The 144,179-nt window shown below is 35.4% G+C and overlaps 1 protein-coding gene across 1 annotated transcript; it reads left to right on the top strand.

Annotated features, from left to right (window-relative positions):
- Positions 1-63,656: 63,656 nt before the first annotated feature.
- LOC308640501 (uncharacterized protein) lies at positions 63,657-111,902 on the top strand (the record flags this gene model as incomplete). Its single annotated transcript, XM_081312387.1, has 6 exons — positions 63,657-63,732; positions 80,752-80,923; positions 104,906-105,032; positions 107,931-108,009; positions 111,022-111,142; positions 111,882-111,902. Exons 2-6 carry the CDS (start codon positions 80,864-80,866, stop codon positions 111,900-111,902), a joined length of 408 nt encoding a protein of 135 aa, XP_081168513.1. The 5' UTR covers positions 63,657-63,732; positions 80,752-80,863.
- Positions 111,903-144,179: the final 32,277 nt, after the last annotated feature.

The raw sequence follows: 144,179 nt of genomic DNA, 5'->3' as shown, positions 1-144,179 counted from the left end.
CAATACACCAACAAGACAGAACAATTATAAATATACACACCCCCCAAACAATGGAGCATCTATGTTCAAACAGACTTTTCTCAAGTTTAAGGGCCAAGTAGACCACAAGACAATAATTCTGGGTGACTTTAACACACCTCTTTTACCACTGGATTGATCTTCTTTTACCACTGGATTAATCTTCCAGACAGAAACTATAGAACTCAATAATGCAATCAACAACTTAGATTTAACTGACATACATAGAGTATTTCATTCTTCAACAGGCGAAGACACTTTCTTCTCAGCAGCAAATGGATCCTTCTCTAAAATAAACCATATGTCATGCCAAAAAGGAACTCTAAGTAATACAGAAAAGTAAATATTCTACCCTGCATTTTATCAGATCATAATGGAATGACATTAGAAATCAATGATAAAAATAGAAGCTACTCCTACACCTGGAGACTAAATAATATGCTAGTGAATGAACAATGGGTTGCAGAAAAAATCAAAGAGGAGACTTAAAAATTCTTAGAGGTGAATGAGGACAGAGATACAACATATCAAAATATCAGGGGCACTATGAAGGCATTACTAAGAGGAAAGTTCATTGCATGGAGTTCATCCCTTAAAAAAAAGAGAAAGTCAATAAATGACCTAAAATTACATCTCAAAGCCCTAGGAAAAACAATTGATCAACACCAAAAGCAGTAGAGGACAGAAAAGAATTAAAATCAGAGCTGAAATCAATGAAAGTGGAACAAAAGAAGCAAATAAAAATTGACAAAGTGACTGGGAATGGAACCACCATTTGACCCAGCTATCCCACTCCCTGGTCTATAACCAAAGGACTTAAAAACAGCATACTACAGGGACACAGTCACAATGTTTTTAGAAGCACAATTCACAAGAGTTAAACTGTGGAGCCAACATAGATGCCCTTCAGTGGATGAATGGATAAAGAAAACGTTGCATTTGTACACAATAGAATATTACTCAGCAATAAAAGAAAATAAAATCATGGTATTTGCAGGTAAATGGATGGCATTGGAGAAGATAATGCTAAGTGAAATTAGCCAAACCCAAAATAACAAGTGCTGAATGTTTTCTCTGATATAAGGAGGCTAACTCATACTGGGATAGGGAGGGGGAGCATGGGAGTAATAGATGAATTCTATTTAGGGCAGTGTGGTGGGAGGAATAGGGAGGGGAAAGGTATTAGCAAGGATGGTGGAATACAATAGACATCATTATTCAAAGTACACGTATGAACACAGAAATTGATGTCAACCTACTTTATATACAGAGATATGAAAAATTGTGCTGTATGTGTAATAAGAATTGTAATATATTCTGCTGCCATGTATTTTTAATTTTTTAAAAAATTTTCAAAATGAAATGTTGGCTCTTTGAAAATCAAATACTTTTGATAAAACCTTATCCATGCTACTGTAGAGAAGGGGAGAAATACTCCAATTACTAAAATCCATGATGAAAAAGGAAATATCACCATGAACACTAGAGAAATACAGAAGATAATTAGAAATTATTTTGAAAATTTGTACTGCAATAAAACAGAAAATATTGAAGTCATCAACAAATGTCTAGAATCACGTGACTTACAAAAACTGAGTAAGTTAAACAGATCATTTTCAAGCAATGAAATAGAAGACACCATCAAAGCCCACCAACCAAAAACAAAAAATAAATAAATCCCAGGACTCAATGGATACAAGACCTTCAAAGAAGAACTAACGCCAATACTCCTCAAATTATTCCATGAAATATAAAAAGAGGGAGCACTTCCAAGCTCACTCTATAAGGCCAATATCTCCTTCATTCTAAAATCAGACAAACAGAGAAAAAAAGTGTACTTCAGACCAATACCTCTAAAAAGCAGAAGCAAAAATTCTGAGTAAAATTCTGGCAAATCAAATACAAAAACATATCAAAAAGATGGTTCATCATGATCAAGTGGGATTCATCCCAGGGATGCAAGGTTGGTTCAACATACAGAAATCAATAAATGTAATTCATCACATCAGTAGATTTAAAGATGAGAACCTTATGATCATCTCAACAAATGCAGAAAAAGCATTTGACAAAATACAGCACCCCTTCATGTTCAAAACACTAGAAAAACTAGGGATAACAAGAACTTACCTCAACATTTTGTAGGCTATCTATGCTAAGTCTCAGGCCAACATCATTCTAAATGGAGAAAAACTGAAGGCATTCCCTCTAACATGGGAAACAAGACAGGGATGCCCTCTCTCACCCCTTCTATTCAATATAGTTCTTGAAACACTGGCCAGAGCAATTAGACAGATGAAAGAAATTAAAAGAATATGTATAGGAAAAGAAGAATTTAAACTAGCACTATTTTCTGATAATATGATTCTGTACCTAGAAGACTCAAAAAACTCCACTAGAAAACTTCTATAACTAGAATTCAGCAAAGTAGCAGGATATAAAATCAACACCCACAAATCAAAGGCATTTGTGTATATCAGTGACAAATCCTCTGAGAGAGAAATGAGAAATACTACCCCATTCACAATGTCCTCAAATAATAAAAAAAAAAAAAACTTGGGAATCAACAAGAGGTGAAGGTTCTATACAATGAAAACTAGGAGACACTAAAGAGAAATTAAAGACCTTAGAAGATGGAAAGATTTAACTTGATCTTGAATAGGTAGAACTAATATTATCAAAATGGCCCTACTACCAAAAGCACTCTACAGATTTAATGCAATTCTGATGAAAATCCCAATGGCATTCCTCATAGGAATAGAAAAAGCAATCATAAACTTTATATGGAAAAATAAGAGAACCAGAATAGCTAAAGCCATCCTTAGCAGGAAAAGGGAGGCAGGCAGCATTGCTATACCAGACCTTAAAATATACTATAGAGCCACAGCAACAAAAACAGCATGGTACTGGCATCAAAACAGGCTGGTAGAAATTCAATTTAAAACCACTCTAAGATATCATCTCACTCCAGTCAGAAGGGCAGCTATTATGAAGACAAACAACAGGAAGTGTTGGCAAGGATGTGGGGGAAAGGCACACTCATACACTGCTGGTGGGACTGCAAATTGGTGCAGCCAATTTGGAAATCAGTATGGAGATTCCTTGGAAATCTGGGAATGGAACCACCATTTGGCCCAACTATTTCTCTTCTCAGACTATACCAAAAAACTTAAAAACAGCACACTACAGGGACACAGCCAGGTCATTGTTTATAGCAGCACAATTCAGAATAGCTAAACTATGGAGTCAACCTAGATGCCCTTCAGTGGATGCCCAGAATAGAGGACACAGAGATGAACCCACAAAACCACAATTATCTTATATTAGACAAAGGTGCTAAAAATATGCACTGGAAAAAAGATAGCATCTTCAACAAATGGTGCTGGGAAAAGTGTAAATCCATATGCAGCAAAATAAAATTGAATCCCTCTCTCTCACCATGCATAAAGATTAACTCAAAATGGATCACGGATCTAGGAATTAAACCAGAGACTCTCCAAATAGAAGAAAGAGTAGGCCCTAATCTCCATCATGTGGGATTAGGATACAACTTCCTTAATAACACTCCTATAGCACAGGAATTAAAACCAAGTATCAACACATGGGATGGATTAAAACTAAAGACTTTTATAAAAAAACTCAATAGACTAGAGAGCCTACTTTATGGGAGCAATTTTTTACCCCTCATACATCAGATAGAGCACTAACCTCTAGAGTACATAAAGAACTCAAACGTCTTAACACCAAATAATAATAATAACAATAATAATAATAATAATAATCCAATCAATAAATTGGCCAAGGACCCGAACAGACACTTCCCAGAAGAGATTATACAATCAATCAACTGTTTTTGACACTGGTTGGCACAAGTGTCACTACTTCGGGTCTCAAAATTGCAGTCTTTCACCTAATTCTGATGTCACTTATAAGTCCCAGAATGTCATCTACACTGCTGATCTACTTCCTGTAAATTGGGCGACCCTACAACTACCAAACATACAAAGAAGCATTCAATATTAAGATATCAGCTATATACAACTCTAGTAAATGAATTAAACACAACCATGATAAAATCGTAACAACCTATTGCACAAATATAAAAAAAAATGGCTTCTAAAGGCTATATGGAGAATGCAGGCATATAGAATGGTCAACAATTCTGTAGAATAAGTTTATGGGACTGAAATATCTGACACTGAGATTTACTATGAACTTACAGTACCCCAAAAGGTGAGATATGTGGCAAAGAGTATACAAACAGATTAGTGAAATAGAACTGAAAACCTAGAAATAAACTCAAAAAATACACAAGAGATGGCAGGATTTCCCGGGAGATGATATAATCTTTTTAATGAATTATGAACACCCTGGCATCTGTATGCAGAGAAATGAATTAGACACAGAACTTACAACTTTTGAAAAATTAAATCATTCATCTGAAAGAAAATGTTAAATTTGTAGCTTGTGTCAGACAACATAGCAGAAATTCTATATGGCTTTGTCCTTGACATAAACAAAGCCAGAAGCAAGATCTATAAATGAGAAAGTTAATAAACTTTTCCTCTGTTGAAAACCATTCTGTATTTTGAAGTATGCTATTAACTGAATGAGAAGAAGCTGGATGAAATATTTGCCAAATATATGTATGATGAAGGTCTAGAATAAAAAGAAAATGCATTGAGCTCTTAAAACTCTGCAAAAGAGATGCAGTTTTGGCTCATTGTTAGAGCAATTTTCTACCTTGTATGAGGCACTGGGTTTGATCTTCAGCACCACATATAAATTAACAACAAATGAAGGTCCATTGATAACTAAATATATTTTTAAAATACTGAGCGAGATAACAAGCAATTTAAAAATGGGCACTATCACATATAATGGTATTAGAAACTTATAAGAAGCAATAATAAGAATGATATAATCTGAAACTATAATAAACATATACAGATCCATGGAGATAAGATTTGTGTATGTACATCTGTTTTTCTATAGATGTCTGTATATGTACATAGATTTATAATTATAGATATATAAAATACTGCAGAGTTACATAGTTTAAGCATATATCTTTAAAATCATTTATTATAATGAGTTATATTAATGAATAATTATGTGACATTATGAATTATATTTCATTAATTATATGTAATTTATGCATAAATACAAAATAACCTGTAAGGTTTTCACCTACAGAGACATTTACATAATAATATTTTATGGAGCTATGGTTGTAGTTAAGTGGTGCAGAAATTGTTCAGCATGTGTAAGACATTGGGTTTTATTACCAGCAGCACAAAAACAAATGCAATAGTTTCCACTAAGGCCTTGATAACATAGTGAGATTTGACAGATATTTTATAAATCTACTCTGTCATTTTCTTGGAAAACCACAGAATTCAGTGGGTTTCTGTGTCTCCTATCTGTAGTAGAAACTTCAATGTCTGAATAGTTCTACTTGAAATATTTTTTTTACCAATCCCCATTAATTTCTAATGTCATTAAGTTAAAACAATCATTCATGACCCTAGTGTATCTTAAGAATAATATTTGTTTAAACTTTTATTTTTACTTTTCTTATGTTTCTGCTTAGTTCCCAGCCTTATTTACTTTGGAGTTCATAAAGTCTCCAAAATATTCCTCCAGTTCAATCACCATGGTTCCAAGAACTGTAGCTGAAATTTACAAACTGCCCACTTAGGGAATCTACACTGACAGCCCTGCCCTGGATGAGCCCATGTATCAGTCCGCTCTTAAAAGTAAAAGCCATAAGGAACAAATTGTTATGCCTTTTATCTTTCTAAAATATGTTGTCTAGTGAACAAAACAGTATTAAAATTTACACAAAATCTAAACAGTAGAACAGAATAGTATTAAAATTTACACAAAATCTAAAAATGAGAAAACATTAAAATCACAAGGGATGCAAAAATTAATTCTTTGGGAGAATGTAAATGGGTGTTAGAAGGACCTGATTTTTTTATGTATAAAAATATCAGAAATTAAACACTGGTGATCGTTTTGCAACATTATGGCTACTGTATAAGCTATGAGATTATAAACTTAAAAATGGTAAATTAGATTTTACTTATATTTTGCAAGAAGAAAAAAACGTATTTGTAACAGGCACAAGAAAAAAGTCAAAACCACAGCAAAAATAATAATAAGTATATTTAAAAAGATTAAAAAAAACAAAAATGCAAGTGATATTTGCCCAATAAGTAACACTACTTCCATAATGAGAAACATTTATTTGAATATGCTACTGCCTATATATAATGATCAACAGTGGATTGTTTTCTTATGCCTGACTTATATTTGTATCAGAAAAGCATGTCTGAGTAACCATGAATATTGGCTATCTGTAATTGTAATTAATTTTATATTTTGATAGAGCCACATTTTTGTTCCTAGCATCCTAATTCACCATAGCCAAATTATGAAAGCATTTCCCGTGCCGGTTAATAGATGAATTGATTAATAAAATGTGATACACACAATGTTTTTTGTCAGCGATAAAGAAGATGTAAATTGTGACATTTGTCAGAAAATGAACAGAAATTAACAACATCATGCTAAGCAAAATTAATCAGACTGATCAAGGGTCAAATGTTTTCTTTCACATGCGACAGCTACAGCAAAACAAAAAGGCAAAGGAGAATTAGATATCGTAAAGATATAGAGAAGATTAGCGGAGTATAAGGAGACTGGGTGGGAGTGACAGGAAAGGAGAATATGAAATAAATTTTAAAAAAACATGGGTATATAAAAATATACCACTGTGAATTCCACCTTCCTGTATATGTAGAAAGCATCAAACATATATGAATAAAAAGATTAATAAAATAGATGAAGGAGAATAATAGGGGAAAATAATGAAGGGAAAAATAAGGTAACGAGAATTGAAAGGGATTAAATTAATTTAACAAAAGAGGTAAAAGCCTTGTACAATGGAAACTACAACATGCTAAATAAAAAGAATTAAAGAAGACCTAGAAGATGGAAATTTCTACCTTCTTCTTGAATAGGTAGAATTAATATTGTCAAAATTACCATGCTACCAAAAGCACTATACAGATTTAATACAACTCCAATCAATATCCCAATGGCATTCCTCATGGAAATAGAAAAAGAAATAAAAATTAATCCTGGAAAAACAAAGAGAATCAGAAGAGGCAAAGCAATCCTTAGAAGAGGAAGGCAGGTGGCATCACTATACCAGACCTTAAACTATTCTTCAGAGGAATAGTAACAAAAACAGCGTGGTACTGGCACCAAAATAGACAAGTAGACCAACTGTATAGAAAAGAGAACACAGAGAATAACACACATAAATACAGTTATCTCATACTAGACAAAGGTACCAAAAACATATTGGAGAAAAAATAGCCTTTTCAACAAATGGTGCTAGGAAAACTGCAAATCCATATGCAGCAAAATAAAATTAAGACCCTCTCTTTCATCAAGCACACAACTCAACTCAAAGTGGATCAAGGACCTAGGAATTAAATCAGAGACCCTGCACCTAAGAGAGGAAAATGTAGTTCCAAATCTTCATCATGTTGGATTAGGCCCCGACATCCTTAATAAGACTATTATAGCATAAGAATTAAAACCAAGAATCAATAAGTAGACAGATCAAAACTGAACAGCTTCTCAGCAAAAGAAACAATCAGTGAGGTGAAGAGACAGCCAACATCCTGGGAACAAACTCTTACCACTCACACATCACATACAGCCCTCATCTCTAGGGTATATGAAGAACTCAATCTTGACACACATACACACACAAAACAAACAAACAAACAAAAAAACAAATAACTCAATTGATACATGGACCAAGGAACTGAACAAGCACTTCTCAGAATATGATATACAACGGAGCAACAAATATATATGAAAAGTTCAACATAGTAATTAGAGAAATGCAAATCAAAACTAAGATGTTATCTTACTCCAGCCAGAATGGAAGCTATTATGCATATAAACAATGAGCGCTGGCAAGGATGTGGGAGAAAAGGCACAATCATACATTGCTGGTGGGGATACCAATTGGTGCAGCCAATATGGAAAGTAGTATGGAGATTCCTTGGAAATCTGGGAATGGAACCACCATTTGACCCAGCTATCCCACTCCTCAGTCTATCCCCAAAGGGATTAAAAACAGCATACTACAGGGACACAGCCACATCAATGTTTACAGCAGCACAATGCACAATAGCTAAACTGTGGAGCCAACATAGATGCCCTTCAGTGGATGAATGGATAAAGAAAATAGGATATATATACCCAATGGAATATTACTCAGCACTAAAAGAGAATAAAAACATTGTGCTTGCTAGTAAATGAATGGAGTTGGAGAATATTATGTTAAATGAAGTTAGCCAATACCCAATAAAACAAATGCCAAGTATTTTCTCTGATATATGTGGAGTGACTCACAGTGGGGTAGGGAGGGAGAGTATGGGAAGAGGGGAGAAAGGAAAATGGAGGGGGAAGGGGATTAGCAAGGATGGTGGAATATGATCAACATCATTATTCAAAAACACATGTATGAAGATTTGAATTTGGTGCCAACATACCTTATATACCAACAGATATGAAAATTGTGTTCGATAAGAGTTGTAATGCAGAAAGGAATGAGTACATGTAGAATGGCATAAATTAGCATGAATATACTTTATATACAGAGGAATGAAAAATTGTATTCTGTGTGTAATAAGGACTGTAATGCATTCCACTGTTGTCATGTATTTAAAAGATAAATAAAGTTTTTAAATAGAAAGTTATTGGAACCCGTTGCGGACACTATAAGCCTACAGGATAAAAATTGTAACACCTTGAAAACAGAGAGATGGAAGGGAAGATTCATGAAAAACCAACAAGAATGTCCCCTAAACAAAGATGCTGCATTATTATAATCCATGTTCAGAACAGCAGGAGAAATAACAGAGAAGGAGTGGAGGAGGTACATAATTTTCTGTGAATTAAAGAAAGATATAAGAGCAAATACTGGCAACATGGGATCATTTTGATAAAGAGCTACATAAGCAAATACAGAAAGCAAAAGTTTCCTTCAATAAGGAGGTAGAGATTCTGAAAAAAAAACAGAGATCCTTGAAATGAAGGAAACAGTAAACCAAATTAAGAACTCAATAGGAAGCATCTCCAACAGAATAGATCACTTGGAAGACTGAACCTCTGACATTCAAGGCAAAATATATAATCTTGAAAAAATAAAGGTGACCCCAGTGAAGATGGTAACAAACCATGAGCAGAAGATTCAAGAATTATGAGATAACATGAAAAGAGCAAATTTAACAACTATTGGGATAGAGGAAAGCATAGAGGTTCAAACTACACAAATGGAAAATTTATTCAATGAAATAATATCGTAAAAATTTCCAAACATGTAGAGTGAATTGGAAAATCAAATACAAGGAGAGTACAGGACAACAAATGAACAAAATCACAACAGATCCACACCAATGCACATCATAATGAAAAACACGTAGCATACAGGAGAAACAGAGTATTTTAAAAGCCACAAGAGAAAGGAATCAGATTATATATGGGGGAAACAAATCAGGATCTCTGATTTTTCAAAGGAGAACCTGAAAGCTACAAGATCCTACAACAACATATACCAAGCTCTGAAAGAAACAGATGCCAACCAAGAATCATACCCAGCAAAATTAAATTTTGATTAGTTATTGAATTTCGATTTAGATGCTATTTTTATGATAAAATAAAAACCTTCCATGATACACAAAAGTTAAAAGAATTTACAACTAGAAGGCCTGAACTACAGCACATCCTTACTAAAATATTCCATGATGAGGAAATGAAAAACAATGAAAATTAGAAAAGGGAAATATCACTCTAAAGGAAAAACCCATCAAAGAGAAACCAAATCAAGTTAAATACCAAAAATAACTAGGAATACAAATCATGTCTCAATAATAACCCTGAATGTTAATTTCCAAAACTCAGCCATCAAAAGACTGGCAGATTGGATTTAAAAACAAGATCCAACAAAATGCTGCCTCCAAGAGACTCATCTCATAGGAAAAGACACCCACAGACTGAAGGTGACAGGTTGGAAAAAAAATATATCTCTTGGGCTTGGGCTGGGGCTCAGTGGTGGAGTGCTCACCTAGCACCTGTGAGGACCTGTGTTTGATCCTCAGCACCACATAAAAATCAATAAATAAAATAAATGTATTGTTTCATTCTACAAAAAATATTTTAAAAAACATAGCACTCACATGGACTGTGGAAGCAAGCAGGGGTTTCCATCCTTATATCAAATAATGTGGACTTCAAGTGAAAGTCAATCAGAAGGGATAAAGGAGGACCTTTCATACTGCTTAAGGAAAATATACACCAACAAGACAGAACAATTATAAATATTTATGCCACAAACAATGGATCATCTATGTTCAAACAGACTCTTCTCAAGTTCAAGGGCCAAGTAGACCACAAGACCATAATTCTGGGTGACTTTCACACACCTCTTTTACCACTGGATAGATCTTCCTAACAAAAGCCAAACAGAAAATACAGAACTCAATAATACAATCAATAACTTAGATTTAACTGACATACATAGACTATTTCATCCTTTAACAGGTGAAGACACTTTCTTCTCAGCAGCAAATGGATCCTTCTGTAAAATATACCATATGTCATGCCAAAAAGCAACTCCAAGCAAATACAGAAAAGTAAATACCCTACCCTGCATTCCATCAGATCATAATGGAATGAAATTAGAAATCAATGATAAAAATAGAAGCTACTCCAACACCTGGAGACTAAATAATATGCTAGGGAATGAACAATGGGTTGCAGAAAACATCCAAAAGGAGATTTAAAAATTCTTAGAGGTGAAAGAGGACACAGATACAACATGTCAAAATCTCTAGGACACTATGAAGACATTACTAAGAGGAAAGTTCATTGCATGGAGTTCATTCCTTAAAAAAAGAAAAAGTCAAATAAATGACCTAAAATTACATCTCAAAGCCCTAGGAAAAAAATGAATCAAGACCAAAAGCAATAAAGGACAGATTAATTAAAATCAGAGCTAAAATCAAAGAAATTGAAACAAAAGAAGCAATTAAAAATTGACAAAGTGACTGGGAATTGAACTGCCATTTGACCGAACTATCCCACTCCCTGGTCTATACCCAAAGGACTTAAAAACAGCACACTACAGGGACACAGCCACAATAATTTTAGCAGCACAATTCACAATGGCCAAACTGTGGAAAAACCTAGATGCCCTTCAGTGGATGAATGGATGAAGAAAATGTGGCATCTGTACACAATGGAATATTACTCAGCAAAAAAAAAAAAACAAAACAGAATAAAATCCTGGCATCTGCAGGTAAATGGATGGCGTTGGAGAATATAATGCTAAATGAAGTTAGTCAAACCCCAAAAAACAAATGCTGACTGTTTTCTCTGATATAAGAAGGCTGACTATACTGGGGTAAGGAGGGGGAGCATGGGAGGAATAGATGAATTATATTTCGGTCCGAGGGATGGGAAGGGAGGGGGCGGGGATTAGCAAGGATGATGGAATATGATGGACATCATTATCCATCGTACATGTATGAAGACATGAATTGGTGTCAACCTACTTTACAGAGATATGAAAAATTGTGCTGTACATGTGTAGTAAGAATTATAATACATTTTGCTGCCATATATTTTTATACATTATTTTTTTTTAATTTTCAAAATGAAAAGTTAGATCTTTGACAAAAATAAATACACTTGATAAACCCTTATCCATACTAATGTAGAGAAAGAGAAAAACTCAAATTACATGATGAGAAAGGAAATATCACCATGAACACTAGAGAAATACAGAAGATAATTAGAAATTATTTTGAAAATTTGTACTGCAATAAAACAGAAAATACTGAAGACATCAACAAATGTCTACAATCATATAATTTAACCAAACTGAGTGAGGATGACATACACAAGTTAAACTGGTCATTTTAAAGCAATGAAATAGAAGACACCACCAAAAGCCTACCAACCAAAACCAAAACCAAAACAAACAAACAAAAAAAAAAAGCCCATGACTCAATGGATACAAGACCGTTAAAGAAGAACTAACACCAATACTCATGAAATTATTTTGTAAAATAGAAAAGGAGGGAGCACTTCCAAACTCATTCTATGAGGCTAAAATCACCTTGATTTTAAAATCAGACAAAGACACATCAAAGAAAGAAAACTTCAGACCAATATCTCTAAAAAACAGATGCAAAAATTCTGAATAAAATTCTGGCAAATCAATTACAAAAACATATCAAAAAGGTCGTGCACCATGATCAAGTGGGATTCATCCCCATGATGCAAGGTTGGTTCAACATAGAGAAATCAATAAATGTAATTCGTCACATCAGTAGATTTAAAGATAAAAATCATATGGTCATCTCCATAGATGCAGAAAAGCATTTGACAAAATACAGCACCCCTTCATGTTAAAAACACTGGAAAAACTGGGGATAACAGGAACTTACCTCAACATTGTAAAGGCTCTCTAATCTAAGCTCCAGGCCAACATCATTCTAATTGGAGAAAAATTGAAGGCATTCCCTCTAAAATCTGAACAAGAGAGGGATGCCCTCTCTCACCACTTCTAATTAACACAGTTCTTAAAAAACTGGCCAGAGCAATTAAATGAAAGAAATTGAACGAATAAGTACAGGAAAAGAAGAACTTATACTAGCACTATTTGCTGATGATATGATTCTGTACTTACAAGACCCAAAAAAAACTCCATGAGAAAACTTCTAGAACTAGAATTCAGCAAAGTAGCAGAATATAAAATCAACACCCATAAATCAAAGGCATTTCTTTATATCAGTGACAAATCCTCTGAGAGGGACATGAGGAAAACTACCCCATTCATAATATCCTCAAGAAAAAGATACCTGGGAATCAAAAAAAGAGGTGAAGCATCCATACAATGAAAACTACAGAACCCTAAAGAGAAATCAAAGACCTTAAAAAATGGAAAGATCTACCTTACTCTTGCATAGGCAGAACTAATATTATCAAAATGACCTTACTACCAAAAGCACTATACAGATTTAATGCAATTCTGATCAAAATCCCAATGGCATTCCTCATGAAAATAGAAAAAGCAATTATGAAATTCATCTGGAAAAATAAGAGATTCAGAAGAGCCAAAGCAATCCTTAGCAGGAATAGTGAAGCAGGTAGTATTGCTATACCAGACCTTAAACTATACGAAAGAGCAAGAGTAACAAAAACAGCATGGTATTGGCACCCAAGCAGGCTGGTAGACCAATTGTACAGAACAGAGGACACAGAGACCAACCCACAAAATTACAACTACCTTATATTAGACAAAGGTGCCTAAAACATGCACTGGAGAAAGGATAGCATCTTCAACAAATGGTTCTGGGAGAACAGGAAATCCATATGCAACAAAATGAAATTGAACCCCTACCTCTCACCATGCATAAACGTTAACTCAAAATCAATCAAGGACCTAGGAATTAAGCCAGAGACTCTGCATCTAACAGAATCAAAGATAGGCCCTAATCTTCATCATGTGTGATTAGGCCCCAACTTCCTTAATAAGACTCCTTTAGCACAAGAGTTAAAACCAAGAATCAACACATGAAAGGAATTCAAACTAAAAAGTTTTTTATCAAAAAAAAAAAAAACACATTAGAGAGCCTACATCCTGGGAGCAAATCTTGACTCCTCACACATCAAATAGAGCACTAATCTCTGGGGTATATAAAAAACTCAAAAATCTTAACACCAAAAAAAACAAATACTCAATCAACAAATGAGCCAAGGACATAAACAGACACTTTTCAGAAGAGGATATACAATCAATCAACAAATATATGAAAAAAATGTTCATCATGTCTAGCAATCAGAGAAATGCAAATAAAAACTAAGATTTCATCTCACTCCAGTCAGAATGGCAGCTATTATGAAGACAAACAACAGCAATGGTGGTGAGGATGGGGGGAAAAGGCACACTCATGAATTGCTGGTGGGACTGCAAATTGGTGCAACCATATGGAAAGCAGTATGAGATTCCTTGGAAATCTTGGAATGGAACCACCATTTGACCCAGCTATACCTGTTCTTTGACTTTACCCAAAGGACCTAAAAACAGCACACTACAGGGACACATCCACATCAATGTTTATAGCAGCACAATACCCAATAGCTAAACTGTGGAGCCAACCTAGATGCCCTTCAGTAGATGAAGGGATAAAAAAAAATGTGGCACATATACACAATGGAATATTACTCAGCACTAAAAGAGAATAAAAACATGGCATTTGCCATTAAATGGATGGAGTTAGAAAATATTATGTTAAGTGAAGTTAGCCAATCCAAAAAAAAAATCCAAATATTTTCTCTGATATATGGGGGTGACTCACAGTTGTGTTGGGAGGAAGATCATGGAAAGATTCAATTAATTCTAGATAGGGAAGAGGGGTGGGAGGAAAATGGAGGGGGAAGGAGATTAGCAAGGATGGTGGAATGTGACGTAATCATTATACAATGATATGGTCAACATCATTATTCCAAATACATGTATGAAGACTTGAATTGGGTGTCAACATACCTTATATACAAAGAGATAAAAAATTGTGGTATATATGTGCATTGAGAATTGTAATGCAGAAAGAAATGAGTACATGTATAAGGGCATAAATTGATGTGAACATACTTTATACACAGAGATATGAAACATTGTGCTCTATGTGTTTAATAAGGAGTGTAATGCATTCCATTGTTATTGTGTATTTAAAAATAATAAATTTTATATATATATATATATATATATATATATATATATATATATATACATAAATTAAATCATCACATAAAAACATCTAAAAGAAAGAAAAAGAAAGAAATTGTGAGAGAGGATGCATGTGGTGCTACACAACTCATATATCCAGTGGTCTAGAGACTGAGGCAGGGGGATCACAATTGTGAAGCTGACCCGAGCAACTGAGTGAAACCCTGCCTAATTTTTTTTTAAAAAAGTAGGCAATAGTAATTTTAAAAAATTAAATTAAGAAAAAATTTTAAATTTTTAAATTTTTTTAAAGTAAAATTTTAAAAAGGGCTGAGGATATAGTTCAGTAATAGGACACCCTGGAAATTCCATTTATGGCAATCAGCCACTTTTTGTTTGCCATATTGCATACAGTTTGACAAATAATAAGAAACACCTTGTCAGCTTTATATCGATGTCACATAAATGTCACATTTCACATATAAGCATATTTTTAAAAGGACACCTGCAGAATTTGAAAAAATGCAAATACAGATCAGCACATAAGAGACTGAATGATAAAATTCCTCCTTATAAAGATGACCTCTTTTCTCAGGTTCATCTATGATAACACCCCATCAAAATTTCACCATGATTTCCTTTTCATTGAAGAAGGGACCAAAGAAAACAGTTTGAAAATTTACCATGGTAGAAGGGGAGTCAGATCAAGGGTCCCAGTTTATCCCTAGAATGGATTTTCCAGCATGATCTGCAAACTGTGGTTGCTAGCAGTTGAGCTCCTCTCTAGCCAGTCCCTGAGGGTAGACAGGACAAATGTAGTCCATCCAGAAGCCCTGCCTGAGCCCTCTCCCCCCTACCTCAGTAATAACTCCAGGCCTGAACAGTTCTTTCTGGAAGAAGTATGTCCAGGCACTCAGAGTCCAACATTTTTTCCCATCTCATGGACTCCATCCTAACCCACCAAGCTTTGGGAGCAATGGCAACTGTTCATGTGCAAATCTCCCTGGATCAGAAAGGAGGGTCTTCACATTGGTGTGTAAGTATTTCCCTGGACTATAATCCCCACAAGGAGTGAAGTAAAAGGGGTCAAAACCACAGCTCCCTATTTCTTTCTAGAATAGGCTCACATCACCTTCTTGCAGTGAGCACGGGCAGCCTGGGTTCTAACCAATTGTGTCAGGAATTCAGTCACCAGCTAAGTAGGAGACCTTCTTCATCCTGAGCCCAGCTGTGGGAAAGGCTCCTACCAAACAGGTGAAGGAACCAGTCCTCCAATTACATGGATATGGAGAAAGACCCGCTCACACGGGGCTAGAATATAACCTTAGTGCAGCCATTTTTAAAAATAACATGGAGTTCTTTAAAAGCTAACAGAGTAACGACCACTCTGGACGCATTTCCAAAGGAACTTGAACCAGTGTGTTCATAAATGGCTGCATGCCCATCGCTGTTCCAGGATCCACAGCAGCCAGGACGAGGGAACATCTGAAGTGGCTTCTGGATAAGGAGACTCTTCCCAGCTGCAGGGAAGTCACCTACTCCCCTGAGAATCTACTTCCCCAAAATACACCTGCTCATAGGTCAACAGTTGGCTGATATTTACCAGACGCTCAAGAGACCTCAGATGAGCCAGGTGTGGGATGCTCATGTCAGGCAGAGCCAAAACAGAACCAGGAAAATCTCAGAGGGCATGAGAACCCCTAGGACATGCAGTCCACAGTGGGGACACTCAGCCCAAAGATATTCTGACAAAGTGTCTGGCCTGGGAAATAAAGGGAGAATACACATGCAAACACACGTCTGCACACATATTTTTACTGGAAATGGGGCAGGGGATTTGAATTTGAGGAATTCATTGATACATGTGTACAGGTTTCATCTGGGAGACGGGTTCTGGATCTGACACTTTGCTTCCCTTACATTTAGAACCAGGCAAAAGGGCACACACCTGTAATCCCAGCCCGTCAGGAGGCTGAGGCCCAAGTTCAAGGCCAGTGTCAGCCTCTGTCTCAAGATAAATGATAAAAAGTAGGAGGGATGTAGCTCAGTGGGAAAGGACCTCTGTGTTCAATACACTATGCCCCCCTGCCCCCCAAAAAAAGAAAGAAAAGCTCAGGGTGGGAAGAAAACCCTGAGACCCATGCAGATCCCAGCCCCCTTGGGTAGGAAAAGGGCCCCAGAGTGGTGATTCTCATGGTCACGACACTCTGAAATCCAGCACAGAAGAAATTCAGGGAGGAGACTTGAGCTGCCAATTTGCACAGGAGATACCCATGTGTTCCATAATAAGAATAAAAATAATCCAACATCTTTAGAAACCCGAGAAATGTAAAATAAAACCCTACCAGAGAGAAAATGTAATAGTATCAATGAAGATAGAAAACAAAAGAATTCTAATAAACTCAAGGAGTTTAAATGCTTCTTAACTATGTGTGGAAACTGTTTTGCCATTAAAGACACATGATATTTCCCCACTGCAGGGCCAACTCGGGTTCCTGTCACAGTGGGTCCCACCTGATGGCCTCCCTGCCCTGGCTCCCTCAGGAGCTTCCCTGTCCAGGCACCAGGTGCCACTGCATACTCACCAAATCCTGTTGCCCAGCAGCCAACCCTGCCCTGGGGAGCTTCAGTCCCTGCATGGCAGGCCCACGCGGGATCCCTGGCACGGAGTGAACCCTGGAGTCCAATTGCAGGAATCCTAGAAGCACTGACCGCTGAGAAATAAATCCCACCCCCAGCGCAGAGGCCCGCCCCCTGCTCACTGGCTGCGCTCGGGATTGGACAGCGCTCAGCACGCGTGCTCATGATTGGACAGGGCGTCAGTCAGTCTCCGCTCTCTCGAGCCTGAGCCCAGCAAGCCTTCTTTTTGAGTGACAGCGGGTGATACCCACTTCAGGCAAGAAGGAGGCCAGAATGGCAGGGTTGGGTACAGCTTTTTTTTCTTTTTTCTTTTCCTTTTGGGGTCTGGGCATTGGGTTAGGGTTAGGGTGACCAGAATTCTAAGTTTTGTTGGGTTTTGATGTTAGGAAATTGAAGTCATTTCTGGAAAGTTTCACCACCTGGGCCTCCTCCTATAATTAAACCACCCAGAGCGTCTTTGGGAGGCTGACTTGTCCTCTGTTCATCTGTGCAAAATTCTCCAAGCAGAACTGGCCTTTCACCCCGTGGGAACTATCCAGTGCATCACGGCCATCACTTGTGGAGGCTCATGGGGGGGGGGGGCTGGCAGGCCCCCTGGAGGAGGTTCGCACTGGGTTGGCAGTATGGGAGCTGATGTACCTCCAGCTGAGTTGAATCTGTATCTGGAGCCCACATTGAGCTGGAGGCAGAGTAAGGAGATCAGCACAGAAGAGACCCCCAGAGCTCAGACCTGGGTAAACCCCAGCTGCACCTGTTCTCCCTCTCCCTATGGCCACTGGGGGTTGAATTCAGAGGCCTCGACCTCTGAGCCCCTTCCCCAGCCCTAGCTTGAAGTTTATTTTGAGACAGGGTCTCATTGAGTTGCTTAGCACCTTGCTTTTGCTGAAGCTGGCTTTCAATTCGCCATCCTCCTGCCTCAGCCTCCCTAGACGCTGCAATGACAGGCGTGTGACACTTTTTTTTTCTTTCTTTCTTTCTGAGAGAAATACCTGTGGTGGCCACAGAATAACAGCCTTGCACACATCAAGGCCACCCTGGGTGCTCTCCCTGGTTCCCACCAGTCCCCTGGATCCCAGACAATGGAATCCTGCCTGCTCGAAAAACCAGAGACCCCCTGCCCAGGTGTGCATCCTTATATCAGCTGAATACTCTGCACTTGACAAAAAAAAAAGAAGAATAAGAAGAAGAAGAAAACGAAAAAAGACAGACCCTACCTGCTTGTCTTGATGCAAACAAAGCCAATGTGTTTCCAAAGTGAGCTCTGGTCTTGTCCCCCCAATTCAGTGGTGCAAAAAGTCACATAATACAGAGAAGACTTCTCATTAAGGGGGTCTCCAGGGTCTGTCTCTTAATGAAAACCAATTTGGGTTTGATTGGGAGTCCAGGAAAGCCAATTCCAGGGTTTCCTAATTTGGTAAATAACTCCATAGATTCGAATGCACCCTGCTCCTCTCTGCCTTCATTAATCATGGAGGCCTTGAGGTTACCTGGCGCCTGGGACTCCAGCTCCTGCAGAGAAAAGCGGGGGTGGGTCCTTTGTTCTCCATGCACCACCCTGAACCTCCACCTTCCCTTCAGACTCCAACACCTTTGGCAGCATCCAATGGGGGAGCGATTTAGAAAATTCTGTAATGTACCTAAAGACATTTCCTCATCCTAGTGTGATGCTATCAATTTGGTCCTATGGTCCTGTTTAGTATGTTTTATGTTTTTCTATTTTGTTGGTTCTTCTTAGTTATCCATGACCATAAAGTCCATTTTGGTAAAATTATCCAAGCATAAAATATACCTTATTCTCCTTAGGACCCAATTCATGTGGGTGAGCATTATTGTTACTGTATTCTGGATAAATGCCATTTTGACTTGAGTGAAAGGGAATCTCAGTGTAGTTTTAATTTGCATTTCCCTAATTGCTAGATACATTGCCTTTTCAATATTTATTTTTTAAAATATATTTTATAGTTGGAGTTGGACCTTTAATCTATCCATTTATTTTTCTGTGGTGCTGAGGATGAAACCCAGTACCTTGCACATGCTAGGTGAGCACTCTGTGGCTGAGCCCCAGTCCCAGCCCCCATTTTCAGTATTTTTTACTTTTGATTGTCAGTAACAGCAGACCAGGTCTTTGGGGAACCAGTTTTGCTGCATTTGTGAATTGGGAATATTTCTCTTGAAGAAAGACTGAGAAGGTCAAGGCACATGCCCAGGATTCCAGGGATGAAGAGTACACACTTGTCTTTCCCAAGATAAGGAGACGATTATGTGGGTGAGAAGAGGGAAAGAGCTGGGGACACCTTTGGGGCAGAAACTCTCCTTACCCCATGAGGGAAATTATTCTTGCTGTTAGTTTTCTTATCCCAAATGAGAGATTTTCCTAAGCTACCAGTGCCACTAAACATAATTCCCTGGATGGAGCTCATATTTGTCTTGAGAGGCAAGAAAAAGTGAATAACCATCCCAGTGGTTCCAATACCAACAAGCTAGACCTTGGGCTCCTTGGGGACAAAACCCTGGGGTTTACCCAATAATTAACAATCCAACAACACCCGACACCCAATTAATGGGGGACGGAGAATTGGATCAGTGGGTGTGGGGGTCTGTAGGTGGCCAGCTGCAGGAGATTGCCTCTGGGTGCATTCCTTGCATCTGGGAGGTTTTTCAACACCAATGAGATAAACAAAGTGGTGAGAACACTGGCAAAGCCCTCTGCAATATTCTAGCCAGGAAAATTCATAAGCACTTTAAAAGCATCTTAATGTTTACCCTCAGTCAAATGTGCCTCAATCCGAATGAAACCATTTGAAAAGAGTAGTTAACATGAAAAGTTTCTGAAATATGCTGGTTTGTGTATCACTGTAAATCCATATGAGTCCATGGCTAAATACATAAGTAAAAATAGAAATCTAATAATGAGAATTCTCTTAAGACTTTCATCCTGAAAACACTGCCCTATTTGCTTTGATAACTAAATGATCATTTAATTGTTCCTCTAGCAACACTTGAGGTCCATAAAGAACTGTGGAACATTTCTGGTTGGGACAGAAATGTTGGGATACCAACAAGAAAGTTTCACTGAACCTCAAAGGAGAAGTTTCATAAATAACCAGAATGCAGGAATGCCCACAAAACTTGAAATAAAAACAAGGGACTGAGGTTGTGGCTCAGTGACAGAGCACCTGCTTAGTACCTGTGAGGCACTGAGTTCGATCCTTGGCACCACATAAAAAAGAAATTTATAAAATGAAGGTATCCTGTCCAAATAGAAACTATTTTAAAAAATAAAGATCTGATTTAAAATAAAAAAGAAATGCAACTCCCTGCAATGGAGCATTTCTCCTAGACCAGCTTCCTGGACCCCCATATACTAGCATGATATGAGCAAGCTTAGAAAAATGGGTGAGAAATTACAGAACTCTGCTCTGGCCCCATCTCTAGTCCAGCCCCACTTAAATGTCCCTCTCCAAATAGCAACACCTCAGACCACGTATTTGCTGTCTCTCCCTTTAGAGCTTTCTCACATTTTTCCTTTCTTTCTTCTTGTGGTGCTGGTGATTGAACCTAGGACCTTGTGCATGCAGGGCAAGCACACTACTGACCTCACTGAATCCCTGGCCCCTCACGTTCTTTCCTGAATGTACATCTGTTTTCTAAATAGGTCTGTTCACGCACCTCACAATGATGAAGTTGTTTTCTGCTTTGAAAACCAAGGAACCTACTTTTTCTGAGCTGATGTCCCTCTCTCTCCCTGAAATCCCTTCCCATTACACAACCTCACACAGCAAAAGTCAGACTTGAGCTTTGTAACTGTGTGGGTTTTTTATTGTTTGGGGTCTGATATCACATATATCACTGGAGGGAGGTAACTAGCAGCCATGCAGTTTTTTTAATAAGTGAAGGACAAGGTTTGGTAGCACATGTCGTTAAGGCCAGGAATTTGGAAGGCTGCTTCAGGGGGATCTCAAGTCAGAGGCCATAGTTAGCCTCTTAGCAAGACCCTGCCTCAAAATAAAATATTCAAAGTTCTGACACTGGGTGAGTCTTCATGAACAATGAAGGGTCAGAATTCCTGTTTCAACAGTCTCCCCTTAGGATGCTCTGTGTAGGTATGTGACTGTTACCTTCCAACAGGACCTAGAGCTGTTGCTGGTGTCCACCTGTATTAATAAATAGATCAAATGAAGTGAGTAAATAAGTAAATCAATAAAAATCTGACATTGTTGCTGGTTGTGATCCCAGAGATACAAAGGTTTTGTTGTGATTCTTGGATCTTGTGTTCTTGCAAGAATGAATTTTAGATAATACATAAAATGTAATCAAAGTAGAGCAAAGTTTATTGGCCCAGAAATCACTATCAAGAAAGGGGGAGAAAAAGAGTGAGTCTTCTCTGACATCTCTAGGCCTCACACCCCTTCGATCCTCAGGTTTATGGGAGATGCTGTGGGTGATTCCAGAGGCCAGCCCATGGACCAATTCCTACTCTTAACTGGCAGTAGGATGACATCGTGTTTGTAGGTTCCTAGTCCACATGGTCTTGTCCAGAGACACCAAAGCAAAACCTGTGTGTGTGTGTGTGTGTGTGTGTGTGTTTGTCTTTGTGAATTTTACTATAATAAAAATTTTATTATGGCAGCTATTTTGAAGACAAACAACAACAAGTGTTGGCGAGGATGTGGGGAAAATGGTACACTCATACACTGCTGGTGGGACTACAAATTGGTGCAGCCAATATGGAAAGCAGTATGAAGATTCCTTGGAAATCTGAGAATAGAACCACCATTTTACATAGCTATCCTGTGGAGCCAACCTAGATGCCCTTCAGTGGATAAATGGATAAAAAATATGCATTATATATACACAATGGAATTTTATTCAGCAATAAAAGAATAAAATCATGTGTGTGGGGGAGATTATGGTCTTGTTCTCTTGGTTTCTGACTTGTAGGGAATAGAGTTTTTCTGAGATTCTCACCAGTATCTTAGTCTTTGTCAAAGGGGTATTGCAACTTACTTCAGTTTCTTGCTGTCTAACGTTTGTGGTTTTCCAAAATGAGGTATGAGTTAGAAGTAGATTTTAAGTTGATATTTTAAATGTAGGAGTTCACTAATTACTATTAGAAGAAACAGATGAGCTCAGTACAGTAATAAAATTTAATATCATCAGTTATTTATGTGCATAAGAAAATAAGTAGCAAACATAAAATTAAAGACAGTTCTACTGACCATAATATCAAAAGCAAAATACTTGGGAATTTTTCAAGAAATGTGAACACTTGAACATTTAACATGGCTTGTTTTTAGAAAATGTACCATTATCCCTAAGCCACTGTCTTTTTTTGTGGAGACCTTAACTCATAGAAAAAAGATAGGAATTAAAAGTTTCCCCTGTGATCCTGAGGACAGGACTTAGGTATGGTCTACCAGTGAGCTCTATCATCATCCCATTCTTATTTTTCTTTGAGATATGGTCTTGCGAAGTTAGTGAGGTTAGACTCAAAGTTGTGACCCTCAAGGCTCAGCTTCCAGAGCAGCTGGGGTTACATGCATATGCCATCATAACCCTGGTAAGGATCAGCCTTTTTTGTTTTCTTTAGTTGTCGTGGACAGAGTACCTTTATTTTATATATTTATTTGCATGTGGTACTGAGGATTGAACCCAGTGCCTCACATGTGCTAGGCAGGTGCTCTAACCATGAGCCCCATCCCCAGGGATTAAATCATTGACTTAGTATTATAGGTTGGCTCAGGATAATATCTAGGTTTGCAAACCTGTATAATGTCCTCATTTTGTGAGTAGAATGTAGAGGCCACAATGAGAGAAAGTGTCTATCCTTATCCTTGGAAGAGGAACATCAAATGTGGATTCACCTGCAACTTAGTATTTGAGGATTTCCCAGATATTAAAAATATAAGCAAAAGAGACATGAGGTCAAGGCTCTGAGGGAGGGGGACTAGGTATTTCAAATTGTGAGGCATCAGACTGAGAAATACAATGCTAAGCTACCTGGGTATGGAGAATAGTGTCCCTCACATTTAACTGTAGGATCACAGAAGATATATAAGAAAATAAACCATTTACTGGGTACATTTTAAAAAGATGATCATGGGTAGGACTTGGTCAGAAGTCATCATTATCACACTCCACCCACATGCCCACACACATTATTTTCCTTTTACCTCTTCCCCACTTTAGCAGTCAAGTCAACATCCACTCCTCAAGGTGCATCCTTCCATGAAGAGAAAGGACTGAGCCACAGTACCTTGAGGATCACAATGGGCAGATCTTTGCCTACCTTATGGCAGAAACTAGCAAAGGAATGGCAGAGCTCAGGAACATCTCTGTCTCTTTTCTCTCACAAACAAATATCTAGAGATTTCAATTATAAATTGATGGATGAAGTGAACTTGGGTGTATTTGGAACACTGAAAATAAAAATGTTCAGCAGCCTAATGTCTTATTTCTTTTTTTATCTTTGTTTTTGTTTTTTAATGCTGTGGATTGAGCCCAGGGGCACTCAACCTCTCAGCAACATTCCTGATCTTTTTTCGTAATTTAGTTAGAGACAGGGTTTCACTGAATTGCTTAGGCCTTTCCTAAGTTGTTGAGGCTGGCTTTATATCAGCCTCCAGATACACTGGGATTACAGTCATGCACCACCACACCTTGCTAAGGTTTCATTTCATTATTTGCACAAGAACAGTTTTTCATGTAATATAACCTACTGAATGCTCTCAAAATATGGCAATTTGTGAAAGATTCAAAGAGAGAGCTTATTAACTTTATATTAACAAACTTAAAGAATATGATTTTTCTTATGCCTTTGCTTCTTTTCACTTGATAAAATCAGGCTAGGACATAGTTTTCTAGTTTCTTTATTCTTTTTTTTTGGGGGGTATACTAGGGATAGGTCCCAGTATCACTCACCCACAAAGCCACTTCCCCAGTCATGTTTAATTTTTTTTTAGAAACAGGGTCTCACTGAGTTGTATTGGTCCCTATTAATTTGCTGAGTCTGTCTTTGAACTCGTGAGTTTCCTACCTCAGCCTCCAAAGCCATTGGGATTGCAGGTATGTGCCCCCATTCCCAGGTTCTTCATTCTTTTGTAGTTGTTGCTTTCTTTTGTTACATAAATTCAAGTTGAATAACAGTATGTTTAACAATACAGATATAGAGAAAAGCCAGTGATGTAGGTAAGCAATTGAACATATCCACCAGAAAGTAGATTATATATTCACCATGGTGTATTACTCAGCCATTAATACAAACTCCTCTAATGGTCAGCAAAATAGATGAAATTGGTTGATGTCATGCCAAGGGAAGAAATACACAATAGTGTCACATCTCATACGTTAACGAATATAATATCATGTACAAGTACAATAGTGATTAGTATGGCTGAGGAGTGTGTGAAGGGCATCAAAGGCAGAAGAGGGTGTTTGGATATTATGAATACATGTATATGCATATATATAAACATCACACTGAATCCCAAAAGTATGTGCAATTGCTATGTGATGATAAAACACATCATCTCGCATAATTATCAAATTCTGCACTAAGAACAGAATCCTGCTGTCTTTTGGAATTTCCAGTATATGATGCAATATTATTGATGATGCTTCCTGATAACCCGGCTCTCCCTACACATCCATTCTATTTTCTTCCATCTCTGAACATAGAGTATACAATGTATTTCTGCATATGGATCATCTCACTTAGCCTAAAGTCCTCCAGCTTGTCTGTGTTATTGGAGAATATTCTTTTGTTTCTGGGGTTTCAACCCAGGGTTGCCTTACCAGTGACTGAGATCCACCATCATTTTCTTTTTCAGTTTTAAGACAGAATGTTACCAAACTACTAAGGCTGGCCTTCATATTTTGGCAACACTGCCATATACATCATCCTTATTTTAAAGTTGAGTAATAAGTGAGGTGTAGAGGCACATTTCTTTTGTCATGCTAGGGACTCAATAGGCTGAGGGAGGAGAATCACTATCTTGGAGCCAGCCTCGCATCTTGGTGACACCCTCTGCACCTTAAAAGACCTTGTCTCAAAATAATTGTAAAAAAAACTGAAAAGGTTATATATGTATGTTGATGCATTTATGTGTAAACACAATGAAAAATCTCTCTTTCTCTATTATCTGTAATATACCATAGGTTCTTCTTCCTGAGTTACTCTTTGGAAATTTAGGTTGTGGATAGTATGCTGGTTAACTTGGGAAGGTAGATATTCCTAAAGATGGATTTTATTTCCTTCAATTGTTGAAGATGTTAATGTCAGCTGTCCATTTGAGTGGATTGAGGTACCCAGAGAATTGGTGTGGAAGATCTCTGCAGGTGTCTGAGTGTGCTTCCAGAAGGCTGAGTCAGAAAGCATGGGGGATACCTGTAATGAACATATATAGTGGTGTTCAATAGGTTTGATTTGGAAAAAAGCAAGAGAAGCAGTCACATGCTTATGCTCCAAGCTTCTTGAAGTCCCCTTTGTGGACTTGCACCATTGGCTCTACCAGTTTCTTTTTAAACATTTTTATTTGTTTTCGTTAGTTATCCATGACAGTAGAATGCATTTATATACTTTGATATATCATACATAGATGGGATATAATTTCTCATTTATTCTGAGTATACATATTGTAAAATCACATGGGTCATACAGTCACATACATACATAAAGTTATAATGTCTGTTTCATTCTCTTATTACCATTTCCCCTGCCTTCCTCTCCTTTCACTTTCCTCTACCTAATGTAAGTTAATGTGATTATTTTTTCTTTTGCATTACACTTCTTAATACACATATATACTACAATTTTTGTATCTTTTTTAATGTAATGTATGTTGACACCCAATTCAAGTCTTCATACATGTATTTTGGATGTATGATGCATTCTACCAGCCTTGCTAATCCCCATCCCCTCCCTTTTCCTCCCACCCCTCTGCCCTATCTAGAATTCATCAATTCCTCCTATGTTCCCCCTTCTTAGTCCATTATGAGTCAGCCCCCTTATGTCAAGGAAATATTTGGCATTTGTTGTTTTTTTTTTTCATGTTAGAGGGGGGGGAGCATTGGCTAACTTCACTTATCATTACCTTCTCAAACTCCATCCATTTACATGCAAATGCCACGATTTTATTCTTGTATTGCTGAGTAAAATTCCATTGTGTATATATGCCACATTTTTTTATCCATTCATCCACTGAAGGGCATCTATGTTGGCTCCATAGTTTAGCTATTGTGAATTGTGGTGCCATAAACTTTTATGTGGCTGTGTCCTTGTAGTATGATGTTTTTAAACCTTTGTGCTTAGACTGAGGAGAGGGATAGGTGGGTCAAATTGAGGTTCCATTCCCATATTTCCAAGGAATCTCCATACTACTTTCCAAATTGGCTGCACCAATTTGCAGTCCCACCAGAAGTGTATGAGTGTGCCTTTTCCCCACATCCTCACCAACACTTATTGTTGTTTGTCTTCATAATAGCTGCATTCTGACTAGAGTGAGATGATATCTTAGAGTAGTTTTGATTTGCCTTTCTCTGATTCCTAGAGATGATGAGCGTTTTTTCATATATTTATTGATTGTATATCCTCTCCTGAGAAGTATCTGTTCAGGTCCTTAGCCCACTTGTTGATCAGGTTATTAGTTTTTTCATCTACCAGGATCATTTAAGTCCTCTGTCCTGGACCACAGCTGTTTCATTTGCTTCCTCATATTGTGAAGTTTCCAGCTTCTTGGCCTGAGCTGTTGCCAGTTTCCCAGTGTTGCCATCCTGCAGGCAAAAATTTGGTGACTATTACTCCCATGATTATGTGAGTAAATATAATAAGCTCCCTTCTGTATACATATGTACATTTTTTATGTATTCTATTTTTCTGAAGAATCCTAAAAATACAGGCATATTCTCAATGTCTGGGTCATATTGCATCTCTAGTTATAATTTTTTGAAAAAACCCTTATAGTTTTTTAAATGTCTATTCAAATTTATATTCCTGGCAAGGATGTCCAAATGTTTCCTTTTCTGCATATCCTCTGCAGTATGTGCTACCTACCAACATTTTGAGGATTGAGCCCACAAGTGTGTGGTTATATCTCATTGTGATATAACCTGAAAGCATAAAAATTCCAGAAGAAAATGAGAATTTTTTTGCCATTGTTGTTGGCAATGGTTTTAGATACAATATGCAGAGACTGGGCAAGGAAAAACAGCTGAGACTATATAAAGCTAAAAATGCTTCTATACAGCAAAGAAATCAATCAATGAAATGTAAAGTACACTGGGTTAAAGAAAACTTATTATAGCCCCATGTCTGAAAAAGCTCAACATCCAAAATATAAGAAACTTACACAACTCACCAAAATTTAATATAAACCCCTCATAACCTAATTTAAATATGTTAAAATACTTAGATTCTGCCCTAAAAATTAAAAAAGTGTGTAAAGATATGAAAGTTACTCAAGATCACATATTAGGCTACATAAAATGATAATTTAGTTTTTCTGCTTTATTTGTCTCTCAGGAGTATGGGTGCACACTCTCCATCCTTCATGGGGCATCTTGAGATCAATTAGCAAAATGCCAGGTTCTCATTTTCCCACATTATGCTTCCTCATTATTCCATGTTAATTGCCAAGAAAATCTCGAGCCTGGAAAACAACAAAATATAGATAAAATGCTAGATAATCATCAACTTTGAAAATTACTTCAGAAATCAATAGAATACATTAGTAGACCCAGTTGTGAAGAAATGTAAAATAGACCTACAAATCAACATTTAACTTTACAGCTGCTCAAAAAATACATGCAGTTATGCTGATATGGGAGCACATGCCACTAGTCTTGACTACCTTGAGGCCACAGAAGGAGGAGGATTTAGGCTAAGGAATTTGAGGCCAAAATGGCAAAAACCTAGCTCTAAAAATTGACCGACCAAAAAACCAAACCGTAATCACATTTTCAAAAAGGAGCCTTCACGGGTGATTTCTAGGAAACATGTAATTAGGATCAGTAACTATAATTCATGATCACGTCTAAATGTAGAAGAAGAAAATTCACTAATTCTTTCTGTAAGGCCATAAATACCAGCTAACACAGCATAAGAATGGAAATTGCAGACCATCTTTTTATAGATGTTGACCCAGATATTCAAAACCCCTAACAAACTCAGAACAACAACAAAAAGAATGATTGGACTTCATGACCAAGAGGTACATTGTCATATGGGAAGTTTCCAAAAATCATTTGGATAGAGCAAAGCTTTTGGCAAATCACTTATCAAATTACTGTAAAACTTATGGACAATTATGATCAGAGAAAAATTCTTTTTCAATCCACTTAAGGGCAGCTATGAACTGTTTTCATATTTAAAGGTGTGAACTGAAGTGTTTCACAATTTAGTTTTAGAAAAAGATAAAAATGTTTGCTTTTCTGACTTCTAAATATTGTTTGAGAATATTAAACAGTATTTTCATCAAAAATCAAATAGCATATGCAGATGATACTATTATTTTTATAATGTTTCTAAGCAATTTCCATAAACTAATGAAACCTAAGAATTAGTTCAATAATTTCATGGTCAACATTAAATCATTTAAATTATATACAGTAGCAACAAGCAGTGTTAAAATCACAAATATAGGGAAATAATTTAAATGAAAGTATTAACAAAAGAATTGTTCCCTGCAAAGCAAAAAGTAAAGGTGAAAATAAAATGCAAAAAGATCATGGAAACAAAATGGGAAATCTGTTAATATTAAATGATTAAAAGTTTGATTTTAGGTTTTAAGGGTTGATGGGCTTCCTCCAGACTAGCCCTCAGGGTGGGGCCAGCCTTCCTCCTCCCTCTGGCCTGGCATGGTGCTGAGCTTCCTCCTCCGGTCTGATATATATTCTATATATGTCAATTAAGTTATTAATTGTGTTATTGAGCTCTATAGTTTCTTTATTCAACTTTTGTTTGGAAGATCTCTCCAGTGGTGAGAAAGGTGTGTTAAAGTCACCCCAGATCATGTTGTGGTCAATTTGACTCTTGAAATTGAGAAGAGTTTGTTTGAACAGAGGTGCTCCATTGTTTGGGGCATATATATTTATGATTGTTATGTCTTGTTGGTGTATGGTTCCCTTGAGCAGTATGAAATGTTCTTCTTTATCTATTTTGATTAACTTTGGCTTGAAGTCTACTTTATTTAATATAAGTATGGAGACCCCTGCTTGCTTTCAAGGTTCATGTGAGTGGTATGTGTTTTCCCAATGTTTCACCTTCAGTCTGTCTTTTCCTGAGTCTCCTGGGGGCAGAATATGGTTGGATTTTTTTTAATCCAGGCTACTAGCCTATGTATTTTGATTGGTGTGTTTAAGCCACTAACAGTTAAGGCTATTATTGAGTCATTATTTGTATTTCCAGGCATCTTTTGTTTATTTTTGCTACTTGAAGTGTTAATTATTAATTTTTAATTTGTATCTTCATATAGGATCCAGCATTTTAATTTAACATGTGTAGTGATCAAATCTGTGCAACTTCTACCTTCTAAAATATCATTTTGATGTTTGAAACATGTGAACTCTTTTTAGAATGTCCACAGTCTAATAATTACTTATAGAGTTCAAATTATGGGCTATAAAACCTAAGAGTTACTTTTCCTTCTTAACTGCTTTTTGGCACTCCTTGCCAACTGTCTCTTATAACAGATATAAAAAGATTTTCTCTTTTGTGGTTCTTTGTGATCAACTTTCTCAGCTTCAACATATGAGTGCAAACATACAGGATTTGTGAAATATGAAAAATCACTAGAAAAAGATAGTCTCCCATGGTAAATCCAGAAAAAAGAATATAAATTTAAAAAGTGAAAACTATAATCCCAGTGGTTTGTAAGGCTAAGACAGGAGGATGCTGAGTTCAAATCCAGCAACAGCAGGGCCCTGAGCAACTTGGTGAGATGCTGTCTCTAAATAAAATACAAAATAGGAGTGAGGATGTAGCTCAATGTTTGAGTGCCCATGAGTTTAATCCCTGGTACCCCCCAAATATATTAGAGTTCACATTTAATCACTAGGCCTTAGTTATTTTTGGTGAGAATCTGTAAATAAATATCATATGCCAATTCTTATGAATTTATTTTTTGTAAGTCAAATATTATATAAATATTTTACAGTATAGGCTTAAATTGATCTATATTATCATGTAAAAAAATAACTTAAAAATTGTTTTAGATGTAGCTGAATGCCTGCAATCCCATTGGCTCAGGAGTCAGAGGATTGCAAGGCCAAAGTTCAGTAACTTAGCAATATTTTTCCCCAATATAAAAAATGGCTGGTGAGATAGTTTAATGACTAAGTGCCCTGCGTTCAATCTGTGGTACAAAGGAAAGGAGGAGGGTTTTTAAATTGCCTTGTTTCAACAACAAAAACAAATGTGAAATTTAAAACCCAAAACTGCATTCTATCACTTTTCTGTGACACACAGAATCTGCTTTATTTCATTTTAAACATTTGAATCTTACACAATCCAAGTTTTCTAACACTCAATAAATGACATGTTTTAATCACGTGGGTCTCCAGGCCATTGGATGAATTTAAGGTCAGTGTAGCTGAGGAATCTGCAGTCATACAAACTGGAGTGTGCAGGTGCCATGAATTTGCAGTAATAGTCAAGAACTCATGGATGGGTTGTTCATTGCCTTGAAACTGTTGGAAAATTGTTTTCTAATGGTAAATTTCAGTATCAGTATTGGGAAGAACTTAGACCCTTTCCTGATAGTATGCTTCAAAGAAAGGGACACAATTTCATGCAATAATGAGGAGAACTAATCTTCATACAGGTAATGGCTAGGAGAAAGCACAGTCTGGTCATTCTGCTAGCTCCAGTTTTGAACCACAATCATCACTAAATGATGTGCATCAAGTATGATTAAAATTGTGTAAATGTACCATGGTAGTGTTGTGAAGAAATATCTGTAGTAATGTCCATGCTAAGGTACCATTGTTGTTAGGAAGCATCCTAGAGAATGGGAATGATTCATAGATGACTGAAATCCTGAGCTATGTACCTTACCAGATGTGCACATTATGCCTGGCACAACATAGTCCAGGAGATCATGAGACATAACACAAGCTCTCTGACATCAAGGAGGTAATCTGAGAAACACCCCTCAAACAAGGATCTACAGAGTGATACTTCCAGCTTGGTTCATGGATGCTCTATTGTACTGGGCACTCATGTCCTTTATGCACTGAAGAAATCAAGCTGCCCCCTAGAGTGGGCATTCTGTGTGGAAGAATATGTAAATCACAGGGAATCTAACACAGATTTCTGAAATAGGTTACATTTGAAGAATTCACATATGGTAAGAAGAAGGAAAGGCCAAGTGAGGAGATGAGAAAAAACAGATCACACATGAAAAAGAAATTTTCAAAAAAAAAAACAAAATCAGAAGTTTTGTTTGTTAGAGCTGATAGTAAAGACTCCCTCTAGTATCTGGATCCAGGAAGGAGTCATGTTAGATATGGTGCTGTCACTAAAGTCAGGGGTGGCTGTATGACACATGCACCATCATCTGTGTTGCAACCATCTAGTGAGGACTGCTCAGGCAGTGGACACGAGCTGGTGGTCAGGACAGAAGTAGAGAGAATTATAGGAGAAGGACACCCCACTGTAAGTTAGGGTTATTTGGATCCTCTGGGTGGGCACATTCCATGGTGAAAGTGAGAGGAAGAAACATCTCTTCTCCCATATGCAGTGTGAGCCCCATGCTGTTCATAAGGGGTGAGAAAATAGGATCTGTCACCCCCAACAACACATGTGCCGACTTACAGCTTGGGGATGTCCTCATCACCCAGCTCAGCTTCACCACTACTTCCAACCCTCCCCATGTCCTCTTGGTGTTCACTAACAGATAAAAGCGAGATGGAGAATTAAGACTGGTCTTGCTTCAAGCAAGTGGGCTTGGGACTGATGTCAGCCTAGGCAGAAACCTCTTACATGTGGCTCTTTGTGTGCTGCAAATCTATGAAGAGCACTAGGGAGAAATGACTGACACCGCAGAGAGGGAAACACCATCACCCAGCACCTCTGCTGCAAAACACACCCTCCAGTAACATGATGAGAAAATCCTGGGTAATACTTGACTGAATAAATGGTAGCTCTTTGTGAGAAGTAGATATGAGAACCATGGCTTGCTTTTATAAATGGTCAGGGTTTTAAAATACAGCTCAGGATTCACACTTACATCTATAATATTTATATTACTATCATTTTAAATTTCTCCTGAGAAAAGCAACTAGAAGAGAAATTGTTCTTTAAAGTCAAGAAAGAAGAAACCCCAAAGGTGCTGCTCTGTGGGCACAAGTGCTTGGAGTACTGCATACAGGGCATAGGTTAATGGCAGCTGCGTAGCAGGCCACTCCCCATGCTAGGCATGTGAGTGGCAAACTGCTTACCCCATCAGCACAGCTCTGGGCACGAGGCCATGTGTTGAACACCCACTCTTTGATTGTTCACCACAAGGACAGTTAGCAGACATTGCATTGGTGGCTGTCTATATTTTGCTTAGGCACTGCCTGAGTACATATACATAGTAACTTTACAATAAAATCAGGCCAGCTTCCTGATTGGTCTCTGGAGGTCTTGATTAGAGACTCCACAGCCACACTCTCCTCTACTCTGTTCTGTGGAGCTCCTCAGGGATGAGAGAGCCCATGCACTTCTCTGCAGACCCCAATCTCTCATTACTGGGAAACCCACAGGCTCCTGCAGGAGGGTCTGTTTGCCCTGACTGATGTTGTGATGGAAGAGTCAAGTTCTCCTTTCACCTTTTCTGCTTTATCTTGTTCTGTGTGTCTTAGGGTCACATTTATCTGCCACAGTCTTGGCTGGGCACAAGATCACGAGCCACCCACAGCTTTGTAGATTCAAACAGCAATTCTTTATTCCCGAACTCACACCGGCCTCTACACACACGTTCTAGGGAAATCCCCGTTCTGCCGCCGCCCAATTCACCTACTCCATGAGGCTTTCTTTTCCAATACTTTTTCAATCTCACGAAAACTCAACGGGAACTCAAGGATCGGGCATGCCTGAGGCAGCAGGATATGCCCTATTCCCCCGCAGGGTACACCTTAAACTTGGAACTTCCCTAAACCCAGATTGTCTTAAACTGGGAATGCCTTAAACCCAAATTATCCTAAACCGGGATACTTCCTAAAACCTGCAGGATACACCCTAAACCTGGATCCACCCTCGTCCTTGAGCAGGGTCACCTTTCTCAAACACACATGCCATGTCACAGCGAATTTCCAAGGCAAGTCCATTTAACATGGGGTACGCTGGCAAGGAAATTTCGATGCATCATTCCTACTTGGCAATGGCCCTCAGAATCTCCCCCCTTCTGATTAATTAAACAACAAGCAATGTGGCTTAAGGACCGTGCCTGGTAGGTTGTCCATTTCAATAAAGAGACACTAGCAGTAAGAGAGAGGTGTTGCAGATGGACTATGCCCAAGAGACTTTATCATCAGAAAGACTGAAAGCAAACAGATAGGATGCTGATTTTCCTCACTGCAGTTCACTGTGTCCAATTCACCCAGAGGCCTCTTCTGGCTCAGCAGCTGGCTGTTTCTCTTCAGTCTCATCAAAGTGCTGTTGTGAGACTCAGTTTCCCCACCTACAAAATGGAGATATTACAGAGTAAGCTGACTTGGAGTAGGGTCATCCTGCCCTCTGAAGTCTTTAGCTATTCCTGACTTGAAACTCTACCTCCACCAGCATTCCAAGTGCCTGGGGGGAAATTCCAATGCCTGTGCAAAACTGTCATTGAATTCCTAGGACCTTACATTCTTATGATATCTAGGCCTCAATTTCCTCCTCTCTTGGCTGATGTCTTGTTGGTCCTCTGAGTCCTGTGATTTTGTATGTAAATTCATTGTCACAAGAAATTAATCCTTTGCTGGGATTTCCAATACACACACATACACACACAAAGAAGACATACAGGCTCAAAAATATACACACACAGATGCACTCTTATGGATGGACTCAAACACATAGAAATAAAGACACACAAATGTACACACACAGATATGGACTGCCTCACAGAACTAAAAAAAACATAAAATATAGACATAAATACTTATAGACACTGACATAGCTAGACATACGCACACACATACAAATTGATAGACACACAGAGACCCATGGACACAGACACCAAGCTTGTTTGTGCAGCAGACTTTACAAAGGTCTGGGGATATGGAAGGAGTCTTTAATGCAAACAACTTATACATGAATGTTAGGAATCTTCCTTCAAAGCTCCCTGAACTTCTGTCCATTTCCACCTTTTATATTCCCTGCCCTTCCCCAATATTCTCCTCCACTTTTTCCTTTATCAGAACAATTTGTGTCTTTTCAACTCCCTCATTTCAAAGTCTGCTCTGGACTTCTCTTTGCACCTCTCTCTTCTGATGATCTAGCTATGCTGAGAAACACCCTCTGATTTGGTCTTCTGCACTCACACCAGGTTTTGCCAGGGAAAAAGAGCAGGAGAGATTTATTTGCCCACTGATGTGAAGTATGTCACACGCCCTCACACAGACCTAACCTAAAATGCCGGCATGGAGCTCACCTCTCGATTCTATCATTATTAACCAAGGGTTTTGTATTGGTGTTGTTTAAAGTTTTTTTCCCCTCTACAAAAATCACAGAATATTCCCGCAGTCCCTTCACCCAGTTTCCTCTAATATAGACTCTTAAAAAGATTAACTAGGTTGGGCACAAGGGTGCATGCCTGTAATCCCAGAAACTCAGGGGGCTGAGGCAGGTGGATTGCAAGCTTGAGGCTAGCCTCAGCATGTAAGCAAGGCCCTAAGCAACTTAGCAAGACCTTGTCTCAAAATAAAAAATAAATAAATAAATAAATAAAAAGGGATAGGGATGTCTCAGTGGCCAAGCACCCCTGGCTTCAATCCCCAATATAAATACATAAATAAATAACTATAGTATAATGATCAGAACAAAGACAAAAACCTGGGTACAAAACTATCAGCTAATCTATAGACTTCATTTGAATTTCACCAATTTTCCTTTAAGGTCTTGTTTCTGTCTGTGTTCTGGTGTTGCATTTAGTCATAATGACTCCTTAGTCTCTTCAAGTCTGTGACAATGCCTCAGTCTCTCCTAGTCTTTTATGACCATTATCCTTTTAAAAGATGCTGGTCAGATGTTTTGCACAAGGTCTCTCCTCTTGGGTTTGGTGTTTACTTATGACTTGGCCAGGTTATGAGTTTTGTAGGGAGATGCCTTATGGGATTATTTGGTGGGAAGGGGGATACATCAACATGACTGGTTAGGAGTTATATTAATTTCAATCATGTGATGCTTCTTGGATTTCTTATTATAAACTTACTATTTCTCCATTTCTGATTAATAAATATCTTGGGAAAGATACCTTGAAAATATCTTATTTCTCCTTCAATTTTTACTTACTTAGGGGATGTGGCTCAGTGGTAGAACACTGGCCTGTCATGCATGAGGCCCTAGATTAAATTTCCCTCCTTATCCACTCCTTCAGCTGGTGGATTGGGTTGGGTTGATATGAAGAAGGGGACTCATATTCTCTGGCTCATATAGCAGAATTATTTCCTGGAGAGTGGACAATCTTGGAGGGTGAGTGGACCTGCATTTTCTAACAGACATAACTATCATGTAACCTACAGTAGCCCAGGAAAACTCCAACAACGGGGTAAACTGAACCTTAAAGGCTCATGATTTTTCAGAACCTGACCCAGAAGTAGACAATGCTGTCTTGTGGAAAAGGATCAAACTCAGACTCAGGTTCAAATTCTGACTAACTATGAACACTTATGCTAGTTTCTTCATCTCCAGGACTGAAAGAATATATGCCTTCAACAAATGTTAGCTCCTCTTCTTTAGAAACAATTATTATGATATCCCCTGGGAAAAAGTGTCATATGTCTTTTCCCTAACATCATGTATATTCTATGTCCTGTATGTCATTCCATTGCACATTGTTTCAGCAAAATGTCAACCAAGGAGACTACAGAATTCAATACATTCTGGGTCCTGCCCAAGAAACGTCACAGGGAGGCCTTAGGAAATTCATGCAATGAAGCTGAAACATTTTATTGATAACAATTTTGTGGAGACCAGGGGTATTGTAGCAGATGACCTCTTAGGTGTGTCTCTTTTTACCTTGGTGAACATTGGGGCCAGGGATGGGGTGGGGAGTGAAGAATGGGGCTAAAAGTCAGTGCCCTTGGTGCAAGCAGGGACAGGGCTTGGAGGTTGTCATGGAGGGCAATGGTTTGGGAACCAGAGGAGCCTGGATTCCAATGTGGGCTCTTGTCACTTCCTAGGTGTGTGACTTGGAGCCCATTGCTTAATGTTGCCACACCAATTTTTCCTCTGTGAAATAGGGAGGATGGTAACACCCTCTTAGGGCAGTTGTGAGGATCCAAGGGGTGTCATTAAAGTTCTCAGCTGCAATGATTACTATTTTTACCATCAGGGCTGAGGCTGTGAGGTCCAGGGCCTGGGCAGGTGCATGCGCAAAAACACCAAGCAGGCCAAATGAGACCCAGGTGCTAGGTTGCCTAGCTCCTGGGTTTTAATCCTTTGGGGTCAGGTGGTGGGCGGAGTGGATTCAGGGGCGGGGATATGGAGAGAAGTTCGCAAGAATGGCTAGTACTGACCCTCAAGCGGTGGGCGGTGTAAAGAGGAGGGGCCAAGCTAGTTCCAGGCTGGGTTTGCACAGTGGTGAGGGCGGAGTTGTGAGGGGAGGACCAAAGTCTCGCGAGATCTCACTGCGTGGCCATAGCGGTCTTGGAGGTGGCAGCTTGGAAGGTGAGCGGTGGGCTGTGGGCGGCGGTGGCGGCCATTGGGGACTGAACGGAGTGAAAGCAGCAGACAGCAGAGACCCAGCCCCTGGCCAGGGGAGCGGGGCGGGTGGATGGCCAGTTTTTCAGAGGCAGTCCAGCAGGGCTTGTGGCAGAAGCGGCGCCACCTGGTCCACGCCATCCCGACCGGGGTGGGGCGGCTGGGCCTTGGGCCAGTTCCCCCTGGCCAGTCAGACCTCGCGCTCGCTGGGACCCAAGACCCGCCTCAGTCTCCCAGGGTGGCTGGGTTGGCACTGCTGGTCATGGCTGGTTCACTTTGCTGTATGCCAGGCACTTAATGTGTGCACTTCCAAGCTAGGGCTGCACAGAGAGGTGGAGCGCCCTGCGGAAAGTTGCACTGCTGGGATGTGGTGGGATGGGGCTTCCAATACCTGCACAAGCCTGTGCCCCTTCCTTGCCTCCAGTCCTTCTCCCAGCAGTGCTTACAGCTGGTTTCCTGGGGTCCTGGTGGAACTGCAGAGAGTGTGTCAGACCCACTCTGAAATTGGATGCAGCATGGTATGTGAGTTCATTGGGAAAGGCTTTTTTTTTCAAGCCTTTTGTCCAATTCCTGGAAGGTCTTCCACTCATAAATTGTCATTTGGTCCTGTGTGAGAGAGAAGAGGTGGGCATAGAGTGACCTTTATACACTAGGGGTGCAGTCACTAGCCCAAGGCTTGCCTCAGGCAAAAGAAAGTTTGATTCCCATTGAAGCCCTTGATTCTAGCCTGGAACAATTGGTTGTCAACCACAGAAACAAGGCCCCTATGTTTGGTGTTGAGCCTTTGTAGAGCCCACTTCACAACTGAGCAGTGAGGTTCCTAAATAAGAGAACCTACCTACACACATAAGTGAAAGTGGGTATGATACTTTCACTTACATGTAAAAGAGAAATAAAGGGAGAACAATGTATGATGTGCAGTGCTGTCTCACTTATAACCAGAACTCTCAGCTGTGGTGGAAGACAGCATGCTTTCGAGTGCTTGCACCTGCTGCTAATGAAGAAGTTTGAGTTAGTTAAAAAAAAAAAAGTATTAGGATCTAGTTCAAACAAGAAAATCAAAGAGGGAGATGAAGATGGAAACTAGGGAGAAAACACTTAGTGTTGGGATAACCTTATTTAAGCTAATAAAAAGGAAAGGGTAGATTGAAGTAGGGATGACATGTCAAGGTCAATTACAGGCTGCCTCAGTCTACCCAAAGGTCATACTATGGCCCTTCCTTGGATCCCTTTTCCCACTATATCGTAGCACATCCTTTGTGTCTTCTGCTTTGAGGTACTGCTACTTGAAGGAACATTAATAAGTTCCTTCAGTTGCTAGTAATAACAGTAAAATATTAACAAGACTGAAACTTTTGGATTCATTAAGGTGGGATTTATCTGCTATCTCATACTGTTAGCATGTATACTAGTCTATGTATACTCATTACAATTTTAAATTTATGTTGAGTTAATGTGTAGTGTGAAGAAATGAGCACTAATTTTCAGACAGTTTCCTTATTCTGCTGAAGCATCCCTTACTACTTTGCCTTACATAATTAGAAGCAAGCTGTGGGGTTTCCTATAACAGGTTTAAATATTATGTCTTAAAGAAATGCTCATTTAAAGTGGGCTTGATTAAACCATTTTAAGATCAAAATTCTTGTGACCAGGATGAATCTTGATGATACAGATCCATCCCACCCAAGCATTGTGTGAAGCCTAGATCCTGGAACCCAAACACTAAATGCCCCAGGGTGTCCCCGAACTCTTTGATAACTAAATTATTTTAAAGGATATTTCTGCCTCTTTGAGAATACTATTAAGAGCATATCCATTATCTACTTAATTTTAACAAGAAAGGGGTGACGAACAACTTTTTTCTGGAAAATTGTTTTTTTCTGAAGTGTTTGACATATAACAAAGACATGGTCTTGGTTAGTGACACTTTTGTCAATTATTCTAGAAACTTGGGAGAGAAGGTTATTTCCTGTCATAAAATTTTGTCTTCTGTTGATGGGAATTCACATTAGAAATGTTGACAACTAAACACTAGAATCATTTTAGCAGTTTGATGTGAGAAAAGAGTTTGAAAGTGGCAACAGTGTGTACTATAGCAGGTCTGAGTTGAGTAGAATATACATTCATGTCATCACTTAGGGTCTGGGTTACTTACAGGGATTGGATTGAACCCATAGGTGCTCTACCACTGAATTATAACCATTTTTCCCTTCTTGAAATGGTGTTTTCTGAAGCTGTTGAAGCAGTCTCAAACTTGGGATCCTCCTGTTTCAGCCTCCCAAATTGTTGGGAATACAAGCAAGATGCTTCATGCCCAGCTGTAATCACTTTTAAAATAACCCTTTCTACTCACTGGTGTTCATATTAGCAAATTTGAAAATGTAGATAGATGTACATATACCAGTCTTCGTGGTATGACTCATTACAAATTATCTTTTCATTTGAAACACTAGCTATGACATAGAAAAATTAAAATACAGTTCAGCTTACACTAGCTACAGTGTAACAAAAATTTCATCAACTTGTTTAACTCTAAAAAGGATATTTATTTTGATCTTTTAAAATTCTTGTAAGGTGTATGTTGCTTATTACTATTGAAAGGTGTTGTGAAAACAAACATGTAAGTAAAGACTTCTTGGAAGAGGATATATTCTCAATTGTCTAGAGATATATTGAATCTCTTTGACCTGAGAAGTCAGCCAAGTTGAAAATAATTATTTTTTAATTTTTTGAGCAACTAAAATGTTCCATAGTAAAAGAGGTCTGTACTGTTAAAATATACTGTTAAAAATCATTACTTTTTTTTCATATTCACATGTTCCTAAGTAAACTAAATAAATAATGAATTACAAAGATATTGAAAATATTCCAGTTTCTAAGCATAGAGGATATGTTTTCAATGGACAAAACATGCATGCCTTTATGTTGTTTTCCATTTGAGAGACATAAGAGTTAGCTAGAAGGAAAACAAATACTTTACCATACAATTCTGTGGTTTATAATTAAGACATTTCATTAATTTTTAAGATGCACATCTGAGATAGATGGAATTTTAAAATTGGCATGTTGTAACCACATGGCATTTTTTCTAGTGAGTGGTACATATAATAAGAAAGTTCTAAGTGTCTTAAAGGTGATGGCATCTCAGAGGCAATGAAATAGAAAATATATAAAAATGTTAGGACATTGGTTAATATTTAGCACCAAAAACTATTCAAGGGTGACTTGCAAAAAGAAGATACACAATTCTTTATCCTTCTTTGTTTTGGGGGGTAGGGCGTGAGTACCAGGGATTGAACTCAGGGGAACAGAGCCACATCCTCAGCCGCATTTTATATTTTATTTAGAGACAGGGTCTCACTGAGTTGCTTAGTGCCTCACTATTGCTGAGGCTGGCTTTGAATTTGAGATCCTCTTGTCTCAGCCTCCAGAGCTGCTGGGATTATAGTCGTGTGCCACTACATTTAACTTCTAAATCCTTCTGTCTAAACTAGAATTCTTTATTCAGAAGATTCCTATAGAGATCTTTCTCCTCATGTAAAACAAATGGAAGGCCAGTGTTCATATACATGAGTACATTTTTTTTTTTTTTGAAAAGGATTTGAGGGAAACAAACTTCTTGGTTCTTTTTCATGGAGAGCACATGGCGGGCAGTTAATGCATTTGAGGTTAATTTGTTCAGAAAACATGAACAGAATTTATGAAATATGGATTATTTTTGTTTCTTTCTCCTATTTTTGAAAGCTTGTAGGTCCACTCATACTTTTTTTCAAGACATCCTTAAGTTGAATTTTGATGATTCATAGTTGTTATTGTTTTATAAGAATGTATTTGATAGCATTTATTCTCTGTGTACACAGCTTATGTGGGAAAGTAGCTCCATGATATATCTTGGCTAGGAAGCCTGTGAAAGGACTTTTTCCATTTGATACTGAGGACAGGTTTCATAGGAAACTCAACCATATAAAGGTTACATACCGTTTTCCTCCAGGAGGACTTCAGCTTTGCTTATCCAAGTGTGGTTGTAGGTCCTGGAGCTTGTTTGAAATGCAGACTGGTGCTGTTGTGAATCTGTGGGAAGCAGGAGACAACATAGGTGACTCTCAGACTTGAGGGTATTACCAGGATTGCTGGACTAGTACAAAGTTTCTGATGCAGTAGTCTGGGTCGGAGCCTGAGAATTTTAATTTTAACAAGTTATCACATGATACTCATGCTGCTGGTACAGGGGCCATATATGGAGAACCATTATACTAGAGTGTCCTCATTGTACATTTCTCTCTTCTTTCCTAATTTCTTACTCCTTCAAATAGCTTTTTAAAAACAGATTATCATATTCTTTAAATTCATTGAAGGGGGAAAAAGCATATGTTTTTGCAATGACCACACGAAGATTGATTTTCAGCATCTAATTTCAGAGCAAAAATCTATTTAAAGCTTGTTTTAAAATCTTATCTCTAGGTGTCTCTTTCTCTTCTTTTTATAAGTATTATTTTTAATGTTTAAAAAACTTTTTAATGTAGATAACATGTTCTTATGGTTCAAAAGTTAAAATGACACAGGCATGCTTGGGAAAATCTGATTTCCAATGGCTTTGGCACCCCCTTCACCCCTCTTTCTTAGATAACCTCTTTCCTCCTTTAATTTTTTCCCATAGATGTCAATTGTTTCCTTTTATTGTTGGAGAAATGCCAGTGTACTATATTCTTTTTATATAAACTGTAGCATAATATGTAACTAATTTTGTCCCATGGCTTTTTCTTTATATGCTCTTGAGATCTTTTTCTGTTAGTATTTATTTAGAAAGAATATAATCTTTGTTTATAGAAAACACTTTAAAAAAAAAAACAGCTGTGTTTAAACAGCATCTGTTAAGTGCTTTGTTTACTTAACCAGCGCCCCTTGTGGGTATTTGGGTCTTCTCTAGGTTTATTACAGACCATACTGGGGTGAAACAGCTTGTATACATATCATTTTACATGTGCAGGTACATCAGTGGGATACATTCCTAGAAGTGGGATCGCTGTGCCAGTGGGCAGGGCATTTATGATTTTGTTAAATACTTCCTTTCTTAAGAGTTGCACCATTTTAAACTTCCAAAAGTACAGTTGCTCCTCCTTATCCATGGAGGATTGGTTTGAGCACCCCTTTGTGGATACTGAAATTCAAGGATGCTTGAATCTGTTATATAAAAAGCATAATATTTTTGTATAACCTATGCACATCTGCCGCATACTTTTAAATCATTTTAAGATTGCTTACAAGACCTAATACAATATTAATGCCATGTAAATACTTGTTACACTGTATTGTTTAAGGATTAATGACAAGGAAAAAAGTTGGTATGTGTTCTGTATGACAATTTTTTAAAAAATATTTTCACCTGTGATTGTTGAATCCAGTCTGAATACCGCAGATACAAGAGGGCAGATTGCAGTGTATGAGAGAGTTCCTGTTTTTCTGAGGCCTTTCCAATGTACTGTGTCTTTACAACCCTTGAATTTGTTAACAGTTTGAAGTATGAGAATTATCAATACAGAGTCGTTTTAATGTACATTACTATTATTATTAATGAGGCTGAACTTCTATGCTTAAAAACTAGTTGTATTTCTTTTCCTGTAAACTCTGTTCATGTGTTTTTTTCACATTTTTGTTTTGAATTGCGTTTTCCCCCTTATCAATTTCTAGAAATTTATAAATTGTAGACATTAGCCCTGTGTGATATAAATTGTAGTTTTTCCCCAAATTTTCACTTATTTTTTATTTACCTTCACATATTTTGATATACAGAAGTCTTACATTTTTTCTTTGAATTTTATTGTTTATATTACTCATTATGGTATCTTGATTTTTAAAAAATTGTTCTTTATTTCTATGTGGTGCTGAGAATTGAACCCAGTGCCTCACAAGTGCTAGGCAAGCGCTTTACCACTGGGCTACAGCCCCAGCATAGGTATATGGATTTTAAGTCACTCTAAGGACTCCAAGAGTTTTAGAATTTGCCCATGGTTTCTTTTAGTACTTTTATGGTATCACTTCTACATTTAAATGTTCAAACTAGGATTTATTCTGGTGTTCAGAATGATGCATAGGTTCAACTTTATCTTTTTCTGTGTGCCTGTTATTTTCACCTGTTGATTTCAGAACCCTTCTTTGAATATTCTTTGGTATTGTTAACTTTTGGATGTATTAGGGTGTCTCTGGGGTTTGTATTCTATCAGTCTTTTTCTTCATATACCAGCATTACATTATTGGTTTTGTAAAAGTTTTAACATCTTTTAAAACTAGTTTCCCCTTGTTGCTTTTTATATTCCTAGGAATTCTTGCTTGCTAACTTTTCCATGAGTACTTTTGATGTATTTTGTCTAGTGCCAGAAAAACAAAAATCTAAACGAAATAAACATCAGATTAAATGTATACATTTAAAATCTATTTAATTTCTCCAAACTTTTTTTTCCTTTTTTTCAGGTTCTTAATAAAGGTGCTAAGAAAGAATGTAAGACAGGAAAATAATTAAATATTTTCACTGTAATGTTTTATGATTTTACATTTTAAAAAATTCTTTAATTGTTATTATTTTTTATTCTGCTTCCTTAAGTTGTAAAAGGGATATTGTTTTAGGAGTGTTTGAGTTCATAGAACCTGTGGGTGGTAAGGTGGATGCCAATAATATGGGCTGTCTGAATGATGATGTTTGTCTTTCACTATCTCTTTGAGTCTAATATTTTAATTTCTATTATCTTGTCATTTTAAAGTGTGGGTCTGAGAAGGAGATCCTGTATGACATCTACTTGCAACATTCAATGAATTCTTTCCTCTTAAATAGGAAGCTGAAAAGGATTGAAGTAATTTTGGTGATATAGAGGCACTTGTTTATCTTAAAAGTTTGTTGTGATTTTTTATTATAATAATTAGAAAAATTTCTACCCATAAAAACAACATAATGACAAAAGTAAGCCCTCAATTTTTGCACAAAGAAATGGCCACCATTAGCTCACTTTTGGAAACTTATTGATGGATATGAAAGTATATAGAAGACTTCAAATAAACAGCAGTTTCTCTCTATATGAAGCTATGTGGTCATTTTTAATGAGTTTTATATATCTCTATTTGTGAGTTGAAACTGATGTGCATAATCATGGGTGATCATTTTACTGGCTGCCTAGTTTTATTTTTTTAATTTTTTTTTATTCATCAGTAGATCTTTATTTATATATTCGGTGCTGAGAATCAAACCCTATTCTTCACAGGTGCCAGGCAAGTGCTTTACCACTGAGCTACAACCCCAGCCCTTTCTTCCTAGTTTTCCATCATTTAGAGGCATCATACTTTATCTGTCTACTCCTTTGATAACCATTTAGATTGTTACTTGTTTTTCTTTCTTGTGAATAATTGTATGTTGATGATAGTATACTTATTCATTTATCTTCTTAGAGGCATAACTGTCAGGTCAAACATTATATATAAAATATGATAAATATGACTAAGCTGTTATCTGTAAAATGTCCAAGAGAATCTTCAATGTCCATGAGAATCTTATTTTCAAAACCCTTCCTCACACCAAGTTTTGTTAATCTTTTTAATCTTTGCTAATCCAATAGGTAAGAAAAAGTACATTTTTGAGATAACATGTTTTTAATTGGTACTGGGGATCTAACCCAGGGGCACTTCACCAGTAAATTAGATCCCCAGGACCTTTTATTTTATTTTATTTTATTTATTTATTTATTTTTATTTTGAGACAGGGCCTTGCTAAGTTTCTGAGGCTGTTCTTCAACTTGTGATCCTCCTGCCTCAGTCTCTTGAGGTTCTTGGATAACAGGTGTGTTCCACTATACTCAACTATTGAAGGAAACCTTGTGTTACTTAAAGATTTCTTTCATTCTGTATTTTTATTAACAGAGAATTCTCTCCTTAAGACCATACTTGTGATTCTTATGCGTCAGATATTCTTAGGCTTAAATGTGATTAAAATATTTAAATATATTGAGTTGTTTGTATGTCATTTGCCTGGATTTGAACTCATTATTAATATTTGAAAACTTCAGGTTTGGGGATGTGGTTCAAGTGGAAGTGTGCTAGCCTGGCATGTATGAGGCACTGGATTCAATTCTCAGCACCACATAAAAATAAAATAAAGATATTGTGTCCACCTAAAAAGTAAATATTAAAAAAAAAATTGAAAACTTGATCAACCAGTTATAATTGTTTTGAATACAAAATGTTTTCCTCTGCAAAGAACAGTACATTTGTGTTTCATTCACCTGAAGGGAAGTCTAAAGTAACTTTCAAAATAAATTTCTTAACAATTTTCAAACATGGATACCAATGGTTGAATAGCATACAGAATATTCTTTCCATAATTGGTTGATAATATAGTGTTTTAGAGTCATGTAAACTATGTGATTGTGTGTTCATGTGTAAACCTATGTGTATTTCTTTTGTCCAAAAGATTTTATCACTTCCTGATGTAAATATGATTTTTAATTTTATGTTTGCTTTAGATTTCATTTCAATCAAATAAGAGTTACATATAAGGATGGCCTCACATGAAGCAGATTCACAGCTTTGTCATTGACCTACTATTTATTCTTTGGCTTAATAAGACAACATTAAACTGTCTTCTATATATAAAGTACCTCTAGATTGCCTTTCCTGAGGGGGCTTTTTTTTCACTTCAATTAACATTGTCTACAGAATACCCCAAGGTTGGGACCATATGGTCCAACTGGTGATTTATTCACCAGTTTTTATTCAGCACTGAATACCTACCTACCTGGTGGGCATCCACAGACATCCAAATCATTATTTACTTATTTGTTTACTTTTTTGATACTGGGGATTGAATCTAGGGGCAGTTTACCACTGAAAAACATCTCCAGCCCTTTTGTTTATTTATTTATTTTTTATTTTGATAGGGTCTTGCTAAGTTGCTTAGGGTCTCACTAAGTTCCTAAGGCTGGCCATGAACTTAGGATCCTCCTGCCCCAGCCTCAATCTCCCAATGGTTGATGCATATTCATTATTAGGTTAAAGATGTGAAAATGAATACCCATACATTTTAATTTAGAGAGGACTAACATAGTTTCATTTAATTTAGATGTGCATAACTGTATGGCACTTGCTACTATTTCATTTGATGGTACTTTGTTTCAACATTTGATTTGGACTATATTCTAGTTAATTTTTAGAATCACATAAGCCATGTAGTTTGAATCTTTTTTTTTTTTTCTTTATGGGCAGAGTAAGTATTTAAACTAGGTATGCTGCTGGATATTGTTTAAGATCTGTTTATGTTTACCAGTATAGACATCACAATATTTTTACAATATCTTTTTTTGAAAATAAGGATAAAGTAAATGCCCCCAAAATAAAATAAATATAATTGTATGGTTCACATTTTTAAAAATAAAAGCAGATATTTAGATTGCCAGACTATGTAGAATGAATAAGTTGTTGTCTGGCACCTGTCTATGAACGTTTCCTGACTCCTAAACCAGTTTTTCACAGCCAAAGTAAGCAGAGAGATGGAAAAATGAATGATATAATAGATTTAAGCAGTGTTTTAGTCTGTATTTTATATAGTTTATTTCTATTGGAATACAGGGTTCTAAAGAATAAATGTAACTAGTTTTAATTAGTATTTTTGCAGAAGTAATTTGCATGTGAAAATTTTAAAATCAAATAATCCTATAGAAATTTTTATTTGCACTTTAATTTGCCTAGGAATTGTTTCTTTTTTAATATTCATTTTTAGTTGTAGTTGGACACAATACCTTTATTTTATTGATTTATATGTGATGCTGAGTATTGAACCCATGGCCCTGCATGTGCCAGGCAAGTACTCTCCAGGTAGAGCCACAGCCCTAGCCCCTAGCAATTGTTTCTTAATACATAGTCCAAAATTAAGTCAAGGCAGACTTGGAATTTTTGAGTCTTCATTATTGGGCCAAATTAATGAGGTTTTCCTGAACTTTTCCTTCTGGGATCTTATTGTGGCTAAGGATGTAATCTTATTTGTTTTCTAAAACTTTGAAGTTCAATGTTTTTTAATCTCTTTTCTGTGGCAGTACAGGAATTTGTTTATATCAGTGCCTTTTATTTTACTGATGAGTTCATTTCTTTAATTGTGTGCCCTAAAGCCTACTAAAAATATTCCTGGAAAATGAGGGATTAAATAGAAATTGTAACTAAAATGAAGGCTTTATCCTTTATTTCTCCTGTTAGCTGCATTTGTTACAATTTTTATACTATATTTAAATAGATATTAAGACTTTGTTACAGGAATGGGATTATGGCTCAGTGGTAGAGTGCCTGCATGGCATGTTGAGGCACTGGTTTGATCCTCAGCATAACAATCAATCAAACAACCAATCAATCAATCTATTATGTCCATCTACAACTACCAAAAAATGACTTTATTACATATTACATGGGTTGGATTTTGTGCATTTGAAACAGTTTCCTCCTATATTAGGCATAAAGCTTAGTTTAGACTGGCATAGTAAGTGATCATTTGATTGGAAAGTTGGGTAGACAGAGAAGTTCAGTCTTCCTGTGCAGAATTTGAAACTTTGTACTCTTTGCGATGAAACAGCTTTGCAATCAGGGTGGTAGTACTGAGCTGCAGTGGAAGGAGAGATGCCAAGTTCTGGTGTACAGTGTAGATGAGAGCTGCTCAGCTTTTCCTTCTGTAGACTCTGCAACTGACCAGATCTCCCCAAGGGGCACTGTTAACTCACAGTCTTCTGAGTGGAATTTTGGAAAGGGGAGGGAATAACAGTAGCTTTGGGGCACAAGGTCCATAATGAGCTCAGAGCTTAGTGAAACTCCCAAAGTTCTTAACATCCCATCCTCTTGAGAAATTTCCTCTCCTAACCCTGAAAGTTTTTTCCAGTGTGTGACATAATGCAAATTTGTGTGGAGCCAGGCAGAGCAAGTCTATTACTACAGAGTCTGGATGCTGTCTTTTAATGGACATCCAGCATGGGAATATGGCTGAAAACCACTATCCCCCTCCCCACACCTTATCTATAGCAGTGCAATTGGAATTTCACACAAGCTTTTCCTTCTTTGGTTTGTTTAGAGAGGACACTTAGGTGCAGGTGGTGTTTGTGTATGTTAAACCCCCTGTGTTTTGTTTTAGATATATTTCAGTCTGTTCTAATATAACAAATGTTTTTAGTCTGAACATTCTAGCAGCCATCACTCAAACATTAATTGCTGTCAATGAGAAAGGATATCTTCCCACATTTTTTCATGGTGATTAAACCATCCCACTTCTTTTTTCTTTTACCTTAATAACAGATTACTGACACTTGGAAATTATAATCATATTGGCTCAATCTTTATGGAAAGATTACCAATTATTGCACAGCAAAATAGGCATTTCTGTCTAATAGAGTGTTTCTTTCCATGTCTTTCTCTCAGTTCAGTGCTTTTAAATACATTTTAGGTGAATGAATACATTGTGTCATGCTGTGATTTAATATTTTTAAAGACTTTATTGATAACTTTTTAAAAAACTTATGTGGGAGCGGAATGAAGGAGGAAGATTATTCATTCAATGTGAAATCTTCATAGATCTTTAGATGTTTACAAGGTAGAAGGATGGCCAATGTTAATTACCCCTACTCTGGTACAAGTTCTGAAATGAGTATTTGCTGTGAAGAGTTGTGAACAGCAAGGATTCTTGTGCTGGGCTGTGGATTGAGCATTGCACTGTGCTCTTTGTGTGCATTACTTCATTTTGTTCTCAAAACAACAAGGACTCAGTAAAATTGTAAAATTTTTCCTTAGGCATGTAGCTAGCAGGTTTAAGAAAAAAGAAAAACAAACACTTGAATTCAGATCTCTCTATCCCTATGTTCTAGTGCTTTCTTATGCATACAGAGAAGAGTATTGGTTAGAATCTTAGAAAGTTGTATGCAACTTCAGAGGCTGCAACAGGATGATGGATAGTATAAGGCCAGCTTCAGGAACTTGGTGAGACCCTGTATTAAAATAAAACTGTGTGGGGATGTTACCCAGTGGTAGTACATCCATGTGTGCTTCAATCCTAGGTTCCACACACACAAACACACACACACAAAAAAAGGAAGAAAAATGTTGTTAGACTCTTTCCATTGTTGTATTCTAGATAATGGAAATGTTGAAAAGACTGACAATAACTCTATTCTCTCACCACCCCTGCCCTCATTCATACTATCCTTTTTATTTTTAATGTTCATCAGCATCAACTAATAAAATCTAGGAGCATGCCACGGTGTCTGGCTCAATGTGTTCAATACAACATAGGCTAGTTTAATTTAGCAGCACTCTGAAATGAAAGGTTCATGCTGCCAAGTACAAACAGACCTTCTGTGGGATGTTAATTTGATTATAGGAGAGAGAATGCTTGTCTTTCATTGCTATGTGCTAATAAAGAAGCTGGCAGATTTTCTTATGAGTATAAAGGATTTTGACTTGTTTATATCCGTGTAATTGATAAGAAGTGGGTAGTCCTAATAAACATTTTTTTTTGTAGTCTTTGGTTAGTTTCATTCTGTAACCTGCCAGCTAATTGTGACTTGCATGCTCTTTTGTTCTTTGCTCTTTTTACTTTGGATCTGGTTTTATGGTTGGTTTTAATAGGGATTTATTGGTAGGAACATAGATTATTTCCCCGTTTGAACAGATTGTATGTTTTTATGACAGATTATTCTGTGACTGGCAGAGTGATTCAACCAGAGCCTCTTGCAGAGGTGTTACTATATGTCTTTGTGCAGCCATTTAAAAAAAAAATAACTGCTTTATTTATAAATAATTCACATTACCATCAAGGTCACTCCTTAAAAATGCAATTCACTGAGTTTTAGTATACTCACATAGTTGTGTGCCTATCCTGCTGTCAAATTCTGAAACGCTTTGTCACCTCCAAAAAAGATCCATACCCTTTAGTCATCACTCTGCACTCACTCTTGCTCCATGTAGCAATGAATCTCCTTTCTCTCTTTGTGGATTTACTTGTTCTGGACATGTTATATAAATGTAATCATTCAGCCCTTTGTGTCTGGCTTCTTAGCAGGTTTTTGAGGTAGCACATAACAGAACTTTATTCCTTTTTTATTGCTAAATAATGTTCTATTATATGGATACACTGCAGTTTGTTTATCCATTTATCAGTTGATTTATATTTGGGTGACTTGTACTTTGTGGTTCTTATGATCATGTGAATATTTGTGTTTTTTAGTTGACTTATGTTTTCTTTTGGGTAGATACTTAGAAGTGAAATTTATTGGCCATAAGTAAATCTGCCAGACTGTTTTATAAAGTGACTCTATCATTTTGCATTCCCATCATCAATTTTTGAAGATTCCATTTCTCCATATCCTTGCCAACACTTTGCCATGGTATTTTTCCATAGTAATCATCCTAATGGGTATGAAGTGGCATCTCATTGTGGTTTTAATTTGGATTTCCCTCATAACTAATGATATTGAACTTTTTCATGTGCATGTTAGCCATTGTTTTTCTTTGTTAGACAAATGCCTATTCAGATCCTTTGCCAATTTTAAAATTGAGCTGTTCTTTTCTTGATCATTTGTAATAGTTCTTACGTATTCTGGATATACACAAATGTACTCTTATCAGATATAGTGTTTTTACTTCTTATGAAGCATGTATATTTTTTATTGGAGTCTAATTTACCGATTTTTTGTCTCCTTATGCAGTTTCTCTGAAATTTTCTATAAGTTAAAAAAAAAAAACACAACAGACCATATTTCTAAATCTTCCATTAATATTTTTTAAGAGAGAGAGAGAGAGACAGAGAGAGAGGGAGAGAGAGAGAGAGAGAGAGAGAGAGAGAGGGAGAGGGAGAGGGAGGGAGGAGAGGAGAGGAGAGAGAATTTTAATATATATTTTTTAGTTTTCGGTGAATACAACATCTTTGTTGAATATGGTGCTGAGGATCGAACCTGGGCTGCACGCATGCCAGACAAGTGCGCTACTGCTTGAGCCACATCCCCAGCCCCCATCAATTTTTTTTTCTACAGAAATAATTGTCATTTAGTTAACTACACATGGGTTAGAGATATTAAGAAATATTTTGTGTTTTCAAATATTTTTATCAAATTTAATTGGAGAAGCCTAAGTTTTCAAACCTGATATCTAGTGCCCTTTTTTTAAAATCAGAAAATATATTTGAGTGTTCTGCTTAGCTCAGAATGCACATGTTATTCTGTAGACATTTATAGGTGTCTAATGTATTTTTAGGACTTGACTGGGTTTGGAGATCCAGGGATGCTGGGAACATGGTCCTGTCCTTAAGGAACAAGCGGTCATGTACCAGGCTACTGATTTCTATAGAGGGTAGTGGCACCAGTGGAGGAGGAGGGGCACTGTCTGGGTGAGAAAGCCTCACAGGGAGTCAGTGCTGGTGCTCTGTCTGCAGAGGTGCGTGGGTGATCAGAACCTTTTGTTATAATCTGTGATTCTTCCTTTCAGACACTTGCTGCTGTGTGTGTTGTGTACATTGGCACCAGTTATCTGTAACAGCAATATTTATGGATATTAATGTAATGATATGTAGACATCATTGTGATGACTTTGATACCTAGAAGTAAGCCTGAAGAAAGCCACTTTTCTTGGATTTCTTCAGGATTTCAAGAATGGGGACTTCCTATTTACTAATTAATTCAGTGCGGTGTGTTCATGTATCTGAGTTCCAGCCCAAACCCAAGCAGTTCTGGGTAGTCAGAGCTACAATGTGAATCAAGGAGGAAAAGCTGTTTGTCTGGAGGGAAGATTGTGAATAGAGGGTGGGGTGAGTCCTGTTAAGGAATTTAGATCTATCTTTAATAATGGAGAGCTATTGATGAGTTTTGGTGTGTGTGGGGAACATGGTTTTTCCTGTTATTGTAGCACAGACGCTGGTTGTGAGGACTAGAAATAAGAGAATTGTGGGGCCATTGGACTAGTCCAGATAAGAGCCAATGAGGACCTGAGCTAGGGTACTGATGGTAGAGATGGATACACAGACTGGAAAATTTTAGAAGGTGCAAGTCTGGATGCTTGGCTGCAGTCAACCATCATAAATTAAAAGGAGGCTTACTAAAGAAGGAAGACTTTTGAAGAAGGTTTCAAAGGAATGAAATGCCACAGAAGTCAGCATGATTTTAGGACCTTGGGGTTAAAAGTGACAGAGCAAGGGCCATCCTCAGGCTCTTCCACAAGAGGGAGGAAAGAGGGTCTCTTACCAGCTGTGCTTTTTAAAATCCCAAGAGCATTCTTTTTTTTTTTTAACTTATATTATTTTTTTTAGTTGTTGATGAACTTTATTTATTCTTATGTGGTTCTGAGAATCAAACCTGGTACTTCACACATGCTACACAAGTGTTCTACCACTGAGCCACAACCCCAGCCCCCAAGATCACTCTTAGGCTTGGGACTTTTGCCCCCTGCTCAGGCAGAAGTTTTGCTGGGAGCTCCCTGCCATCTTCAGAAGCATTCCCAGAATTGGGGAAGCATTGTGGAGCAGAGCCATCTGTTCCTCTTTGGTAATTCAAGCTGACTTGGGCAGTTGTTAAGATCTGTAGCAAAAGGTTAAGAATGCCTCAGAAGTTTGTTGCCTGGGTAGCCTGTGACGACAGCTTTTCTGTCCAAGAACAAGGTTCACAAGTGAGTAGACTAGAATGCAGGAAGTAAACAGAGTTCACTTTTAGACCAGCTTAGTTTGGGATGTGACTGTCCAGATGTTACATTCCTGTGACTATTCACTTGACTTCCTTCACTAATAAAAGCCACTCTAGGGACAGGTTATTTTCTTTGCTATGAGTTTCCAGAGCCTAGCATTACTGTACTTGGCACATCTGTGAATGAATGCATACAGGTGGCCATGCATAGCAGGCCGGGATGGATTATTTGATCAGGAAAGGTAGATTCAGGAGCCCCATGTAGAGCTAGGTGGTTGATAAGTCTTGAGATTTATTCTTATTGGCTAAAAGACTTTTATGAAAGTTCAGCTATTGTGTGGATCTGTAATTTTCATGTCTAAGTAACAAAATTGTGCCTGTTTTCTTTTTTTCTTTTTGCCCTGCCTAGAATTTAATGCCAGTAATTGTCTGTTGACAATCCTGCCAGTGATTTTGTGTGTGTGTGTGTGTGTGTGTGTGTTTGTGTGTGTGTGTGTGTCAGATTAGAATCAGTCTTGTGATAAATAGGGCAAATGTAAGTGATAAAGGCAGAGAAACTCTATTTCCTTTTAAGAATAACTGACACATAGGGTAAAATCTTGGAAATGATTTCAGATCACTCATGTAAACTCTCACAGAAGATGTTTATAAAACACTTGGAACAATACATATTGTACTAAGAAAATGTGCTTTTATCAACTCTAGAAATACAAAGCAGGGAACTTAATAAATCAGGCCTTATTTGTGAATGGAAAGGACTGAAAGTTCACCTTAAAAGTAAGAATTCAGTTGATATCAAGAATGTGTATTCTGAGTAGCAGAAGTTAATGTAGTTACTTTTCTTCTTTAAAAAAAAATGATTACAGATTTCAGATTTTGGCATCTTAAAATCTGACTCCTGATTCCTATCTCTTAATAGTTATTGGAATACCAGTCTAGAATGGAATTCAACTTTGATATTTTTACTCTAATTTTGAGATGACTGTGGTTCTAATTTTATCTCCACTCTATATTCAGTAAAGCCAAAGTATTGTTAGCTTGGGTATGCCATAATTTTTATTATTTCAATTTCAGAAAAAACATAATTGTGTCTATATAAATTAGTAATATTACTCTTCTACTTGGGATAGGTTTGTGTTGCTTTTAAAAATGTAAGGCAAAAATACAGTTGTATTAACTTAGAGGCTAAATATTTTTTTCCTACCACCCTACCATATAACACAATATAATAGTGAGTTGCATATTTGTTTGTGCCTTGGTGTATGTGGGAAATTGGCTTGAGAACCCCCTGTGAACACCCAAATCTGTAGATGTTATACTCTCTTATATAAAATGATGCAATATTTGCATGTAACTTATACTCATTGTTCCAAGTATTCTCCATCATGTCTAGATTATATACAGTATCTAATATAGTATAAATATGGTGCAAATAATTGTGATGTTGTATTCCTTAGAGAATAATGACCCTCCAAAAAGTCTGTACATGTTCAGAACAAAAGCATGTTTTTTCCAAATATTTTCTACCTGCAGTTGGTCAAATCCATGTATGTAGAACCCTGAAATATTGAAGACCAGTTTTAAAATATTTATTTATTTTTTAGTTGTAGTTGGACACAATACTTTATTTATTTTCATGCAGTGCTGAGGATTGAACCAAGGGCCTCATATGTGTTAGGGGAGTGCTCTATTGCTGAGCCACAACCCCAGCCCACCAATGTGTTTTTAACATTTGTGTTTATTGTCTCAAATCTTCCTATTCCCTGCAGTAGATGTGAGCCTTTTAAAAAATTTTACTTTTTTTTTTACCAAAAACTTTCAGATTCAGCAGTATCTTTTAGCAAGTTGTAATAGACATTTCTAAGAATTAAAATTAAGTTATAGCATCTCAGCTTTTGAAATTACTGTAAGATATATTGCTATAATTGATTATTTAAAATAACTCAGATTAACTTTTGCTTGAATTGTAGATTAATGCTTGTTCTTTCAGTTAGAGTTTGAAGAAATATAAAATAGAGACTTTGTGTGATCTAAATTTTAACAAAGCTACTCAGTATGGAAAACAGTACATTTCAGATTTTAATGATGAGATCAAAATCATGAATCTGAATTGTGTATGCAGTTAAATAACTACGTGAAAATTTTTTGAACCAAGGTCCTAGAACCTCACATTTTATCACTTTTAAAATCTGTTACAGAGCTGAAATTAAAGAACATGGATTTTTAGAGGTACCCTTATCAGTCTCTAGAAAAAAGTAATTAAAATTAATTTTATACAGTGCAGTTTACTCTGTTTTTCTATTTTCTGACTTTTTTTTTTTTACACCAGGAATTGAGCCCAGGGTGCTCAAGCACTGAGCCACATCCCCAACCCTTTTTTCTTCTTTTCTTGAGACAGGGTTTTATTAAGTTGCTTAGAGCTTCACTAAATTGCTAAGGCTGGGTTTGAACTTGCAATCCTCCTGCTTCAGGTTTGCAAGCCACTGGGATTACAGGCATGTGCCTCCCACCTGGCTGAACAATCTTCTTAATTGACAAAGAACAGTAGATGCTGTTTAACTGGTTCTTGCTCTTATGTTAGTGAAGTCTTAATTTAAATTTCTTTCTGCATTTCAAAGAGAACAAAATAGTTACAGCAATTCTAAAAGGGTAGAAGTTATGTAGTTTCTGTAAACTTCTTTTTTGGATGTTATCTGTGTGTAGCAGTTAAATAGGAATTTTGGTCAAAGGACAGTGGAAGGTAGGGCTGTCACTACACTGTTACTCACACAGAATCATTCCAAAACCAGCATTGTGGGCAGGGGATGTGGCTTGCCTCACATATGTGAGGCCTTGGGTTTGATCCTCAGATCCACAAACAAATCATTATTCTATGTTTTCATTAAAAAAATACAAAGTCATGTTTGGAGGAATGAAGGATAATTACTCATTTATATATCTTATTTGTTATAACTTGACACAAATCATTTGCTTATGTGATAAACAATGCTTCACTTAAGAACAGAATTGTTTTGAATATTTAAATTCACTTTAAACATGGTCAGAATTAATAATAGCACTGCCGGTAAGGCCATTCCATAGATGTCATTTTAAAAAAGAGATCTTGATCTTACCTGAAATTGCAAGATATGGCAATAAAGGCTAGCTGAGAGCCAAAACTTGGAAGATAAATTGTAGCACACACCCAGCTCTGCCACTATGTTGTTTCTTCTCCATGCAAAGGCAGATGGTCAGATTAAGATGAATTAGAGAAAAATAACTCTACTGAGATTAAATGGGAGGTACTTGTGATGGGATGAATCCATATTCTCTGGCAGGTGTGGTCCCATTTGAGGCCTTCTTAATAAAAGGTTCAAGATATACTCTGTGCTATTAGTAATGGAAATTAGCTCAGTGACCTTGGACAAGTTATTTAAAATCAATGACACTTTACCTATCTATAATATTCTCCAGCATAGCATTGTTGTGAAGATGAGTGGGGATGCTTCATATAAACTGGTAAGCACAGTGCCTAGCACATTGCAAGTTACAAGTAGATCTTACTCCACAAAACAGTGGTTTTCTTCAAAGCAAAATGCAACAGGAGGGCAGTAATTGACAGTGGAGGTGTCAAGAGGAACCACAAATTGGCTCTTAGCTTCAATGGAACTCAAGCTGTAGCAGATGTTATTTCACAATTTTAATTACAATCAGTATCAGAGGTGAGATGTAACATTTCATAACGTTAATTATAAGTGGTTAAATGTCTTTGCTTTTTTTCACCAATTTACCTAAAGCAGACCATTTTCATTTGTAAAACTCCAAAAATCAATAAATAGAAGATGCAATGAATACTATGAATACTGAATACTATGGTTATCTTCATCTTTTATTTAGTGGATATTGCTTCTCAGTGAAGAGGAGAATACTTGGATATTGTGCTTGCAGAACTCATAGACTGGATTCCATGGTTACTGAACACTCAGGATTAGTGGTGTTTAATGTAGATATGAATTTGGGTATGATGTGTTTGAAACATGTGTAGAGAAATCATGTCAGTCAAAATTCATTAAAAGCTTATTGTTTAGCAAACAATTGTACCTTTGAGAAGACAAAACATGATGGTTTTGAAGAACCTGAACAAATTTAGAAGAAGAGTAAGTTTTTAAGAGAATCTGAAGCACACACCATCCACAGTTACTATTGACAAGTGATTTTTATAGATTTTTGGGTACCTTGAATGAGTTCCTGGGTTCTTTTTTTAAATTATTCATTAGTTGTAATCAGTTATACATGACAGAAGAAAATGTTTCAATTCATTGTACACAAATGGAGCAGATGTTGTGTTCTTTTAGAGAAACAACCTTAAAGGGTAGTATCATTGTAAGGGAAAGACATAGTGGAAGGTTTTCAAATGGATGCCCTTTCTATGATGTAAAAGGTCTTGTATATTATGGCAGAGCTATGGATGGTTTTATTTGTGATGAGTAATTAAGCTTGTATCTTCTATAAGATATAGTAATTTCCATTCTTTTTTTAAATTTTATTTTATTTTACTTATTTTTTTTTAAAGAGAGAGGGAGAGAGAGAATTTTAATACTTATTTTTTTTTTTAGTTATCGGTGGATACAACATCTTTGTTGGTATGTGGTGCTGAGGATCGAACCCGGGCCCCACGCATGCCAGGTGATCGCTCTACTGCTTGAGCCACATCTCCAGCCCATAATTTCCATTCTTGGTCCAGTTAGCTGAGTTCAGTAATGAAGAATATGCTGTTACAGAACATTATCTTTGATACCAGCTGTTAGAGAATTTACTTAAAAACTTCCTATTTTGTTATTGGTATTTAAAAAAAAATATTTGTGGTCTGTCTTTTCACATCCTTTTATATTTCTAAGCCAGAACCACCACTTAGAACTGGCAGACTCCATATTTGCTGTGTGTGGAAGTAATTTTTAATCTTTGTTCTGAGTTCACTTAAGATATGAGAGATACTTGTCATTTTGGAATTCTAAGCGGTTAGTATACAGTTCTTTACTCATGTTATCATTGAAATTTATTATTTTAACCTTTAATTAGAAGAGTCACTGTTCTTGGCTGTCTGTGGCCTGTTTCCATTGCTATTCGTTCATCATGTGATTTAAGTGTTGCTAAACCTTACAAATTATTCCAAAAGAGAGATGGAATAACTTTGTAATTTGTTACTGTCCATTCTGCATAAAATCCAGGCCTTTCAACCATTACATACTGAGAGCACATGTACAGTAAACATTTATTTGAATTAATGAATTGCTTTAGGGCAGCTTGCAAACATAGTGTTTTAAGTATTCAGTGGTAGTGTAGCTAAACATTCAGATTTCGTTTGAAGCCAGTAAACAGACAACTGTGCAATCCAGGGAGATCAATTTGCAATTTGTTACCTTTTATATACAATAATAATTTAGTTTTTTTTTAAGAGAAAGAGTGAGTTTTTTAATATTTATTTTTTAGTTTTTGGTGGATACAACATCTTTATTTTATTTTTATGTTGTGCTGAGGATCAAAGCCACCACCCTGCACATACCAACCTACTGATCTGCTGTCACCATAGGTTAGTTGTTTATTCTAGGGTTTTATGTAAATGGAATTATATCACATGTACTCTTTTTTTTTTTTTGGCTTTTTCACTCAGTGTAATTATTTTGAGATTTGTCTCTGTTTCTGATTATATCAGTAGTTTATTCTTTTAAGTGCTCAAAGTATTCCATTATATGGATGTACCTGTTCACCATTGATGGCCATTTGAGTGTTTCCAGCCTTTGGCTCTTAGAACTAAATCCATCAGAACAACTTTATTCCAGATCTTTGTGTGAAATTAGGCTCTCTTTTCTATTTGGTAAATACCCAGAAGTGATTTGAATAGATCATGTGGTACGGTATTTTTAATTTTTAAAACTGCCAAACTGTTTTCCAAGTTGTTGTTTCCTTTTATATTCCTACCAGCACTGAATGAGGAATCAGTTGCCCCAAGTCTCTATCTTAAATACTTAACTGTGGTAGTCTTTTTAAATTTTATTTCTCTAATAGACACATAGTATTACCTCATTGTAAATGTTTTTTTTTTTTTTTTAATTTAGTTGTAGATGTACACATATCTTTATTTAATTTATTTATTTTTATGCAGTCCTGAGGATTGAACTCAGTGCCTCATATGTGTAAGGCAAGTGCTGTGCCATTGTGTCACAACCCCAGCACCTCATTGTGATATTAATTTGCACTTTCCTATTGCCTGATGATGATATTGAGCATATTTTCACGTGCTTATTTGCCATTCCTTGGTAAAGTATCAAATCTTGTATGCTATTATTTTTGGAATATTTTATTGTTTTATTTATTAAGTTTTAAGTGTTCTTTATATATTCTGGATACAAATTCTTTATCAGATTTATGATATTTTGTCCCAGTCTGACATGTTTTACATTCCCCTAGCAGTGTCTTTCAAAGAACACATGTTCTTAATTTTGATGAAATTCAATTTACGAATTGTTCTTTAATGCACTTTTGGTATCATACCTAATAACTCTTTGCCTAACCCCAAGTCACAGAAGTTAGCTCCTGTTTCCTTGAGGAGGTTTATTGTTTTAGGTTTTATACTTAGGTATATGACCCATTTTGAGTTAATTTCTGTATGTGGTGCAAGGCAGGGGTCAAAATTCATAAGTTTTTGTATTTGGGTATTTAGTTCTAGCACCATTTCTTAAAAATGAACATTGTTTCTTTGCTGAATTGTTTTTGTCCCATTGCCAAAATCAGTTTTCTCTGTACATGTGTCTATTTTGGCCTCTATTTTGTAGCATGATCTGCTTGTTTATTTTTATATCAGTACCACATTGTCTGAATTAGTTTACCTTTGTAATAGTGTTTTTCTTTCAGATTTTTTTCTTTTGCAAAGTTCTTTGGACTCTTCTGGGTCCTTTGCATATGCATTGGAAATTTATAATCAGCTTACCTGTTTATACAAAACAGCCTGCTGGGATTCTGAGATATTGGACCTATGAATCAACTTGGAGAGAATTGACTTCTTAACATCATTGAGTCTTGCAACAAATGAACATGTTATTTCTTCCCATTTGTTTAGATTTTCTTTAATTTCTCTCAGCAATCTTTTAAAGTAGAAGTCTTGCATATCCCTTTAAAATTTGTCTTAAATATTTGACATTTTTGGTGTTATTATAGTATGTTTAAAAACTTCAATATAAAATTTTTCATTACTAGCATAGAACAACAATTCAGTTTTGTATCTAGCTCTTGTATCATGCAGTTTTGCCAAACTCACCTTCTAGGAGTAGCTTTTTTGGGGGTATATGTCATTGGATTTTCTATATAGATAATCTAATCATTTAACAATATGGTTTGAATTCTTCCTTTCTCACTTGAATGTCATTTTTTTTTTTCTTGCCTTATTAAACTAAGCAGGATCTCTGGTATATTGTTGGATAGAAATGATGGGATTGGTAATCCTTGTCTTGTTCCTTATATTAAAAGAAAAACGTTCAATCTTTTTTTTTTTATTATTATGTGTGCTGTTAACTGTAGGGTTTTTTTTTATTCCTTTTATCAGAATGAGACTATTCTATTCCTAAGGTTTTTATTGTTGTTGTTTTTGAACTAAGAATGGGTATTGGATTGTTATTATTTGTTTGATAATATAATGATGTGCATTGTATTTTGAATGGCAAACCAGCTTTGCAATATTAGCTTAAATATTATTTAGTCATGAGGTATTATGTTTTTGTTTTTTTGCTTGGAATCAAGCCAGGGTCTTACACATGGTAAGCACACACTGTACTACTGAGTTATAACACAGCCCAAGAACCAGCATTTAATTAGTTTATTTTTCTCTATTTTTTTCTGTCGTTTATTTAGAGATCTTTCTCCTCTTTCTTTATTACTTCTTTTTCTCATTTACTCTCTGCATGTGATTTAATTATTTCTTTTGCCATATTTAAAAATTTTTATACATAAAATGTGGTTCTTTCAAGATTGTGATTTAAATTGTTTCATCTCTGAGACATAACGATATTGAGGCACAGAGAAGTGTGTTGTAGCTCAGTGGTAGAGTGCTTCCCTCACACATATGAGGCACTAGGTTCAATCCTTAGCACCACATAAAAATAAATAAATAAAGATTATAAAAAAGATGGATTAGGAGAAACTAATGTCTGAGGCACCTTACTTTGTTGAAATCTTTGGAAAAATTCCTGAGAGAAAATCCTAAGTGTTACTTTTTTTGTCACTTTCTTTTGCTTTTTTTTTTTTTTTTTTTTTTTTTTTTTCTGTGGCAGGGATTGAATTCAGGGATGTACTGCCACTGAAATACATCCCCAGCCCTTTTTATTTTGGGGCAGGGTCTCAGTTGCTGATGTTGGCCTTGAACTTATTATTCTACTGCCTCTGTCTCCCGAGCAGCTGGGATTATAGGCTTGCACCTGTGTGCCCAGTTTTCCGGTGTTAGTTTTTTTTTTAGATGGACATAATACTTTTTATTTATTTATTTATTTATATGTGGTTCTCAGGATCTACAGGAGAAGAACATGATGCTGTAAGGATTGGAAGGTAAATAAAATTTGTGATTTCAAAGGGATTTCCTGGAATTAGTGAAAGTAGTAAATAAACCACATCTAATAAAAAGGTGGCATAGCACATTTGAAAGGAACCCTGTTCTATGATTTTTAGCTCCAGAATGTGATGTCAATTAGATACTGCCTGTTCCTGGTTGAGAGATTTGCATCTTCATGCTACCTTATTTCTGACAAGGGTGACACTGATGTAGCTCAGTGGTAGACTAGCTAATCTATGCTTTATTTTACAAGAAAGTTCTGGCTTAACTGCACAGGATATGTTACATTTCTTAACAAACTGTTATCTACAGACAAAATGCAGTTTCAAAACAATGTTTACAAGACCAACTTAAGTTACCCTGAAGTGAAGACTTTTGTGACCCTGCTATAGACCAGATTCTGGAACTCAGAGAAATAAAAATAATTCTTACTAACCATGAAATCTGTGACAGTTTATGTTTAAGAATTCAATTAGAAATGGTGAACATGAGCCTAATTAACCTAAAGTTGTCATGGCAGAGGATACTTGAGAGTTTGAAGTTATCCTGCTGTCAGTCCAAAGTCAAGAAGTGTACCTAGGCAGGACACTTGGGATCTTTTTTTTAGGTCTTCAAAAAAAAAATGGATTTCAAGAGAGTCATGCTATTTTCTTTTCAGAGAGAACACACTTTCTTCTGTCAGAGTGTCACCCTGTTCCTCCTTCACATCACTTCTAATAAACTCATTGCCTCCCTGAGATGTATTTTAGTATCTTTCACAATACAAACAATAGTGTTATTTCTTAAGAAATTCACAGGGAAAAGATTGCAAATCAAGGTTCCTGAGAAAAGCTTAACAATTTACACTTACCCCTCATTCTAAAGCCACAACTTGTTCAACATACATTCCCTTCAGAGCCTTCTTTGCCCTACACAGGAATTATGATGAAAATAGGAAACACATAGTTAATACTAATAGCAAATGAGTTGAAGTCCCCAACTAGTCTGAGTCAGTGACACCTGGCGCAGCAGATCTCTCCTGTCATTTGTAGACAAACAACTTAGCAGGGTGGGAATGTGCCTAGAAGTGCTCTGTGGGTCTTTCCAAGGACAAAGGTGATACATAATCTCAGTGAGGTCCTTAGTGCCTTGCCATTGCTGAGGCTGGCTTTGAACTCACTGTCCTCCTGCCTCAGCCTCTCCAGTTGCTAGGATTACAGGCATGCACCCCTGCATGTGGTAGATCCCAAGGGTTTGATCAACGAAAACACAGCAGCCATGAACCTGTCTTTGTGTCCTTATTTGATTCTGATCTGTATGCAACTTACTGTCACTCAAACAGTAGGCGTACTGAATTAGACAGGCACTCAATGTAGATAGGTGAATTGAGTCAGGTTGAATCTAGGAAGCCAATTTTGAGTGAATCTGGGAAGTTAGAGACTGTCCCCTGAGGGATTTTATCAGGAACCTGCCCCTGCTCCAACCTGTTGCCAAGGTAACCTGTCCCAGCTTTTCCCCTCCCTACAGGGAGCTATAAGATTGTAAATGTGTCCTTGTCTACTCCATCTTGCCCTTCCCCTTCAGCCCACCTATTTCCCAACTTTAGGCCATCCCACCAAGCCTTTCTGAGCCTAGGCAGTCCTCAGGAAGAAGAAAGATAAGGGAGGAAAGGCAGGAGAACAAAGGAAGCCTAGGACATATAAAAAGGGCAGAACACCTTGCTTCTTAGGATACCCAGATACCAGCTATGGCCCCCTTCTCCCTTGTGGGAGAAGTCTGTGTTACCCTTTTCTAAATAAATCCTGCTTCATATGCTTCCCTCAGCATGCTTCTCTAATGTTCAAACTTCAACATGTGGAAAAGTAAGACTTGTCACCAGTAACCAGTGGTATCTCTACCAGGCTGAATTTGGAGGAAGTTCCTGAAGCCCTTTCCAATCTGTCTCTTGGGTGAGAACTGTCCAATCAAGAATCAGTCAGTGATGAGGGGGCAGACTTCCACAGTCTTCTGTTCCTTTTGTTTTTGGAGCCTGCCATTCACTGAATCCATTTCTTTGCTTCCAGGTTTCTGTGCTACACTGGAGCTGAAAAAAAATATGTATATGGGGAACACTAAGCATACTGAAAGCCAGAAAATGGTAAGTGTGTGTTCTTATTTTGAGACTGGGTAGGGAGGCTGTTTGAAGCCAGTGGGATTGGCAATGGTGGTTGGAAACTCCTCATAATTGTCTCCAGACTCTGGTGGCTAGAGGATCTCTCCTTTTCAGCTTAGCCTTTAGTTTTCTCTGACTAGCATAGTGGAGCTTAGATTAGCATTTTAGACCTCAAGTCTTTTGTTCCATAATTGTATGGTGTTTTCAGGGCCTTCCTGAATTCCTATGTGGGCATCTGTGTGCCATTAGCTCAGCATGTCCCCAGAATGTGTGGTGAAGACTGGGATAATCATCAGAAGAGGACCCCAACTTTCATTAGTTGTGTTGTAAGGGTCCGGTGGAGCGTAGGAGAAAGAGACCACACAAGAGACTGACTTCATGCAATTAGCAAGGGGGATTTATTAATTCAGCATGCTGAGGTTCCAGACTCACTCAGGAAGATAGAGCAGCCCAGAGCCCCAAGCAGAGGTCAAGCAGAGCTTAAGTACACTTTTTGGGGAGGGCAGGGGGCTTTGCATACATCAGAACAAATCATCATGAGGCACAGGAAAATTGAACAACAACTCTGAGACATGATTAGCACATTCATTGGTGGGAACAGGTTGGGAAGGGGTGATTGGTCACTCCTAAGGGGGTACACATTCAAACTGATTGGTTTGGGCCCTGTGACAAACTGCACAGGGCCCTAGGCTAAATGGCCAGTAGGGCCTTGTCTTAACTATCTCAGGAATTTCAGATTCTGGGTGTAGCAGAGGAACTTAACAATACCTAGTGTTTTACATTTTAATTCAGACTTTGCAGCTTAGAAACTTTACAATGCCTGGTCTTTTACATTTTAATTCAGGCTTTGCAACTTAGAAGCTTTACAATGCTCAGTCTTTTACACTTTAACTCAGGCTTTTGCAGCTTAGAATCAGTTTAGAATTTTTACCTTTACAGTGTTCCTGTGTGAGAGAAGCTGTGGCTTTTTTAGGGACCCCTGTTCTTCTTCCTCCTAAGTTTTTATTTTTGTTGTTTATTTTTTTTGTTTACTTTAGACCATGAATTATTTCCCTGAGTGTTTATCTACTGACCCACATTCTCAACCTTTTTCTATATATTTATGTAGAGACAAAGTCTCACTGAGTTTCTTAGAACCTCACTAAGTTGCGCAAACTGGTTTTGAACTCAACATCCTCATTCCTCCTGAGCTTTCTAAATGTAGACTAAGAAGTATCTCAAATCCAGAATGGTTATCTGATAGTTTAGCTATTTATAGGTCTGAGGTTAAATCCCAAATTTCCAGCTCCTTTCAGATTCTCAAAGGCAGGGTTCTTACACAACTTGATTGAGAAAAAATAAAATAAAATAGATAGTAAAATTAAAAGGCAACTGTATCATGGACATCTTATTTAACCACACCTGAATGTTAATGGATAGATATGTTAATGAGCACCATTAAGGCCTATTCAAATTAAAAAAAAAAAAAAAAACACTTGAGACTCACTTATGGGAATACCTTCAATCAAATTCTTTTTCCTTGGGGTGAACCCAGTTGGAAGTCACTGGAAGGAGGATGGGATACATTAAGGGCAAACTTGAGCCTAGTTGGTAATAAAAATGCCTTTTTCAATACTCATTTTAAATAGATATTAACCAAAGCTTTGCCAATAACCATATTTAAACTTCGAAACTGACACACACAAAAAAAATGGGTTCTTCTGCTAACATGCCCTTTCCCACATATTGGCAGGTGTATTTTTTCTTGCTAAAATAAACCCTATTCTTTTTACTACTACCTTTGTAAGGGTCCGGCGAAGGGTCGGAGAAGGAGAGACCACACGAGACTAACTTCATGCAATGGCAAGGGGGATTTATTAGGGATCCGTTCCAGCACACTAGGGCTCTGTGCTCACTCAAGAAGGGGGAGCAGCCCAGAGCCCAGAGCAGAGGTCAAGCAGAGCTTAAGTACACTTTTTGGAGAGGGTGGGGGGCTTTGCATACACCAGAACAAATCATCATGAGGTGCGGAAAAATTGAACAACAATTCTGATACATGATTAGTCCATTCATTGGTGGGAACAGTTTGGACAGGGGTGATTGGTCACTTCTAAGTGGGGTACACATTCAAACTGATTGGTTCTGGGGTCTATATGCTTACGTGCCATGCTACCTGGAACCCTTAGCTATTAAACAACCAGGGAATCACTGGAGATATTTACTGGTCAGCTCCCACATTGTCCCAACAACTTCACAGAGATTACAGGTTCCGGGGATAGCAGGGGAATTGTAACAATAGACTATTTTAATTCTAACAATGGTCTTTTACTTTTTAGCCCAGGCCTTGTAATCTAGAAGCTTTACAATGCCCTAGTCTTTTACACTTTAACTCAGGATTTTGCAGCTTAGAAATTTTACCTTTAAATTCCCCACTCCTTTTTCTGACTACTTTTAATCTTAAAAGTACTGAATCATAATTATTGGAAGGTCTCATTTTCCATTCCCGCCAGTGGGGCATATTGTTGTCTGATTACCATGAGTTTCACCTGTCCAATCTGAGCCTGCAGAAAAGAAACTATGCGGTTAAGCAAACAGGGACCCACAGTTAGTAACAGTATAAGAATGATCAGGGGTCCAGCTAGAGCTGATAGGAGTGTAGTTAACCAGGGGGACTGGGCAAACCAAGACTCAAACCACCCCTGTTGAGTTTCCCTCTCTCTCTCTGGCGCTCTTCAAGGCGTTTTCTTAGTTTACTCATGGATTCTTTTACAACTCCAGTATGGTCAGCATAAAAACAACATTCTTCCCTTAGTGCTACACAGAGGCCTCCTTCTCTCATAAAAAGAAGATCTAACCCTTGCCTATTCTGCAAAACAACCTCAGAGAGAGAGGTTAAAGACTCCTGCAAGGCTGTGATAGAAGTCTCCAATGTCTTTAAGTCCTGATCTATTGCTGTTTCTAACTGGGCCATTTGTTGTGACCCTCGGATCATGGCAGCAGTTCCTGTACCAACTCCTGCTACAGCTCCTATCCCCAATAGTATGGCCAGAGTGAGGGACACTGGTTCCTGACGGAAACAGGTTATTTGTTCCCCTGCTAAACCTTCAAATGATTCTGCATCATGAAAAAACACCCTGGGGAGTACTTGCACCATCACACAATAGTTTACTGATCTGTCAAACACCTGAACTGAAATGCAAGGAGTTAGTCCTGAGTCACATGCCCACCAGTTTCCTTTCTCGGGGACTAAAAAACCCTGCGTGCCATTAATTTCTCCTTTCTGGGTACATATATGTTGTTTACTTTTGGGGGGGGGACCCTATACATAAACCTGCCCCGGTTACTTCTGGGAGAGTTAACTTGGGATTTTTACCCCAACTGCAGGTGAAACTCTGCGTTTTTATGGCGTAAGTCCCATTAACTGCTATCCCTTCATAATAAGGGGGCGCGGCAGAGAGGCATAGCCAGCAGGATTGGGTGAGGTCTGGCTGTGTGGAGTTCAGTACCGCGAAGGTTCCTTTAAGTAATTCCCAGGGGGAGGAGTCAGCTGTACTCTGAACTGGGGAAGTAGGAAAAGACGGAAACCGGGAGGAATGGGATAGTAGAGGGGTTCTGGTAGTTCTAAGCGAAGGGGGTGTGGGAGGCTTAATTCCTGGCTTAAGGGGATTGGGCCCTATTGCCATGGGATTTTCTTCCTGCTTAAGTCTAATGGTGAACCAGAGACCAAAGTCATAGGTGGGGCCATAGACATAGAATCACATTCCCCAGGTATTACCCGTAAGCCAGGTCGTCCTGAGGTAACCCCTTGCTTTGGAGGTAAAAGTTATGTTGAGGGGGTTACACAGACTAGTTTTTCCACAGCGAGTGTTCAACACTCGGCTAGTTATACAGTCTCTAGGGTTTATCCAGGCATTATTTCGCCCTACCTGATTCATGCTGTCTGGGGAATTCGGTTTCCACCATGCAGCTCCTGTTTGTTTACAACCCCAAGATTTGCAATAAAAGTCATTGGGCCCTCCACAGGTTCTGGCCTGTTTGCGACTTCGGAAATCAGCTGGACACACATAATAATCAAGACTGGCTAGTCTACACCTATGATGTGGGCGATGACATCCATAATGCATATGATTACCCCGTGGGGAATGTTGTCCTGGTTTGGGGTTGAGCGCGATCTGTGTGGGGTCCTCTATGTCAGGGAGGTCCCAGTCAGAAAGGCCTATGGCCAGTTGACAAATGTCTGGATGGAGAGATGGCCACCAAGTCCATAAAGGAGCTATATGTGAAATAGACCATACTACTTGTCCAGTGGGATTTATAATTTGCTAATGTTGTTGAACAGGCTGATGGGGATTAGGGCTGCAGGTGGTCAGGGGAAGAATCCATAGCCCTACCCACACAACGGACACGCAGCTTGAGAGGGTTACCAGTCTGTTCCAGTTTCCAGCCGGAGTCTGGACAGGGCGCAGGCTTGAGATGAGAGACATGGATCCAGGAAGCGATCCCATCTACTTTTACCGCTGTAGGCGTTATGAGCAGCACCTGGTATGGCCCTTTTCAGCAGGGTTCCAAGGATGACACCTGATGTCGTCTCATGTAGACGAAGTCTCCCACTTGATATCAGTGTGGGATGTCTGTCTCCGGGATGATAAGCGGTGGCCAGCCGTTTCCACAGGTATCGCTGGGTGTGTTCAAGGGCTTTAAGTCTGTTAAGTAAGGGAGTGTGAAAGGAATCATTAAGTCTCAGGGTTGGGGTCAGATCCCTGATTGGAGGAGGGGCACCATAAAGAATTTCATAGGGGGTGAGGTTACACAAAGAGACGGAGGGGGTATTTCTTGCACGAAATAGGGCATAAGGTAGGAGCATAGTCCAATCCTTTATGCTGGTCTCCAAGCTTAATTTTGTTAAGGTCTCTTTGATTGTTCTATTCATCCTTTCTACCTGTCCTGAACTCTGGGGTCTATAGGCACAATGTAACTTCCAATTAATCCCCAGGGTCCTGGCCAATCCCTGACTTACCTGGGCCACAAACGCCGGTCCGTTATCGGACCCCATTACCTTAGGCAGTCCAAATCTTGAAAAGATGTCTTCTAGAATCTTTTTGACCACCATCTGAGCCGTTTCTTTCTTCGTGGGGAAGGCTTCTACCCATCCTGAAAAAGTATCTACAAAGACTAGGAGATACTTAAGTCCGTACCTTGCTGGCTTGATTTCAGTAAAGTCCACTTCCCAGAACTGTCCAGGTCTGGTCCCTTGCAAACGCTTTCCTACTGGAAGCTTGGAGGGGTATGCATTAACTAATTGGCAGACTTGACAAGCTCTAGTCACCTGCTCGGCTATTTCTTTCCTCTGTGAGTCAGTCAACGATAAGTCCTTTCTTTTGTCCTTCAAGAGTGCCTGTAAATTCTTGGAACCTAAATGGGTAAGCTGGTGTACATCTTTGACGTAGAGTTGGGCTTTTTGGAATTGTGAACTTGGCTCTGTGGGATCCTGGAGTTCAGTATCTGTGTCCCCAGGCCATAAGCTACCTGAATGTTCCTGTGCAGCCAAGTTTCCTGGTTGTTGTTCCCCCGGCGTGGAAACAGCTAACAGAGTCACTCCGTTTAGGGCTGCCAACTTAGCTTCCTCATCTGCCCGTCTGTTTCCGACTGCCACGGGGTCATTCCCCTTCTGGTGTCCCTGGCAGTGCACTATAGCTAGTTCTTTAGGGCCTTTTACTGCAGAGAGAAGGTGGAGGATCTCATCTTTGTTCTTTATTTCCTTCCCGGTGGAGGTTAGTAGCCCCCTTTGCTGGTAAATAGCCCCGTGCACATGAGCAGTGGTGAAAGCATAGCGGCTATCAGTGTATAGGGTGGCTCTTTTGCCTGAGGCTAGCTCCAGCGCTTTCCTCAGGGCAATTAGTTCTGCTTTTTGAGCTGATGTTCCTTCTGGGAGGCTAGAGGACCAGATAACATTAATTTTGCTAACTACTGCTGCTCCAGCCCGCCGCTTACCTTCCTGGAGGAAGCTGCTCCCGTCTGTAAACCATACGACCTCAGGGTGGGGCAGTGGCTGATCCTTTAAGTCTCGGCGTACACTGGTCTCTTCTGCCAGTGTGTGTTGACAATCATGAGCAACAGGTCCTGATGATTCTTCCAGCAGCAGTGTAGCCGGGTTAAGTGGAGCAGGGGGTCCCAGCGTTATTCTGTCTTTGTCAAGCAAGAGACTCTGGTAATGAGTTATTCTGGAATTTGACAACCACCTGTCTGGAGGCTGAAGGATGATACTTTCCAAGGCATTGGGGGGCTATGATGGTTAGCTTCTGTCCCAATGTTAATTTATCAGCATCCTTTATTAGAAGGGCTGCCGCTGCTATAGCCCTTAGACAATGGGGCCATCCGCTAGCCACTGGGTCCAGTTTCTTTGATAAGTATGCCACCGGCCTTTTCCAAGGTCCCAAAGTCTGAGTGAGCACTCCCCGCGCTATTCCTTTCTTTTCTTCGATGTAGAGAGTGAAGGGTTTTTCTACATCTGGGAGTGCCAAGGCCGGTGCAGATAACAGCGCCTTTTTGATATTATCAAAAGCCTGTTGGTGCTCAGGAGTCCATTGGAATTGGACATCCCCCTTTATCAGTGAGTATAAAGGGGCTGCCAAAGACGCATACCCAGGAATCCATAACCTACAAAAGCCGGCAGTCCCAAGAAACTCTCTGAGCTGTCTCTTATCAGATGGGGGCGGTATCTGCACAACAGTTCGTTTTCTAGGCTCAGTAAGCCATCGTTTGCCGCCCCTAAGAGAGTAACCCAGGAAGATTACTTCTTGTTGACAAATTTGGGCCTTTTTGGCAGAAGCCCTATATCCGAGCTGAGCAAGCTCCGATAATAGTGCTCGGGTCCCAGACTCACAGTTCTCCTTGGTGTTGGCTGCCAGCAGCAGATCATCCACATATTGGAGTAGGGTGACTTCGGGGTGTGCAGTTCTGAAGCCATTGAGGTCCCTGTGGAGAGCTTCATCAAAGAGAGTGGGGGAGTTTTTGAACCCCTGTGGGAGTCTAGTCCAGGTTAGTTGGCCAGATGTTCCTATTTCTGGGTCTATCCATTTGAAAGCAAACAACAACTGACTGTCCTTATGTAGGGGCAAACAGAAGAAAGCATCTTTTAAGTCCAGCACTGTGTACCATATCCGCTCTGGATTCAGAGTGCTAAGCAAATTGTATGGATTAGGCACCGTGGGGTGAATGTCCTGCACTCTGTTGTTGATCTCTCTCAGGTCTTGAACAGGATGGTAGTCCCCAGTTCCTGGCTTTCTTACTGGTAACAGGGGGCTATTCCAGGCCGATTGACAGGGCCTTAGGACCCCCAGAGCCAGGTATTTCTGAATATGGGGTCTTATCCCATCCCTAGCTTCTTTGCTCAGAGGATATTGCTTAACACTGATTGGAGAGGCAGAGGCTTTTAATTCTATTACTATTGGAGGTTGTTTTACGGCCAGTCCCAACCCAGCAGTTTCTGCCCAGGCATCAGGATAATCCTTTATCCATCTCTGGGGTAGTCTACCTGTTTGATCAGTCCCAGAGGCCGTGAAGAGTTGATGTTCATCTTCTACTGACATAGTCAGAGCCGTGACTATAGGGGCCTTTACTGAAGGGTTTAGAAACTCCACTTGGGGGCCATCAGGGTTAAAGGTTATTTTAGCCCGGAGCTTGGTGAGTAGGTCCCTGCCCATTAATGGGGCCGGGCATTCTGGGATTACTAGGAAAGAGTGGTGGACTTTTCCCCTTCCTAGGTCCATTGTCCTCTTTGTTGTCCAAGCCCGATATTTACTGCCATTAGCCCCTTGAACTAAGGATATTTTATTAGATAGGGGGCCCAGTGGGGCCTTGAGGGCTGAATATACTGCTCCTGTATCTACTTCAAAGTTCACTGGGGTCCCCTCCACTTCAAAAGTTACCCTGAGCTCGGGGAGGGGATCCGAGCCCCGACTTTCCTAGTCATCTTCTAGAGTCAGCATGGCAGGCTGGCACGTCTGTTTCTTTTTGGGGCACTCCTTAGCCCAGTGTCCCTTTTCCTTACAGTAGGCACATTGATCTGAGGCCAGGGGCAGCCTTTGGTGTGGGCCCAGGTATCCCTTTCTGTCTCCCTGCCTTCCAGCTTCTGGCCTATTTGTGGCTGTGACCAGGACCTTAGCCAATGCTTTAGTCTGCCTTCTGTTTCTCTCCTCTTCCCTGTGTTCCCTTTCCTTCTCCCTCCTCTGTTCCTTTTCCTCCTCAGTTTCTCTCTTATAATATACTTTCTCAGCCTCTTTGACCAAATCTCTTAAGGTCATATCTTGTAATCCATCTAAACATTGTAACTTTTTCTTAATATCTAGGGCAGCCTGCCCAATAAAAGCCATTACAACAGATGCCTTTTGGTCCTCTGCCTGAGGATCAAAGGGAGTATATCTCCTATATGCTTCCATAATCCTCTCCAGAAACATGGAGGGAGATTCATTGGGTCCCTGAATAATCTCTCTTACCTTGGCCAAATTAGTTGGCCACCTAGCAGCCGCTCGGAGACCCGCTACAAGAGCCCAGCAATAGGTGGACAGATGCTCCCTACCTTCAAAGGTGTTAGGGTCCCAGTTGGGTCGGTTTAAGGGGAAGCCAGCTTCGATGATGTTAGGAAGTTGGGTTGGTCTCCCGTCTGCTCCAAGAATATTCTTTCTGGCTTCCAAGAGGATTCTCTCTCGTTCCTCTGTTGTGAAGAGAGTCCCCAAAAGCTGCTGGCAGTCATCCCAAGTGGGCTGGTGTGAGAACATCAGTGACTCAACTAGACCTGTAAGCCGGGTGGGGTCCTCAGAAAAAGGGGGATTGTTATTTTTCCAGTTGTAAAGGTCTGAGGAAGAGAAAGGCCAGTAGTGGTAAGCCTGCATCTCTCCCCCATGCCCATCATCTATTGTGGGCCCATAGGGACGAAGAGGAAGCATCACCGGGGCTTCCAAATTTTCCATTATCCGCCGCCTGCGGGTTCCTTTAGCCGGTCCAGATTCCTCCGGTGGGGGAGGGGCTGCCGCTGGAGCTGGCATGGGAAAGTCCCCAGGCGGGCTCGGATCTGACCCCAACACCTCTAACTGCGGGGTGATCAAGTCAGCGGCAGGAGGGTCACCTAGGGCGAATTGGGGAGTTGGGAGCATGGGTAAAGGATAAGGAGGGGGGGTGGTGTCCAGTAAAGTTAAATCCTGCGACTCAGGGAGAACGAAGGGACGAGGGGGAGGAGCAGAAGATTTGAGGGGTAGGATTGAAGGGGAAGAGATTGGAACCAGCGTAGGAATAAGGAAAGGCTTGATCCACATAGGAGGAAACTCACAGAGGTCCTGCCAGGTTAAAACATATGGCTGTTGGTCTGGATGGCCACACGGCCCCGGCTGAAAGACAGAATCTCTGACTTTACGGATTAAAGGGAGGTGGAAAGACCCTTCTGGAAGCCACTCAACTCCGAGGGTGGGCCATTCTGAGGCGCAGAGTGTCTGCCAGGTCCTGTGTTTCACTGAAAAAGAGAGATTCTGGGCCCTTGAGTGAACATCCGCCCAATGATCAAGGGTCAGGGACAGAGGTGTGGAATGGCTTTGTCCCATACTGGGAGTTACTTAAACAGAGACAGAGACGAGACAACACAAACGAGACACAACGAGACGCAATCACAGACACACAGTAAGACATTTAACACAAGTTCAGAGGCAAAAATTACAGACAGACAGTAAATTCAGCAGAAAGAGTTGCTGGCAAAACCAGACGGGTTGGCAGCAAAACACACCGATGAGGGTTCATCCGCCCCTCTACCTGACGGGGAGCACTCTTGTCCCCCGGAACCCTCCAAAGCGTCCTTTGGAGGGGTGGCTTGTGACTCCTGAGGCACGTCTGCCAGTCACCGCCAGGGGGAGCTTACACTCTCCACTGACAGCCACACACACTCACACTGCCAACCCCACCCGAGGCTCTGAGAGCCGCCAGAGACGGAACCTGAACGATCGCGAAAGAAGAACAAGGGGGAGAAAAGGAGAAGAAGAAGGGGAAAGAGAAAGAAAGGGAGAGAAAGAGAGAAAGGTGCCTTACTTACCCCCGAAGCAGTTTCGTTGGTCTCTCTGTCCGGCGATGCGCAGTTCCCGGCCAACACACCAAATGTAAGGGTCCCGCGAAGCTTCGGAGAAGGAGAGACCACATGAGACTAACTTCATGCAATGGCAAGGGGGATTTATTAGGGATCCGTTCCAGCGTGCTAGGGCTCTGTGCTCACTCAAGAAGGGAGAGCAGCCCAGAGCCCAGAGCAGAGGTCAAGCAGAGCTTAAGTACACTTTTTGGAGAGGGTGGGGGGCTTTGCATACATCAGAACAAATCATCATGAGGCGCGGGAAAATTGAACAACAATTCTGATACATGATTAGTCCATTCATTGGTGGGAACAGTTTGGGCAGGGGTGATTGGTCACTTCTAAGTGGGGTACACATTCAAACTGATTGGTTCTGGGGTCTATATGCTTACGTGCCATGCTACCTGGAACCCTTAGCTATTAAACAACCAGGGAATCACTGGAGATATTTACTGGTCAGCTCCCACATTGTCCCAACAACTTCACAGAGATTACAGGTTCCGGGGATAGCAGGGGAATTGTAACAATAGACTATTTTAATTCTAACAATGGTCTTTTACTTTTTAGCCCAGGCCTTGTAATCTAGAAGCTTTACAATGCCCTAGTCTTTTACACTTTAACTCAGGATTTTGCAGCTTAGAAATTTTACCTTTACACCTTCCCTGAGTGTCCATAGATTTCATTCTTCAAAACTTGTGAGACAAGATCCCAGAGAAAATTGGTTAAATGGAAAATTTAGTTTCATCTCAAAACCTCTGTTTCAACATAATTATGTTTTCCCATATTTTGTTTTAAAGGCATGCTTTGTTTGTATTTTTTTTTCTCCAAGAACTTGAAGACTGTTTTAAAAAATTTTGCTTTTTCCTTGTGAGACTTTCAAATAAGAAAAAAAGCAGGAAAAAATTAGATGACATTAAAAATAATGACTTTTTTCTTAATAAAATAATATAGTCAATGTGTCCCAGTCACCAGGGGCAAAATTGCGACATATGCAGTCAAGGAGAGAAATAAAAAATGTCCAAATGCTTCTGCCCCTTTTAATGCTTTATTCACTCAAATTGCTCAAAGCAATTATACTGTATAGGTTCTTACTCAAGAAAATAACAATCCTGAATGCTAGGCACTGTAATAGAGATAATCCATTCACAGCAAAAGAAAAAATAGAGGTTGATTAATTTACTGCTAAGAAGTCTAGATTAATTTTAGACACTGCAAAAGTAACTTAATCGTGACAAGCTAGTTACAAACATTCCCTCTGTGTACTAAGTTTAAATGTCAGAACAAAATTCTTAAGCCTTAGGCTTTTAGTCCAGCAGATGCACACTCACTCAGACCATGGTGACCAGGTCCAGAACCAAGGCAGGTTTCTCCTGGCTTGGAGTGGACAACAGGTTGAGGAGAGTACCTATGGAGAAGTTGTGGCTTTCACCAAAATTCAGATGAAGTGGTAGAGTTTGAGAGATGCGAAAATCATGCAGAGGATCAGAAGAACAATGACAAGTGATGGGATGTCAGGTCCTCATGAGGCTCTTCAGCTTGAGTGCATGCTGGTTTCTGCTGGCTAAATTCCTGCTCATTAGCTCTATTATTTATACTAAATTTGGGGGCTTTTAACCTCTCTTTCAATTCTTCTTAGCTATCATGGGATTTCTCCATGACATCATTTACCCTGGGGTTAGAAACTTCTGGTCTTGTGGTCTCCACTCTGATTTTCTTCTCTTTCTCTCTTATCAGGCAAGCATAGCCTGCCAGATATTTCACTCTGTTTATCAAGTTAAGGGGAAGTAACTATTTTTTAGGCCATACTGGAGGACTCTGTGTGTGCCTGGTGCCACTGCATGTTTCTAACTGGAGTTTTAAAAATGGAGTTGTTTAAGCTCAGGGCTAAGGCCATCCTCACAGTCCCAATTAAAGACTTTTAAAAAATGTAATGGGACCTTAGTTGAGGTTTTTCCCTCCATATATGTAAGACCACTTTATTAAAATGACCTGTAGAAGCATTCCAAACATTTCCAGGAAACATCTTTGTCCTAGTGTGGAGGAAAATAAAGATGGGACCAGACTTGATTTAAACTATAAGGAAGTTTAATCACAAAGGCTATATTACATAGTGAATCTGAACAGCAAAAGTCATGTGAGAAACCTGGTACATTTAAAAAAATTTAATTATCAATGGACTTTTATTTTACTTATTGATATGTGGATCTGAGGATCCAACCCAGTGCCTCACCCATGCTAGGCAAGCATTCTGTTACTCCAGCCCTAATCTGATACATTTTTAATAACCTGTTTTACATAGACATTAACCAGTAGCCTTAACACTTTTTCAATATCTGTTTGGTTTGAATTAATAACCCAGAAATCAGTGAAGCAAAGAATCTAATTTTATCTCCAACTGTGGTTTCAGATATCACAGTGTCTGAGTTAAGATTCCCCTTTGAAGAACTTAACTGTGTTGTGTTCTCATTCCAACGTCCCAGTCCTCAGTTTTAGAACAGTCTGACATAAGGTGTCCACAGATATCAATGTCTCTTAGCCTATTTAGAAAATATCATTATCTGAGTCTTGTCTTCTAGAGATCAGTTTGAACTCTAAGTGTGTAGCATCTAAGGGGAGTAGTTCAATGCTGTGAAGCTGGAAGAAATCTTTTGATATTCCTTTCATCTAAAAGGATGTATTTTTTGGGAGGTGCATACCAGGAATCAAACTCGGAGGCACTCCACAACTTAGGCTCATCCCCAGCCCTATTTTACATTTTCTTTGGAAAGAGTTGCTTAGTGCCTTACCATTGCTGAGGCTGCTTTGAACTCTCCATTCTCTGCCTCAAACTCCCAAGCCCCTGGGATTAGAGGGATTTCCCACCATGCCTGACTGGCATTTCATATTTTTTTATTAGATACTGTGAATTAAGGTACAATAAAAATGGAATTGCAGTTATTTCTTTGAGAAAATTTTCCAATTCATTTAGATGTATGCCCAGAAATATTATTACTGGATTGTATGTCACTTTTTTGCCAGATTTATTATTATTATTTTTATTTATTGAGTCACTATAGATTAACCCATGGGCACTTTGTCACTGTTCTATACACCAACCTGTACCCCTTTTTTGAGACAGCATCTCACTCATTTGGTTACAACCTTGCCAAATTGCTGAGACTGGTCTTGAACTTGAGATTCTCCCTTCTTATACTCCTGAGCCACTGGAGCATAGGCATGTGCAGCCTTGCTTTGCTACCCAAAATTATTATTAGTGGATTATATGTCATTTTTATCTTGAGGTTTGGAAGGACCTAAACACTTTTTTCAAAAAAATATATTTACTAATTTTTAAATTTTCACTAATATTTTACATGTATATGTACACTGGCATAATTGTAATCTTTCAGAAATTGTTCACCTTAGTTGGTTTGGCACTGGGAGATAAACCCAGGAGTGCTAACCACAGAGCCACATCCCCAGTCTTTTTTATGTTTTATTTTGAAACAATGTGGAGAAAACAGGAGCCACTTCAATGAAACTATAAATGTGTCTGATCCCAAGAAAGCAATTTTTTCAAACTATAGCATTTATTTCATTTTGAATGTACCTCCTCTTTTCACCTATTTTTCTGGTTTCAACAGCATGGACAAACATATCTGTAGCCTTATGCTATCATATACCTACATATTATGAGGATCAGAAACAGTATTTTATATAGGCTTTGCTACTGTTTGAGGAGTACCATATATATTAAATAAACACTTTACACAAAATATAATAGCAATTTATATTCTTTCTCTAATTTAAGAGAAATTGTTTCTTGTCCTCATCAATACTGTGAAATTTTTTTTGGCATCAGATGTTAGCTTGCATTTTTATAATTTGTTAAGATGTTAAGAGGTTTTAATTTTTGAACATTTCTCCTACCATAAGTGTCATTTTCTTTTTTATTAAATATTCTTAACTTTTATGAGAGCTCATGAGTTCTCCCACTTCTCTTTATACCTTTTCTTAAAATTATGTTATTATTTAGTTGTGGCTGGACATAATACCCTTATGTTGCTTATTTATTTTTATGTGGTGTTGAGGATAGAGCCAAGGGCCTCACATGTGCCCGGTGAGTGATCTGCTACTGATCCAGAACTCCAGCCCATCTTTGTACAACTTAATGAAAAAAAAAGTTTATGTATTAATGTTGCCCAATTTATATTTTTTTAACATATTTATGTAACTTTCTAAAAATAAATAACTGCTCTGTTATGTGGTTCTTGAGATTTAAACAAAAGTTGCCATTACACTCATCAACAATCCCAGGTATTTTTTTAAAATCTTATATAGAGACAGGTTGTTGGCAAGTGGTGAAGGTAACCTTGAAATTTTAAGCTTTCTGCTTTAGTCTTCCAAATAGATGGCATTAGAGGCCAGTACTATGACATTTTCAATATAAATCCCTTTTATTCATGCTGGTTATTGAATGCAGGGGCAACTGACAAATGAATCACATTCCCAGGATTATTTTATATATTATGTAGTGACAGGGTCTCACTGAGCTTTTTAGTGACTCTTTTTATTGTGGCTGGCATTGAACTCAGAATCCTCCTGCCTCAGTCTTCAGAGTTTTGGAATTGCAGGCATGTGCCACCACACCTAGCATAAATTCCTTGTTATAGTAACTTTTGACAGATATATATGGGTTATTGAATCTAGGGGTGGCATACCCTTAAGCCACAGCTATATACCCAGGCCATTCAATATTTTATTTTGAGGCAGAAACTTCCTCATGGTGGTCATGGCCTTCCTGTGTTGACGAGGCTTTCCTTGAACTTTTGGTTCTTCAACCTCTACCTCCCAAGTCATTGAGATTATTTGTGTAATACCATCCACAGCTCTATTTTATTTTTATATTGAAGTATATAATACTTCTGAAAATGAGTTTCTTCTGGTATTAAGAAAGAATATAATATAGTTTTCCCCAAAATAATTTCTTGTCCCAATGATTTTTTTGGAAAGAATGTCATATTTCTATTTCTGGAAAACACTTCAAACTTTCTCTAAATTTCAAGTTTCTTGTTGTTTGTTTTGTTTTTTTTTTTTTTTTTTCATTGTCTTTTTCTTAATAAAGGTTCTGTGTTACTTACATCTATTTATTCATATTATTATAAGGTATCTAATTATTTCTATAAGTTCATATTGAACAACAATTTGTTGTAAAATCCATCTGTTGTTCAGTAATGTACTCCAAGTAAATATAGTACGTAACCTGAACATTTGGCAATACAAAATTCTAGATGTCAGCATTCACTATTACATATAAAAAATAAATAAGATAAATTTTTAAAAAAGTTAAAAAAGTTTAGAATTCATTTCTTTCAATGTATACCTATTATTAAATGAGGCATATTTGGTACAGGTACATATATATTACTATTATGTACAATTAATATTTTATTGCTACATCTCTAATTAATCATATCTCTTTCAATTTAATTTGTCTTCTGGAAGCACCCATACATGACACTCTATGCAGATATACATTTTTTGTGGCGAGAAAATTTTGCTTTTGCTAGTATGTTCTGCCCTTTACTCTCCTTTTTATGAAATTGTCATTTCAAAATTATTCATTTTCCTGAATTTTAGACCTTTTATTTTAACTAGTGGAGTCTGTAGATTTTCTTTTTATCCTCAGCTTTAGGTGCATCCCACTATATAACGTTTTAATGTTGTGTAATTGACCTCTAATATTCTGTAAAATTTACCCCCAATTCTGAGCACTCTGGACTATTGATGTCTGAATGAAAAAAATATCAAAATTATTCATGCAAAAAGCAGTAAATGGATGGATCAGAATGTAAGACTGGTGGATGCTAAGTATGTAGGTGACATTTTTTTTTTTTTAAGTATTGGTGGAGGGGCTGGGCTCAGCTCCAGATTTCTGACCTATCACATAAGAGGCCCTGTGTTTGATCATCAGCACCACATAAAAATAAATAAATAAAATAAAGATATTTTGTCCAACTACAACTGAAAATAAAGACATTAAAAATTGTGGAATATATGGGGGTAGGGAGAAAAAGATCAATAAAAAAACTTGAGCAGCAGAAGGGTTCAGATGCAACAAGTCTACAATGGCATCATGAGGTTAGAGGGATAGTGTTCTTGGAAGCAGAAATAAAATTTGGGAAGAAAGAAAAAGGTAACTGTTGCACTATTCCCAAGAGAGAGAGAGCCAGTTGAGTGTGTTCTGTTTTTAACTCTTCCCATTTATAAGTGGAATTGAAAGTTCATTAGGTATGCCTCAGTAAGTAGTAGAACAGCATATCAAAGTACCTTTACACTTTTTCAAGGCTACAAGCTCTCTTTTACAATTGCAGTCACATTAAATTTTTGTGCTTTTTAGTTATTCATTCATTCATTCACTTATTTATTTGTTTCTTTATTTACTCACTTTTTCTTGTCATTATTTTTACATTACTAGTGATTATATAATGGCATAAATATCCTGAATGTTAACTTCTCTAATATTGGTTGATGTGTTTATGTATATACTTATTATTTGAACAATTTCACCCTTGCCAAGCTTGATTTATATTAGATCTTAATCTTGTTTTATAAATACTTGATAAAAACACATTATTTTAAACAGCTTAAGGATCTGTCTCCTGAGCATAATTCCAATCACAAACTAAAGTGGGAATCTGGGTCAATTAAAAGCTGTGTCAAATCTTTTCTTTGTTCCTATTTACATTTTACAATAGGACTCCTCTCTCACTTGTATATGTTTGAGAACATAGTAATTTCTGAATGCAGCATTTATAAATAGAGATGAGTTTTAATCAAAAAAACCCACTATTGTTTTTAAATTGATTAAATCCTTGACCCTGAAAGTTTCACTGATTACCCCCCCACCTCTCTCTCTCTCTCTCTCTTTCATATTACAGATTGAACCCAGGAATGCTTTTCTGCTAAGAAACATCCTCACCCCTTTATAAAATATTTTATATAGAAAAGGAGTTTTGTGGAGTTTCTTAGAGCCTCACTAAGTTGCTGAGGATGGCTGACTTTGAACTAGTGATCTTTCACCCACAACCTCAGAAGACTCCAGAATTACAGGCATGCACCACTGCACACAGCTTTTGATACTCTCTTTAAAATCATCAGTCACAACTCTAATAATTGAAATTGCATTTACATCACTCTTTTCTAATGCAGTAATATATTACTATCTAAAATATTTTTTGAAACAAATTTATTAGATGACTACTATTTTATTCCCAGAGTTTATTCTGTTACCTCCTTAGGATTGATAAATGGTCTTCTTTCTCTTCTTCCTTCTTCTTAGATAAGTGTGGTCTCTTGTTATCAAATGGGTCTATGATAAGTGTGTTGAAAATTATGATTCTAAACCTATCATGAATCCCAACATTTCCAAGAGTATTGAGAGCAGAAAAAGAACAATATTCATAACTAATGAATCACTTTCAGTGGAAGGATAGTACCAGTGTCCAAGGTGGAATGCAATCAAGATGCTTCAGTGGTAAGGTGGTGTCAAGGGTAAATTCAGTGTGCATGAGTTGTATGTACAAGGTAATGATGACACCTAAAAGATGAAGAAAGTAGTAATTGAGGTGATTCAGAACTCTATAATTGTGGGGAATAATAATAAAAATTTAATAAAAATAGATATTGTTATATCCCTTTGCGTATGCCTCTTTCCTCTGCTGTTCATCTGAATTTGATTCTCTCAAATAAGCTTAGGTGGGTAAAGTGCTTTCTGAATTTTAGTTTTCAGGATTTTGTCAGCTAAGTCTTGTAATGCCCAGTCCTGAACTCACTTTGTTGCTTTTTTACAACTTATTCTCATCTGCAGTGGCACAAACCCACTTCACTCACTTTGTTCAATGAACTGACTTTTTTCTATCTTTGCAAACAATGTTTGGAATAGTCAGTCTATAGGAGGGTCTTCCATATTGTATAATATGGTTCTCAGACCCTGTGGGAATTGATGGTAGTTCCCTGCTGTTTTCCTATCATCTTCCCTGTGAGAAGGCTTATCTATCTTTTGTATTCCACCAACTAAGAAGAGAAGTATTTGTGGTCACAAGTTAAAGAATACTAGAAGCTATAAGATTTGAGAAAATGCAAGTAATAATTTTCTCTTAGACTTTTATAGGAAGTATGGCTATTTCATCAATTTGATAAAAATTTATATACTCACAGTCATTCACACTGTGAAAGTCTTGTATTTAAATAATCCATAATTGTAAGAAATAATTTCTGGTTATTTCATTCCAATAAGTGACTTAATTTTTAACCATATTAAAAATCAGAAATTACTGAAAATTAAATCTATGTATTCAAATTTCCACAATAATAATGTGATCAGAATTAAGTAGGAATTAAGAGAACATTGAAGAAAGTTGCTATAAAACATGATTGAAACTTCCCTGCCTTTTCTCAGTGTAAGAAACAGGTTGATAAAGCAACGTTAAATTTCTGAATAGTATGTAAGTTTATTTGTGATTCATTTTTCAATACTAGTTTGCAGTGCTGAGGATATAGCTCAGTTGGTAGAGTGCTTGCCTTGCATGCATAAGGCCCTGGGTTCAATCCCCTAGCACACACAAGAGAGAGAGAGAGAGAGAGAGAGAGAGAGAGAGAGAGAGAGAGAGAGAGAGAGAGACAGACAGAAAGACCTGTTTCTTTGTGATGTAACTTATTGGTGTTCTTTGCTAAACCATTCTCTTCATGTTAGATACTCACATGTTCTCTTTGCTTTTAGTTACTTCTGATAACTTCTGCCTTGACTGTTATTTTCTTATGAACCTAATAAGGACTCATTTTATTATTTGGAACTAAAAAAAACCTGATTTTCACAAAAGGAGGTTTTCTACTGTTATATATACTCTGATCATTCTAGTTTTATATTTTGGAGATTGGCTGTTTTATTTCCAGCTTTTTAACCTACTCAATTTAAATTTGGTCAATTTGTTGGCTAGTTTCCTATCATTTGTTTCATCAAGTGAATGTAGTTTGATCAATTTTATGGTCCTATTCTCTACTTTTCTACCTCATTGATATTGGTTTCTTCAAAGTTTCCCATCAAAGTGTCTGATTGGTGGTGGGGATGACTAGAAAATAAACTCAGGGCTACTGGAGTACTGAGCCTCATACCCAGACCTATTTTGTATTTGATTCAGTGGCAGGGCCTCACAGATTTGCTTAGTGCCTTGTTGCTGACGATAGCTTTGAAGTTGAAATCCTCCATCCTCAGTCTCCAGAGCTACTGGGATTCTAGGCTTAAGCCACCTTACCCTGCTAGATCTTGCACGTCTTAATTTGATGTCATTTTAAACTTGCAAATACAACTATGTTGCTCTTAAAGAAATATATTTCCATTCATTATGCAACTATTATTGTGGTACCAATTTTTTTTGGGGGGGTAATGTTTCTCTATAATTTTTCTGTTGTACTTACTAAATTAAATATATATCATGTTAATGTCATGTTATTGACAGTGGTTTACAACATTTAATATTTTTGTAGCTATGTAGTAACTAAAAATGAATAAGCTCACATTTCTTCAATCTTATATGACCCCAATGTAGCTAGTTTCAGACATACTTTTTACTGTTTGTACTGAAATTTGTCATTTTATGATGAGTAGGACAATGACAAAATTTATGTTCATTCAAAAAATAAATATTTAATTTTATTTATTCAGGTTATCATCACATCTGATAAGCCTATAAAGAAAATAGTAGTGTGAATACTTCATAGGTGATTGTGAGTTGTTTTAGTAATTAATGTTACCACAATGTGTCCATTAAAAACAGCTCATAATTTACTCAGTGTACATTCATTAAAATATAATATTTTGAGAGACCTTTAGCATGACAGCATGAAGATATTCATGAAAGGTTAGCCCAGCAGAACTAGTGAATAGGAAAAAAATTTCAACTATTTATAATTGCTGGTCCAGAAATGTAGCTCAAGAAAATAGACACGTAAAGGTACAAACAAAAATATAAAAGGCAATAGAAATACACATTTTCTACTTTCTTAATGGATATTGAAAGCAACATATAAAACTGCATATTTAAAATATATGTCCCTAGTTCCTCAAAAACTCTAACCTGAAAAATAAAAAAAAAAAAAATCAAAAAAACCTCTCATTATGTGGTAAGCATTCTTAGTATTCTTCTTTATATTGTCTGACACATATTTTGAGGTTTCTAAAGAAAAACATGTAAAAAATAGAGAGTGTCTTTAGACTGAAGTGTTTAACATTTTTTTTTTTTAATCACCCACACACATTCATTTGGCTGGGTACAAAAATCCTTGTTTAATTCTACTAATTTGCACTTTTTTTTTTTTCAGAGTGCAACCAAAAGTTTCAGGATGTGTATCTTCTAGTCTAGCATGTACTTAGTGCCACATTAGTTATTCACCAATGGAAGTCAGTCCTCAAAAGGCACTGATTAATTAATTAATTAATTTTTAATTTTACTGTGGAATTGACTTAAGTAAATGTATGGCTCTTTATTTTATTCTTTTTATTTTGGTTCTTATTTGTACTGGGGATCAAATCTAGCAGTGCTCTATAATTGAGCAAAATCGTCTCTTCCTTAGTTGCCCAATTAATTTTGTACTTTCATTAGTATCAGGAATTAAACCAGAGGAACTTAACCACTGAGTTACTTGAAAAACTCCTTTTTTTTTTTTTTTGGTTAAATTTCTGAGGTTGCCTTTAACCTTGAGAATTACCTGCTTTTTCCTTATGAGCTACTGGTATTACAGAAGTTCACCATCATAACAAGGAATCTTGTACTTATTTGGTTGGTCTCACCATCACAACTTACTAAAATTTTAGATGTACACCATCATGCCTGGTGCTTGCTGAGCAAGTTTGAGGTACTGGGTTCAATTCTAAGCATCACATATACTTAAATTAGTAAAAATTAAAAGTCCATCCACAACAAGATACATACTTCACATTTGTTTTTTATTTTATTACTAAATTAATATTTGTTAATAAAACTGGTTATTAAACCCATACTATTATAATTAGGCTTTATGAAACTGGATAATGAACTAAAAGTAATATATATATGTCCTGATTACAGTTCATCAGTTATTTCAATATATATCATGTTCCTTTGATTTGCAACTTTTAGTTATCTCCTTCAAATAGAAATTAAAGTAGAGGTAATAAACTTGTAGGCCATATTTGTTTCACCTAAGTGCTAATTTTGTAATTCAAAGAACTATTAGATAATTAATTCATTTTTAGCAAATTTCAGATATTAGTCATTTTAAGGGTTTTGGGGATTGACCCCATTGACACTTTACCAATGAGTCACAGCCTGAGAATTTTCATTTTTAAAACATGGTCTCTCTATGTTGCATAGGACCTCACTAAGTTGTTGAAGTTGGACTCCAAGTTGCAATCCTCCTGACTCAACCTTCATCATTTCTGTGATTACAGTAGTGTTCCACTGCCCCCTACAGTTATTAGATTTTAAGAGAGGACAATTGGAAATAGAATGACCTTGCTTAGTTGGCTTTGTATTTGTAATCATCTGGCCTCAGCCTCCAAAATTGCCAGTTTTACCAATGTATGATAAATTGTGTAATTTGCGTCTTTGTGAGTTACTCATATAAATTATGTGTAAATAACATGTCAGGAAACTTTATGCTCAGGATCTTATTTGTCAGCTTTCATTTTGTCTTTTAGTAAATGCCTTGTGACTCCTTTTTCATAAATCTGAGTGTTCCTATGCATAGTTTCTTCTGTCTGAAAACATGGCTATGAGTTATAGATGAGTTTTGTTTGTTTTAATGCAGACTTGTTCCTTGCTATGTTAGAGTAAGACCCATGACATATGCAAGAGCATAGGTAAGAGAGATTGCCAACACTGAACTAGAGCAAAAGCAGGAGTGAGGAGCCTGAGGAGCCCAGAGAACTGAGGATTGCGTGAGATTGAGCACACTAATCAGCAGGGAGATCAAGTTTATAATCTACATAAAATAAATAGGCAATACAAGAATGCATATATGTGAAGTATTAGAAGATTCTATTTAATTATGTGAAATTTTTATTCACTCATAAAACAGCAACAACAATCAATATAGTATTAGCAGAATGTTAATTAGAACATAATAAACGTTCACTTTTGCAATAAGAAATATGTATAATACAGTTGAAAATTGGCATTAGATATCTTTTCAAAAAGAGATAAATAGGCAGATATAGCAAGACATGCCTGTAATCCCAGGACTGAGGGCTGAGGCAGGAGGATTATAAATTAGAGGCTAGCCTAATACACTTAGAAAAACTCTCTGCCAAAAAAAATCAAAGGGACTAGGGATGTAGTTCAGTGGTAAATGACTCCAGTGTGCCATCTGTGTCCAAAAATACAAAAGAGAGAGACAAAGAGAGACAGACAGAGAGGCAGACAGACAGACAGAAAGGGAGGGAGGGAGGGAGGGAGGGAGGGAGAGAGAGAGAGAGAGAGAGAGAGAGAGAGAGAGAACACACCAAGATTAAAAATATTATTTTTACATGGGTTGTGGCAAAACAGTCAAACACCTGCCATGCTTGTGCTAGATCTTGGATTTGATTTCCATTGGTGCATGCACACACACACTCACAAAAAATGAATATTAATTCGTATAAGAATATTAAAAACTTGACAACTTTACAATAGTGGTTGATGTATAGAAATAGTTTTTTTATATACTTATTACAAATTATAAAGTAACAATGAAAATTTTAAAAAGTCACAGTATATTCACATAAATGTAAGTGGATCCCATAATGAAAACTCAGTGCTTTTTTTTAACAGTAATAAGTTACATTTTTATTTCCCTATTTTACAGGCTTTAATTTTGGCTGCTTTATGAATTCCATAAATTATTTATCTTTTTATTCCTAGAAAGCACATGTGAACTTAAAATTAACTATAAATATTTTCAGGGTGTAATTCTTTATCATTTAGTATATTCACATGTTTACCATCCCCAGCATTTAGTTTCAGAAACTATTTTAGATGAAAAGAAATTAGTGCCCACTAGCAGTTTTTCCTTTTTTTTTTTTTTTCACATAGCTCTAGGCAGTGACTTATATGTGTTTTGGATGCATGAATTTACTTGTGCAAAAAAATTAAATATAATATTAATTGTAAATCACATTACAGTTTCTCTGCTTACTTTCAATTAGCTAAAGGTTTCCATGTACACATTCATTATAACATTTAGTGCTCTCATGAATCATACTTGCTCAATATGGCTGGGATAATAACTCAGAGGTAGAGTGCTTTCCTAGCCTGCGTGAGGCCCAGAGTTCAATTTCTAGCAACACAAATATAATATTCCTGAGTAACAGTCTACTGTGAGGATTTACATGTTTCCATTTATCTATTTACCTTGCATTGATTTTACATATTGGTTCTTATGTATAGTTCAGTAATAAATATTCCTATATGAATGACAGTCTCAATACATTTCCAGTTACTTTTGGTATATTTCAGAAATAAATGCTTCTTCATCTAGTAATTCTTTATTTTACCAAGAAACCATCAATGTAATTTTACTTTTGTATCAGAGAGGCATGGAATTTTCAATATTCTGCATATTTACATTTTTTTCTTTTCCATATTGTTTTATTTTAGGGTATTTTTGCAAATATTTATAATTTTTGTTTACATAATATAAAACAGTTGCTTTGGATAGGCAAAAGGAACAAAAGAATAATGTCAAAAATAAACACATAGTTGTTCATTCAAAGGTATAACAAAGACATATTAGAACTGTGGTAGCAGTTCTATGTACTCTGTACTATATACTATGTACTATGAAGTCATCTAGATTTTAGGAATTATCATTGACTTAACAGCTTAAAAATTTTGGGGTCTCTGGGATGTATAACATTTTTTTCAATGGTTTAGTCCCTTATAGTTGGGTAATTATGAAGAGTGCATTTTGTTACTGGAGTATGAGAGCCTAAAAATGTAATTATTTGGGCTCTGGGCTCAATCAGCCTCTCAATAATGAGGAATGACTGCCCTCTAGCCAAGGCTAAAAACTTGGAAAAGATACATCTTTGAAAACAAAAAGGAAAACTTGATTATTATGTCTTCACTTTCATGGTGAGGTTATTTTTTTGTATAGCAGTTTTTTCAAGTCCAATTTCTTATTTCTTATTTTTACTTTGGAAGCATAAGGAAGACTCCACAGCTGAATCTGATTTATAAATATGTAATTGTTTTCTTCTTAATTTGAAGCACAATATTTTTAGGAAAAAAAAAACACTTTTTTTTTTTTTTTACCTTGGATTGAACCAGAGGCACTTCACCACTAATCCACATCCCCATACCTTTTCATATTTATTTAGAGACAGAACCCCTCAAAGTTGCTTAGAGCCTCACTAAGTTGCTAATGCTAACTTTGAATTTATTATTTTTATACCTCTACCTCTTGAGACCCTGGGATTTTAGATATGTGCCACCATGTTTTGTTAGTTTTTGTATTTTATAAAGATGAAATATTGTTAACTTGCATTATTGAAAATCATTCTCACTTATTAACAGAAGTGTTAATAATCAGAAAACTTTAGGATAAATGTGGCCTCTTTAGGTAATAGCTGGAACTGAATTTTTATCTATATACCAGGGATTACTCTTGTGACAAAGGGGGGTTTACGTACCTCAGGTTTCTTTTAGAATTGATTTTTATTTAAATTATTATTTGTTTTCTATTCATTTATATTTATTTTTTACTCTAACTCATATATGGATTCATCTTATGATATTTAAAATAATTCTTGCAATTAAATTTAAAATAGTGCTCTATCAATGCATATATATCATAATCATCAAATGCATTTCCCAATTATATCTATTTGAAATCCTTTTGTTTTGACACAAGTTCCATGTAGCTTTATGTTGTCATATATGAAGGCACAGATAATAATCTCATCAGGGAATTCTAGTGTATTCTGTGGTATCTTGTTTAAAAGTGCTGTGTTCTTCTACACTCTTTCATGGGTTTTTAAATTTTCATTTTTAGCACTTTTGGGACACAGATGATGTATTCTTTTTCTAAAATTTTCATAGAATATGTTAATGCCATGCCTGTGGGATGCATTGTAGCATTTTCATATTTCTCACATGGTAAGAAATTAAGAATATATTGTTGATTACTGATTTTTTTTTTTAAATTGAGACATCAGCCATTACTCAAAATTATTCCAAGTTCTTTTTAGAAGGCTCAGAAGAACACTCTTGAGTATATTATCCCCACTGGTGATGTACACAATATGGATACAGATCCTGCTCTTTTTGGTATGTCTCTGTCCAAAACCTCAGAGAGTAAGCAAATTTGCATGTAGTATGTGGTTTAGTGGAAATCTTTGGGATTTGGAGTCATGCATAGTTGATTCTGAATTCTACCTGGTCCGCTTAATAGCTGTGGATGTACAAACACATTTTTTTTCCTTCAAATCATTATATAAGCTTCATGTATAAAATAGGGTTGAATGATATAGAGTGCTTGATATCAGCAATTCTTCCTTATTTTCTGCCTTTATAAAGTATGTATTTTGTTTTTCATCTTCACCTCTTAAAATGCAGAATCTATTCCTAGGTTTATATAATATTTATTTCTTTTTTTTTCTTTCTTTTATTTTATTGGAGTGGGGGTGGAGTACTGGGAATTGATGTCAGTGGCACTTGGCTATTGAGCCACATCCCCAGCCCTATTTTGTATTTTATTATAGACAGGGTCTCACTGAGTTTCTTAGTTTCTCAACATTGCTGAGGCTCAGTTTAAAGAATGTTATTAAGAATTCTCCTGCCACATTCTCCTGAGACACTTGTATTATGTTCAGGCACCCACCACTGTTATTTGCATTTTTTTATTTATTGTGGCTCATAGGAACCAGTAAAGATGAAAGTGAATAGTATAGTACCTACACTCAGAAGATCTTGATTTCTTTTGATTTTCCTTTTCAAATCTTGTTGTGTCCAAAATAACAAGCCTACATTAGTGGAGGAATTATCAAAGCAGAGAATCAAGGTGCTGCTTGTGAGGATGATAGGTAACCCTCTGAAGTTCACCAGCCATCAGCTAACTTTTTCTACCAGAAAAACCCAGATAAGCCCAGCTTGAATTAATAAAGCAGCCCAATCAAAATCTAATAAGCTTTAGAGTGAATAATTCACCACTTATAATTGGAAACCAAGATTCTGTCACATACTTGGAGAAAATTCTGTGGAAAACAGCAGTTGCCATATTGGTACTGTTTTCCTTTTTCCCTAAGTTAAGTCTGGACCAATATTGAGGTGCTATTAGCTTATGCAGACATGTATACATCAGATTGATGCAAAAACTGTCACAATACCTCATACAAACTGAGGAAACAATATCACAGCCTAGGTAGGCATTAGGTCAAAGGCTAAGTTACAAAATAAGATGTTTGTCTTTAATATATTTAAGTTTTAGAGTCAATGCTGTGAAATGATATACCAAAATGAGACATCCAACTCTTGGAACTCTCTGTTATACTATCTGAAATCTGAAATGGGAATGAGTCTTTGTCCAGCATCAAATAGAAAAAAAAAATCATTATCTTTTATACCTTGTCTTTTGGTCTTCCTTCTCTTTCTGAGGGCAGTGCCACTACTGCTGTTTGGTTTTGTGGAAAATCATTTATTAGAAAGTGTATTCTCATATCTCTTGTATGGAATGCAGGGGCCCAGGCACTTTGACTCCCCAAGAACAGGGAAGCCATATTCTCAAAATGGAATGTGATCATTATGAATTAAGTTGTGCTAGAGCATTAAAGTTGAGGGAGTTGTGAGGATGGAGTTCTAAATACATATATATTCTTTATTAGTAATTTTATATTTGTCTCATAATAAGAATACTCTAGATATATTCAGTTTTGTGATTAAAATAAATTTCAACTATGTCTTTTTTTTATTTTATATACTAAAATAGTTAAATCTACACCTATGCCTAACATATTATTTGTAGTTGGAGATTAGGGGAGTGCTTCCCAGTTGAGAGCTCTAACTGTCTTTTTAGAAATTAGATCAAGAGACTTTAATAAAAATATTATTGCCCTTTATATAGTTTTCAGTAATTAACTATATGTATGCATTTAATTCATACATTGATATTATCCTATATAAAAGGCTTAATGTAAATATCCTATTGCCAGGCTAGACTCCATAACTTTTGGATAAACTTGTCTTTTAAAAAAGCTGCTGTCTGTACTCAATTATAATCACCTTTAAAAAATGAAGTAAATGCACACAAGAACATGCCTATCTTGACTCATTCTGGCCTCATTCATTCCTGGAGGTGATGCCATCTACTGTTATTAGATAGTAGGCTTAGTGGATTCAGACTAGGAGAGAAGCAGTTTCCAATCAGGTGCTCTTGGATGATAATTGATTAATCCAAATTATGATAAGTACAAAAGCTATGACTTACACTATCTGATCAAGTTTTAATTTCTGGAGCTTGTCATTCTTTCAGATTCATTTCTAGGCTTTCTTCACAGTGCTCAGGAGACTGAGGTTCTGCTTCCACCTAGATAATAATAAAATCTATTTGGAAAATGCAATTCACCCTGAAAGCCAGGCAATAGTTACTGTGCAGGGTATTGAGACCGTATGTGTACACTGGAAAGGGAGAAGCACTCTGAAATATTGTGTGGAGATTATCTGGAGAGTAGTTGGATGCCCTGAACCTGAAATAAATCTCCTGAGACATCCTTCACTTAAGTCTCTTTTTTTTTCTTTGACTATTGGCAATACTGCTACATGATAATGGGCATGCAGTCATTTCTTTTACTTACTCATTTTAACTCCTTGAATTTATATCCAGAATTAATTTAACCATGTTATATGTTATTTCTGTTTTAAATAGTTCAAGGAGTTTACATTATTTTCACAAGTGACTTTTTTAAACTTACATTTTCACCAACAGAGTGCAAGGGTTTTCTTTTTTTCCATATCCATAGCTTCTTGACTCTTTGTTTGGTATTAGATTATTGACAAAACTATTCTCTTTTTTGTGGGGTAGGCACTTGGGATTTAACTCAGACACACATCCCCAGCCCTATTTTGTATTTTATTTAGAGACAGCATCTAACTGAGTTGCTTAGTGCCTCACTTTTTCTGAGTCTGGGCATTGAACTCAAGGCCCTCCTGCCTCAACTTTCCAAGCTGCCTGGATTACAGGCATTTGCACCTGTCACTGGTGATGAAAGCTACTCTAACACCTGTGCTCAGTATACAATTGTCCACTATTTGACTTGTTTATCAAATATGTCAGGGAAGATTGTGGAGTCCAGTTTGTCAAGTATCCACAGAGAGAGTGTGTGGAAAACTTTTCTGGGAATTAACAAATATATGTGCTTTATAACCCCTTATCTGAACTACTGCTTGGGATTTTAGAAGCCCATTTAGATGCTTGCAAATCAATAGTAAACAAATATTTTGTGATCTAGAGGAGATTTGCATATGATCAGTAAGCTTCATTCCCAGAACTTGAGCTTATGGAATGGCTTTTTATTCGGGGTCCTCTGCCTAAGTCTCCTACTTTTCTTTCTCTAGAGTGTTTTCTTATATGTGAGGTAACTGGTTTCTTCTATTGAATGGAAGATGTTGAGATATTACATCAGTCAATAAAGAAAAATTTTCCTGCTGGGAAAAATTGGCTGTCATGGAGTTTTTAGAGGGGCAAGCTGAAAACTGGAGCTCTTTGTGTGCTGAACACCCATGAATGCATAAACCAAGTTATTTGTGATTTAACTTCTATGTCCCAATCCCAGGGTCTTAAGCCCATGGAAGCCCTTGGAAGAACATAGATAACTATTATTTTTTTCTGTATTCTTAGTGGTATTAATGTGAGGATCCTTCTTCAGCACAAGCAAAATTAAGATCTAAAGCACAGAAAACAGTTTAGAGGTAGGGTGTTATATATATGGTCCCAATCTTCCTCTTCTTGGGGTTTCACTAGCTGGTGGTAATTCTGTTCCAATTACGTAGCACATTGCCTAAGGCTGGACTGAGATCCCAGCCTACCCTAGCTTTTTAAGATCATCAAACGGTAGACATTTTCCAAGTTGTACAGTTTATATAAATCTTTCAACTCATTTTTTTACTTTGCCTAAGAGGAACTTGAAATATAATATTTCCATTTAATGTATTCATTAATGGAAAGTGAGTCAGGAGCTACTACTTATTTATATTCCCAACATTGCCCTCACTTAATGTATGCCTTTTATCATCGGGCTATTATTGTAATCGTGTGTTTTGCAGATTGTACACAAACTACACCAGTAAATTCTGCCCCCCAAGTCGATCTTTCTCCAGGTTGGCCATGTCAACCATTCACATGTGATGTTGTTCTTGAGGTGTTTAGATTTATGTTGACCTTTCAATTCCTATTAAGTATACATAAGTTTTACATACATATACATTCACCTATGGATTTTGTTTTTTATTATTGTAAAATAAGTTGTTCTTTAAATTCAGAATTTTCAGGTTGCTGGTTTCAAATATTACATATAACATTCCAGATGAATTTTAGAATTTTTTCTCTGGTCACTTCACTCATTAAAAGTAAAATATGCTAATATTTTAATGAAGTGATATTGTAGATTTAGGGGAAATTTTACATCTTGGTAATGATGAGTTTTATCATGTACCCAATGATGTGTATAATAAAGTCTTTTATGTTCTTTTGTATATTTTTATTTTCTCAAACTCTACATATTTTTATACATGCATGAATGCAAAATAACACATGTATGTGACATCTACATAAAATTATGTGATGACTCACATATTTGTCAAACTGGATGTATTATGATGAAAATGGGTTTTTAAAATCATTTTCTCACTGTATTCCTTTTGCCTTTCTAACACTATTCTTGTTATATCTTTCTCAATGTACATTGCCTTTTCTCCATGTCCTGGATTTCAGCTGTTTATACCAATACGGCCATATCCTTATATGTTATCGCGGTTCAGATATGCAGTAATTTTAATAAGCATATGCTTCTGCTGGGGAATAGACATATATTTTCAATACCCCTTTCCTAAAAGAAATAACAATTTTTACTCTCTCTTTAGTTCCTTAGAATTTACTTGCTCCATGTTTTTACTTATACTATTTAATTTTTGTGCCACAGATATGATTTTAATTGCCATTTTCAAATTTCTAAAGCTATTGAGCTATGTTTTATTTATTGAACAGTATGTTTCCTTTTAAAAGGTGGCTATTGATCTCTTCCCTTCCTTTTATTGGCACCGAGCATTGAATTCAGAGGCACTTAACCCCTGAACAACATCCTAGATTTTTAAAAATATTTTCTTTTGATACATGGTCTCACTTGATTGCTTAGGCCCTTACTAAACTTCTGAGACTGGATTTGGACTCACAATTTTCTTTCCTGAGTATCCGGAGCTGCTGGGAGTATAAAAATCTGCCACCAATCATAGCTCTTACTTTCTCTATTTTGGAGTCTCTGTGTTTGATATTCTTTCTATTTTTATTTACTATTTTGCTGCCCAGTTTTAAAATCAGGGATTCTTAACTACTGTGCAACATCCCCTAATATTTTTATTTTATTTTTTTAAGTTTTAGACAGGGTCTCTAATTTGCTTATGGGCTTGGATGTGTTGCTAAGGCTTGGGATCCTCTTTCCCTAGCTTCTGTTACTCCTTTTTTATATGTGAGGCATATATTTTGTCATATGTGAGGCAATTAGTTTTTTCCCCAATTTGTTACTTCAGTTTGTACCCTTTAATGGTATCATATTATAAATATGATTTGCATTTAAGTATTTTCCTGTTTTGTTATAAAGGTATCATTTAGGGGCTGAGGATGTGGCTCAAGCCATAGCGCACTCACCTGGCATCCGTGGGGTGCTTGGTTTGATCCTCAGCACCACATAAAAAAAATAAAATAAAGATTTTTTTCCTCCAAAAACTGAAAAATAAATATTAAAAAATTCTCTCTCTCTCTCTCTCAAAAAAAAAATAAATAAAGGTATCATTTAACTTTGAAAATAAACAACCATATTTCTTTCTCTTAATGTTATTATTATTTAATATTCTTCATGATTAAAAAAGGTGTGTCATACTACTCAGACACATTCACAGCCATTTCTAAAGTTTATTTTGAGTAAGCATCTCACTAAGATGCTTAAGCTTATCTTAATTTTGCAATATTTCTTTTTCTTCCAAGTAGCTGGTATTACAATCACCAACCATTATGTACAGTGTATAAATTTCTTTCTTGTAAAAACTATGGCATATCTTATATTTTTATTTTATATTAATGTATATTTTACCAGTGAATGATTTATTAACTAATACCAGGAAATGATACAATGGCATTTTTGTTATGCAAATACTGCATTGTTTAAGCAGATTTTTTTTGGAAAGTTTATCTTTTTTTTCTCCTTTATGGTAGTTCTGTTTCTGTTATATCATTGTCTAAATGGCCAGAGTCTTCTGAAGTATTCTGTCTTTAGTTCCACAGGGCTAATAACTCACCTCATCATGATATCTATATTGATTGCTATAATGTTAAATCCAATAGTCATATGTAGCACAATGTTTTCATTAATGATGGACTTTATGTACTCTAATGGCTAAATTATAACCTAGGTGTGTAGTGGTATATACCATGTAGAATTAAGTAAGTACCCTGCATCATTAGTAAAATAACAGAATCACCTTATGGTGCATTTTCTATAATGTATCCACATAATTAAATGAGGCATCATTATACATACCATACATTATACAAGTATATAATATATAAATATAAAAATTTTACTTATAAAATTTACCAGAGATCTTTTAATTTTAGTTGTGTTCTCAATGCAACATTTGGAATTACTGATACTTTCTATGCTATATTCACTGTTAATATGTTCAAGTATTACTCCTTTGTTAGTATTTTCCCTATACACTCTACCTATAAAAATTGCCTTTCTCAAAATATTGAGACTGATATTTAGTGAATGAATTCTTAATTTTATTTTGAATTAATCATTTAATAGTGTAATTTCAGGTACCCTAATTTTTTTGTCTCCCTTATGCTCTTCCCCACCAACTTTTATGAAATTAATTTGATTATATTTAACAATGCAAATACTTGATCAGCATCACACTCTACCGATCAATGAATTATTACAAATGGAACATTACTATGTGACTACTATTTCTATTAAGAAATAGAACATTATTGATGCTACGTAGAACAGCTTCGTGTCCTCTTGCTTTCACTATACACTCCAGTCACCCTAGTGGTAACTTCAACTTTTTTGTTTCAACTAGTTATTTTAAAGTATTGTTCTTTAAACAAACAAACAAACAAAAAACAATTGGGACCATGTATTTATTTTGTTAATTGTACAAGAATTGAGTAAAATATGTATCTCATTGTGTAGGAAACAAAATCTTACACCAATTATGCCTGAAGTTTTTTGGTGGAGCAAATAGGAGGGTGATCCAGGAGTCAAAAAAAGAGGGGTAGCTCAAAATATCAGGGATGGAGCATGAAGAGTTCAGTTATGAGAGGTTACCTGAGTATAAGGATTGTGGGATGGTTTGAAGAAGAAGAAAAAAAAAAGATTAGGTATGAGTTACTGGAGACAATCTGAGGGAGCTCAGATGGAACAGGTTCAGAAGTAGAGGACTAGCAGATTTAAATTGGATGAGCAGTGCCTGGAGAGGGATAAATTCGAAGTCTTTAAAGAAAATGAGAGTGACATTTCTGGTAAAGCTCTGAGAGTAGGAAGCCAGGTGTGTGGCATACTTGTTTGATTACAGCATTCTGGTTTTTAGGAATGTCCAAATATGAGGCCACTGGGGTAAGTATCCTGCTGCCACAATATTTCCTGTCTTCTTACCCATGGGCTCAGCCTCTTTTCTCATCTAATACACAGTTAGCAGTTTCTTCATCCTCCTTAGATCCATTCTTTTAGTCCTTCACCTTTCTTCTACTTGTTCCAATTTGCTTTTTCTTTCATTGTGTCCACATTCAGATTCTTGATTCTCAAGGATGCCACATACCTTATGCTTTACTCTGACATTGTTGTGGGACTGGGCATGGGCTCATGGGAATCTTGGTAACCAGGGCTCTGACTTAGACAGTGAAAGATGGCTGCAGAAGCAGTGTATTTTCATGATGAAAACAGCAGTGGCAGTAACCTGTTGGAAAATTCACAATATTTTGGTGTCCAAGAGTAGAACTGATGACTCATTGAGGTATACCTATGTAGGCAGTACCAAATCAATTTTCCACAAGGCTTGTAATTTCAGTTATTTTTCTTTTGCCTTTCTATTTCATGTTCTCCTTCCTGATTGATATGCAATAGTGAATTTGCTTTTTGTAAACTTGTCTCTATAGTCATGATTTATACTCCTTTTTGTAAATTTACATAATGGTTTAATATTTCCTCTTTAATTAAGTGAATTTAGAAATATTTTGACTGTAACATACTCTTTTGGTATGCCTTCTTTTCCTCACAAATATAAACCACTTTCATTCTGTCATATCAACTTTTTGCTACATATGTACTTTGCAAGTGTTTTCTCTCACTTTATATTTTATCTTGGATACCTGAGTGTTCCTTATCTACAATATTAAAATTTGGCCTTCACATACATAAATCCATGAAAATAAACAGGAAAGGGTCTTAAAAATTGAGTAATATAGGTCACTGATATAGTTTCTCTTTTCCCAGTATTCAAATAAGTACCATGCACATTCATTTTAAGAGGATTACCAAGGACAGGCAGAAAGTATAAATAGAGTATTAGCTGGAATAATCCAAAGCTCCATGTAATTGAGTGGGTTTACAGGGTTTCAAGAAAAAATAAGTAAATCTTCCACTCTGTACACAGCTATGTCCTCTGCTCTGCATCTGGAGACAGTGTATGATGTCACATTTTAATCTGTCATAGTCAGTTTTGTGCATAATTAACCTGTCTTGCTACTTTCTCCTGGATCAGTGTCCCCTCTCTTCCTTCATCCACTGTGCATGAAATTTTATTTTTTGTGATTCTGTCAAATACTCTGTGCAAGAATAAAAACAAGCTCAATGGAGGATCTAACATCTATGTTGCTATAGTTCTGATTCTATGAGGCTTGAATGTTGTAACTTGTTATGACAGCACAATTCTCTCTCTCTCTCTCTCTCTCTCTCTCTCTCTCTCTCTCTCTCTCTCTCTTTCTCTCTCTCTCTCTCTCTCTCTCTCTCTCTCTCTCTGTGTGTGTGTGTGTGTGTGTGTATGTGTGTGTGTTTGTGTAGTCTCTCTTTATTCTTTTGAAGGCTATATCACTACTAGGAGAACGGAAACATTAGTAACCACAGAAAAAATACAATAGCCATTAAAAGCTGGAATGATTTTCTTCCAGAGTTTCTGAAGGAGTGTGTCTTTGCTAAAATTTGTTATTAATCCTCTGTCTTGATAATAAAAACATCCATAACTATAAAAAATGAGTTTTTTTATTATTTTAAGCTGTTATATTTGTGATTATTTCCTTTAGTAGCAATAGGAATCTAGGGACTTTTTTTTGCAAGTTTAATTGACAATGTAACCAAACTGAATTCTCCAAAAGTGGTAGGTATCAAATATAAATACTGGTTGTCCAGGTTGTTTATATATATTTGCCAGTTTAATTGAAAGCTGCCTAGCATATTTTCAGAAACAGAATGAGCTTGGTAAGGCAAATTCTTCAGCATTTCATTTATTTATCTATTTATTTATTTATTTAATATCTTACCTGCTGCTTGCTGCAGATGTGACTCTATTTTTTATATAACTTCTCATTCTTTATAAAATATTTTCTTCTAAAATACTTTTTAATATATTTTATTTTTGCAGTTTTCAAAAATGTAGGGCTGATTCTGAAAAACTTCCTGAAAATACGTTTTTATTTTTAAAAATTGGAGGAATTTTTTATTGCTTCTGTCATCTACTTAATTGAGAACAGAAAATTTACTGGTTCATGTTTCTTTCACTTTTTTCACTGAGTGGATATATTTGTGTCTCTTTGGTGGTCTTGTTTTCTTGTTTTGTTTTGTTTTGTTTCTGAATTGTAGATTTTTGAGATTCAAACCAATGTTTTTAATATGGTAAAAGTAAGGTATATACCAAGTAGCTTACTTGTGTCTCTTGCTATTTAATTTTGTTTTTTCCCCAAATGAGTTATAACAGAACTAAAAAAGTAGATATTTTCAAGGTCACCATAAAGGAAGTGTGTAAAAATAGAAAAAAATTGGACAAAATGGAAAAGTCAACAAAATATATGCACTTGGGCTTCTGACTAATGTGGTGAATTTCTGGCTGAATGTTATCTAATGTGCTGTCATTGTGTACATAAAAATTTGAGAGTGAAGACTTAATTTCAGAATGGTCACATAGAACTGTTTTTCATCTCTAATGTGTCTTAGAGTATTTACCAGGGGTATTAAAGGATCTCTATACTCCTTATTGTGTAGTGTTCAGTGACTGAAACCGTTTATGAATTCACGTTCCTGAAAACTTTAAAACGCTGAGAAAAAGTGTCTTTTAAAACATAAATCAATCAGTATAAAAGAATACTATATTCTGTTGTTTAAATGGGATCTCAACCTATAAATAGTGATATTAAAAATCTATACTTAGAAATATGTGCATGTAGCAATGAAAATTTACCAAAAACTACATACCTATTAATATTGCAGCCAAAATGTAACTAACAACATTTTATAATTTCTCAGTATTATCTATTAAATTCTGTATGTGCTTTATTATTGTCAAAGTTTTACCACACTGCCTAAATTTTGTAATATATTAGAAATCTTCTCTTTTTTTGGTACTATTTATTGAACCTAGGTACACTTAACCATTGAGACAAATCCTGTGCTCCCATGCCCTTTTTATATTTTTATTAGAGACAGTGTTTTGCTGAATGACTTAGAGCCTTGCTAAGTAGCAGAGGCACTATTTGACCTTGTGATCATCCTGCCTCATCCTCCCAAGTCACTGGAATTATAGGTGTATACCACCATGTCTAACATATATTAGCAATCTTAAGATTGACACTTGTTTCTCTTTGTTTTAAAATAACCTATGGTTATTTTGTACAAAAATTATGCAGTGTATTTTGGGATATATAATGTGTACATAAACATTTATAGTACTTGCACAAAGGGTACAAGAAAATAAACAGTCTGTGGTAAGGTTTTTATTTTGTATTTAGTAAACTCATATAATATTGGCTCTAATTAAATTGAGATAAGATGGAAATTATAATTTTCTTAGCCACCAGTAAAAATGAAATATAGTGTCATTGAAATACTAGGAAAGAATAAGCTGAGTGGAATAATTATTTGTTTAAAATTATTGATGGCCCCATTTATCCTAATGGTCCAAAATAAGAAATAACTCAAATGTTCTTGAATGTTGAAATGAACAATTTGTAGTGCATCCATAAAATACAAAATCAGTCATCAATATAAAGGAACACTTTACTGAAGCACACATGCTTATTGACTCTTACAGCAGCTGTATTTAAAATTATATTGCATTATGCCAGGCAAAATAAAATTATAGTTTTTATAATACATTATAATAACATCATTCTGGGGAAAACAAAGTTGCATGTAAAAGAAAACTTTTTTTTTTTTTTTGGGGGGGGGAATGATGTAAATACTCTGTGCTTAAAAGTAGTGAAGGATTTAACATTCTAATTTGTTAAAACTGTATAATGTATTTCTATGACATTCATATGACATATGTCATACATATGACATCACCAAAAAATAAATAAATATACAAGGAGGATGGCTGGCCTATGTTGTGAAATGGGTAGAAGCATAGAAAAAATAAAAATGGCATAAAATATGCAGGTATTAAATTTGGGTAACTGGTAAAATATTTACTTTTTTAAGATACATTTTACATTTATGTAATAAAACATTCCCATGCTAGTTATTAAGAACCTTTTTGCTCTTTGGGATAGTAGATGAAAAAACTGATTTAGACTGTCCTGAGCAAGGCTGATTCAAAATGTGTTTACTTTTGAATAACTTCTGAATCTTTACATAAATGCTTTATGTGGTTTTATATGTGCATCATACTTTAATGAAAATTTTAAAAGTTATGTTTCTGAAATAATTATGTTTCTCAGAATACTAGTAACAATTTATGATTTGGTATAAATCTCAAATTGGTTTTCTTTCTATTTTAATATTTTATCATTCTCAAGCATTTACCCATGTTTAACACTTGGACATAACTTTATTTATTTATTTAATTCAGCAACCATTTGGTAAACATTATTTTTTTATTCATTTTTCCCCTCAGTACAGAGGATGGAAGTAAGTATCACCAAATACACACACACACACACACACACACACACACACACACACACACACACCAGTGGGGGATATATATATATATATATATATATATATATATATATATATATATATATTCATTCACTGGTAAAATATTCACTTTGTGAATATATTTTTTTTTCTTTTAAATGACACCATGCTATGTTACCTAATGTCAGGTGTGAAGATGCAAGTTCATAATCTCAGCATTTTAATAGGCTGATGTGAGAGAATTAATATATTGAGAATAAAAAATATAAAGGGGAGGTGAATGATGCTCAGTGTGTAGGCACTGCTGAGTTTAATCCTTGATAATAAAATAAAAAAATCTTTGAACTTTTGTTTATTTGTCTTTCATAAGCATAGACAGCAAGTTTAGGTCCCCATTAAGAAAGTTTAGAGTGTGATGTCTTTTCAGCATCTGCCATGTCTTTGAGTGGCTATGGGGTAAAAATTACATGAAGCTGACTCAAGGTGTCCACAGGTTCCATGTTTGTTGAATTACCTAGAGAATGCTAACCTGTGTGTAATCCTCTCTTCCTACAGAGCAGCTTGTGGTCAGGGAATGGAACACCTTGTTGGACTAGCTGGATACTCTAGATACTCTAGAGATTACAGGAATATTCTTTATAGTTTTCATCTAAATAATTCAGATATTGGAATATTAATAATATTTTCCCCAAATGTTAGGTTCAGCTCCCGAGAAACACATTACTGCTCAGATCTATTGATTCTGTAACTGAAAAGAAAGGGAAATATGATTTTTGTCCTCCTTTTTCTTACTGATGTAGGGAAGATTGAGTATAAGGGGCCAGAATTTGAAATGAGAATAATCTGTAGCAAGGATTTAGAAAAACAAACAAACAAACAAACAAACAAAAAACTAGTGTGTTTGTGCAGATGTCTTCAAGGAAAAACTCAGTATATGCTAATTGGAAGACATAATGTAATGCCTCAAGTTTGGGGTGGTAACTAAATATTTAAATAAATAGGATGGTGGGTTTAGCATGTCTCACTTAGTCTAATATTTTTATTACCTATAAAATGCAATTCATCACTAACATTTGAAAGATTAAAAAAAGTTGCCAAAGAGAAAAGATAGAGGCAAATTTCAAATAAAATTGTATTCAAACTAAGGTAATTTTTTGAGCCTGAAAAAGAACATCATTGAAGGTAAGTGAGATCTTAGTTGTATCTGTGGCTATAATTTTTATTGCTGTGGAGCTATTTCTAGAATGTCAGATTGGAAAAAATTCAGAGATAGTTTATAAGCAGCTTTTGTTTTTCTCAATCTATTTTGCAATACTTCAAATTTATCAAATATAAGATATGGATGCATCCAAAATCTTAGGCTGTCAAGGGTTTCTTTTTAGAAGAAATAGCAAATAAATAAGGTGAAATGAAAATGGACCAAAGGAAGTTAGAGCATTCATATCTTTCTGGGCATATTGTGATGTGTCAGTAATCACAACAACCTGGAGGTTGAGGAAGAAAGATCAAAGCTGAAGCTTAGTGCAGGAACTTAGTGAGAGACTGTCTCAAAATAAATAAATAAATAAATAAATAAATAAATAAATAAATAAATTAATTAATAAATAAATAAATAAAAGGTCTAGAATATATCTTAGTTGTAGAATACCCCTGTACCAAAAAAAAAAAAAAAAATCAAAACTCCAAATGAAGTATCCTTTTCCCTGAAGCCAATGAATACTTAGGAGTTTTAAGAAAATTGTGTGTATGTTGGTTTGGACTGCCATGAGACGGCTCAGTATTCTTAGATTTTCATATAAAGGAAATTATCTAAAGAATACCAACCTGTTTTTTTAACAAATATTTTGTTCTTACCCCTAAATGTAAAAGTGTTCAATTAAATATAATTTTATGTAAAAAAAAAAATGGGAATATTCAGAATGAGTATCTGAATCAGCATATTTAAAATAGTGAGGATCTTCTAAATCTTATTGGGAAAGGGGCTCTTCTATGGCAGAACATAAAAATTGGAGGTAATATCTTCAACCACTTATTTCCTCAAATGGCCTATATACTGTCCCTTTTTCCTCTGACATTTTTTTAGATTCTCTGTAAGGTTTCAATTGTCATCTTCCAGATTTATATAATTTATAACAAGCTGGTATACATAAGTGTTCTTTTTTATCAGAACAAGTAACTTGAGTGAGTAAATGTAGAGACCCCTAATTTATCGGAAATTAATTATAAATATGAATATTGTTCTATTCTGGGGCTTGAAACTGGCACCTAAGTTAGTAAAATTTGATAGTAGGGAACACCAAACTTGTGGGATCTGTACTAGATGGTATCAGAACTGAATTATTGGACTACTAGTTGTTGAAATATTGGTTGTTGTGCAAGTTTGCACATTTGGTACCAAAAGTGGTTGCAGAGTCGGGAAAAGGTGGCACAAACCTGTAATCATAGTGATGTGGAAAAATGAGGTAGGATAAAAGTAAATATGATTCAAGACTCAGTAATTCAGAGACCCTAAGCAACATTGTAAGCCCATTTATCACAATAAAAAAATCAAAACTTCTTGAAATGTAGAGTGCCCCTGGATTAAATTTTTAAATTAAAAAATAATAATAATAATAATGCTGAATCAGAAGAAAGACGTCACAGATCAGAATGTTATACTAATTTCATGTATGTGTTTGTTCACTAGTGATAACTGAGACCCTGGTAAAAGGAGTATTTCCAAGCTGTCAGAGAGGCATTTAGGGTGCAAGAGCCTTTCAGAATTTTTTTTCTTAACTGCTTAGTATTCTCTCAATTTCTACTTTGAAATGAGCCAAGTGAGGATACAGTTTCACAGTGAGAGTGGTTTTACAAATCTGGGAATGTTAAACTTGATATGTCAGTTTCCTTATGAACTGAGAGATTAATAGTCTATTCAATTAATTTGCTTTTTTATTTTTATTTTTTGTTAGAACTTTGTGCCATGTGATTCAAGTTGACCCAAGTACCTAAGCGTTTTGTAATAGTTTGATAGTTAAAAATTTTATTCTTTTGTTTTAGAAGTGAGTTGTGATGTTGTAAAAGTAATTTTTAAAATACAGTATAGATTTATGGTATATTTAAATAATGAGAAGATAGACAACTTTGGAGATAAACATTCAAATAATTATGTGGACTGTTGAAAGTGTTGATGTGTCGTTAGTGATCTCTTATGTCTTCTGCACACTAAGGTGACCACTGTCATATGAGTATAGTTATTACTTACAATTTTGCTATGCATATATCAAGTATCATTGATTTGTTTGGTTGTTCTTCTTTTGAATATTCAATAACTAATTGCAACTATTATTTATCCTTTGGAATTATGTTGTATTTTTTCCCACTTTTTTTGCTTCAGTGTTTTGCTTTACATGTGCTGCTGGCTGTGTTTCATTATACCAAAATTATCCACCAATTTTACTGCTTAAAATGAATTATTGGGGCTGGGGATATAGCTCAGTTGGTAAAGTTCTTGCCTTTCATGCAAAAAGCCTTGGGTTCAGTCCTGGGCACCACAAAAAATGTATCTTATTGAATGGTTGACATCACTACCATTTGTGAAAGCCACCTCTTTTAACTCTCATTAAAATTTGTATGAAATTAAATACTATGTCATTAATCATATGGTTTATGTGTTATGTATTTCTTCATTTTTATTTCAGGAACCATTGACATTAAGGGATGTGGTCATTGAATTTTCGAAAGAGGAATGGAAATTACTGGACCCTTCTCAGCAGACTTTATATGGAGATGTGATGTTAGAGATCTGTAAAAACCTACTCTTTATTGGTGAGCCTAAATTTCATTCAGAATTTTTAATTAAAAACCAATATTTATTTTTTTAACTTCATAGAGTATCTTATGGTAGCTTCTATTCTGCATTAAAAAGTTTGCTTCTTGTTTTTAGTACAAAGATTGGACATTTGTTTATGTAGAAAAGAAAATGTTAAAGATTTTTTTTTTCTTTTTAGGTGTAACTTATCTTTTCTAAGTAGTGATTACAATGTAGAGAATGAAAATGGTTTCAAAGTATTTTAGTGTTTTTGTCTAGAAAAAAATGTTTGAGAAAATAATTTTGTAGACTCTTATAGGATATTTTCTCTTTCTTTTTTTCCTAATGAGGGTAACTTCTTTAGTTACCAAGAAAATAACAAAATGTGACATATTCCATCAAAAAAATATTGATGTCTCTATGTAATCTTTGGTCACCACTTGGTCTCCAATGAAATAACCTTGGGATTTGAAGAGAAAAGTGACAGTAGACATATCAAATTAGGTTGAAATCAATGAAGCAAAGAATACAGATAAGAGGTCCAAAATTAAAGAGGAATTCACATTTTAAAATGTTAATTGATAATCTAAAATCTGACAGAAAGTGTTTTTTCAAACCTTGGTTTGTTTCAGTTGCAATCATTAAAGAGCATTTCATACTCTCTGTTTACCATGCATATCAATTATTTAAGCTCCTTCTTGTTCTTCAGTGATCTCCCTACATTTCAATTAACAAAATATTGTAGGAAAATCAAAAGAAGAGGGGCTGGGCATGTGGCTCAAGTGGTAGCTCGGTTTCCTGGCAGGCATTCAGCCTGGGTTTGATCCTCAGCACCACATACAAACAAAGATGTTGTGTCCACTGAAAAAAAATAAATATTAAAATTCTCTCTCTCTCTCTCTCTCTCTCTCTCTCTCTCTCTCTCTCTCTCTCTCCCCACACACACACACACACACTCTCTCTCTCTCTCTTTTAAAAAAAAAAGAAAATCAAAAGAATACACAGATAAGTGACAGGAAATGTGGCGTAGTGACAGAGAGGCCAAACTGCCAAGCTTTATTTATATCAACAGGTTAATTTAGGTCATTGGCATCACTAGTACATACTGTTCACTTTATTACTAGGCAGATTACAAACTTAGCAACATTATGCAGCTTATTTATCAGTTATATACTAAGTTGCAATGTGCAATGTTAGGAGTTTGTGTAGCTCTCAAGAAAGTCTATTGTATAAACTTACTGTTTTATGGACAGATTTAGACTCAGTGAACCATTGTGCTTGTCTAAAAAGAGAGTTTCTTTATTCCAAGGAGTTGTGTGCCAGAGATTATGTTTCAGGCTGATAATACTCTGGTGCAGAGCCTTTTCAAGCAGGGCACTGCCATAGCAGATTTACATTACACATGTATTTAATTACTTGACTAGTTCCTAGGGAAAATTGCAGGGCATTCTAAGGCGGGGAAACAAAGTCTTGTCACCCCTACAAATTATTCCACAATGACTGTGAGGATATGCATAACCTGGCATTTATTTGCATTTGGAGGCTCCCTAGAAAATCTGCTCATTTCCAAATATCTCTAGGCAAACCATTGTAAGATTAATATTACAGGAGAGTTTCTTTAATATAATTTAAATATTTATTCATTCAAATTTTTCTCATCAGAACTTTATATGAATGCTTATATTGAATATTCTGTAAGGTTTTTCTGCCATGTAATGAATAGCAGTATTTCACAATACCTGCTCCTAGTGGTTCTGTAAGTATAGCTGATCAATGTGGTTTAAAGAAGAATTTTCAGGGCTGGGGCTGTAGTTTAGTGGCAGAGGGCTGGCCTCACACATGTGAGGTATTGTGTTTTATCTTTAGCACTACATAAAAATAAATGGATGAAATAAATGCATTCTATCCATCTATGGCTACAAAAATTAAAAGAAAGATTTCTATTGTAATACAATTATTCATAATATTGTAGGTAACATTTCTCTAATTCTTGTGTCTTTTTTGACTCTCACTCTTTAAAGAGCTTCAGTGTTGTTCATTATGTTTTCTCACATTAGTGATACTGTTTTTGTTTTTATATTTATATGTAATAATTGAATAGAAATTATCATGACTTGTCACTTTAGGACAACATTAGATAAAATTAAACTGCATGTGACCCATATGCCAATTTTCAATCAAGTTTTCCATGCTTTTACTTACAAGTACAAATAATACCCCTGTTTTATATATGATTGTATATTGCCTTGATTATTTACTCTGCTTTTGTGCTTAATCATGTAATGTATCTAAAGTTTGTTTCAAAATCTGTTCAATTAGATCATTATAGTCATTTTAGAAAATATTTGGAAGTTACAAAGTAAACAAAAAAAGGTGATGTGCAATGATATATAAATTTAATTCCATATAACTGGAAAGCTGAGACAGTGGAATGCCAGTTTAAAATAAATTTCAGCATCTTTTTCATAAACTGTCTTTTAAAAAAAAGTATATAGATATAGATATAGAAATAGAGAAATGCCTGTGGATCTAGTTTGGTGATAGAATACCCCTGTGTTCTCTTATGAAATAATCCCCCCAAAGATAAAAATATAAATAAACAAATAAGAGATATACATTTCCTGAAACATTTGAGTCACAGGTGGATTCTGAATATGTTGAAGTGAAAGGCTATGATTTGACATTGTTGTAGTAATATTAGTCAGTTTGCATTTTGTCCTCATCTGTGGTGCTATAATTTCTTAAGATAATTTTCAAAATTCTCAAAGCTTTTGTCATCATGTTGTAGTAAATTCTATATATTTCACCTTGAAGCATACTGTTCTGTGGCTATTCCCCCCCACTTTGATAAAGTTTTATATAATTGCAGAGTTATTCACCATAGTAAGTGAAATAACTTTCTATTATTTTTTTAGGTATGTCTTCTAATCAAAACCAAGAATTTTCAGGAGAGCAAGAAATACAATATTTTTTGCAAAACTTGAAAAGGCAAAGGTATGGAAAGCAGGGCAGTTAATACTTCTTTTTAAACAAGAAATTGAAATTGAAAGAGAGGGAAGTTCAGAAAATTTGTCTAATGAATGGAAAAAAAACATGAAAATTATTTATTCAAAAAATTACAAGTTCATCAGGTTATATTATTACAAAAATCTCAGAAGACTGACTGCTCATCTAGTGCCATTAAGTTTTTCTTTCATTAAAACTTTAACTTACACTATTGTAATTGTAAAATTTTTACTACTCAGTATTTTTTGTAAAACCACTTGCAATACACAATATTTTAAATTGCAAAAACATGTATCAAATTACATTTACACAATGTTTACAGGGCATTATTAAGCTGTATCTTAAAAATACCTTTAGGATAATAAAGACTCAGCCAGTTTGCTCAGCTTTAGAAATAGGATTAAAATAGAAATAGGCATTTTAATGAAAAAAAAAAACTCAAAAGTTATAAAATGCTTATAATCAGTTATGTTTTTAAAACTTTTAATAATCTCTACATAAGCGCAGGTTAGATAAAAGTGTAGAATGCTGCAACTTTAAATTAATGATTTGTAATCTGTCTTTTTTATAAAGTAATAAAAAGAGATTTTCTACACAGTATAGACAAATTGTCTAATTTAAACACATGCATACTATTTCTACTTAAAATAAATACATGCAGATTAAGGAAATGCTGAAACAAGCCTTAGTAAGACATTTCTGTTGAAAAGAACAATTCAATAATTAAATGTGCTTACAGTGAAAGTTTGGTAGGTATTGCTTTAAATGCAATAATAATTAAGCAAAAAAAAAAAAAGAAGAGAAGCAGTTGAATCTTTCTAAAACACATCAAATAAGCATACAGCTCATCTGTCATGTATGACAATCCAAACACAGGAAAGTCCCAGCAACTTTTAGCACAGTCTCCCAGAAAGCCCACAGCCCAAATGGCTTGCAGGAATCACACCCCAAAAGCAGACATGAGGGTCTTGTGAGAATTGTGAAAGGCTTCTGACACTTTTCTGGGATCTTACTAAGAGGTATAAAACAAGCCTGAGATAGAAGTAGTAGGGATGGTGTGGGGCAAATGAAGAACAATGAAGGGCTTAAGCTAATAATTGTATAACCCTTTGAGAAAAGTAAAGCAGCCACAGTGGTGATTTAAGACAACCTTTGAATCAGGAATGGCTTTGAATCAGGAATGGCTTACCATTAAACTTCTCCTCTGTAAGAAAAAAAAAAAACGATTTATAATGTCTTTGTCATTTCATGATTCTGTCTACCATTGCAGAAGCCCACTTTTGTAGAACCTTCTCCCTGAAACTTGATAGTTTGAGTCAAAGGTGCTTGTAAATGTTTATTTATAATTTTAATTCAAATTGAAGCAGTCTTTGTGTAGTTACCAATGCATTTATGGCTCATAAGTTAGCATAATTACTCCTTGTCATGGGACATCAAGCATCCCTCCTGAGTAATTTCTTTTTTGGAAGGTGATGAGCCATCTGAAAAAAAAATAAATATCTGAAATAATTAGTAAAGGAATATAAGACCAGGCAAGTACTTATGTTAAAAGTGGTAAAACATCTTATAGATTCTCTAGACCTCATAAGTTCTGAAAATCAATTGCTAGATAATTTTTCCAGTTCTTTATTTAAGGGAGTGTGCATCAAAGTAGGAATAAGATTTCAAAAGTAAGAGTCTTTCTTGAGACAAGTTGATTGGCATTCTGTTATGTCTCACCCATCTCTGTGATGCTAAGTGACTATATGGCTCCAATGGATGATACCATCTCCAGTGCCATGCTTAATTTAGACAAAACTAGGTAGTATATAACAATATAACATGTACTGAATAGTCCCAAACCATCTGGATTTCAACTGTGAGTTCCCAGATACCAGACATTTTCCCCTAAAGGCTTCCATGCTTTTTTTTAAATTTCATGCACAGTTTATAGATATCTTTCAGCAGTTCCATCTGACATGCACTGCTTCATCTTTCATATCAACAGGGATTTTGACAAGACTCCAAGTGAATATCCCAAAAGATCTATGCCTTTTTGTGGTTTTGGGTGGAATGAGAAAAACTTTCCAAATGTGAGAAACAGAGACTTCCTGGATCCTATACATGTCCCTAATGAACTAAATTCTGTTGCCATTAGATTTTTCTGAGGCCCTAGGACTACTTACCTGTGCATCTCAAGAAATATGTTTTCAACAAATCAAAAGTATTCTCTAACTTATTTCAGTGAGCTAGTTACATAGAAAGAATTTTAAAAACACCCTCAGTGATAGATATTTTTGCTGGAAAGTTGAGCAGCCAAGCTCAGATGAAGTTTGCTCTTTGGCTTAATGAAGAATACTCTGGCACATCAGGGCAATAATATGTCCAGTGCCTGCAGGATTCCCCACAAATTAAAACTAGACAATAGTGTGTTGGAGGAAAGGTGGAAGTGTAGGAATGTGGGGCATTGGCTAAGCTGGAGAGAGACAACAACACATATGACAGTCATATTTGAGGACCTGTGTGTGCTTTTAAACATTTTTGAACAGCATTTGTAATTATACTGTTCCTCTAAAAAATGAAAAATTTGCAATGGAGTCTATTTCATGCTTTAGTTAGTCACTGGAATAATTTAAAATTCACCAATGAGTAAGTATACACAAATATTTCTTTAGACAAGATAGAAGAAAAAGAAGGAGAAGAAGAAATTTCTGAGTTTTAGTAGTCTCTCTGACTGTTACTTTACAAAAATGATGAAATGAACAATTTCTCCTTGTGGCAATGCATGGAATTATAATGGATGTGGGAGTATTTGTACTTACCTAATATTGCTTAATTTAAAAGTAGAAAGAATTTTAAAAACACCCTCAGTGATACTCAGAGAGACATATATTTATGATAAATCTTTTAGGACCTGTACACAGTCTCTACCCTAGGTAATTCGCAGCATAATAGATTTGGTGTAAAACAATGTAAATTCTGTGAAACTCATTAAAATTTTCTTCTTTTTTTAAATCCTAGAAATCACCCATGTGATCGTTTAATAGAGCTTTACAATGAGAAAAGTGAAAAAGTTTTTAATCCATACCCAAAATTTATTTATCCAAGCTTTTACAATCAAGAGACAAATTACAGCTATAAGGTATGTGAAATCATTTTTAATAAAACTACAAGTATTTCTGAACTCCAGAGAATTAATATTGGTGGGAAGCTCCACAAGTTAAAAACATATGTAAAAGCATTTAAAAATTCCTCAATTCTTTATCAGAGCTGTGATAAATCCTCCATAAGTAAAGAATGTGAAAAATATTTCACTCAAATTCTATGTGTTACTAAAAACAATAGGCTTTACAATGGAGATAAACCTTACAAATTGAAGAAATGTGAAAATGTATTTAAGTGTTGCTCAAACCTCTTTAAACACTACAGTAATCATACTGGAGAGAAAATCTGGAAATGTAAAGAAAGTGTCAAAGCTTTTAATAAAAAAATCACACCTTCCTGAACACCAGAAAATTCATACTGGAGAAAAGCCATACAAATGTAAAGAATGTGAAAAAGCTTTTAATCAAAAATCACACCTGACTGAACACCAGAGAGTTCATACTGGAGAAAAGCCATACAAATGTAAAGAATGTGGCAAAGCTTTTAATCAAAAATCATGCCTTACTCAACACCAGAGAATTCATACTGGAGAAAAGCCATACAAATGTGAAGAATGTGGCAAATCTCACTAAGATGCTTAAGCTTATCTTAATTTTGCAATATTTCTTTTTCTTCCAAGTAGCTGGTATTACAATCACCAACCATTATGTACACTGTATAAATTTCTTTCTTGTAAAAACTATGGCATATCTTATATTTTTTTCTTTTATATTAAGGTATATTTTACCAGTGAATGATTTATTAACTAATACCAGGAAATGATACAATGGCATTTTCATTATGCAGATACTGCATTGTTTAAGCAGTTTTTTTGGAAAGATTATCTTTTTTTTTTCCTTTATGGTAGTTCTGTTTCTGTGTTATATCATTGTCTAAATGGCCAGAGTCTTCTGAAGTATTCTGTCTTTAGTTCCACAGGGCTAATAACTCACCTCATCATGATATCTATATTGATTGCTATAATGTTAAATCCAATAGTCATATGTAGCACAATGTTTTCATTAATGATGGACTTTATGTACTCTAATGGCTAAATTATAACCTAGGTGTGTAGTGGTATATACCATGTAGAATTAAGTAAGTACCCTGCATCATTAGTAAAATAACAGAATCACCTTATGGTGCATTTTCTATAATGTATCCACATAATTAAATGAGGCATCATTATACATACCATACATTTTACAAGTATATAATATATAAATATAAAAATTTTACTTATAAAATTTACCAGAGATCTTTTAATTTTAGTTGTGTTCTCAATGCAACATTTGGAATTACTGATACTTTCTATGCTATATTCACTGTTAATATGTTCAAGTATTACTCCTTTGTTAGTATTTTCCCTATACACTCTACCTATAAAAATTGCCTTTCTCAAAATATTGAGACTGATATTTAGTGAATGAATTCTTAATTTTATTTTGAATTAATCATTTAATAGTGTAATTTCAGGTACCCTAATTTTTTTGTCTCCCTTATGCTCTTCCCCACCAACTTTTATGAAATTAATTTGATTATATTTAACAATGCAAATACTTGATCAGCATCACACTCTACCGATCAATGAATTATTACAAATGGAACATTACTATGTGACTACTATTTCTATTAAGAAATAGAACATTATTGATGCTACGTAGAACAGCTTCGTGTCCTCTTGCTTTCACTATACACTCCAGTCACCCTAGTGGTAACTTCAACTTTTTTGTTTCAACTAGTTATTTTAAAGTATTGTTCTTTAAACAAACAAACAAACAAAAAACAATTGGGACCATTTATTTATTTTGTTAATTGTACAAGAATTGAGTAAAATATGTATCTCATTGTGTAGGAAACAAAATCTTACACCAATTATGCCTGAAGTTTTTTGGTGGAGCAAATAGGAGGGTGATCCAGGAGTCAAAAAAAGAGGGGTAGCTCAAAATATCAGGGATGGAGCATGAAGAGTTCAGTTATGAGAGGTTACCTGAGTATAAGGATTGTGGGATGGTTTGAAGAAGAAGAAGAAAAAAAAGATTAGGTATGAGTTACTGGAGACAATCTGAGGGAGCTCAGATGGAACAGGTTCAGAAGTAGAGGACTAGCAGATTTAAATTGGATGAGCAGTGCCTGGAGAGGGATAAATTCGAAGTCTTTAAAGAAAATGAGAGTGACATTTCTGGTAAAGCTCTGAGAGTAGGAAGCCAGGTGTGTGGCATACTTGTTTGATTACAGCATTCTGGTTTTTAGGAATGTCCAAATATGAGGCCACTGGGGTAAGTATCCTGCTGCCACAATATTTCCTGTCTTCTTACCCATGGGCTCAGCCTCTTTTCTCATCTAATACACAGTTAGCAGTTTCTTCATCCTCCTTAGATCCATTCTTTTAGTCCTTCACCTTTCTTCTACTTGTTCCAATTTGCTTTTTCTTTCATTGTGTCCACATTCAGATTCTTGATTCTCAAGGATGCCACATACCTTATGCTTTACTCTGACATTGTTGTGGGACTGGGCATGGGCTCATGGGAATCTTGGTAACCAGGGCTCTGACTTAGACAGTGAAAGATGGCTGCAGAAGCAGTGTATTTTCATGATGAAAACAGCAGTGGCAGTAACCTGTTGGAAAATTCACAATATTTTGGTGTCCAAGAGTAGAACTGATGACTCATTGAGGTATACCTATGTAGGCAGTACCAAATCAATTTTCCACAAGGCTTGTAATTTCAGTTATTTTTCTTTTGCCTTTCTATTTCATGTTCTCCTTCCTGATTGATATGCAATAGTGAATTTGCTTTTTGTAAACTTGTCTCTATAGTCATGATTTATACTCCTTTTTGTAAATTTACATAATGGTTTAATATTTCCTCTTTAATTAAGTGAATTTAGAAATATTTTGACTGTAACATACTCTTTTGGTATGCCTTCTTTTCCTCACAAATATAAACCACTTTCATTCTGTCATATCAACTTTTTGCTACATATGTACTTTGCAAGTGTTTTCTCTCACTTTATATTTTATCTTGGATACCTGAGTGTTCCTTATCTACAATATTAAAATTTGGCCTTCACATACATAAATCCATGAAAATAAACAGGAAAGGGTCTTAAAAATTGAGTAATATAGGTCACTGATATAGTTTCTCTTTTCCCAGTATTCAAATAAGTACCATGCACATTCATTTTAAGAGGATTACCAAGGACAGGCAGAAAGTATAAATAGAGTATTAGCTGGAATAATCCAAAGCTCCATGTAATTGAGTGGGTTTACAGGGTTTCAAGAAAAAATAAGTAAATCTTCCACTCTGTACACAGCTATGTCCTCTGCTCTGCATCTGGAGACAGTGTATGATGTCACATTTTAATCTGTCATAGTCAGTTTTGTGCATAATTAACCTGTCTTGCTACTTTCTCCTGGATCAGTGTCCCCTCTCTTCCTTCATCCACTGTGCATGAAATTTTATTTTTTGTGATTCTGTCAAATACTCTGTGCAAGAATAAAAACAAGCTCAATGGAGGATCTAACATCTATGTTGCTATAGTTCTGATTCTATGAGGCTTGAATGTTGTAACTTGTTATGACAGCACAATTCTCTCTCTCTCTCTCTCTCTCTCTCTCTCTCTCTCTCTCTTTCTCTCTCTCTCTCTCTCTCTCTCTCTCTCTCTGTGTGTGTGTGTGTGTGTGTGTGTGTGTGTGTGTGTTTGTGTAGTCTCTCTTTATTCTTTTGAAGGCTATATCACTACTAGGAGAACGGAAACATTAGTAACCACAGAAAAAATACAATAGCCATTAAAAGCTGGAATGATTTTCTTCCAGAGTTTCTGAAGGAGTGTGTCTTTGCTAAAATTTGTTATTAATCCTCTGTCTTGATAATAAAAACATCCATAACTATAAAAAATGAGTTTTTTTATTATTTTAAGCTGTTATATTTGTGATTATTTCCTTTAGTAGCAATAGGAATCTAGGGACTTTTTTTTTGCAAGTTTAATTGACAATGTAACCAAACTGAATTCTCCAAAAGTGGTAGGTATCAAATATAAATACTGGTTGTCCAGGTTGTTTATATATATTTGCCAGTTTAATTGAAAGCTGCCTAGCATATTTTCAGAAACAGAATGAGCTTGGTAAGGCAAATTCTTCAGCATTTCATTTATTTATCTATTTATTTATTTATTTAATATCTTACCTGCTGCTTGCTGCAGATGTGACTCTATTTTTTATATAACTTCTCATTCTTTATAAAATATTTTCTTCTAAAATACTTTTTAATATATTTTATTTTTGCAGTTTTCAAAAATGTAGGGCTGATTCTGAAAAACTTCCTGAAAATACGTTTTTATTTTTAAAAATTGGAGGAATTTTTTATTGCTTCTGTCATCTACTTAATTGAGAACAGAAAATTTACTGGTTCATGTTTCTTTCACTTTTTTCACTGAGTGGATATATTTGTCTCTTTGGTGGTCTTGTTTTCTTGTTTTGTTTTGTTTTGTTTCTGAATTGTAGATTTTTGAGATTCAAACCAATGTTTTTAATATGGTAAAAGTAAGGTATATACCAAGTAGCTTACTTGTGTCTCTTGCTATTTAATTTTGTTTTTCCCCAAATGAGTTATAACAGAACTAAAAAAGTAGATATTTTCAAGGTCACCATAAAGGAAGTGTGTAAAAATAGAAAAAAATTGGACAAAATGGAAAAGTCAACAAAATATATGCACTTGGGCTTCTGACTAATGTGATGAATTTCTGGCTGAATGTTATCTAATGTGCTGTCATTGTGTACATAAAAATTTGAGAGTGAAGACTTAAATTCAGAATGGTCACATAGAACTGTTTTTCATCTCTAATGTGTCTTAGAGTATTTACCAGGGGTATTAAAGGATCTCTATACTCCTTATTGTGTAGTGTTCAGTGACTTTGAAACCGTTTATGAATTCACGTTCCTGAAAACTTTAAAACGCTGAGAAAAAGTGTCTTTTAAAACATAAATCAATCAGTATAAAAGAATACTATATTCTGTTGTTTAAATGGGATCTCAACCTATAAATAGTGATATTAAAAATCTATACTTAGAAATATGTGCACGTAGCAAAGAAAATTTACCAAAAACTACATACCTATTAATATTGCAGCCAAAATGTAACTAACAACATTTTATAATTTCTCAGTATTATCTATTAAATTCTGTATGTGCTTTATTATTGTCAAAGTTTTACCACACTGCCTAAATTTTGTAATATATTAGAAATCTTCTCTTTTTTTGGTACTATTTATTGAACCTAGGTACACTTAACCATTGAGACAAATCCTGTGCTCCCATGCCCTTTTTATATTTTTATTAGAGACAGTGTTTTGCTGAATAACTTAGAGCCTTGCTAAGTAGCAGAGGCACTATTTGACCTTGTGATCATCCTGCCTCATCCTCCCAAGTCACTGGAATTATAGGTGTATACCACCATGTCTAACATATATTAGCAATCTTAAGATTAACACTTGTTTCTCTTTGTTTTAAAATAACCTATGTTATTTTGTGCAAAAATTATGCAGTGTATTTTGGGATATATAATGTGTACATAAACATTTATAGTACTTGCACAAAGAGTACAAGAAAATAAACAGTCTGGTAAGGTTTTTATTTTGTATTTAGTAAACTCATATAATATTGGCTCTAATTAAATTGAGATAAGATGGAAATTATAATTTTCTTAGCCACCAGTAAAAATGAAATATAGTGTCATTGAAATACTAGGAAAGAATAAGCTGAGTGGAATAATTATTTGTTTAAAATTATTGATGGCCCCATTTATCCTAATGGTCCAAAATAAGAAATAACTCAAATGTTCTTGAATGTTGAAATGAACAATTTGTAGTGCATCCATAAAATACAAAATCAGTCATCAATATAAAGGAACACTTTACTGAAGCACACATGCTTATTGACTCTTACAGCAGCTGTATTTAAAATTATATTGCATTATGCCAGGCAAAATAAAATTATAGTTTTTATAATACATTATAATAACATCATTCTGGGGAAAACAAAGTTGCATGTAAAAGAAAACGTTTTTTTTTTTTTTGGGGGGGGGAATGATGTAAATACTCTGTGCTTAAAAGTAGTGAAGGATTTAACATTCTAATTTGTTAAAACTGTATAATGTATTTCTATGACATTCATATGACATATGTCATACATATGACATCACCAAAAAATAAATAAATATACAAGGAGGATGGCTGGCCTATGTTGTGAAATGGGTAAAAGCATAGAAAAAATAAAAATGGCATAAAATATGCAGGTATTAAATTTGGGTAACTGGTAAAATATTTACTTTTTTAAGATACATTTTACATTTATGTAATAAAACATTCCCATGCTAGTTATTAAGAACCTTTTTGCTCTTTGGGATAGTAGATGAAAAAACTGATTTAGACTGTCCTGAGCAAGGCTGATTCAAAATGTGTTTACTTTTGAATAACTTCTGAATCTTTACATAAATGCTTTATGTGGTTTTATATGTGCATCATACTTTAATGAAAATTTTAAAAGTTATGTTTCTGAAATAATTATGTTTCTCAGAATACTAGTAACAATTTATGATTTGGTATAAATCTCAAATTGGTTTTCTTTCTATTTTAATATTTTATCATTCTCAAGCATTTACCCATGTTTAACACTTGGACATAACTTTATTTATTTATTTAATTCAGCAACCATTTGGTAAACATTATTTTTTTATTCATTTTTTTCCCCCTCAGTACAGAGGATGGAAGTAAGTATCACCAAATACACACACACACACACACACACACACACACACACACACACACCAGTGGGGGGATATATATATATATATATATATATATATATATATATATATATATATATTCATTCACTGGTAAAATATTCACTTTGTGAATATATTTTTTTTTCTTTTAAATGACACCATGCTATGTTACCTAATGTCAGGTGTGAAGATGCAAGTTCATAATCTCAGCATTTTAATAGGCTGATGTGAGAGAATTAATATATTGAGAATAAAAAATATAAAGGGGAGGTGAATGATGCTCAGTGTGTAGGCACTGCTGAGTTTAATCCTTGATAATAAAATAAAAAAATCTTTGAACTTTTGTTTATTTGTCTTTCATAAGCATAGACAGCAAGTTTAGGTCCCCATTAAGAAAGTTTAGAGTGTGATGTCTTTTCAGCATCTGCCATGTCTTTGAGTGGCTATGGGGTAAAAATTACATGAAGCTGACTCAAGGTGTCCACAGGTTCCATGTTTGTTGAATTACCTAGAGAATGCTAACCTGTGTGTAATCCTCTCTTCCTACAGAGCAGCTTGTGGTCAGGGAATGGAACACCTTGTTGGACTAGCTGGATACTCTAGATACTCTAGAGATTACAGGAATATTCTTTATAGTTTTCATCTAAATAATTCAGATATTGGAATATTAATAATATTTTCCCCAAATGTTAGGTTCAGCTCCCGAGAAACACATTACTGCTCAGATCTATTGATTCTGTAACTGAAAAGAAAGGGAAATATGATTTTTGTCCTCCTTTTTCTTACTGATGTAGGGAAGATTGAGTATAAGGGGCCAGAATTTGAAATGAGAATAATCTGTAGCAAGGATTTAGAAAAACAAACAAACAAACAAACAAACAAAAAACTAGTGTGTTTGTGCAGATGTCTTCAAGGAAAAACTCAGTATATGCTAATTGGAAGACATAATGTAATGCCTCAAGTTTGGGGTGGTAACTAAATATTTAAATAAATAGGATGGTGGGTTTAGCATGTCTCACTTAGTCTAATATTTTTATTACCTATAAAATGCAATTCATCACTAACATTTGAAAGATTAAAAAAAGTTGCCAAAGAGAAAAGATAGAGGCAAATTTCAAATAAAATTGTATTCAAACTAAGGTAATTTTTTGAGCCTGAAAAAGAACATCATTGAAGGTAAGTGAGATCTTAGTTGTATCTGTGGCTATAATTTTTATTGCTGTGGAGCTATTTCTAGAATGTCAGATTGGAAAAAATTCAGAGATAGTTTATAAGCAGCTTTTGTTTTTCTCAATCTATTTTGCAATACTTCAAATTTATCAAATATAAGATATGGATGCATCCAAAATCTTAGGCTGTCAAGGGTTTCTTTTTAGAAGAAATAGCAAATAAATAAGGTGAAATGAAAATGGACCAAAGGAAGTTAGAGCATTCATATCTTTCTGGGCATATTGTGACATGCCAGTAATCACAACAACCTGGAGGTTGAGGAAGAAAGATCAAAGCTGAAGCTTAGTGTAGCAACTTAGTGAGAGACTGTCTAAAAAATAAATAAATAAATAAAAGGTCTAGAATATATCTTAGTTGTAGAATACCCCTGTACCAAAAAAAAAAAAAAATCAAAATTCCAAATGAAGTATCCTTTTCCCTGAAGCCAATGAATATTTAGGATTGTTAAGAAAATTGTGTATATGTTGGTCTGGGCTGCCATGAGACGGCTCAGTATTCTTAGATTTTCATATAAAGGAAATTATCTAAAGAATACCAACCTGTTTTTTTTAACAAATATTTTGTTCTTACCCCTGAATGTAAAAGTGTTCAATTAAATATTATTTTATGTAAAACAATGGAAATATTCAGAATGAGTGTCTGAATCAGCATATTTAAAATAGTGAGGATCTTCTAAATCTTATTGGGAAAGGGGCTCTTCTATGGCAGAACATAAAAATTGGAGGTAATATCTTCAACCACTTATTTCCTCAAATGGCCTATATAGTGTCCCATTTTCCTCTGACTTTTTTTAGATTCTATGCAAGGTTTCAATTGTCAACTTCCAGATTTATATAATTTATAACAAGCTGGTATACATAAGTGTTCTTTTTTATCAGAATAAGTAACTTGAGTGAGTAAATGTAGAGACCCCTAATTTATAGGAAATTAGTTATAAATATGAATATTGTTCTATTTGGGGGCTTGAAACTGGCACCTAAGTTAGTAAAATTTGATAGTAGGGAACACCAAACTTGTGGGATCTGTACTAGATGGTATCAGAACTGAATTATTGGACTACTAGTTGTTGAAATATTGGTTGTTGTGCAAGTTTGCACATTTGGTACCAAAAGTGGTTGCAGAGTCAGGAAAGGTGGCACAAACCTGTAATCATAGTGATGTGGAAAAAATGAAGTAGGATAAAAGTAAATATGATTCAAGACTCAGTAATTCAGAGACCCTAAGCAACATTGTAAGCCCATTTATCACAATAAAAAAATCAAAACTTCTTGAAATGCATTTCACGGGTAGAGTGCCCCTGGATTAAATCTCTAATTTAAAAAAAAAATAATAATAATGCTGAATCAGAAGAAATCACAGATCAGAATGTTATACTAATTTCATGTATGTGTTTGTTCATTAGTGATAACTGAGACCCTGGTAAAAGGAGTATTTCCAAGCTGTCAGAGAGGCATTTAGGGTGCAAGAGCCTTTCAGAATTTTTTTCTTAACTGCTTAGTATTCTCTCAATTTCTACTTTGAAATGAGCCAAGTGAGGATACAGTTTCACAGTGAGAGTGGTTTTACAAATCTGGGAATGTTAAACCTGATATGTCAGTTTCCTTATGAACTGAGAGATTAATAGTCTATTCACTTAATTTGCTTTTTTTATTTTTATTTTTTCTTATAACTTTGTGCCATGTGATTCAAGTTGACCCAAGTACCTAAGTGTTTTGTAATAGTTTGATAGTTAAAAATTTTATTCTTTTGTTTTAGAAGTGAGTTGTGATGTTGTAAAAGTAATTTTAAAACTACAGTATAGATTTATGGTATATTTAAATAATGAGATGATAGACAACTTTGGAGATAAACATTCAAATAATTATGTGGACTGTTGAAAGTTTTGGTGTGTCTTTAGTGATTTCTTATGTCTTCTACACACTAAGGTGACCACTGTCATATGAGTATAGTTATTACTTACAATTTTGCTATGCATATATCAAGTATCATTGATTTGTTTGGTTGTTCTTCTTTTGAATATTCAATAACAAATTGCAACTATTATTTATCCTTTGGAATTATGTTGGACTTTTTCCCACTTTTTTTGCTTCAGTGTTTTGCTTTACATGTGCTGCTGGCTGTGTTTCAGTATACCAAAATTATCCACCAATTTTACTGCTTAAAATGAATTTTGGGGGCTAGGGATATAGCTCAGTTGGTAGAGTGCTTGCCTTTCATGCAAAAAGCCTTGGGTTCAGTCCCAGGCACCACAAAAAATGTATCTTATTGAATGGTTGACATCACTACCATTTGTGAAAGCCACCTCTTTTAACTCTCATTAAAATTTGTATGAAATTAAATACTATGTCATTAATCATATGGTTTATGTGTTATGTATTTCTTCATTTTTATTTCAGGAACCATTGACAATAAGGGATGTGGTCATTGAATTTTCGGAAGAGGAATGGAAATTCCTGGACCCTTCTCAGCAGACTTTATATGGAGATGTGATGTTAGAGATCTGTAAAAACCTACTCTTTATTGGTGAGCCTAAATTTCATTCAGAATTTTTTAATTCAAAACCAATATTTATTTTTGTAACTTTATAGAGTATCTTATGGTAGCTTTTATTCTGCATTAAAAAGTTTTTTTCTTGTTTTTAGTACAAAGATTGGGCATTTGTTTAGTAGAAAAAAAATGTTAAAGATTTTTTTCTTTTTATGTTTAACTTATCTTTTCTAAGTAGTGTTCACAATGTAGAAAATGAAAATAGTTTTTTCCTAATGAGGGTAACATTAAGAAGACTTCTTTAGTTTCCATGAAAATAACAAAATGTGACATATTCCATAAAAAAATGATGTCTCTCTGTAATCTTTGGTCACCATTTGATCTCCAATGAAATAACCTTGGGATTTGAATAGAAAAATGACAGTAGACATATCAAATTGGGTAGAAACCAATGAAGCAAAGAATACAGGTAAGAGGTCCAAATTTAAAGAGGAATTCACATTTAAAAATGTTAATTGATAAGCTAAAATTGGACAGAAAATATTTTCTTCAAACAAGTTCTCCTTTATCTTACTTTTTCATCCCTAATGCCATTCCTTTTTGTCTTTATATTTGGCTATAGTAGATATCTCTCAGAAGAATTACCTTTTTTTGGGGGGGGGGTGTGAATTACTCTTACTTAACATACTCTCCTGAATGTTGATCATTGTAGATATTATATAATTTATTATCTTTGAAAAGATTTCTGACTTTTTCATTCCAAATTGCCTTCATGTAGTCATTTGAAATGATACTTGATTGGCTTGCCACATTGGTCTCTTTTGAATGTTGTTTAATGAGAATAGCTCTGTAAATATATTTTGAATTGACCATCAAGTTGAGGGCTAATTGATATACTTTCAATTTTATTACTCATGGCTTTCTCATTTAACCACATTCCCTTGAATATTGTGGCTTTTATTATTTTATATAAGGAAGCATTTTTATTTTTTATGTGTAGTTATTGATGCACCAAGAATATTCCAAAGAATTGTTCAAATAACTTATTTTGTTTATACAAAAATAATGTTTATTATTTGGTGTTACATATACTCTTAGATTTTGGGGGGTGCTACTGACACTTTTTTTTAGAACAGTTGCTTAACCACTGAGCTACATCAAAGATCTTTTTGGGGAAGGGTACTGGAGATTGACCTCAGGGGCACTTGTCCACTGAGCTACATCTCAAGCCCCATTTTTTATTTTACATAGATTTGCTTAGCACCTTGCTGTTGATGAGGCTTGCTTTGAACTCACAATCCTGGTGTTTCAGACTTCCAAGCTGCTTGAATTACAGGTGTATATTACTGTGCCTAGCTGGCAGCTGTTTTTATATTTTATTTTGTGACAATGATTAGGTAAGTTGCTTAGGGCCTTGCTTACTTGCTGAATTTGGGCTTAAGCTAATATTCATAAATTTTGAATATCACTTTCACTTTTGCTTTCCAACTTATTATTATATGTTACAAAGCAACTTCAATATTTTAATATATTTAACATTTGTTTTGTATTTTTAACCTGATCTCTTTGGAACAATATTCCATACACTATAAAGAAGATTGCCTCTGTAAACCTAGTTAGTTTTTAATGTTTTCTGAAGTTTTTTCACTCTCTGGGTACTAATGCAATGATATATATATTTTTTTATTTGCATTAACTGGGGATTGATGTATCCTACTATTACTGTGTTGGTTTTTATGCTATTGAATTTTTTTCTGTGATTCCTTTCTAGATTTTTTTTTCTGTGATTTCTTTCTATATGTAAAAATATGATTGGAGTTATAAATGTTTCTACTATGATTTATTCCAGTGATTAGTCATATTTATCCTTATATGATATTCTACTTTCTATCTCATTTATATAATTATTATCATCTTTGCAATTTTGAATGTAATATTTGTTATATCTTTTGTTTTTAGTCATTTTGTGACCTTATATCTTAAGAGAACTTTCTGTAGATTTTCATCTGACATTATTAATATATTTTTATTTTATTTTAATATATTCTTATTAATCACATTTTCTGATTAGTTTTTTCAAATTAGTTCATTTCTACTTAAATTACTGATGAGAAAGAACTAACTTCTGTAGATTTCAAATTTTGTTGATATTTTATAATTTTTTCTACTATGAAAAAAACTGCCTTAATTTGTATTTCATAGATTTTATGGTGATTATTTTATTTTATTCCCTTCAATATTTATTTTATCATTACTTTGGAATTATATAAAAGTACATAGGATCTCATGATGTGCTTAGTGCCTCACCATTGCTGAGTCTGTCTTTGAACTTATTATGCTCCCGCATCATTCTCCCCAGATACTGGGATTACAGTCATGTAACACATCTTTGAGCAGTACCTGTGTATTTTAATTGATTCTAGCCTTTGATATATTTTCTTCCTCAAATTTATAATTTATGAGACTGTGCGTGTGTGTGTGTGTGTGTGTGTGTGTGTGTGGTGCTGGGGACTAAGCCCATCCTTTTGCATGTGAGGGAAGCATTCAAACATGTGAGCTGTGTCCCCAGCCTGAGACATTGTTTTTAAAAGAATATTTTTAGTATATAATTTTTACCTTTTCAGTCGCTATTTTTTTCTGATTTTTTTTCAATTTTCTACATTGTTATTTATTTTATGAAACATATTTCAGGTGGTTTTCTGACATTACTTAGATAATTAACAACATCAATTTTTGAACTCTCAATTACTAGTATTACATTTTTTTTTTGCTTGAGTTGATTATACTCTTTATTGTGTGATCTATTATGTTCATTGGGATTTTTCTATTCAAAATTGGTTCAACTAGATCATTATAGTCATTTTGGAAAATATTTGGAATTACAAAGTAAACAAAAAAAGGTGATGTGCAATGATATATAAATTTAATTCCATATAACTGGAAAGCTGGGAAAGTGGAATGCCAGTTTAAAATAAATTTCAGCATCTTTTTATAAACTGTCTTTAAAAAAAGTATATAGATATAGATATAGAAGTATAGAAATAGATATATAGAAATGCCTGTGGATCTAGTTTGGTGATAGAATACCCCTGTGTTCTCTTACAAAATAATCCCCCCAAAGATAAAAATATAAATAAACAAATAAGAGATATTCATTTCCTGAAATATTTGAGTCACAGATGGAGTTTGAATATGTTGAAGTGAAGGGCTATGATTTGACATTGTTGTAGTAATATTAGTCAGTTTGCATTTTGTCATCATCTGTGGTGCTATAATTTCTTAAGATAATTTTCAAAGTTCTCAAAGCTTTTGTCATCATATTGTAGTAAATTCTATATATTTTTTGAGTAATAATGGCCTTGAATCATACTGTTCTCTGGCTATTCCCCCCCACTTTGATAAAGTTTTATATAATTGCAGAGTTATTCACCATAATAAGTGAAATAACTTCCTATTATTTTTTTAGGTATGACTTCTAATCAAAACCAAGAATTTTCAGGAGAGCAAGAAATAAAATATTTTTTGCAAAACTTGAAAAAGCAAAGGTATGGAAAGCAGGAGAGATAATACTTGTTTTTAAACAAGATTGAAATTGAAAGAGGGAAGTTCAGAAAATTTGTCTTAATGAATGGAAAAAAAAACATGAAAATTATTTGTGCATAAAATTACAAGTTCATCAGTTTATATTATGACAAACATCTCAAAAGACTGACTGCTCAACTAGTGCCATTTAGTTATTTGGTTAAAACTTTAAATTACATTATTGTAATTGTAAAATTTTTACTACTCAGTATTTTGTGTAAAACCACTTGCAATGCACAAAATTTTAAATTGCAAAAACATGTATCAAATTACAATTACACAATGTTTACAGGGCATTATAAAGCTGTATCTTAAAAATACCTTTAGAAAAATAAGGACTCAATCAGTTTGCTCAGCTTTTAAATAGGATTAGGATAGAAATAGGTGTTTTAATGAAAAAATCTCAAAAAGTTATAAAATGCTTATAACCAGTTATGTTTTTAAAACTTTAGTAATCTCTACATAAGTGCGGGTTAGAGAAAAGTGTACAGATCATTAATTTAAAGTTGCAGGATTCTAATCTGTCTTTTTTATAAAGTAATAAAAAGGAGATTTTCTACACAGTATAGACAAATTTTTTAATATTTTAAACACATGCATAGTATTTCTACTTAAAGAAAAGAAAAACATGCAGATTAAGGAAATGCTGCAACAAGCCTTATTAAGACATTTGTGTTGAAAAGGATAATTCAGTAATTAAATGTTTTTACACTGAAAGTTTGGTAGATATTGCTTTTTAAATGCAATAATAATTAAGCAAGAAAAAAAGAAAAAGAGAAGCAGTTAAATCTTTCTCAAACACATCAAATAAGCATACACCTCATCTGTCATGTATGACAATCGAAACACAGGAAAGTCTCAGGAACTTTTATCACAGTCTCTCGGAAAATCAACCGCCCAAATGGCTTGCAGGAATGCATCACACCCCAAAAGCAGACATGACGGTCTTGTGAGAATTGTGAAAGGCTTCTAACACTTTTCTGGGATCATGCTAAGAGGTAGAAAACATGCCTGGGATAGAAGTAGTAGGGATGGTGTGGGGCAAATGAAGAACAATGAAGGGCTTAAGCTAATAATTGTATAACCCTTTGAGAAAAGTAAAGCAGCCACAGTGGTGATTTAACACCACCTTTGAATGAGGAATGGCTTACCATGAAACTTCTCCTCTGTAAGAAAAAAAAAAGAAAAAAGATCTATAATGTCTTTGTCATTTCATGATTCTGTCTACCATTGAAGAAGCCCACTTTTGTAGAAACTTCTCCCTGAAACTTGATAGTTTGAGTCAAAGGTGCTTGTAAATATTTATATATCATTTCAATTCAACTTGAAGCAGTCTTTTGAAGTTACCAATGTATTTATGGCTCATAAGTTAGCATAATTACTCCATGTCTTGGGTCATCAAGCATCCCACCTGAGTAATTTCTTTTTTGGAAGGTGATGAGCCATCTGGAAAAAAAATAAATATCTGAATTAATTAGTAAAGGAATATAAGACCAGGCAAGAGCTTATGTTAAAAGAGGTAAAACATCTTATAGATTCTCTAGACCACATAAGTTCTGAAAAACAATGACTAGATATTTTTTTTCCAGTTCTTTATTTAAGGGATTGTGCATCAAAGAAGGAATAAGATTTCAACAGGAAGAATATTTCTTGAGACAGGTTGATTCGCATTCTGACATGTCTCACCCATCTCTGTGATGCTATGTGGCTATGTGGCTCCAGTGGATGATACCATTTCCAGTGCCATGCTGAATTTAGACAAAACTAGGTAGTATATAACATGTACTGGATAGTCTCAAACTAACTGGATTTTGACTGCGAGTTTCTAGATACAAGACTTTTTTCCCTAAAGGCTTCCATGCTTTGTTTTTTTAAATTTCATGCACAGTTTATAGATAACTTTCAGCAGCTCCATCTGACATGCACTGCTTCATCTTTCATATCAACAGGGATTTTGACCAGACTCCAAGTGAATATCCCAAAAGATCTATGCATTTTGTGGTTTTGGGTGGAATGGGAAAAACTTTCTGAGTGTGAGAAACAGAGACTTCCTGGATCCTATACATGTCCCTACTGAACTAAATCCTGTTGCTATTAGATTTTTCTGAGACCCTAGGACTACTTACCTGTGCATCTCAAGGAATATGTTTTCAACAACTCAAAAATATTCTCTAACATATTTCAGTCAGCTAGTTACATAGAAAGAATTTTTAAAACACCCTCTGGGATAGATATTTTTGCTGGAAAGTTGAGCAGCCCAGCTCAGATGATGTTTACTCTTTGGCTTAATGAAGAATGCTCTGGCACATCAGGGCAATGATTATGTCCCAGTGCCTGCAAGATTCCCCACAAATTAAAACTAGACAATAGTGTGTTGGAGGCAAGGTGGAACTGTAGGGATGTGGGGCATTGGCTAAGCTGGAGAGAGACAACAACACACATGGCAATCACATTTGAGGACCTTTGTGTGCTTTTAAATATATTTGAACAGTATTTGTAATTAAACCCTTCCTCTAAAAAACAAAAAGTTTGCAATGGAGTCTATTTCATGCTTTAGTTAGTCACTGGAATAATTTAAAATTAACCATTGAGTAAATATCCACAAATATTTCTTTAGACAAGATTGAAGAAGAAGAAGGCTAAGGAGCAGGAGAAGAAGAAATTTCTGAGTTTTAGTAGTCTGATTGTTACTTTACAAAAATGATGAAATGAACAGATTCTCTTTGTGGCAATGCACGGAATTATAATAAATGTGGGAGTATTTGTACTTATCTAATATTGCTTAATTTAAAAGTAGACGTAGATACTCAGAGAGACGTATATTTATGATAAGTCTTTTAAGACCTGTAGACAGTCTTTACCCTGGGTAATTAGCAGTATAATAGATTTGGTGTAAAACAATGTAAATTCTGTGAAAGTCGTTAAAATTTTCTTCTTTTTTTTAAATCCTAGAAATCACAGATGTGAACATTTAAAACAGCTTTTCAATGAGAAAAGTGAAAAAGGTTTTAATCCATACCCCAAATTTATTTATCCAAGCTTGTATAATCAAGAGACAAATTACAAGTATAAGGTATGTCAAATCATTTTTAATAAAACTACAAGAATTCCTGAACTCCAGAGAATTAATATTGGTGGGAAGCTCTACAAATTAAAAAAATATGTAAAAGCATTTAAAAATTCCTCAATTCTTAATCAGAGTAGTGATGAATCCTCCATAAGAAAGGAATGTGAAAAATATTTTACTCAAATTCTATCTGTCACTAAAAACAATAGGCTTTACAATGGAGATAAAACTTACAAATTAAAGAAATGTGAAAATGTCTTTAAATGTTCCTCAAACCTCTTTAAACACTACAGTAATCATACTGGAGAGAAAATCTGGAAATGTAAAGAAAGTGTCAAACCTTTTAATAAAAAATCCCACCTTCCTGAGCACCAGAAAATTTATACTGGAGAAAAGCCATACAAATGTAAAGAATGTAAAAAAGCTTTTAATCGAAAATCTTGCCTTATTCGACACGAGAAAATTCATACTGGAGAAAATCCATACATATGTAAAGAATGTGAAAAAGCTTTTAATCGAAAATCACACCTGATTGAACACCAGAGATTTCATACGGGAGAAATGCCATACAAATGTAAAGAATGTGGCAACACTTTTAATCAAAAATCAAAACTTACTCGACACCAGAGATTTCATACTGGAGAAATGCCATACAAATGTAAAAAATGTGGCAAAGCTTTGAATCAAAAATCACACCTTACTGGACACCAGAGACTTCATACTGGAGAAAAGCCATATAAATGTAAAGAATGTGGCAAAGCTTTTAATCGAAAATCACACCTTACTGAACACCAAAGACTTCATATTGGAGAAAAGCCATACAAATGTAAAGAATGTGGCAAAGCTTTTAATCAAAAATCTTGCCTTACTCAACATGAGAGAATTCATACTGGAGAAAAGCCATACAAATGTAAAGAATGTGGCAAAGCTTTTAATAAAAAATCAACCTTTACTCAACACCAGAGAATTCATACAGGAGAAAAGCCATACAAATGTAAAGAATGTGGCAAAGCTTTTACTAAAAAATCATGCCTTTCTCAACACCAGAGAATTCATACTGGAGAAAAGCCATACAAATGTAAAGAATGTGACAAAGCTTTTAATAAAAAATCAAACCTTACTCAACACCAGAGAATTCATACAGGAGAAAAGCCATACAAATGTAAAGAATGTGGCAAAGCTTTTAATAAAAAATCATACCTTACTCAACACCAGAGAATTCATACTGGAAAAAAGCCATACAATTGTAAAGAATGTGGCAAAGCTTTTAATAAAAAATCACACCTTACTCGACACCAGAGACTTCATACTGGAGAAATGCCATACAAATGTAAAGAATGTGGCAAAGCTTTTAATCAAAAATCATGCCTTACTCAACACCAGAGAATTCATACTGGAGAAAAGCCATACAAGTGTAAAGAATGTGACAAAGCTTTTAATAAAAAATCAAACCTTACTCAACACAAAAGAATTCATACAGGAGAAAAGCCATACAAATGTAAAGAATGTGACAAAGCTTTTAATAAAAAATCACACCTTAGTCAACACCAGAGAATTCATACTGGAGAAAAGCCATACAAATGTAAAGAATGTGACAAAGCTTTTAATAAAAAATCACACCTTATTCGACACCAGAGACTTCATACTGGAGAAATGCCATAAAAATGTAAAGAATGTGGCAAAGCTTTGAATCAAAAATCATGCCTTACTCAACACCAGAGAATTGATACTGGGGAGAAACCATACAAATATTTGTAATATAGTAAAGCTTCTAATTGAAGGTCACTCCTTAGTCAACACCAGAGACTTCATATGGGAGAAAAGCCATACAAATTTGGAGAATGTCGGAAAGCTTTTAATCAAATATAACTTATTTGACACCAGAAAATTAATACTAGCAAAAAGCCATACAAGTTTAAAGGATATGGCAAAGCTCTTTATCAAAGATCACACATTTCTGAACACCAGAGAATTCATACTGGGGAGAAACTATACAAATGCAAAGAATGTGGCAAAGCTATTCTATTAGGAAAAGTATTGTTGTTCACCAAATATTCATATTGGATAAGAGCCATGTAAATTTTAAGAATGTGGCAAATTTTAAGAATGCTTCAAGTGTTAAAAAGAAACAGATCATTCATACTTGTGACAATTCTCACAAATCCATAGACTGTAAGAATCATTTCTTATAACATCACACCTCATTGGTCACCAGAAACTTCATACTGGAAAGAAAAATTAAAATTACCCGGAGATAGCTTCACAACACTGACTCCATAAAATCCCAACCCTTTCCCAACTGGCCATTACTCAGGAGCCCATGGGAGTGGGCAGGAATAATGATTGGATCCTTGGCCCTCTTTTCTTCTGTGGACCTCTCCAGGTTCAATTGTCCTTTCATCAGTTTCTCTGTATTGATTGAATTCAAATCATCTTTTTTTTTTTTCAAAACTATCTCTGGACTTAAAGGCCTATTTGTACCAAACCAACACATTAATAAAATTACCTTATGCCTGAAGTCAATGATGACATCAATATTTTTCCCATAATCTCAGCTGGACAGAATGGTCCTATGTCAATGTCTTATATATTTGTTTTATTTTATTTTGGGTGTATAGCAAATTCAGGTGCACTCATGCACTAAGCCATATCCCAGCACTATTTTGTATTTATTTACAGACACAATTTCACTGAGTTGCTTAGGGTATCACTTTTACTACTAAGACTGGATTTGAACTTGTGGTTTTCCTGTCTCAGCCTCCTGCACTACTTGGATGCAAGACATGCATCCCTGAACCCAGAAATCAATATATTTTGCTTTGTAGTTAATTAAAAAATTTAACTGAGGATTTCATGTACATAAAAAGCATTCAAAAGATGGTTTTGTCACACTTCAGGCATCAGATTCTGGCTTTTCAAATGTCCTGCATGATACATCCTAGCTTTCTACATCAAATGCAGAGTTCAAAAATTTGAAACACAAGACAGTGTTTCTTTGAGTAATACTATGAAAGCAAGAGAGAAAGCAATGTAACAGACACACAGGCAACTGTATTGCCAGACTAGGAAAACCCCAACACTGAACTTATGTACTATGAAGTCTGAAACAGCTTTTCGGGGTCCTGAATGGGAAGTCCTGGGTAGAGCATCCTCTCCACAGGTGAGAGTCTGAAGTCTCATTATAACTTGTATTTAAAGTGGGGCTGATTCAAGTTAGAACAAAGAAATATTCATTCTAACAGCTTGCATGACCTAGTGGTCCCATGAGGAACTACATCCTCCCAAGAACAGGTCAGATCTGAGAGGAGGGAGTGATAGCCTAGAGATGAGTAAATAAATTGGGGTTCTAATGAGTTAGCCAATAAGACAAATTCATTGAGAAATCAGCATTCTTTAGATGTTTCATCAAGGATATGCAGACATCATGCAGGCACATGGAAAGGGATGGTCTTTAGTATTTTTCTTGGATCTATACTACTGAATCTTCCCTCATGGCCTTATAAATAGTTAAAAATCTCATATGTTAAATGAGGCTATTTTTCTGTGTAAAATAACATGGAGTAGAGGTAAGCATGATGCCTAGAGATTTATCCTTTGGAATAAAAAATAGTAAGAATATTATTCTCCTAGAACTTATCATTATATTTCAATATTTATTTTCCCAAATAAAGTTAAATGAAATATTTGTAGGTGGTGTTCTGTTTACTCAAAGGGCTCACATATGAAGAGAATATTGGTTTTTTTTTCTTTTTTTTTTTTACTTTTTGAACAGGACTTGTAGATTAGAGACTAGAGTTTTATTTCAATCAAAATTGTGTTTCTCTCTCTGTGGTGTCATGGACTCCTGGAGCTGTAAGATCTGAAGAGCAACAGGGCTAGTTTATATTATCTTATAGTATCTGGGAGACCATGACACATGCTATCAATCATATAATCCAATAAGTATAACAAACATTATATTGTAAGTTATTAAGTAGAACAAAAAGGTCTACAAAATAAAAATATATAATGAAATAAAAAATGCTGGGGCATAAATGCTCCTATAGTATGTCTTTTTCTTTTTACAGTCATCATTTTACATGTATCTGGTTACACTTTTCTACTGGGTATCCAAGACAAAAAACGTGGTCTTATATTGGGATGTTTTTCCTACACTTCAGGTCAGTCTAGTCTTCTCAGTGATGAATGTCATGGAATTCATGAGTAACTGCATGGTTTCTTCAGTCCAAGAGTCAGGATGATCCTGTAGACCACGTGGTTTCTCCAGGAAACACTGAGACTATTTCCCCCTTCAGCAACCCTCCTTTTTTACCTGAATATGCACGTTGGCTCCTAGTCTCTTGGGTCTTTCTCCTCTCCCTGATTGGGAGCTTGTATAACTCTCGAGAGTTGTAGATCCCTTAGGGAGTACTGCAACTATACAAGGTGAAATGTTAAAGTTGTAATTCAAACTAGAGATATCTGGGCATTATTTTAGTATTCCTAGATCCTTCCTATAACTGTCTTAATTTTCCCTAATTACAAAAAATAGTATATAACTTACATAAATAATATTCCCCAAATAAAACTTGATTAAACATATGAAATCATTAATGTAGAGGTTATGGCATTAATTACACAATAGAATGTATTACTATTACATCAATCCATTAGCAAAGTGAATAGTGGGAGATGTGTGACCTAATAACATCATTGAATGCATGACAAGGTTAATATTAAGTAATTCACACTTTATTTAGTAACAAATTGTATCCGTAATAAAATATAAGTAAAAATGCTCTGTAAAACAGGCATGTTGGTCCATGCCCGTGAAGCTTTGCAAGTTCAAAGCCAGGCTCCATGACTTTGTGAGGCCTTAAGCAATTTAGCAAACCCTATCTCTAAATAAAAATGATAAACAAATCTGGGGATGCGGTTTACTGATAAACTGCCCCTAAGTTTAAGTACCAAAATAAAAGCTAAAAATTTAAAATTTCTTATAAATCTTAGGAGACATCTGAAATAATCAACTATGAGAATTATGTTTTCTCCAGTTGTGAAAATTGAGAATATTTAGAAATTGTTGATTTAAAGTAAAATTATATCCTTTTAGGGATGCACTATTCTATACATGCATTTCCTTATTTCTATAATATCAGCTCAAGATGTTAAGAAAATTTTCAAAATGTCAAAAGCTATTACCCATTTTCTACATTTAAATGATTTTTTTCTCCTAGATCCCAAATACTTCAAGGGATGGCTATAGATAAGAATCTTACTACAATTTTTATGTTTGTCAACATGTTTCTGTAAAGTTTTTGAGTGTGTTGCATTCTTCACATTGGTAGGTCTTCTCTGCAAAATAATTTTTTTTGTGTTGAGTAAGAGTTGAAGAATTTTTTAAGAATTTGCCACACTTTTTTAAATTACAGAAAATGGATATTTTGTAAAGAAACTCTCATAGTATCACTTTTAGAAATATCTTCTCTGTGCAAATGTTTGACTGGAAGTTTAACTCAGTGCTACATTTATAATTGGCCAAGTTAAAAACTGATGCATGGACAAGATTTCAAATTTTCCACATTAACTTTCACTTTAAAAATGGCTGTGGATATAATCTTAAAGAAATATACAGCTCCTCAAAAGTAAGTGTAATAAATTGAATTTTTTTAGATATTAATTGTTCCTGGTGTCTTTTGGCCATAAAACTTTTATCATAAATAGTGACTACTAATTGGTTTTGACCATTATAATACGATATTGAACTTTACTCTCACCTATATTTTCCCATTGTTTTCTTAGTTGTAAATAGTCAAGGTCAGACTTTCCAGATCTTCCCTCTCTCTCTTTTATTCCCTGCTCTGGTAAAATTTCTCAAGGATGATGAGAAGTCATGGCTAAAATAAAAATAACAATCATGTTTACTTACTGTACTGAGCTGAGTATATTTTGTAAACATAGGAAATTACAGCAATAAAGAAACATCAGCAGGGGAGCAGGTTATTAAATCCAAGCCCATCATTACTGCAGAAACATATAAATCAAATAAAAACGTACACAGAAAATTACTTTGAGAACTTTCTAAATCATCTTAGTGTTCACAGTATCCAAGATGAGTACATTCCTATGGAGAGTAATATAGTAAAGGAAAATGCATCGTGTTAAACAAAGCCTTTCCTCCTTCACAATATATTTTAAAAATCTACCGACTTTCTTTTGTTTCATTAAAGAAATATGAAACATGTGAATATTTGGGGACCGTTCAAAAAGGACTTCCTGCTTATCAGAAAAAAAAAAAACATGGCTAAATCTACTGTAAGAAAAGTAAGTTATGAATTACTCAAAGGGAATAGTAAATTATCATTTAATAGAAGTTTACTGAACTAAACCAACAAAAAAATAGAATAAAATGTAGTCAAGAATTGTTAATATTCATAAGCAGAAAATGTGTTTAAATACTTTATTTAGAAAATGTCAGAGTCAGGGTTTGTACACAGCAACATTGGAGGTTGAGCCAGAAGGTTCAAAATTTCAAGGCCAGCCAAAGTAAAATATGCAAAGTGGTAGTTCTCTTTCCAGTACTAATAAATGTATCTGAGAGAATAAAAAAATAAAAAATCCAAGCAGCTTAATTTTCTCCAACTTGTAAAGACTCAAAGCAGGTTTTAATCCAAGTTTTAAAACTTACAGAGAATATTCAGAGCATCCAAGAGAAAAAAGATGGGTTACCTAGAAATGTGTAACTCTATAATTGTGAAATCCTTAGTCAAAACTTTACAACACAGAAAGTAATTTGGGGCCATTTTCAAGGGATGAAAGAATAAAATTATCAACCAAGACATTATATTCACAGCTACTATCTTTCAAAAGAGAAGAAAATAAAGACTTTAAAGATATAAATGAACACACTATTCATCAACACTAGATCTGTTCTCTAAAAAGTACTAAAGATAATCCTTCTTAGTGAAATGTAACTGTGCACAGCAACACAAGTCATATGAAATTCTAAAAATTTCTTGGCACAAACAATTCTATTTTATTATAATGGTGGATCACAAAACATGTAATTTTGCAATAGTATTTGAAAGACAAAAGCATCAAAACAAAACTTTTAATAGACATATATACCAGTAACAATAATATAGTTTTAAAAGACACAAATATATTAAATTTTTAATAAAGTGAAGTCAAGTTGATACTCATACAAAGTATGAGTAGGGAGATTCTTCATTTTTAGATTTTTTGTTGGCAAATTCAATTACAAAATTCTGATCAAAACAAACCTTGGCTATCTGAATTAACGCTAAAAATTACAACTGTGGGTAGGCCATAAGGTACTCTAAATCAAAGAACACACAAATACTGAAAGCAAAAGGATATAAGAATGGCACATACAAAAGTGACCGATCAAAACCTGGGCTGTCTAAATTATAGTACACAAAACATAGTTGAAGACAGTTACAGGACATAGAAGACATTTTAAATTAAGAAAAAAAAACTTTTAAAAGAGGCAAAATAGAGAAAAGGAACCTTTCCCTAGGTTCCAAATTAAGAGTAAATACATTCGCAACAGACATCCTATTTCCCAAACACACAAAGAACATTGAGAGAGTTCAATGAAAACAAAGAATCACTGTTATACTAGGATACATCAATCCCCACTCACTGAAAAGGGAAAGACAATGAAGCAAAATGGTAACTGCAAAGCATAAGACTTTGAAAATATTTTGAAACTATTGTAGACTTATAGAATCCCTGTACTTAATCACAATTGGGATATTATGTTGGATAGACCAATTTTATGTATTAAAACAAAGGTTAATAAATATTTAAGTGCTAGTTATTTTGTAACCAACATGGAATAAATATTTGAAGTAAAAGTGGTAGGGATGTTCAAAAATCCCTAAATATGTGTCAGTTGATTGAACACTCTTGGGCATGCTGTTGTTCAAGAATTGAAACACAATTTTAAGTAGCATAAACATCTTTTAATTTTAACTAGAGTCTCCAAGTAATATTCAAACTCCAGTTGTTACATTTCTCTGCAAAAAAAAAAAAATCTTAGAATTGTATGAATATCCCTTATAATACAAATAACATTAGAAGAATATTTCCCTGCTGAAAAAATGTACTAAAAATTACAGCATTCAATTGTAAATACAGACATGGAATAAAGTAGATGGAGTTCTGAGTGAGTGTGGTAATAAGCACTCACATCAATAGCAAATTAAAAACATTGCACACCAGTGTTGTTACATTGTTACTCACAGAGCCATTATGGGGGATGCAAACCAAATATCCCTTGAAATAAACTGACAATGTTACTCAACAGAGCCATCATGGGAGATGCATACGAAATATCCCTTGAAATAAACAAATGAGCCAATTTGGAATATAAAACTATAGATCTTTGAAGTAAACGAATTTATTCTAATTATATATTTTACAAAATGTATGTATACTAGGTTAGCTGAAATATGTCACAGAAATAATACTGCAGACTTCTAAAAATATGACATCTCTAAACTAAAACAGATGCTTTCTGAACAAAATACAATGGTTTTGTTATAGGGAGACAGAAATGAGCCCTTGCATCATAGGAATTGATTTTTTTGAGATGTAAACTTTAGAGATACATTGCATAACAATTTGAATTAATGTTACTGAACTATATATTTAAAAATTTGGAGACAGTAAGTTTTATTTTGTGGTTTTGATTATAATGAAAATTAAAAACAACACATAAAAGATAACTGCAACATTTTTCAAAGCTACATTTAAAATAATGTGGTCTTTATTTTATAAATAATAACAAACTCATCAGTAAACAAATGATGGGCATGCATGTAATCTCGGCTACTAGGAAGTCTTAGAATTACAAATTCAAGACATCCTCAATCACTTAGTGAGAACCTCTCTCCAACTATGAGTGAAAAGGAGCTTGGGGTGTAGTTCAGCATTAGAGTATCACTGCCATCGATCCCCATTTCATTTACATAGAGAAAATTTCAATTTCTATTTACATGGGCAGGATGAAAGGCCAATCAAGATAAAATACAAAAGTCATAGACAAAAGAGGCTTAATATTTACACAAGCAAAAGCACATATAACATTTACTGGCAATACAAACAAGAGTCATGCATATCTTGATTTGTGAAATAATTAACTGATATGAGGAAACCCAGTCTGTAACATGGAACCTCCTGTACACAATGAAAAAATAAAGAAAAAAAATAACCAACCAAATTGTAAATATACACAGATGTATTATTTTAAACATCCTCTTTTTCAACTACAACTTACACCATCTCTCAAAAGAGCAGTCTTGGTCCATCTTGACATTCATTCCATGGCAGATAATTTCACAGAAAATCGATTACACATATTCAGGAAGAACTCTGATAAGGAAATTTTAGTAAAAAATATGTACAAACAAGATTAGAGAAACTGACTTATGATAGTAATGTATTGCAATGGGTTGACCTAGAGATCTCCAGAAATTTGCAAAAGTTTTCTGCAAATAATGGAATTGGGCCTGGAGTTGTAAACTAGTGGTAGAGGTCTTGCCTAGCATGTATGAGGCCCTGGGTTCAATCCTCAGCACCACATATAAATAAATGGGAAATTCATTAACAACTAAAAAATATTTTTTAAAAATTATGGTCTAGCTGTCAGATACGATTGACACAATGCAAGGGGAGTGTTTTGTTTTTAATTTGAATGTACGTAGACATTAGTGGAGGAAAAACAGGAGACTAGACAATTTCAAAGCACAAAACACAGGACAGGTTCTTCTATGATAATAAGAGAAAGAAATCAAAGCTTCTCAAAATTCTTTTCTGCTGGATAACGTCTCAATCAACCTTTTTGAATTTAGGTTTCCTCCTCTACCTCAACTATGTCCTCTGCTATATGTGGGCCACAGTATTTGACATCACTTCATTCCTCTAAGGAAACAACATGTGAAGTGAAAAATATATATCATGCCAACAAAGGAAATCATGACAACAAAGTAAATCATGCAAACAAAGGAAATCATTAAGGATGAAAAGAAAGATCATTAACATTTTCTTGTCAGCACCAAGAACTACCCTATCTTTTTTATTGAAAGCATGAATCTGAAACTCATTCTTGTGGAGAAGTTCCCAAACGATATACTTCAAGGAAAGTAAATTAAAAAAAATGATACATAGGAATTCTGAAGGAAAGTTATGCTAACCCACAAAGAGCAGGTTGCTGTAGTTCTCTAACATCACTTCTCTATATAAATTCTGCTGAGCAGGATCCAGGCATTCTCATTCCTCCTCAGAGAAATCAACGGCCACATCCCCAAATGTCAATGGCTCCTGAAATAATAATTGATAGATCAACAGCACATTGACCAAACCATTATTCAGTTTTTAATTTGAATTTAGAGTTAGTAGAACTGACTGTCATGTAGGAGAGTGACTTTAATTATGTAATAAGATACTTTCAATTTTCTAATTCAGAGGAAAATACAAAAGCCCAAAAACAGTATATATATTCCATATCAGAGTGAAGTGAAGGATATATACCAAATCCCAAGCACTGAATAAAAGCCCAACTGCTAACTTTTCTGCCATCAGTGAATGTGAAATGTGGCAGACATTCCAGATGCAAATCAGACTTGTCAAAATATTCTCATAAGGTGATGCTGCCCAAGGGAGACAAAAAGAGTGGTAAAAAAGGTTTTCAAAACTGTTTCAAAACAGTCTGGTAGTTATTCTCTCTGCTTTGTATCCATGAGATAGATTGAACTCTTCAATACAATCAGTTTCAAGTATCATCCAGGACAAATTCCTAATGTGTAAAATATTCATAGAATATTAACTTTTGGAGCCATGTAAAATGACACTTCCAACTCATAAAAAGTCAAAGTTGAAATATTTAAAGTTCTATAAGCAATTCAATGAGTAAATAAATTTGGTACAATAGAGGCCCAGACAGCAGCACATATGTGTTCAAAAGACTGTGACAAAGAAATGGTTAATAAAAGAAAAAAGACCTTTTAATATAATTGTATTGAGAAAATAATGGTAACAACAGTTACTTAAAACTCATACAACCAAGGAAATATAAACAAGGAAAATGATGGCTTTGAGAAATACATAATAAAATTATTAGTCATAAATGAGGCACAGAACTGTTGTCATCTCTGTGTGCCAAAGGAAGATGAGATCAGTATGACACACCAGAATTGTCCAGAGTTTTTCCACGTGGGAACTCCATGTGTCGATGAATCCTAATTACTTAAACATAGTTACTTTATTGAATGAATTACCTTGACATCAGAGCATAATCACCCCATCTACACAAATAATCAATTAAAAATCTTCAACAGCAAAATATTTAAATACTTGATCCAATTGAAATTGTATGGTATCAAGATTTTATCAAAGGAACAACAACAAGACAAATGAGGTGAGTAGATGATTATAATCACTGTTCACAAGACACAAAAAATAAAAATCCTGACATGTTAGAATAAATATATTTTCCAAACTGTGGAGCACCCTCACTGTAACACTGTAGCCTTCTAGGTCTCATTCCTAAGCAGTGAGTGATGTAATTCTGGGCAGCTAAGAAAATGATTCTATAAAGTCCACACACCTCAGATCCCTTTTGCAAAGAAAGGAAATGCTTAGTCTTCCAGAGTCACAATTCTCACCAGTTAACAGACACATACCTGGAGTTAGTTTAAGGTCCTCACCTACAATGTCCTTTTAAAAATATTTTTCTAAAAGAAAATGTGTGAATTTGCAGAAAATCAAATTGGGGTTGTGGCTCAGTGGCAGAGCACTTGTCTAACATTTGGTAGGCATGAGGTCTGATCCTCAGCACCACATATAAATAAAAAATAAAGGAACATCAACAACTAAAAAGTAGTTTTTAAAAGAACATTTTTGACACTGGTTGGCAGAAGTGTCACTATTTCAGGTCTCAAACTTGCAGTCTTTCACCTAATTCTGATGCCACTTATAAATCCAGAATGTCATGTACACTGCTGATCAACTTCCTGTAAATTGGGGGACCTACAACTACCAAACATAGAAAGGAACATTCAATATTAATGTATTAGTTATCTACAACTCTAAACATTGAATTAAACACAACCATGATAAAATCCTAACAACCTGTTGCACAAATATAGAAAAATTGGCTTCTAAAGGATATATGGGAAGGCAGGCATAGAGAATGGTCAACAATTCTGTAGAATCAGTTTACAGGACTGAAATATCTGACACCAAGATTAACTATGAACTTACAGTAACCCAAAAGGTGAGATATGTGGCAAGGAGTATACAAACAGATTAGTGAAATAGAACTGAAAAACTAGAAATAAACTCAAAAAACACACAAGAGATGGCAGGACTTCCCTGGAGATGATATAATCTTTTTAATGAATTATGAACATCTTGACATCTGTATGCAAAACAATGAATTTGACACAGAACTTACAACTTTTAAAAAATGAAATGATTAATCTGAAAGAAAATGTTAAATTTGTGACAGATAACATAGCAGAAATTTTATGTGGCTTCATTCTTGACATGAACGTTCAAAGGCAGAAGCAGGATCTATAAATGAGAAACTTAATGAACTTTTATTCTGTTGAAAACTATTCTGTATTTGGAAGTATGCTATTAACTGAATGAGAAGAAACTGGATTAAGTAGTTGCCAAATATATATATGATAAAGGTCTGGAATAAAAAAATGTACAATGAACTCTTAAAACTCAGCAAAAGGTGCTGGAGTTTTGGCTCAGTGGTAGAGCGCTTTTCTACCATGCATGAGGCACTGGGTTTAATCTTTAGCACCACATATAAATTAATAATAAATAAAGGTCCATTGATAACTAAACATTAAAACACTGAGCAAGAAAACAACCAGTTTAAAAATGGGCACTATCACATATAATGGTATTAGAAACTCAATAGGAGCAATAGTAAGAATAATATAATTAGAACCTATAATAAATATATACAGATACATGGAGATAAGATTTGTGTATCTATCTACATCTGTTTTTCTATAGATATCTGTATATGTACATACATAGATTTATAATTATAGATCTATAAAATACTGCAGAATTACATAGTTTTAGCATATATCTTAAAAACCTTAATTATAATTCATTGATTAGTAACTAATTGTACATAATTTATGCATAAATACAGAATAACCTGTAGGCTTTCACTTACAGAGACATTCACACAATAATATTTTTATGGAGAAATGGTTGTAGTTAAGTGGTGCAGAATTTGTTCAACATGTGCAAGACCTTGGGTTTGAATACCAGCAGCACAAAAACAAATGCAGTAGTTTCCACTAAGGCCATGATAACATAGTGGCATTTGACAGATATTTCATGAATCTACTCTAAAGTCATTTTCTTTGAAAACCACAGAATCCAGTGGGTTTCTGTGTCTCCTATATGTAGAAGAAACTTCAATGTCTGAAAAGTCCTACTTGAAATATTTTTACCACCCCCCTTAATTTCTAATATCATTAAGTTAAAACAATCAATCATGGCCCTAGTGTACCTTAAGGTCATAAGTAAAACATGAAAATTTAAATAAAAATTATGCTTTTCTTATGTTTCTACTTAATGCCCAGGTTTATTTCCTTTGGAGTTCATAAAGTCCCCAAATTATTCCTCCTGTTCAATCACCATGGTTCCAAGAACTCTAGCTGAAATGTACAAACTGCCCCTTTAGGGGATCTAGACAGATAGCCCTGCCCTGGATGAGCCCATGTATCAGTACGTTCTTAAAATTCAAAGCCACAAGAAACAAATTGTTATGTCTTTTATCTTTGTAAAGGTTGTTGTCTAGTGAACAAAACAGAATTAAAATTTATACAAAATTTAAAAATGAGAAAACAGATTAAAAGTGACAAGGGATGCAAAAATTAAAAATTCTATAATTATTTGGGAGAATGTAAATGGGTGTTAGAAGGAACTGTTTTTTTATGTATAAAAATATGAGAAACTAAACACTGGTGATTGTTTTACAACATTGTCACTACTGTAAAAGCTACTGGCTTGTAACCTTAAAAATAGTAACTTAGATTTTACTTATATTTTGCCAGAAGAAGAAAAAAGGTTTTGTAAGAGGCACAAGAAAAAAGTCAAACAATAGCAAAAATAATAATAAACTTCATAAAAATAAGATTTAAAAAGACAATAATGCAAGTGATATTTGCCCAATAAATAACACTATTTCCATAATAAGAAACATTTATTTGAATATGCTACTGCCTATGTATAATGATCAACAGTGGATTGTTTTCTTATGCCTGACTTATATTTGTATCAGAAAAGCATGTCCGAGTAGCCATGAATATTGGCTATCTGTAATTGTAATTAATACTATATTTTGATAGAGCCACATTTTGGTTCCTATCATCCCAATTCACCATAGCCAAATTATGGAAGTAGTTTCCATTATGGAAGTAGTCCCCAATAGATCAATTAATTAATAAAATATGATACACACAATGGAGTTTTTTAGTCAGCTATAAATAAGATTTATTGAGAAATGTCACAATTTAAATGGACAGAAATTCAAAACATCATGCTAAGTGAAATAAATCAGACTGATCAAGGGTCAAATGTTTTCTTTCACATGTAGCAGCTACCGCAAAACAAAGGGAAAGGAGAATTGGATATCATAAAGATATAGGGAAGATTAGTGGAGTATAAAGAGATTGGGTGGGAGTGACAGGAAAGGAGACTATCAAATAAATTTTTAAAATCATGGGTAGATAGAGATTCTCAAATTAAAAAAAAAAAACAAATAGAAATCTTGAAATGAAGGAAACAAAAAACCAAATTAAAAACTCAATAGAAAGCATCTTCAACAGAATAGAACAGTTGGAAAACAGAACCTGAGACAATAAAGACAAAATATATAATCTTGAAAAAACTAGGTTGACTACACAGTGAAGATGGTAAAAAAAAAAAAAAATGAAGAGAACATTCAAGAATTATGGGATAACAGGCAAAAACAAATTTGACAATTATTGGGCTAGAGGAAGGCATAGAGGACCAAACTAAAGAAATGGACAATCTAATCCATGAAATAATATCATAAAAAATCCAAACATGAAGAGTGGATTGGAAAATCAAATACAAGAAACTTACAAGATAACCAATGTACAAAAATCACAACAGATACACACCAAGGCACTTCATGATGAAAATGCCTAGGGACTGGGGATGTGGCTCACATGGTAGCGCGCTTGCCTGGCATGCCTGCGGCCCGGGTTCGATCCTCAGCACCACATACCATCAAAGATGTTGTGTCCGCCGAAAACTAAAAAATATTAAAAAAATTCTCTCTCTCTCTCTCTCTCTCTCTCTCTCTCTCTCTCTCTCTCCACTCTCTCTAAAAAAAAAAAAAAGAAAAAAAGAAAATGCCTAGCGTACAGGATAAGGAGAGAATTTTAAAAGCACAAGAAAAAGGAATCAGATTACATATGGGGAAAACAAATTAGGATCTCTGATTTCTCAGCTGAGACACTGAAAGCTACAAGATCCTGCAACAACATATACCAAGCTCTAAAAGTAATGGATGCCAACCAAGAATCATGCCCAGAAAAGTTAAATTTTGATTAGAAATCAGATTTCAATTTGGATATGTTATTTATATGACAAAATAAACACCTTCCATGATACACAAAAGTTAAAAGAATATACAACTAGAAAGTCTGCACTACAGAACATCCTTGGCAAAATATTCCATAAGAAGAAAACGAACAATAAAAATCAGAAAAGGGAGGTATCACTCTAAAGGAAAAACCTATCAAAGAGAAACCAAGTCAAGTTAACCAAAAATAAACAAAAATAATTGGGAATACAAATCATGTCTCAATAATAAA

This window comes from Spermophilus citellus, assembly GCF_964194105.1.
Source record: "Spermophilus citellus genome assembly, contig: SCAFFOLD_326, whole genome shotgun sequence".
NCBI lineage: Eukaryota > Metazoa > Chordata > Mammalia > Rodentia > Sciuridae > Spermophilus > Spermophilus citellus.
The sequence above is the reverse complement of the archived record's forward strand: the minus strand, read 5'-3'. Positions and strand labels throughout refer to the sequence as shown.